The following is a 140,551-nucleotide window of genomic DNA, read 5'->3' on the forward strand; positions in this document are numbered from 1 at the left end:
AACACTGAACGGCAGATGTGTGCTCAACACGTGATGAACAGCAGCATATGCTGCAGTCTCTACTTTCACACAAGAATATACAACACATCACTTGACAGAATAAAACTTAATTTCTAGTGAACATTATACAATACTCTCAACACTCAAGCACCAAAGCAATCCGATCCAGCACATTCACACCAAAGAAACTGAGCAAGTACAATGGATAGAAATACAAGTTGAGTTTATTGAAAATAAGAGCATAACATCACCATGGAATGGAAGAGAAGCGCCTCAAAGAGGCAAAATTAGACGAAGGGGAGCAGATAGGAAACACATATAAAAGGGGTTTCTTTCGTTTCACATTAAGCAGTTTTAAAAAATGATCAGTACACACGAGCCACAATACCAAAAATGCAAACAAGGACATGGAGGCAACGGCAGACATTAGAACACGAAATGGAGTCAATGGGCCAGGGGCTGCTAATCCAGCATACGGAAGAAGGAAAAGTGGCCTGCTAAAGCCTATCCTTCAATATGCTAGTAGGAGGCACGGCTGCAAGGACAGAAATGTATATAAAAAAAAGAGGGGGTGGAGTTTGGCAGAGGGTAGGCAAATGTGGTCCTAGGACTGTGCTTGCACAATACGGCAAAATATAAAGTCTGTATTGTATTTTACACAACATAGACAGATGAGATGACTTTGAAATGGCTAGCTTTCCCAAAAATTAGGGGAGATTTTCAAGTTTGAGATTAGGGAAGACCTTGGTTTAGTCTTGTTGCTAGCTTTACAGTCTCCCTTTAAAAACATTACCTATCCCATTAATCGCTCTATATTTCAAATCCCATCATGCGGGGGACTAGGCCTACCTCATGTCTGTACACGTGCCATCTAAAGAAAAGATGCCCAAGCTCATAGGATGCAGGGTAAGTTTGATGTGAATACAACAGGCAAGACTCCACATTTGCACTACACAGGCTTATATTTGGCTGAGCTGTGGAGCCAGAAAAAAGGCCAGAACACCAAATCTGGCTAGAACAAAGTCATACATAGATTATTAACCTGTGTGCTATCTTGGTGGGAGCAATCTGATGAGATAAAGCTCCTGTGGAATGTCAACACTGGTTCGTTCTTAATTATAAATTCAAACTGTCGGAGTTTCCATTGTACCCCCACCTTTACATAATTTTGGAAGTAATTCTTATACCAAAGCCATACTTTAGGCACAATAAGGAGTCTCCAATTTGGCTGAGACAGAGAGTCCTTTGCTTCTCAGGAAGCCCGCTTCTACTGTGCAAGACTGAACATCAAAGGCTTGACCAGATGTCAATCAAACACATCCTTTAATATGCCCTTCAGTCAGAGAAAGGGAAAGTTCAGTTTATCCAGTCAACATTGTCAGGGCAGCAGGGTTAAATGAAGGGCCCTGCCATCTTTTCTTTCTCTCCCTGCAGCCGTTTCGGAGGGAAAGAGGGAAGGGGTGGAGGGTTAAGGTAGGAGTATTTCACAAGATCACGCTCCCACGAGAAGGTGCAGCTATTGCTACACAGGGCATGCACTGCGCCTATGTCCCAGGGCGCTTGGTAGCATCAGACGCCCACGGCCAGACAAGGGTAGTCGGATCATGCTTGGCAAGAAGGGCGAATGGAGCTAAATCACAGGAGGAGAGTTGGCAACAGGGACGAGGGAGGAAGCAGAGGGCATAGAGCGATGGCAGGTACAGTCCCCATCTTTTGCTCTGCTGCAGCGGAAGCTTCTAGAACTTTACTTCGCAGTCATCATCTGTACAAACTCTGCAAGAGATACAGAAAAATGTTAAAAAGGTCACTGAAAAAACACAGTATTACTACATCTATCACATTGATCTTATTTATTGGTACAAAATGTAAACTGACCCCCAAATTCATAAGGGTGGGGTAGCCGGACATGGGTCAGCCCCTCTTAATAAATCCATGGCTTCAACTAGATTTCATTCCTCAAAATTGAGGTCTGTTGTAAGTGCTCAACATAGAGATCACATTGAAGGGCAAGACGAGCACGTTAGCAAGTCTATAACACATAAATAAGCGAATATGTGCACACTACAGAAAAACAGACCTTAACTTAGACCTTGAATAAAGTGCATATGTACACACGGATATGTAGATAAATAGACCTCAGCTCACACTGGAGAACAGTCAACCAAGGAGAAACCGACTTCATTAGAGGGAAGGAGACACGTCTGGAATACAAACTGACCTACGCTAGGAACTGCAATTAGTCAGTCTTGGATGTAGAGAGGCAAGCCGAGGAAAGAGACTTCAGTGGAGGGAGCATCCATAGCTAACATATTTGAGAGACCAAAAGCTTGTTCTCAATTATTCATTTTCCCTGGGAGAACACATCCTAACACAAGAACAGACTTTTAGACCCCTGAAGGAGACCATATTACATATAGCCATTGTGAGGAAATGGGGTATATTGTATGGTGTGGTTGTGCAACCTCACTGTATAATACACTTACCAACCATTTAGGACCCTTAGGTTTTGTCTGTTACATCCTCAGCCCAACCCTGGGTAGCTGTGGCACTGAGTAGCAAGGCTTACACAGAGGAACAAGTGTAAAGCATTTTAACAGCACCAAAACAACTGAAGAAGAAATGGACAACACTCAAGAAATCCGAGACCAATACACAAAAATAGACTATTTGTACAAATGAATTTAGTCACTAGAACAAAAAACATCCACTGGAAGGTTCTAGAGACAAGTAATTTAGAATCGATAATAATTAAACTCAAGTTCACTAAATCGTGAACAAGCCTTGGCAATGCAACAAATTGGATACTTAGAAACTTTTTCAAGGAAAACCTAGGTAAGTGTCACTGGGGTTGGTTAGAAGTTCTTGGGGCAGCCAAGTCCAGCAGGGAGCTAGTCTGGGGGGACCAGCAAGGTCCACCAGGGCAGTTACCTTTACAGAAGAAGCAGTCCTTCAGCAGTTCCAGGCATATTATCTGTGCTACTTTGCATTCCTTTGGAGTGGTCCTGATGCAAGGGATGAAGGACGCAGAAGTTGCTCTAAGGAGGCTGTGGTCGGCGTGGGTCTTCCAGCAGGGATTACTTGGTCAATGAAGAAGAGGGAGTCCTGTATGCAGGATTGACGGCCCATTAAGTCCTCTCCAGCTGTTTGAAGTAGTCGTCCATTGTCGCTGTCACAGGCCAATCCATCCAGAGTCGATAACTTGCCTTCAGAGGGTCCCATCCACTCTCCAACAGCACTCCTGGGTTGCGAACTTGGGTGCAACTCTGTGCATCACTTCTTGTTTTTGGTGTTGCAAGGCGATGGTGGTGGTGGCAGCTTGAAGATTTTATGTTACCAACTTGCCCTAGCAGGCTTTTTCAGATGTTATGACCCTGTGCTGCGAACAGGAGGCCAGTCAGCTGGTACTTAGTCGTCCTTATCTTGACTGGGCTCTGGAGTCAGCTTCTCCCTGAGCAGGACGTGGCAGGCACAGTCCTTCTCTTTGTAAGCCACCAGATGCAGTCGTCAATGGTATAGCCTCTTGGCTGGTCCCTCGGTGCAGCAGGGTAGTCCTGCTTCTAAGTCGATCAATACCTGTCTTTGGTGCCAGGGGATGCCCCCTTTATGTTAGCAAAGTGCCTGCAGGGCAGATGTGCTTGGTAGCCAATGGGTTACAAGACTCCCTCCCACCTGGTGACCACTTCCTGTGGGGTGTGGCATCTGGCTCTCCCAGGATGTGCCATTCTGCCCACCTCCATGATGGCATGACCCCTCTCTCGGTGGTCAGTCCTCCCTTGCCCACTTCTGGGGTGTGGCTATCTCAGGGCTACACGACCCTGGGGAAACCAGTTTGACAACTGTTTTTCCTCTTTGTGCTTCCTGTGCTAGCCTGTCTACCACAACAATCGTGCAGCCCACCCCCTGGAATTCCACATCTGCCCTTCAAAGGCAGATTCACCTTTGAAGCCTGCCTTTTGGGGCTAACAACTGAATTATTTTGTGCATGAGGGAGGGGACACCTCCATAGCCTCTGCAATTCCTCATTGTTCTCCTTCCTGAGAGACGTTGGCAAGTCTCCCCAGGAGGGAAAAAAGCAGTCTCATGGAACAGGTTCCATATGTGCAAGGGAAGGCACAGGGGCTTTAAAGACAACTAAGTGGCAGCTTTACAAAAGTTCTAAACTGCAACAAGTTACATTAATTTCGACTTGAGATACAACTGGTGCTTAATATAAGGAGTTGTTTGATACCTAGGAGTGCTCACTTTGGTCGCCTCGTTCAGGAGTTAGCACAGCTGAGGGGTCAGCATGTAATCCTGTACTCACCAATTGGGCGACCAAGTCTTTCCATGTAGAACGGTCTTTTTGCGTGTTTTACTGTCAGGACATGTAAAGTACATGCCCTGCCTTTATCATATGCTGCACCCCGACTTTAGGGCTCAGTAGGCCTGCCAGAGAGGTGACTTATACACGTATCCAGGAGAAACGGTGGCTTTGCCATTGCTTTCAATACAAAGTCGGGCTGGCAGTGCATGACTACTCTACCAGTCTACCGTGGCAGACTGAGGGACTCGTTTTACTTTGAGGACCTCCAGAGTGATGCAAGCCCTAGGGTACTCTAACTTACATGTTATGGGTACCATTTACTAAGGACTTAAATGTAGGCTGGCTATTACCATTTGGGTATAGCCAATGACACACACTTTAGGGTGAGAGCACTTGCAAGATCTGGTTAGCTAGCCTCAGTGCACTCAAAGTTGAAAAACGAATAGTTTCTTACCTGTCGGTGTAGTTTTGCAGCTTGAAGATCTTTCTGGATTCACTATGCTGTGCATTATTCCGCGATCTTGTGGTTGGGTCCGGATTCGTAGTCTTTTCTTTTTTTTTTTTTTTTTCGTAGCCCAGGTGGGCGTCGACGTACACCATTTGGTGCACCTCCCGTGACGTCGTCGTGCTTCCTGCGGAAGTCCCACCTTTGGGGCGCCATCTTCGGGTTCTTTTTTCCTTTCCTCTTTTTTTTTTTAACCCTAGGCGATTGATTAATCCTTCTTGTTCCTTTATCTGTATGTTTGTATTTCTTTGATCTTTTCCATTTTACCCCCTCTTCCTCCAGCCTCATCTTCCTGGCGGAGGTGGGTGGGTTCGCTAGTGAATCCAGAAAGATCTTCAAGCTGCAAAACTACACCGACAGGTAAGAAACTATTCGTTTTGCAGCGTGAATCTTTCTGGATTCACTATGCTGTGCATCGATTTTGTAGCGGTTTTCCTAGTTCTGTGGCGGTTGGGTGGTAGATGAGCGTTGGTCGTTGAAAATGTGCTGAAGCACCTTCTGTCCAACCTGTGCTTCCTTGTTCATCTGAATGTCCACGCAGTAGTGTTTCGTGAACGTGTGCACAGATGCCCAAGTTGCCGCGAGGCATATGTCCTGGATGGGCGTGTTCGCCAGGAAGGCCACGGTGGCCCCTTTCTTCCTTGTGGAGTGAGCCTGCGGCCCCTCCGCTAGCTCCTGTCCAGCCTGTTTGTGGCAGAATTGAATAGTGAGGGCAATCCACCTTGCGATGGTGCCCTTAGTCACTGGTCTACCCATGAAGCTAGTAGCAAAGGACACAAACAGCTGTTTCGACTTCCTGAGTTCCTTGGTTCTCTCAATGTAGTGCATCACCGCTCTTCTGGCATCGAGGGTGTGCAGTGCCTTTTCTGCGTTTGTAGTCGGGTTTTGGAAGAAACTTGGTATCTGGATAGCCTGATTTATGTGGAACGCCGACACTACCTTGGGCATGAAGTGTGGGTCCGTTCTCAGGACTATTCTATCTTTGTGAATCTGAATGTAGGGTTCCTGCAGCGTTAGTGCTTGAAGCTCGCTCACCCTGCGTAGTGAGGTTATGGCCACCAGGAAGGCTGTTTTCATAGTCAACATCTGCAGTGTGGCCTTGTGAATGGGTTCAAACGGTGCCCTCATGAGCTCCGTCAGGACCACATTCAGATTCCAAGCCGGCGGCGGCAACCTTTTCGGGGGGGCCATCCTTTTGGCTCCTTCCATGAATCTCCTCACCACCTGCGAGCTGAAGAAACTTCCACCTTTTTCACCTCTGGTGTAGGCCACGATGGCCGCTAGGTGTACCCTTAGTGAGCTCGAGCAGAGGTTACTCTTTAGAAGGTGTGTGAGGTACCTCAGTACTGTTGAGTCTCTTGTCATTCTGTTTTGCAGGCCCTTTTTCCGGCACCACACAGTGAACCTCTTCCATTTTGCGCTGTAGCATTTTCGTGTAGTTGGTTTCCTCGCCTCCCGTAGCACTCGCATCGTGCTCGGCGGCAATCTTAGGTGCGCGAACTCTATGTCTTCAGGAGCCATGCCGCCAGGTTGAGGGTCTCTGGCTCTGGGTGCAGGACCTCTCCGTTTTGCATTGAGAGCAGGTCCTTCCTCCTCTCGAACCTGTATGGTTCGCCTTGTGCCATTTCTTGAATTTGTGAGAACCATGTCTGCCTCGCCCACTGCGGAGCCACCAGGATCAGGGTCATGTTGCTGGTTCTGCACTTGTCTAGCACTCTGTGCAACAGGGGTATCGGTGGAAAGGCGTAGGCAAATGTCCTCGACCAGCTTATCCATAGGGCATTTCCCTTGGATTGCTGATCTGGTTGCCTGGACGCGAAGCTTTGGCATTTTGCATTGTGGCGTGTTGCAAAAAGGTCTATTGTGGGAGTCCCCCATCTCCGGAAGAGTTTCTCCGTTTCCTGGCCATTGAGCTCCCACTCGTGTGATGCTGAGGTCTGCCTGCTTAGCCAGTCTGCCTCCACATTGTCCTTCCCCGGTAGGTGAATTGCCAGTAGATCTATCCTGAGAGGTATGGCCCATCTCCAAATCTCCTGAGCTAGGGATGAGAGCGGGAACGACTGTGTCCCCCCTTGTTTGTTGATGTAGAACATCGCCGTGGTGTTGTCTGTTTGGACCAACACCCTCTTGTTGAACAGGTGCCTCTGGAATGCCTTCAGGGCTAGCAGGATTGTTTTCAACTCGAGGTAGTTGATATGGCGGACCGCATCTGCTGGAGCCCATAGACCCCTCACTCTGAGGTTGTCCATGTGCGCTCCCCATCCCTTCTGCGATGCGTCCGTGGTAATGGTCACTGTTGGGATTGGTGGTGTCAGGCTTCTCCCTGCTGTTATGTTGCCTCTGTTCCACCAAGTTATCTCCTCCTGCACTGCGTGCGTAACAACCACTAGATCCTCCCAGCTTCCGTTTGCTTGTGACCATTGTTGTTGTAGCCATTCCTGGAATGGTCTCATGTGCAGGCGTACATTCGGCACCAGCTGGATACAGGACGCCATCATCCCCATCATCTTGCTCACAGCCCTCACTGTCAGAGCTCGCCCCTTCTGGTAGAGCTTCGCCTCCTTCAGTAGAGCCTCTGTCCTCCTCTCGCTGGGCACTACTGTACTGTTGCGGGAGTTGATCTTTGCCCCCAGGAAAATCTTCACCTGCTCTGGTTCCATCGATGATTTTCCCCAGTGGATCGAGAATCCCAGTTTTGTGAGGGTGTCTGTTACGCGTTTTGCGTGCCTCTCGCACTTTCCGCGTGAGTTTGCCTTGACCAGCCAGTCGTCCAAGTAGGGGTAGACATGTATTCCCTGCCTTCGTAGGTGCGCCGCTACCGCCGACAGGCATTTTGTAAGGACCCTTGGTGCTGATTTTAATCCGAAGGCCAGGGTCGTGAACTGGTAGTGTTCTTGTTCGATGTTGAATCTTAGAAGGCCCTTGTGCCTTCTGTTTATTGGGATGTGAAGATAGGCATCCTTGAGGTCCACGGTGACCATGAAGTCCCCTTCTCTTATCTGTGGCAGAACCTCCTGCAGTGAAGTCATTTTGAACCTTTGCGTTCTGATGAACTTGTTTAGGTAACGGAGGTCTAGTATGGGTCTGAGGTCTCCGTCTACCTTCGGAACCACGAAGTAGTTTGAGTAGACCCCTTTGTTGCGTTCTCTGAACGGCACTGTCTCTATGGCTCCCTTTTGCAGGAGTTTCCGCGTTTCTTCTCTGAGTATTGCCAGTTCTTGGGCCGATCTCAGTCTTCCCCTTGGTGTCCTGTTTGGAGGTCTTTTCTCCAAATCTACGCAGTACCCGTACTGCACAACGTTCCGTATCCACTTGTCTGTGGTTATACGCCGCCACTCCTGAAGGTAGAACCTCAGTCTTCCGCCTACTGGTGTCGTATGCTCGTAGGCTCTTGAATTTTCTCTTCCCCCTGATGACACTTTTTTGCGCCTCACCCTTGGGGTCCTGACGAGGGTAGGCGTCCTCTTGCGTGCTGAGTCACTTTGTCGAGGGCTGTTCGCCCCCTCTCCTCCTTTGGCCACGTCCGTTCCCTCTCCCGCGAAAGGTCTGGCCCCGAGGTTGATATTGCCAGTTTTGCTTCTGTTGACCTTGTCCGTGACCTTCACCCTGCTGACTTTGTTGGAACGCCTGGTGCGACGTCCCCTGCTGGCTTCCTCCCCTACCGTAGGGTCTTCGAGGGATTTCCTCGCCTCATTCCCCTCAGCTGTAGGGCCCCCATGGACCTCGCCGTCTCGTTTTCTTTTTTCAGCTGGGTGAGCTTGTCGTCCACTGTTGCTCCGAACAGTGTCTCTCCATTGAAGGGGGTGCCAAGGATGTTGTTCTGCACTTCCGGTTTGAATCCCGAGATTCTTAGCCATGCATGTCTCCTCTCTGTGACCCCTATGGCCATGAGTCTTGCTGAAGTCTCTGCCCCATCCAACGCCGTCTTTATACAGGAGTTGGCGATGTTTTTGCCTTCATCTATCAGGTGAGAGGCTCTCTGCCGGAATTCTTCGGGGAGGTGCTTTACTAACTCCCCCATCTCATCCCAGTGCTGGTACTGGTGTCTATTGAGGAGTGCATTTGAATTCGCCATGCGCCAGTGCATTGCGGCGTTCCTCTCGACCTTTCTTCCTGTGAGGTCAATCCTCCTGCTCTCCTTATCCGGGGGTGGGCCCGAAGTTGCTGGTACGTTGGCCCTTCTCCTGGCCGTGGAGGCTATGATGGAGTCCGCGGTCACGCTACCCTTGATGTAAGGGGGGTCCAGGGAGGAGTGCTTATATTTCTTCTCTGTCCTGGGCGTGATCGACCGGCAGGTTGCAGGTTCCTTGAAGGCTTCTCTCCCCTGATTCATCACGCTTTGTAGCATGGGGAGGAACTGGCTCCTTGTCTGGATGGGGAGCAGTGTCTCGACGAGAAAAATCTGCTTTCGGTTTCTCCTCGTCGAGTTTGACGCCGAAGGCCATTGCTGCGCTCCTGACCGCCATATTGTAGACCCCGATGTCGTCGGGTGGCGAAGGCCTCGAAGGGTACGTGTCCACGGGCTCCTCCGGGTTTTCGGTGTCGAGATCGTGCCATTCGACGTCGTTGCTGGTAGATGCCGCCGATTCGTAGAACGACCGTTGGTCTTCTTCCTCGGCTTCTCCCTCATAATAGGGCTCTTCTTCCTCTTCGAGTTCCCTTGTCAGCCCTTCGGCGTCGAACTCGTCTTCGACCTCCTCGACGTCCGCTGATGGAACCGTTGGAATCTTGAATTCCTTCATTCTGGCGTTGAACTCCTTCTTTCTTTGAAGGATGTTCTCCATTTCGGCCTCGAGCCGCCTCTTCTTCTTCTCCATCTCGGAGATGCTTTCGGCGTCGACCGCGGGTCTTTTCGATGAACCTTGCGTCGACGTCGAACGTTCTTTCTGCGTCGATCGGCCCGTTTCATGGGATGCTTTCGACGACCCTTGCCTTTCGGCGTCTTTCGGCACCGGGGAGTCCTTATCTAAGGATCCGCTCGGCCTCTTGTCTGTGGTTCCCCCTTTGGACGTCGAAGTTTTCGGCGCCGGGGCTCCCTTCGTGGACTTTGACTCAGATTTTCTCGAGTCACCCTCGTGTTGTCGAGGTACTTTTTGTTTTGCGCTCGACGATTCTCTTACCTCGTCTTCTTTTTTCTTGTCGGTCTCTACGACCGTGAAGTTTTCGGCTGTCTCGGCGACGTTGTCCTCGTCGTCTGAGGAGAGGCCCAGAGCGTAGAGCGTCGGGGGCTTCCCCTTGCCGTCCATGCTGGCGTTGGCCCTTCTCTGCCGCGCTCTCTCACCCTGAGTGTCTTCGGCGCGAAGGCTGAGCAGGCGTTGCAGTCGATACTCTGGTGATCGACCGGTAGGCAGAGGTTGCAGACCGGATGCTGGTCTCTCTGCGCGAACTTGTGGTGGCAGTTTGGGCAGAACTTGAATGGCGTCTTGTCCATTGCGCTCAGGGTCTCTGAGCGTGCATTCTCCAAGGCCGTCTAAGAAAAGGGCGCTGGTCCTCCTTTCTTCGCGCTCCTGATGAAATCTTTTCCTTTCCTGATATCTTCTAGTGTTTCTATCGACGAAACTCGCTTTTCTTCCTTCGAGTGTAATTCTGGAGCTTCCCGATGACGATCCAGACCCAACGGCGGAAAAAAGAATCTGAAGATGGCGCCCCAAAGGTGGGACTTCCGCAGGAAGCACGACGACGTCACGGGAGGTGCACCAAATGGTGTACGTCGACGCCCACCTGGGCTACGAAAAAAAAAAAAAAAAAAACAAAGAAAAGACTACGAATCCGGACCCAACCACAAGATCGCGGAATAATGCACAGCATAGTGAATCCAGAAAGATTCACGCTGCAAAACTAGCAGTATCAGTAAAACATCATGGGGGGGACGAACATTCAAAAAGAGGCATTTTCTTACAGCCATTATAACAGACATTGCAACTTCCTCCAGCCACTGACGTTCAGAGACCAGGTTATAGTAAGGCATTATCAACTATAAACAAAAAGCACTAAAAAGCCCTTCTAATCGTTTTCAAAGCCAGACTGCGGAAGAGATGAGCTATTGACGGGATCCACAACTTCCAGGCAGAGACCATGCTGAAAATACTCAACTATAATTCATCACATGCAACTGAGGGTCACTTCAGAAGGCAGGAAAAGAATAACAATGGGGTCTTTTTGTTGCGATGCTGCACAGGATTCTTCCATGACTGGAGAACACACAACGGAAAAGACTTGAGGGGAGGGTTAGCTAACACATCTTAGTCACACTCCTGACTGGGCTAGGATGAAGGGGGGAGGAGGAGGATCAGTTCCTTAGTAGTATATGGACAGCAACTACTAGTGCATGGCAGCCTCGGACACCTAACATTACAGAGGGTGGTGGCAAGGCTTGGGAGGCTAAAAAAGCAGATAGGCTGGGGAAAGTAGTCTTTGAGGAGGAGACACAATATAGCTGCCAGGCAATTTCAGATACCTGGATTGCCGAGGGGCAGAGAAAAAGTGTTGTATTCATTCTGCAGAATTAGAATAGGTCCAAATGTGGCTTAGGCAACTTGCCTGCTACAAGTACACCACTTCTGAAGTATTTTGCCTGACGGCTGTGTAGAAGGCCCCTAGAACGAGGATACCCATAAAACATGAGAAAACACCAGGAAAATATACACCCAGGCAGCACAGTACACACAAAAGATAAAGGTCAGCTGTCAACCAATAGAGGCACATCACACAAAGCTTGGTGATTCTAAACAATGGTTAAACTGTATAACAACTCTGCTAATGTAAGTGTCCCAGAAACTATCATTACAACCACAGGCAAATACAATTACTTGCCATCAGAGACCAGCTGAGAACAGTGGTCAACCATACAAGTGAATTAGTAAAAGTCAGCTTTAAACAGGGTTTTTACTGTAGTTGGCACACAAGGAAATCTTGGAAGCCTGGGTTATAGTAATGATCAGCAAAGAGACTGTTGAAGAAGAGACCACAGTTTTAGGTTGATTCCTATTGGCCTTCTGTACACTGGAAAGTGAGATGGGCATCCATGTTTAAGGGCATTGAATAACTTCCGGAACAATGTAACATCTTTGAAAGTCAAACCAGAGCTATTAAAAGGCCTGGGTCCTCACAAGCTGCAAGGGCATTTTACTGTCTATACATTATGAGGTAGAAGCAGAAAAAGTGACTTCCCTGTAAATACTGTTCTCCAGCATTGGTATGTCTTGTAGAGTCATTTGCGTCTTAAACATTGCCTGGTGTTCGATTTGAGGGTTGCTTATGACTGAGTATTCCCCTGGAAGAGAACTTGGATTACAGGTGAGTAACATTTCCTTCTCTTCCAGGGTATCCTCATCAATAGTCTCATACGCACTGACTAGAGTAGAAGCACATCCCACAAGAAGCGGACATGAATTAGTAACAGCTCCAACAATCATCCGAAAGGCTTCTTAAAAGAAGCCTTTCGTACTTGAGTATCTGCTTTAGAGTTTGAATCTAAACAACAGTGTCTAATAAGGGTATGTAAAGATCTCCATGGAGCAGCTTTACGCATTTCTGAAATGGGAACATTTCTAACAAGAGTTGTAGTGGCAGCCTTACCCCTTTGCAAAAGTGCTTTAGATCTACCAGGTAGGGGCTTTTTAGCTAGTTGGTGTGAAAGTATAATACAGGAACCGATCAATCTAGAGTTGATTTGTTCGGATGCTGGAAAGCCTGGTATTAATAGGCCATAATTAATAAAGACAATCCAATTTTCCTTATATCTTTGGTTCCGTCTAAATAGAATTTTATAATTCTTGACACCGAGAATGTAAAGACTTTTCAGCTGGAGCCGATGGATTAGGAAAAAAGGAAGGTAATGAGATGGTTTGATTAATATGAAATTCTGAAACCACCTTGGGAAGAAAACTGGGACGAGTTCTCATCCCACCTCTATTACCATGAAACACTGTGTATGGTTCTACAAAACAAAATGCCTGAATTTCTCCCACTCTTGATGCTGATGTAATGACTATTGGGAAAGGCACTTTCCACTTATGTTTTAAAGAAGCTTTATGAATGGGCTCAAATGGGAGTCCATTTATTTGGAGAGAACAATGTTAAGTTTCCAAGGAGGAGAGTGTGTCTTATATGGATGGAATACCTTCTTGTTTTTATGCCCTTCTTAGAAGTCTTTAATTACAGGTATCCCAAAGAAAGACATTTGTGGTGGGGATTTTCTATAGGCTGAGATAGCCACAAATGCACTTTAATAGAAGAAAACTGTAAACCAGACCTTGCAAAATGAAGTTAGAGTATAACCACTGACACAAGGGTGGATTGCACCATAAGCAAAACCTCTTCAACTTAAAGGCATATGGATTTTCTTACGGAAGGTCTTTCAGACTCTTGTAATATGTCCATGCAGTCTTGTGGAAGGCCAAAATGACCATATGGGAGGAGTTCAGGAGACAATCCCTCAAGTTTGGTGATGAGTCTAGGGGGGCATTATCTGTCCCCTGAACTTATACAGGAGATCCTGTCTGCACGTCAATCTCTTGTGTGGTCGTTCTAACAGGTGAAGATCCGTGAACCATTGGAAAGGCCATTCTGGTGCAATCATTATCATTCTGGTTTTGGACTTTTAAAGTTTGAGGAATACTGTTGGTATGAGAGGAATTGGGGGACATGCCTAGAGACATTTGAGGCCAGTTTAACAAAAGGTTCCCTTTCATACCTGGTTGTAAGAATCTGGATGCATAGTAGCAGCAGTTTTCAGAACCCAGTTGTGAATTTCCTGAAATACCAGACAGTGAATCTGCCTGTACATTCTGAACCCCATGAAGATTAATAGCCGTTATGGTTATGTTCCTGGAAACAAACAATTTCCATATGGCTTGAGCTTCGAGAGTAAGGGTCGAGTGCAAGTTCCTCCTTTCTTGTTCAGGTAATGCATTGTTGGTGTATTGTAGGTCTGAACAAGAACAGAACTGCTCGTTAGTGATGGAAGAAATGATTTCAGGGGCAGGTGAAAAACTAAATTCCAGAAGATTGAGAAGTATTTTCTTTGTCCGACCAAATCCCTTGGGTTTGCAAGTGTCCTATTTGAGGTCACCATCCCTGGAGAGAGGCATCCATGATCAATGTTTGAGCTGGCAGATCTTGATGAAATGGTAGTTCTTCGGTTGTTTCCACTATGGAAGAAATTTAATTGCATCCTGCGAGATGGTCAGTTTAATTTCCCAGTGGTCCGAGAGGGGTTTCCACTGATCGTCTAGGCATCGTTGCAAGGGCCTGATGTGAAGTCTTGCATGTGGAACTAGACAGATTCAAGAGGCCAGTAGGGGGTGCAATACGTCTTGCTTGTTGATGACGAGTATGTAAGAGACTGACATTTCAGATTGATTGATAACGACCTCTCCTTCCTAGGATACACTTTTGCAGACTAGGTATCCAGTATTGCATCTTTTGGACTGGGCAGGTTGTAGACTGAGGTTTACTTGCAGACCCAGATTGGTTAGTGTCTTGAGACGAAATTAGTAATGTTTCTTTGTCTCAGTTGGTGATATACCCTTTATCAATCAGTCATTCAGGTTAGAATAGATGAAGATCTTTAGTTTCCTTCGATGGGCTGCTACAATGGCCATATATTTAGCAAATGTTTGTGAAGATGATTTTAGTCTGAAAGGTAAGACCTTGTATTGGTAATGATGAACTCCTACTATGAATTGAAGGAACCTTCAATGTTTTGCTGATATTGAAATGTGTAAGTAGGCATCTTGGAGGTCTATTGAACACATTCAGTCTCCTTGGTGTAGTTAAGAATAGATCAGTTGTAATGCCAACAGTCAATTTTTTTTCTTTAAGTACTTGCTTAGTATTCGAATATCTAGAATGGGACCGTATTCCTCTTTTGGTCCTTTATTTTGCACCAAAAAATATCAAGGGCTGAATTGCCAATCCTGTCTGGTGATGAGGATCCTCCTTCACAGCTTGCTTCTGCAATAGAATGTGGACTTCTTTTTGCTGTAGGTCCTTCTGATAAGCTAATGTTTTAGGAGTTGGAACTGTAGGAGGAGGGGACCTACATTGAAGAGACTAGCCATTCTGAAATATATTTTAGATCCATTTGTCTATAGTTACTAGGTGCCACTCTTCTAGATGTTTGACAATACTTCCCCTCACTGCAGTGAAAACCAGAGACGGGGGAAGTAATGGCTCATTGTTCGGCTGAAGGTTTTCCGGTTGATGCAGACTGCTGCTGGGTTACCCAACCTCAATGGTTTTCAAGGGTGATAGTGTTGTCTTGGTTGCTGCTAGTGTTGGTAAGATCAGCGAAGGTTTTGAACCCTCAGAGAAATATCTTCTATCATAGGGTCTATACTTCTCTGTATTCTTTACGCTTCTCTAGACCAACAACCTTCAAGGTGCACATCTGTTTTCATTCAAACATCTTGTCTACATGAGGCAAAAAAAGGGCGTTTCCTGAAAACTGTAAATTTAAAATTTGGTGTTGTGCCTCTGGTTTGAGTCCAGTCAGTCTGAGCCAAGATGATCAATGTGCACAGATCTCATGAAAATATCCAAGGGCAGCAAGATCCGATGTATAAGCTGCTGCCACTTATTATCTGGTTCGCCACTAGGCCTCCTTCATTTAAGAACTCTTGAAAGTCTTGCCCGTCTTCTTTTGGGAGTTTCTCAGTAAATCTGTTTAACGACTATCACAGAGACACGTCACACCTCCCAACAAAGTGGAATCAGTGGTAACCTTTAATGCCAACGCTGATGTTCCACACATCTTTCCCAAAAGAATCTATAGGTTTGCTTTCTTTGCCTGGTGGCATGGAAGGAGGAGAAACAGTGTGGATGTTTTTGCCACCGCCACAATGGCCGAATCTGGAGGAGGGTCTAGTCTAAGGAACAGTGGATCATGGCCAGGTGGTTTATATTTTTTAAATTGGCGAGATGGGGCAGACTTCGCCGAAGCAAGCGTAAGGAATAATTGCATTGCATGTTCTAATAGGCTATGAACCAAGAGAAGTAATGGTCGTGTTGCTGTTCTCAGATGTTAACATCTCAAAAAGCACAGAAGACGATGTAGTAGTGGTAGGCCCATCAATGTTCAGTTTTGTTGTCCCCATTATTAAAACCTCATTAAGGGTATGAAGATCTATTGGGAACACTCTTACTGGAGGTGTATCTGTTAGGAGTAGGTGAGTAACCTGACTGATGAGCAAGTAGTGGTAGTCCTAGATGGAGGTCCTCAGTTTTTCTGTGTAGATCTAGATGTCACTTTAGATCTGGAGCGGTGACATAATGGCCTCCTAGATCTTCGTGTAGACTTATGTGCCTGGAAACAAATGAGGTGAGGCAGTCTTCCCAGGAGATGGCGTATTTGAAATGTGAATACCCTTATGTTGAGTAAGTACAAGAATACTCAGTTTGAAGTATGTGGCACAGGCCTATATTGCAAACTTTGAAGCAAGCGTGGAGAAATATTTCAAGTCGATTGGGATCTGGTCGTTGATGTACAGCGAGGGCTGGATTCAGTTGTGGGTGGAGAATATGCTGTCAAAGACAGACGTGTGCTTCGACGTCAAATGTTTTACTTTTGACATCTGCTTAGTCGTTGATTTTGACGCCGATACCCGATCCGACCTTGATGGGTGGTGGGCTGTCAACGTCGACTTTGATGCCGTAGTATGCTTCAACGACGAATGCCGAGGATCCTTTGACTTTGAGTGGAGGCTTGGCAGCCATTTCTGTCAACTGCCAAGAAACTTCTTGTGATGAATATGGTGAGGGCCAGAAATGACCTTCCCCGACGACTTCCGATGAACCAGCTTGTGTGACTTGCCTTCTGTGCTGGAAACATTGTAATCTGATCTTTTTTCCACCCTTTTAAGTTTGCTCAGAAAACTTTTGACAGGGACCACAAGTCTCAGGATGATTATTATCCAGAAGGCAAACAATACAGAAAGTGTGATCTGTCTGAGCCTTCTTCTCACATGAAGGACACTTCACAAAAAGTGATGGCATGCTCGACAGGAAAATAGATATTTTTCGGACAGAGAATACTTTATCTGCACACTAGGTGCTGAAAAATTGTTAATTGACCTCCAAAAGAAAGGTTTCGTTAACATTAGTGTTTTTTGAGCCAAAACCGCAGAGCTCTGTGCCCCAGGATTCTGATTCCAGGAGCAGGCAAAAATTAACAAACCTGTCACCCGTAAAGCATGATGGGAGACAGAATGCTGGCAGGTTCTTAAAGGCACAGAGCCTGTTTTTCCTACTAACCTCTTAATGGCAGCCTATTGTCACATATTCCGGGCGTGGCTTTGCCTGGCTGCAATATGGCCGCACAGTAAGTGAGCTCTGCCGGTCGAGTTGTAAAATCTGGCGTAATCCCGCGACCTGTGGGACCTAAACCTGTGCTAACTAAGGAGGAAAGCCCTCCCGTGGAGATGCTGCAGCATAAAACCAAAATTTCGGCCTTTTACTTCCTGATCGGTGCCGCGAGGTGCCTGGCAGCCCAGGAGAAATTGCAGCCTACCACTCAGCCTCCCTGAAATAACCAGCTCTGGAGAGAGGGTGAGCTCGAATTACTGAGTAAGCGTACAGCTGGGTGGATTCCAGAGCTGCCGCGGACATCGAGTGGGCAGATTGCAGCTGCCACCGCACGGCTAGGGCCTCCGGCGAGACGTTGTGCCGCAGAGATATTCATGTGTGTGCCGGGGGGGGGGCTTATGGGGTGCTGGGTGTGGAGGCAGGGGGCCCCTGATGCAACTGGGTTAGGGCCCATGGACAAGCGGTTGTCACAACGCTTGGAGAGCGTAACCCCCCCCCCCGGCAGCCCCAGCCCTACCTGTGCCGGAGACTCCGCTGGATCAGTGGCTTTAACTACCTGCGCAGAACCTATGGTATACCAGTGCAGCTCCACAAAATAGGGCTAGCTGATGACTTGTGCTGCTTACGTTGCGGAGGGCCAGAGGCTACTTTCTTACATTTAGCATGGTCCTGCGCCAGGGTAGTGGTTTGGTGGAGTGTGTGCGATATGACCCGTGCTATCACCGGGTTGACACTCTTACAGGATCCAATCACCTGTTCGCTGGGTTTTGTGGGGGGGGTCCCAGTGGTTTGTAGACCGCTAACGGCTATGTTGCTCCTACTAGCAAAGCACATGGTGGCGATACACTAGGGGAGGCAACCGGCCCAGACGACACAGGCTTGGATAGCAGACGTCTTACTGCCAGGAATTGCTGACAACATACTGGAACATGATGCCCCCAGCTGCAAGGACTAGGGATAGAACTAGACAGGGTGACATGGATACAGCGCACACATGGATAGCTGGCTCCCACCCACAGTTGGAAGCTAGGGAGGCCTGTTGTGATCATGTAGCAGCGGCTAACTTGAAACTACCTGGGCTCCAGCTGCATTCAAAGATTGGGCAGTTGACGGTCAGTATGGATCAACGTCGCTGTTACCTTATTGTATATGGATTGAGCATGTTCTCTGTTACCGCATATTACGAATACAATGATGCAATGTAACTGGGTCATGTATGACTGAGGGGAGGGGGATCTTTGTTATTGTTCAAAATCAATAAAGAAATAATTTTTTAAAAACTCATATTCCCTTTTAATTTTTTTAATTTATAAAATGACATCTATGCAATTGGTTTCTTTTAAAATGAGCATTCAATATAAAATGGCTATTTCTTAGCCAAAGGCTATGTACAAAATGTGTTATATACATATATTCTCGCACATGTAAAGACTATTCAGTGTTTAGGACTATTGATGGGGATCCCCTGGAAGAGACCTTTATTTATAGTTGGGCAACTTAATTTTCTTCAGTGCTGTTATTTTAAAAATTCACATACTGAATAAAGGATAAGAGAATTAAACTGGGTGGCAGGAGAAAAAGGGTTTCTTCATTGACAAACTGCAGGGCTACCGTTTCCTTTGTGTATGAAGAGCTTCAATGTGGCTCCAAATTTCCCCCAACTGAGTAGCTACTGCAGCTTTTCATTTGGCTGAATGGGCTGGTACACTACTGTGCAACAAACTCTTGTCTTGTTTTCCTATAGGATGTATGTAGTCCACCAGCTACTGTTTTACCATTCCAAGCTGTGTCATACACTAAGGAAAACTCAGGCGTAGAAGGATTTCGCACAGGAGCAGGAATATTTAGTCATTATGGACATTAATGAAGAGTGCATGGTAGAGAATGCAAGTTGCCACTGCAGACGTCTTCATGGAGATGATCAGACAATATCTCAAATATGAAGAGCTGGGCTTTGAATGTGTGTAAATCCATGTATGGGTGAATTGAGGCATGCATGTTCATGCTTTCTAGTTCACCACCATGACATCCAGCCTAGCAGAGCGATATCCTAAAAGGTTTGGGTCCTGTGTAATATTACTCTCCCTGTGTTTCCTGCAAGTTGTGGATATCTCGTATGGTGTTAAATTGCAGACCTGGGTCCTTTCTGAATGAATGAAATTACATATATAAAATGAAAGTTCACCAAAGGTGTCTGAGATAGGATCAACAAGGTAACTGAACTCCAGAAGCACATTAGCAAGAGAGATGGGTTGACAAGTTTTCTGCATGATTAATTATGTTCAGTCTCCCAGACATTACTAGGCAAAGAGTTGCACAGCTCAAGGAAAGTAGCGAGAATGAAAGGCATCCAATCCAGGAGGGGACTGCCCGGAATAAAATATGACTTCAGAACGAAGGAGACATGTAAAACAGTAGAGGATGATTGACTTTACCAAAAACGGAAAGTCCCTCAAGCTAGAGACAACTATAGAAGACAGTCTTGCGCTTCATGGTATGGATAGCCTACGTAAATGCCTGCACGCAGCAGACATGGAGGCAAGTATCTGTACAAAGCTTTACTGGGAGGCCCAAGAAGAAGGCATTAATGTATAGTGAAGTCTGGTTGAAATAGAGCCACTTACTAATATATAATATTTAGTTGGCAACAGGAAAAAAATTAAGACTTTCCTGAGGTGATGGAAATGTTAAAGACAAAAAACAGTTACTTTGGACAGTTTAAACAAGAGTATCATCAAATTCGGCACCCACATTATTTACCATTATAACCGGAACATAAGATTGACAAATGTGTCGCAAGAAATATGTGCCCCCCACCTTCCCTCAAACAATAGGGACCCCTATTTTAGAACCATTAAACTGGGGAAAATTACCACTCATTCAATTCCAGATAGGAGCAAGCAGCCCTAAATCGGGAAACAAAAATGCAGGCGTTGCAGTTACCATAAAATTGGATCTGCTTATTGTATGCATAGTAGTAGAATTAGGAACCTGGTGAGTTGACCACTAGTTGTAAAGACAGTGAACGGAGTTGGAGACATCGCTAACCCATATTGAATGCTGCAGACAGGTCCAAAAGGAACAGCACTACAGCCGCCACATAATCCTGGAATCCTAGTGGTTACACAACAAACTCTTTACTCCAGCTAAAACCCAGATCCCTGGCACAATACATGTGAGAAGCTCGGGAAGCATTCTATTCATGAGCAATTAGCCTGAAATTCCCTAGGCCAATTCCACAAGTAGCGCAACGAGATATTTTCAAAATCCACTTATTTGAGGGACTGTGCTGTCCCTACCCTTGGAGTCTTGCTGTTTGTACCTATGGTTGATGAGAAACAGTGAGGGCCTTTGAAAAACTCAAAGGGAAAGGTAAAGTCGCAGTCTAAAAACAGAATAGGAGTAACCATGTTGCTCAGATGTGTTTTAAAAAATTCCTTGAAGGAATCTAGAGGGATTTTGATTAGACTGAAATAATGCTCTAATTGTAAATGTTTTAGATTAATGCTATGACCATAAGGTGGCCCCTACGGGTAAAGAAATAACTGCTGGTATTGGAGAAGTTACTTCTGAAATAAGGTTTGGCAGACTCAGTACTGATAAAGGATAAGCTTAGTAGTGACCAACTTTGCGGTTGTCCTGCTCTTCCTTTTTGAGCTTGTAATGCCGCCACCGTTGGGTGTGGTACCAGTGTCCGTACTCTTCAGAGAACCCCACTCATGGTCTGTTCCTTGGTGTACACTTTGTGTCTGCTGATAGAGCAGTGGACATTTTGGGTTTTGTGAAGCTTGGCTGGTGCCAATCTTGATTTATAGGAGACTGGCTAAACAAACAAAACGATGGATTTAGCCTAATCTACCTTCCTGAGGGTTTGACTTTAGAAGTAAGATTAACCCCACAGCAATCTGGGGCCTATTCAAGCTGGTACCAGGAAGGACCAAGAATCAGTTACCTTCAGACCCTTCGGTGGGGTGAAACAGAAACAAGTCTATACCCCTGTTGAACAAGTTACATACCTTTGGTAGTGCCCTATCTGCTAGGCATGGTCCATGCCGAAGTGACATGCGCGGTGCCTATCTAGGCACCACCCCAGTGCACTGAAAACAGATTCTTTTCCAACTTTTCTACATTCGAAGCACAGAGTCATGAAGAATTCTGACATACTAGTGTGGATTGTCAAGGCCCTGAGAAGGGTGACCCTAATGATTCAGTTTGCAGAGCAGGGAGGATCTGTAAAAAAAATATGCAGTTCGATAAAAGTCTCAACCAGTTAAGGCGTTACCAAGGGTAAGTAACTTGCTCAGCTGATAGACTTCATGATGCAGATTCCTTACCTTGAAATAGATACTCCAACAATATCTCCCTGGAGGTGGGTCTCCGAAACTAATCAAACCAAAAAGTCCTGCAGGACTGAACAGGCAAATTGCTTGTCACGAAGGACCTGACAATCTAGACAGTAATGCACCGTGAGCGTGTGTAACGATGCACACGTTGCTGCCAAACAGATGTTGAGGACAGGTACGTAGAGAGCTAATGCCGTGGTTGTAGCCTTGAGTATAAGTCAATAGGGATACCCAGTATAGTGCAGAACCTGGGGACAATTACAGGAAACGAACAGTGGTTCTGCCACAACACACTTTTCAAAGCTAAATGATTTCTACGTTTATTAGCCCTTTCTACATTAGGCTATCAGTCAATGTTACATATATCTGTCTAAACACATGCTTCAAGTAAATAGCATGAACTAATTATGTTATTCTGTAATTTATTTAAAGCGAAAAGGTTTTTGTATCATCTTACAATAGAAAGTGTATAGTTTTCATTAATTACAAGACAACTTTCCATTGAGTGCATACATAAACGACATTAACAATAAGGCAGAGTAAAAACAGTTATTCTCAAAATGACCTCAAAATATTCCTAATCCATTAAGTGGTCAAAATGGAATGTAGAGCTTCCGATTTTGCGTCGACGTTTCGATCCCTGTGTATCTGTGCTACATTCAAGCATCAAACGCGGGTCATCATCAGGACAAAACAAGATAGACTGTATGTAGTGGGTGGGCACAACGTGCTCTTCAACCATCTCTGGCGTCACGCGCTCAGTGTCATCATTTAATAAAGCAGAGGAAGGGTTGTTCCACTTTCCTCTGTTTTAATGAGTCCATCGCCTTGTATGATAAACTCTGAAGATAAGCGAGTTCTCTGATGGGCTGAGGCAAAGTCTGTGATTAATTAAGAGCTTTTCTGTTCCATATTTAAATTGTATTAGAAACACACACGAGCCCCGGTAATGTTTGCTCCCGTGGGCTCTTCAGTCAGTTTGCAGGCAGCATAACCGTGGGTGCGTCCTCTCCTTGGCTCTGGTAAAGTGAGCATGCAAAACCTCAGGGGGGGTTGCTTTTTGGCCAATGCGTAGATCTTTATGCAGAGCACCACCCCTCGAGAGATGGTCAGTTTCTGCACGTCCTTCCTTTTCCTAGCTCCATAATACCCCACAAACATGGATGTTCACCTGGAACTCTATTGTGCGATCAAGGTAGGACGACAATACTTTTTTGGGGTCTAAACTGCAGATTCTCAACTGTTCTTTAGAAGAGTAAGGCGGAGCAAAAAGGTAGGCAAGGTGATGTTTTGATCAACATGAAAGGGTGTTGCATCCTTCGGGAGGATGACAGCACGGGTCCTCAGAACAAGCTCATCTGGATTTACAGAGAGGGCCTGCAGTTGCAGACCCTTGAGTCAGAGGTTATGGCCACTAGAAAGGCCGTTTTGATAGTCAGCAAGCAAAGTGGGCAGTTGTGTAGAGTTTCAAAGGGTGCACATATTATGGGGGAAGGTAGAACCAAGTGAAGCATCCACTGGGGCATGATGAATCGGCTGGGGAAATGTGTACTAATCATTTCAGGAACCTAGTCCCAACTGGTGATTCAAATAGAGAAGATTGGTCTGGCATGGCAGGCAGATATCCTTCAACTGCCCAAAGCAGACCACTGGATCAGAAGAAAAAAACAAATGAACTTGGTATAAGGGAGGAGAAAGGGGGTCAATGTTTCAGGATGCATACCATGGCACAAATTTGTCCCAACAGCAGGCTTATACCATCTTCGTGGAGAAACACCTTGCTGCCAGACTTGCATCACAAACTTGGGTGCAGACGGGGGATTGGAAGTTGAAAGCTGGTTGCCCTCTCCTGTTGCTGCGACAAAACATCCTCCTGAAAGGGTAGCCTGAACGGAAGACAGATGCTCATAAACTCGGGATACCAACCTCTCCGTGGCCAATCCAGAGCCACAAGAATGACCTTGGCCTGGTTGTTACTGATCTTCTTGAGAATTCTGGGCAGGAGTGGTATTGGCAGACAGGCATACAGGAAGCCAAAGTTCGAGGAGAAAGCATCCCGGAGCGAATGCCGCTTTGGAAACTCCTGCGTGCAAAACTGCTGACATTGCACGTTCTCAGGATGGGGTGAACCGTTCTAACCAAAGCTATGCCCACTCTAGAAAAAGACCATGCACCACCTCCGGGTGGAGACATCATTGGTGATTTGCTAGGCATCAACGGCTAAGTTCATGTGCCCTTTCAGGAAGCCTGCCAGGTGTTGAACCACCATGGAAATGCCCTGACGTTCCAGCTATGTCCAGATGCGCAGGTGTGAGAAAGTGGCTCTGTATATACTGTCCCCAATGTTATCCTATGGGAGGCAGGGGGGCCTTGGTTGGTGGCTGCTGCCTGGCAGGCCACTCGGCTGTGGGAGCTGGGCTCCTGGTCACTTGCTCAGGGCAAATGGGGAAGTAGATGGTGCAAAGGTTACATGGCCAGGGCCACTCGGGCGCAGGGTGCTTTTGAGCCTTCGGGTGCTCAATTGATTTCAATGGGAAAGCTCCGGTTTAGAAAAAAAACTGCAAGCTCGGGACGAAGATTGCTCAGGTGCCACCACCACTTCAAGAGGTAAGATGGGTAGTTGGAGGATAGGTAGATACCCAGGAGTTGGGCAACCCGATTTCCTTAAAAGAAACTTTATTTTTTCAAATGTTGTTTAAGATGATGCAGTGGTCCCATGGACCACTGCCTTCCCTTAAACTTTTTTTTAACATTCACAAATGGAAACAGGCCCCATTTGAGAATTAATTACCACTACACTTCAGAAGGGAAATTATTAATGTTTTGCAACGGGAATTCGGTCGCAAAACATTAATACATAACATTCGGTATTTGGATGGGGCGCCCTTCCCAAATAACGAATCGGTATTTGATCACAAACCAAAATGGAGATTCGGTAATATGCTACCAAACTGCAGTCTGAGACATACCAATAATGGTTTGTTACAGATGCAAACCGGGCAATTCTGTGAATCAGCCGGTTTGCGACTCGAAAAAACACTTGATACATTTGGCCCCTAGTGTAGCGATTGAAAGAAAAATAAAGAGTGGCATCAAAAAAATGACAAATACACTGCACAAAATAGATCAATTTTCACCATACATTCTGCCAAAATCTGTAAATTGGAGGAGCCCGACAGTTGGTGGTGGTTGAGAAGGTGGGGCTTGAACAAAATCTTTCAGCTGCAAAATCCTTGCACAGCATTCTTTTGAAGAATCTTCATATGGTCCTGCAACAAGACGGGGGATGGAGAGTCTGGCAGTTCTTCGAGATCCACCATCTTTCAATGAAACCATAGCTGTATGTTAGTACACTTGAACGGGCAGGCAAGTCTTCCATTCTTGGGACTTCATTTTGTAGACTCAGCCAACCGTACCAGAAGCATTATGTGAGTGCTACCCATCCGTAAGGACCTAGCATGTCCACATCATGTACGGGTTTTGCCTGCAGCCCTCACTGCAACTTCATAGAGCATTTACTTCAACCATTTGCGCGCCAGTCAGTCTATCTGCTACCGTTTTAAGTTTCTTCTTGCATTCCTGCTGCCCAAGTCACTTTGACTTAGTCTACATTCCAGTGTTTCTGCGTGTGGTAGCTTCATGCCATCAGGCCAAGTTTCTATTAACTGCAATGAGTTTGGCACAGTGAGTATTCCCTACTTCAGTGGGAGCCAGATAGGCGTATTGCACTCCTACACTGCCTTCACCTCGTTGTCCTTAATTTCCTGGTTACTCAGACACTTTCTTACACCCCCCCCCCCCCCCCCCCCAAAGGAACAACATTGTTGACTTCCAAAATTACTTAATCTTACACAGGTGTGAGAAAATGGGGTTCTGTTGCACTTTTTGCCTGGCTTTTGCTGCAACTTTGACTGCAGAGTACTGGGTCCCTGCTGTCCAGGTTCCCAGTACCAGTGATCTTTCCCTAGAACTGATCCACAACTGGCCCTTCAGGGCACCTGTAAGTCCCTAGTAAAAGGTACATGGGCACCTAGGGTACTTCGACTGAAGAGGGTCCCCTAGGAATCCCTCACCTAGGACATGCAGACTGCATTGCTGCATGCCTGGTGGCCAGGTGCAGACAAAACAAAGTCAACATGGCACACTGCCTGTGTGCCATGCCAACTAGCACTGCCCAAGATATAGGTAAGTCACCCCTCTAACAGACCTTACCAGCCCCAAGGCAAGGTGAACTATATCAGGTGTGGGCATATCTGCATGAGCAGATAGGCCCCTGCAGTATTAGGATCTATTCCTTCATATTGTAAGTGCCAGGGAAGCCATAGAGAGTATATGGGCTGGGAACTTGACCACTCGAGTTCCCCAGCACCATGATGGCTTCACCGAAACCAGGAGTGTTTGGTACAAAACAACAACGTTTAATAAATCGGATGCCAGTGTGAGATTTATTAAACTATGTACTCAGAGGGCACCTCAGAAGTGCACCCTGAAAAACCTACCAACCCTAGTGTGGGCACTGACTGGCTTTTGGCAGCCTTCACACACAGGCATGTTTCTGGACCCCTGGATGGAGAGCCTGGGACCAGAAAGAACTCACATCCTGGGCGAGGGTGTTACACCTCATCCCCCAGGATGGGCACGATGTTCAAGAGGGATGCTTCAAAGGACTGCAGCCTTTGCAATGTGAACCCTAGCTTCTGCTGCTAGCAGCAGATGGCGGTCCCCGGTTTACACCCCCACTTTGGGTGGGAACACTTAGAAGAACAGGTGGTGTGCCCACCTCTGCCAACTCTACCCGTAGGGCGAAGAGGCGAGGTGAACCACATTTTTCAGGCCCCGCCATCTTGAGGATATGGAGAATCCACCAATCAGGGCTAGGTCTATGCCCCCTTCCACAGGAGGGTGGCATAATAGCGGGTGCAGTCACCCCAGGTAAAGTGCCCATTGGCCCTACCTGCTACTCACCTAAATGTACTATTTAGGGGTCTTCCCCCAGACCTAGAAACTAAGTCTGTAATGACCTAGAAAGAAAGTAGACATCCCTGCAGAGAAGACTGAAGACGATGACTGCCTTGGCCCCAGCCCTACGGGCTTGTCTCCAGCTTTGACGATCCTGCAACCTGTCCTGCAGCCAGCAACCTCTGAAAATCCTGGGAGGACTGCTGCCTTCGAAAAAAAGACTCCAATCTCCTGTGGACAGCAGATCTGTCCATAAGAAATAAGCTGCAAGGACTCTGGATCCAGCTGGAACCGAAACTCCTGCACACTCTGCACTGACGCCATCATCCCGAGTCTGAGTGACTAGCACATCTGATGAGAATGGAGACTATTCCAACCATGCACCGAATCTAACATACATGCAGAAATGTTCTTCAAAGCATCCATGGAAACTGCACTTTATGTTCATTAGTGAAAAGAAATGTGATTAAGTCAGGAAAGGGGTAAGAGTGGGAAGGTTTGTAGGTAGCCAACATGTTGCAAGATGACCAGCAGTGCACCCTTCTATTTGTAAGGCAATTATTTCCGTAACAAAATGTATATCACTCACCTCCCCAGACAGAATGCCACAGACTTGACATTTCTCCCATTCCAACAAACCAAAGTCGATACTCCACTTCCAAAGGAAGAGCAGCAATCTTTACAGTTTACCCGTACACCTCTCTTCCTCCCATACATGCTAGGGAACTTACCTTCATAGTTGACCTGTCCATCTCCATCAATATCAGCTTCTCGTATCATCTCATCCACCTCCTCGTCTGTTAGCTTCTCTCCCAGGTTGGTCATCACGTGGCGGAGTTCAGCAGCGCTGATGTACCCATTGCCATCCTAAGGAAGAACAGACATTTGAGAGTTGATCTAGGCATCCTCTTTCTATATACACAGAAAGAAAGCTTTGCTCTCAGAGAGCCTAAAATCAATCAGGACTATCCGTATATGGTGCAAGAATGTTTATGTATTTCGGTTTTCCAAGTTGGTAAATACAAAGGTTTTGATAGAAGGGCACTATTTACCTTCAAAGAGAAGGGGATCTTTATTCTGTAACTTTAGCTGAGGATTCTTTTTACACTACATCACAGAGGGCAAATCAAAGCTGAAAAGAGGCCTGTATGGCTATTGTTTCCCAACATCAGCCCTTACAATCAAAGTGCATGAAGACCACCACTATAACCGCCACATGCAGCAGAGGCTAAAGACCCACACGTACAGACACTGCCAATCAATCCCACCAATCTTCAAAGAGTTATTACCCAAGACAACTCATGAAGATTTATTTTTCAAGAAAACGCCAGGCGCTGATTTCTATCTGAGCAGTCAAAACTCCATATACCGGTCCATACCTTGTCGAACACTCTAAACGCTTCTCGAATCTCTTCCTCGCTGTCTGTGTCCTTCATTTTCCTTGCCATCATAGTTAAGAACTCTGGGAAGTCAATAGTGCCATTTCCTAGGAAGAAAAGAAGTACACAAAACAGGTCAACAAAAGGGTACAGACAGATATACTAAAAGCAGACCAAATTGCAGGACCCTTAACTGGATCCAGCAGGAGCAGTTGAATCCAAGAATACTTCAGCAACAGCGCACAAGTTCATGGAGTGAACAACTCAAAAGCCTTTGGCAACAACATGCAATCAAGTGCTTGTACTGGTGTAGATTAATGCCAGCATCTACACAATTCTTATAGTTCAGTTAATGCTCAACCTGAGCATGTGAACTGTGGAGTCTAATACCAATATGTAATTTAAGGGTCGCACTAAACTTAGCTGTCACACATTATTGTGGTTAACACTTCACATGATCAAGAGTATTCCTCAAACATCTATGGCATCTGTGATCCCAAATCATTCATCACATCTGTAACATCTATGCTAGGGTATTTCGCAAGAGTTCTCGCTTCTTCAGGTCAACAATTTTTTGGTGATAAACCAAATTCTAGGAATTTAATCGGAAATTGAAAAACGAAATACCAGATCTGAATCTCATAGTTCTAGTTTACAATATTAGTCTAAATCCATGAGATTTACTCCTTTGGTAATGAACATGTTGCCTAACAAAATCTTGGTCTTTAAATTCTCTAGAAATTCCAGAGATAGATTAGACAGACTAGATAGATTAGACAGACTAGAGAGATTAGACAGACAGACTAGAGAGATTAGACAGACAGACTAGATAGATTAGACAGACAGACAAGATAGATTAGACAGACAGACAAGATAGATTAGACAGACAAGATAGATTAGACAGACAGACAAGATAGATTAGACAGACAGATAAGATAGATTAGACAGACAGACAAGATAGATTAGACAGACAGACAAGATATATTAGACAGACAGACCTCCACCTCTATGTGGAGAGGTGTGGCTCACTGGTTAGAGGCGGCAGACCCGTAAGCAGAGAATCGGCCAAGGACCAGGGTTCAATTCCCGACGCGGCAGGGTCGTGGACCAGGGTCAAAACGGACTCGATAATTCTCGCCTCGGTACCTACTCTAACCAGGAACACACTCGGCAACTCTGGGCATTAAGCTTGCCTCATCTCTACAACGGCCCCCCACAGACGCCGGGGATGCCTGGTTTCACCTTGGAGATACCCAGAAAAGGGACCATCTCACAGGGATAGCCAGGACGGGTTCCCCAGCGGTCTACAGCTCCGGGACGCCCCGTTGCTGGGGCAGCTGTGCGCTTTACAAGTCTACAACATAACATAACAAGATAGATTAGACAGACAGACCAGATAGATTAGACAGACCAGATAGATTAGACAGACAGAATGGATTAGACAGACAGACAGACAGAATGGATTAGACAGACAGACTAGATGGATTAGACAGACAGACAGAATGGATTAGACAGACAGAATGGATTAGACAGACTAGATAGACAGACTAGATAGACAGACAGACTAGATAGACAGACAGACTAGATGGATTAGTCTGTCTGTCTAATCCATCTAGTCTGTCTAATCCATCTAGTCTGTCTGTCTAATCCATCTAGTCTGTCTGTCTAATCCATCTAGTCTGTCTAATCCATTCTGTCTGTCTAATCCATCTAGTCTGTCTGTCTAATCCATCTAGTCTGTCTGTCTAATCCATCTAGTCTGTCTGTCTAATCCATCTAGTCTGTCTGTCTAATCCATCTAGTCTGTCTGTCTAATCCATTCTGTCGGTCTGATCCTGTCTGTCTGTCTAATCCATTCAGTCTGTCTGTCTAATCCATCTAGTCTGTCTAATCCATCTAGTCTGTCTAATCCATCTAGTCTGTCTGTCTAATCCATCTAGTCCGTCTGTCTAATCCATCTAGTCTGTCTGTCTGTCTAATCCATCTAGTCTGTCTGTCTAATCCATCTAGTCTGTCTGTCTAATCCATCTAGTCTGTCTGTCTAATCCATCTAGTCTGTCTGTCTAATCCATCTAGTCTGTCTGTCTAATCCATCTAGTCTGTCTGTCTAATCCATCTAGTCTGTCTAATCCATCTAGTCTGTCTAATCCATCTAGTCTGTCTGTCTAATCCATCTAGTCCGTCTGTCTAATCCATCTAGTCTGTCTGTCTAATCCATCTAGTCTGTCTGTCTGATCCATTCTGTCTGTCTAATCCATCTAGTCTGTGTCTAATCCATCTAGTCTGTGTCTAATCCATCTAGTCTCTGTCTAATCCATCTAGTCTCTGTCTAATCCATCTAGTCTGTCTGTCTAATCCATCTAGTCTGTCTGTCTGTCTAATCCATCTAGTCTGTCTGTCTAATCCATCTAGTCCGTCTGTCTAATCCATCTAGTCTGTCTGTCTGTCTAATCCATCTAGTCTGTCTGTCTGTCTAATCCATCTAGTCTGTCTGTCTAATCCATCTAGTCTGTCTGTCTAATCCATCTAGTCTGTCTGTCTAATCCATCTAGTCTGTCTGTCTAATCCATCTAGTCTGTCTGTCTAATCCATCTAGTCTGTCTGTCTGTCTAATCCATCTAGTCTGTCTGTCTAATCCATCTAGTCCGTCTGTCTAATCCATCTAGTCTGTCTGTCTAATCCATCTAGTCTGTCTGTCTGTCTAATCCATCTAGTCTGTCTGTCTAATCCATCTAGTCTGTCTGTCTAATCCATCTAGTCTGTCTGTCTAATCCATCTAGTCTGTCTAATCCATCTAGTCTGTCTAATCCATCTAGTCTGTCTAATCCATCTAGTCTGTCTAATCCATCTAGTCTGTCTGTCTAATCCATCTAGTCCGTCTGTCTAATCCATCTAGTCTGTCTGTCTAATCCATCTAGTCTGTCTGTCTAATCCATCTAGTCTGTCTGTCTGATCCATTCTGTCTGTCTAATCCATCTAGTCTGTGTCTAATCCATCTAGTCTGTGTCTAATCCATCTAGTCTCTGTCTAATCCATCTAGTCTGTCTGTCTAATCCATCTAGTCTGTCTGTCTGTCTAATCCATCTAGTCTGTCTGTCTGTCTAATCCATCTAGTCTGTCTGTCTAATCCATCTAGTCTGTCTGTCTAATCCATCTAGTCTGTCTGTCTAATCCATCTAGTCTGTCTGTCTAATCCATCTAGTCTGTCTGTCTAATCCATCTAGTCTGTCTGTCTGATCCATTCTGTCTGTCTAATCCATCTAGTCTGTGTCTAATCCATCTAGTCTGTGTCTAATCCATCTAGTCTCTGTCTAATCCATCTAGTCTGTCTGTCTAATCCATCTAGTCTGTCTGTCTGTCTAATCCATCTAGTCTGTCTGTCTGTCTAATCCATCTAGTCTGTCTGTCTAATCCATTCTGTCTGTCTAATCCATTCTGTCTGTCTAATCCATTCTGTCTGTCTAATCCATTCTGTCTGTCTAATCCATTCTGTCTGTCTAATCCATTCTGTCTGTCTAATCCATTCTGTCTGTCTAATCCATTCTGTCTGTCTAATCCATCTAGTCTGTCTGTCTAATCCATCTAGTCTGTCTGTCTAATCCATCTAGTCTGTCTGTCTAATCCATCTAGTCTGTCTGTCTGTCTAATCCATCTAGTCTGTCTGTCTGTCTAATCCATCTAGTCTGTCCAGACAGACAGACTAGATAGATTAGACAGACAGACTAGATGGATTAGACAGACAGACTAGATGGATTAGACAGACAGACTAGATGGATTAGACAGACAGACTAGATGGATTAGACAGACTAGATGGATTAGACAGACAGACTAGATGGATTAGACAGACAGACAGACTAGATGGATTAGACAGACAGACAGACTAGATGGATTAGACAGACTAGATGGATTAGACAGACTAGATGGATTAGACAGACTAGATGGATTAGACAGACTAGATGGATTAGACAGACTAGATGGATTAGACAGACTAGATGGATTAGACAGACAGACTAGATGGATTAGACAGACAGACTAGATGGATTAGACAGACAGACAGACTAGATAGATTAGACAGACAGACAGACTAGATAGATTAGACAGACAGACAGACTAGATGGATTAGACAGACAGACAGACAGACTAGATGGATTAGACAGACAGACAGACTAGATGGATTAGACAGACAGACAGACTAGATGGATTAGACAGACAGACAGACTAGATAGATTAGACAGACAGACAGACTAGATGGATTAGACAGACTAGATGGATTAGACAGACTAGATGGATTAGACAGACTAGATGGATTAGACAGACTAGACTGGATTAGACAGACTAGACTGGATTAGACAGACTAGACTGGATTAGACAGACAGACTGGATTAGACAGACAGACTGGATTAGACAGACAGACTGGATTAGACAGACAGACTGGATTAGACAGACAGACTGGATTAGACAGACAGACTGGATTAGACAGACAGACTGGATTAGACAGACAGACTGGATTAGACAGACAGACTGGATTAGACAGACAGACTGGATTAGACAGACAGACTGGATTAGACAGACAGACTGGATTAGACAGACAGACTGGATTAGACAGACAGACTGGATTAGACAGACAGACTGGATTAGACAGACAGACTGGATTAGACAGACAGACTGGATTAGACAGACAGACTGGATTAGACAGACAGACTGGATTAGACAGACAGACTGGATTAGACAGACAGACTGGATTAGATAGACTAGATAGACAGACAGACTAGATGGATTAGTCTGTCTGTCTAATCCATCTAGTCTGTCTAATCCATCTAGTCGGTCTGTGTCTAATCCATCTAGTCTGTCTGTCTAATCCATCTAGTCTGTCTGTCTGTCTGTCTAATCCATCTAGTCTGTCTGTCTGTCTGTCTAATCCATCTAGTCTGTCTGTCTGTCTGTCTAATCCATCTAGTCTGTCTGTCTGTCTAATCCATCTAGTCTGTCTGTCTGTCTAATCCATCTAGTCTGTCTGTCTGTCTAATCCATCTAGTCTGTCTGTCTGTCTAATCCATCTAGTCTGTCTGTCTGTCTGTCTAATCCATCTAGTCTGTCTGTCTGTCTGTCTAATCCATCTAGTCTGTCTGTCTGTCTAATCCATCTAGTCTGTCTGTCTGTCTAATCCATCTAGTCTGTCTGTCTAATCCATCTAGTCTGTCTGTCTAATCCATCTAGTCTGTCTGTCTAATCCATCTAGTCGGTCTGTCTAATCCATCTAGTCTGTCTGTCTAATCCATCTAGTCTGTCTGTCTGTCTAATCCATCTAGTCTGTCTGTCTGTCTAATCCATCTAGTCTGTCTGTCTGTCTAATCCATCTAGTCTGTCTGTCTGTCTAATCCATCTAGTCTGTCTGTCTAATCCATCTAGTCTGTCTGTCTAATCCATCTAGTCTGTCTGTCTAATCCATCTAGTCTGTCTGTCTGTCTAATCCATCTAGTCTGTCTGTCTGTCTAATCCATCTAGTCTGTCTGTCTAATCCATCTAGTCTGTCTGTCTAATCCATTCTGTCTGTCTGTCTAATCCATTCTGTCTGTCTGTCTAATCCATTCTGTCTGTCTGTCTAATCCATTCTGTCTGTCTGTCTAATCCATTCTGTCTGTCTGTCTAATCCATTCTGTCTGTCTGTCTAATCCATTCTGTCTGTCTAATCCATTCTGTCTGTCTGTCTAATCCATTCTGTCTGTCTGTCTAATCCATTCTGTCTGTCTGTCTGTCTAATCCATTCTGTCTGTCTGTCTGTCTAATCCATTCTGTCTGTCTGTCTAATCCATTCTGTCTGTCTGTCTAATCCATTCTGTCTGTCTGTCTGTCTAATCCATTCTGTCTGTCTAGTCTGTCTGTCTATCTAGTCTGTCTGTCTATCTAGTCTGTCTGTCTGTCTGTCTATCTAGTCTGTCTGTCTGTCTGTCTATCTAGTCTGTCTGTCTGTCTATCTAGTCTGTCTGTCTGTCTGTCTATCTAGTCTGTCTGTCTGTCTATCTAGTCTGTCTGTCTGTCTATCTAGTCTGTCTGTCTGTCTGTATCTAGTCTGTCTGTCTGTCTGTCTGTCTATCTAGTCTGTCTGTCTGTCTATCTAGTCTGTCTGTCTGTATCTAGTCTGTCTGTCTGTATCTAGTCTGTCTGTATCTAGTCTGTCTGTATCTAGTCTGTCTGTATCTAGTCAGTCTGTCTGTCTATCTGTCTGTCTGTATCTAGTCAGTCTGTCTGTCTATCTGTCTGTCTGTATCTAGTCAGTCTGTCTGTCTATCTAGTCAGTCTGTCTGTCTGTCTATCTAGTCAGTCTGTCTGTCTATCTAGTCTGTCTGTCTGTCTGTCTATCTAGTCTGTCTGTCTGTCTGTATCTAGTCTGTCTGTCTGTCTGTCTGTCTATCTAGTCTGTCTGTCTGTATCTAGTCTGTCTGTCTGTATCTAGTCTGTCTGTATCTAGTCTGTCTGTATCTAGTCTGTCTGTATCTAGTCAGTCTGTCTGTCTATCTGTCTGTCTGTATCTAGTCAGTCTGTCTGTCTATCTGTCTGTCTGTATCTAGTCAGTCTGTCTGTCTATCTAGTCAGTCTGTCTGTCTGTCTATCTAGTCAGTCTGTCTGTCTATCTAGTCTGTCTGTCTGTCTGTCTATCTAGTCTGTCTGTCTGTCTGTATCTAGTCTGTCTGTCTGTCTGTCTGTCTATCTAGTCTGTCTGTCTGTATCTAGTCTGTCTGTATCTAGTCTGTCTGTATCTAGTCTGTCTGTATCTAGTCAGTCTGTATCTAGTCAGTCTGTATCTAGTCAGTCTGTCTGTCTGTCTGTCTGTATCTAGTCAGTCTGTCTGTCTATCTAGTCAGTCTGTCTGTCTGTCTATCTAGTCAGTCTGTCTGTCTATCTAGTCTGTCTGTCTGTCTGTCTATCTAGTCTGTCTGTCTGTCTGTATCTAGTCTGTCTGTCTGTCTGTCTGTCTATCTAGTCTGTCTGTCTGTATCTAGTCTGTCTGTCTGTATCTAGTCTGTCTGTATCTAGTCTGTCTGTATCTAGTCTGTCTGTATCTAGTCAGTCTGTCTGTCTATCTGTCTGTCTGTATCTAGTCAGTCTGTCTGTCTATCTGTCTGTCTGTATCTAGTCAGTCTGTCTGTCTATCTAGTCAGTCTGTCTGTCTGTCTATCTAGTCAGTCTGTCTGTCTATCTAGTCTGTCTGTCTGTCTGTCTATCTAGTCAGTCTGTCTGTCTATCTAGTCTGTCTGTCTGTCTGTATCTAGTCTGTCTGTCTGTCTGTCTATCTAGTCTGTCTGTCTGTATCTAGTCTGTCTGTCTGTATCTAGTCTGTCTGTATCTAGTCTGTCTGTATCTAGTCTGTCTGTATCTAGTCAGTCTGTCTGTATCTAGTCAGTCTGTCTGTATCTAGTCTGTCTGTCTAATCCATCTAGTCTGTCTGTCTAATCCATCTAGTCTGTCTGTCTAATCCATCTAGTCTGTCTGTCTAATCCATCTAGTCTGTCTGTCTAATCCATCTAGTCTGTCTGTCTAATCCATCTAGTCTGTCTGTCTAATCCATCTAGTCTGTCTAATCCATCTAGTCTGTCTAATCCATCTAGTCTGTCTAATCCATCTAGTCTGTCTAATCCATCTAGTCTGTCTAATCCATCTAGTCTGTCTAATCCATCTAGTCTGTCTAATCCATCTAGTCTGTCTAATCCATCTAGTCTGTCTAATCCATCTAGTCTGTCTAATCCATCTAGTCTGTCTAATCCATCTAGTCTGTCTAATCCATCTAGTCTGTCTAATCCATCTAGTCTGTCTAATCCATCTAGTCTGTCTAATCCATCTAGTCTGTCTGTCTGTCTAATCTATCTAGTCTGCCTGTCTGTCTAATCTATCTAGTCTGCCTGTCTGTCTAATCTATCTAGTCTGCCTGTCTGTCTAATCTATCTAGTCTGCCTGTCTGTCTAATCTATCTAGTCTGCCTGTCTGTCTAATCTATCTAGTCTGCCTGTCTGTCTAATCTATCTAGTCTGCCTGTCTGTCTAATCTATCTAGTCTGCCTGTCTGTCTAATCTATCTAGTCTGCCTGTCTGTCTAATCTATCTAGTCTGCCTGTCTGTCTGTCTGTCTAATCTATCTAGTCTGTCTGTCTAATCTATCTAGTCTGCCTGTCTGTCTAATCTATCTAGTCTGCCTGTCTGTCTAATCTATCTAGTCTGCCTGTCTGTCTAATCTATCTAGTCTGTCTAGACAGACAGACAGACTAGATAGATTAGACAGACAGACTAGATAGATTTGACAGACAGACTAGATAGATGGATTAGACAGACAGACTAGATAGATGGATTAGACAGACAGACTAGATAGATGGATTAGACAGACAGACTAGATAGATGGATTAGACAGACAGACTAGATGGATTAGACAGACAGACTAGATGGATTAGACAGACAGACAGACTAGATGGATTAGACAGACAGACTAGATAGATGGATTAGACAGACAGACTAGATAGATGGATTAGACAGACAGACTAGATAGATGGATTAGACAGACAGACTAGATAGATGGATTAGACAGACAGACAGACTAGATGGATTAGACAGACAGACAGACTAGATGGATTAGACAGACAGACAGACTAGATGGATTAGACAGACAGACAGACTAGATGGATTAGACAGACAGACAGACTAGATGGATTAGACAGACAGACAGACTAGATGGATTAGACAGACAGACAGACTAGATGGATTAGACAGACAGACAGACTAGATGGATTAGACAGACAGACTAGATGGGTTAGACAGACAGACTAGATGGATTAGACAGACAGACTAGATGGATTAGACAGACAGACTAGATGGATTAGACAGACAGACTGGATTAGACAGACAGACTGGATTAGACAGACAGACTGGATTAGACAGACAGACTGGATTAGACAGACAGACTGGATTAGACAGACAGACTGGATTAGACAGACAGACTGGATTAGACAGACAGACTGGATTAGACAGACAGACTGGATTAGATAGACAGACTGGATTAGATAGACAGACAGACTAGATAGACTAGATAGACAGACAGACTAGATGGATTAGTCTGTCTGTCTAATCCATCTAGTCTGTCTGTCTAATCCATCTAGTCTGTCTGTCTAATCCATCTAGTCTGTCTGTCTAATCCATCTAGTCTGTCTGTCTAATCCATCTAGTCTGTCTGTCTAATCCATCTAGTCTGTCTGTCTAACCCATCTAGTCTGTCTGTCTGTCTAACCCATCTAGTCTGTCTGTCTAATCCATTCCGTCTGTCTAATCCATTCCGTCTGTCTAATCCATTCCGTCTGTCTAATCCATTCCGTCTGTCTAATCCATTCCGTCTGTCTAATCCATTCCGTCTGTCTAATCCATTCCGTCTGTCTAATCCATTCCGTCTGTCTAATCCATTCCGTCCGTCTAATCCAGTCCGTCCGTCTAATCCAGTCTGTCCGTCTAATCCAGTCTGTCCGTCTAATCCAGTCTGTCCGTCTAATCCAGTCTGTCCGTCTAATCCAGTCTGTCCGTCTAATCCAGTCTGTCTGTCTAATCCAGTCTGTCTGTCTAATCCAGTCTGTCTGTCTAATCCAGTCTGTCTGTCTAATCCAGTCTGTCTGTCTAATCCAGTCTGTCTGTCTAATCCAGTCTGTCTGTCTGTCTAATCCAGTCTGTCTGTCTGTCTAATCCAGTCTGTCTGTCTAATCCAGTCTGTCTGTCTGTCTAATCCATTCCGTCCGTCTGTCTAATCCATTCATTCCGTCCGTCTGTCTAATCCATTCTGTCGGTCTGTCTAATCCATTCTGTCGGTCTGTCTAATCCATTCTGTCGGTCTGTCTAATCCATTCTGTCGGTCTGTCTAATCCATTCTGTCGGTCTGTCTAATCCATTCTGTCGGTCTGTCTAATCCATTCTGTCGGTCTGTCTAATCCATTCTGTCGGTCTGTCTAATCCATTCTGTCGGTCTGTCTAATCCATTCTGTCGGTCTGTCTAATCCATTCTGTCGGTCTGTCTAATCCATTCTGTCGGTCTGTCTAATCCATTCTGTCTGTCTGTCTAATCCATTCTGTCTGTCTGTCTAACTGTCTAATCCATTCTGTCTGTCTAATCCATTCTGTCTGTCTAATCCATTCTGTCTGTCTAATCCATTCTGTCTGTCTAATCCATTCTGTCTGTCTGTCTAATCCATTCTGTCTGTCTGTCTAATCCATTCTGTCTGTCTGTCTAATCCATTCTGTCTGTCTGTCTAATCCATTCTGTCTGTCTGTCTAATCCATTCTGTCTGTCTGTCTAATCCATTCTGTCTGTCTGTCTAATCCATTCTGTCTGTCTGTCTAATCCATCTAGTCTGTCTGTCTAATCTATCTAGTCTGTCTGTCTAATCTATCTAGTCTGTCTGTCTAATCTATCTAGTCTGTCTGTCTAATCTATCTAGTCTGTCTGTCTAATCTATCTAGTCTGTCTGTCTGTCTAATCTATCTAGTCTGTCTAGACAGATAGACAAATAGACAGACAGACAGACAAGATGGATTAGACAGACAGACTAGATGGATCAGACAGACAGACATGTTTGGGCCTGGAAACAAGACAAAAGAATAAAATAAAGCAGATCACATGATGGTTAAACTTATGTTCAATTCTTCATTTCTAGAATAAATTGTTTTGTCAAATTTCTAACTCTGTAGAGACTCGATAGAGGTAGCAGGTAATCCCTTGAATTTGTCATCAATCTGCCATATATACACATACTCTTCCTCTTAAAATGGCCACCACCTAGTGATAATGGATTTATCGACTGTGAGAGCAATGCTTTAGTAAGAGAGGAAGGAGACGCAGAACCAGACTGTTGCAAGCACCAACGGAAAAGGGGTTAGAGGCCGAAACAGTAGCAAACATTCCCAAAGGTGATCATGAGAGAAGTCCTCTGGGACGTGGCCAGAATACTGAGTCAGACTAAGAAGCTGAAAGCGCTCAGCAGACCAGCAACTAACTGCCAAGAGTCACTCCCAGCATTGCATATAAGCTGCTGTGAAGGTTGTTGAGACTGCATACAGGGGTGGTGGCAATACAACACAGCTGTGGATTTGTAAGAAAGGACAAATGAACACAATTCCCGCTCCACACTTATCACATGCCCAAGGGTGGGGACGCTGTAGGGTCTGTAGCAGGACAGGTAGATACTTGGGTGAATACCACGTTCGCTCGCACGAAAACGGACCACGGAAACAAATTCAGCTATTTCAGTTTAGAACCATTATTCTGCTGCCCTGTGGAGGATGGGTGAGATTATTAGCAGGCAGGACACACTAAGATAGCAAAATGATATACGAGTGGGATCGCAGGTACTGGTTGACATTTGTACAATATTTGATGGGGATAATAATGGGAAATTGGGGGATAGCCATTTTGCCACTACTTCCATTTCTATTATGACATGTACAAATACACCAAAATGGCTTTGAATGTAAGGGAAATGAATAATGTGGCCAAACGCTATAAAATAGACTCCTTTCTGGAACAAAGATGGCACCATGTGGCTGTACTCCAAAACAACTGGACACACGAAGTTCTTACTTATGAGAAGATGGAAGGGTCAAGCTCTACCACATGAAATACTCCATCTATGCAAGGGAGGCAGTAATATGGGAGGGGATCACAGTGCCTTTCACGCCAGACTAGACCAATAGATCGGTAGGCTGATGTTCTTTTGCATGCGGAAGACTAGGTGGTGAGGATCTGCTGGTAAATATTGTATAAGCAGCCAACAAGGACCATACCACATTCCTACAGGACTATTTTACATCACATCCTACCCGCTCCAACATCCTCTACAGTGGCACAAACTACCACAGCGGTCACTGTCTGGATACAGAAAAGGGAGTCACATTGTTCATGGTGGACCTGCAATCCTACTGTGAGGAAATACTCGTTTTTATTCCCACTTATACGACTTGCAAGTCCGAGTCAACCAATTCTATTGCAGTAAAAATAACGAATACCTACACTAAACATTATCTGACAACAACCCCAAGACACTGCAGTTCTAAAGGGCTAGAGATAGGATGATCCTTCTATTCTGGAAAGATCCAGTCAACAGCTCTAGAAAAGGCAGCGTTCGAGGTTTAATTGGTAGTAAGACAAGCACTACTTTAGAGAGAATAAGTTGACAGCCTTGGATGCATTACACAGGTACCTCACAACTTTTTAGATCTTAATATAGGAGGACGGAATGCCCAGAGGGCATTTTCTGGCACACAGAAGGTTAATCAGGACTATAAATTCCATCTAGAGGGATGACACCTTAGCAAAGTCACAGAGCAGCGATATCAGGAGTCTGTTTCTGACTATGAGAAACAGTAAAGGAGAGGCACCCATAGAATTGGAGTCAAGTTACAATTCAGGAGAGGACACTCCAGAGTAAAGGTGATTAAGACTGGAGCCATGTCTGCTGGACCTTATGCCTTGCATGGGAAAAAGAAGCATGTAATTAAGCTTTCTAGACCATGCTTGAAGACTGGCCAAGGTCCCAGTAACTGCCAAATGGCTACGAGTTACATATTGGACAGAATTAGAGGGAACAGTTTTCAGTGTCAAACACAATAGGGATGAAGTGCAGCCAGCACAAGTGTAGCCTGGAAGATATCAAACAATCCTTCACTAACACATCTGGCTACGCAATACAGTACACTGCATGTGTGACAGCTCATCCTACGTTATAAAGAGAACAGAGGGCCATAGGCGATGGGCTGACTGAGGGAATTCTTAGGCTGCAAATGGCCCAGAGATTGGATAATGAAAAAATGCTTGGCATGGCGAGAGCGTGGGAGGCATTAGTTGAGCTCAAGCGCCCGACAGATAACACCGACCCACCCCCTGAGTGAGAGGACCTGTGAGTGAGAGCTGAACCGATACCCTATTGGGTTGTGGCATATGGGAGAATGACAATCTAGAGCCCATAGCGGCTTCCCTGGTCTAGATACCTCCCTAGCGGAATCAGTGTCTGTTGACCTGTATGGATGGGTAGGATTCTCCACAGAACCAATGACGACCAAGCGTCATGCCGGAGGTGGGGGGGGGGTGTTCGGTTATTCTTGTTGTTTGTTGCGACCTCAATAAGCTCGGACTGGGACGAGTTATTGGGATGTCATTCTCTTACCTTGACGGTACAACGCATAACTTCCCTGAGAACTCGAACGCCATACTCTGTTGATAATTCCCCATGGCCCACACATGGGGAACCCTGCACCGGGACACCGGGAACTATGCGCCTAACAGTTTTATTTATTGGCACCTGATCACACGCTGTAAGCCTTAATCCCATTGTCGGATTTGTGTATCTGAAAATTGCTGAATAAAATCTGTTTACAAAAAAAAGAAGGCCACAGGCGTAAAGAGAAGCCGTGCCCTCAAAATCTGCTCCACCATTTCTCACAGACAATATACTGGCTCGGGACTTCCACACTCTGCTGCTTACTTGATGCAGGACATTTACCTAGTTGTTAATTAACAATTCCACGACAGTTTCACTTTATGAACGGCAGAGCACTACAAGGGGGTACCACAAAAAAAGCACTAGCTTTAAATAGACACATTCCATTTGGTGCCATCTGAAAAACAGTAACCGAAAGTCGAATTTTCATCCGATCGACTCACCAGTGTTATAGTTTTACTGAAAACCAACAAAACAGATGTGGGGATTACTTTGTATCGCAAGAAGAATTAACAGAACTGACAACTAACTTGAGAATGACTCAAAATATGTGTTGGAATCAGACGCCACAATTAGCTTGGCAACATTTATTTTCGAAGAACCATTAAGAGAAAAATGGCATAAAACTCCTAGTTGCAGAAACGCAGGAATTGAGACTGGGCAGAGGAGAGTAGGGCAGCAACGGTGTGTGTGTATAGACTTCTGAAGGGCAGCATATCAGACCGAAGGAGCGACAATCGCGGATCTAAATATGTTTCATGAAATTGCAAACAGGCCTGCGGGCAGAACATTATCAGGCTACAGTAGGAGTCTGGTCCTTGGAGAGGGGTAGTTCGCTTAAGCTGCGCCTGGCATGGTCTTGATATAACGAGGTAATAAACCAGGAGCTAACTTCCTTCTATGAATGCTCATAGTTCTTGGACTTGTAGATTTGGCCGCAAATAGGGTATGAAGTGTCTAATAGATCTTTGCTGTGTTAACCAGCCTGCTCACGGTCTGACTAAAGCACCTGGCTGCCAGAAAGGATAGTGTACCAGACTATTTGATTATGCTTTTCCTTTGACTCTACAGTGGCAACTGGTAAAAGGGGAAGAAACCAAACACTCACCATCGGCATCGACCTCATTGATCATGTCTTGCAGCTCTGCCTCAGTGGGATTCTGTCCCAGCGACCTCATCACAGTGCCCAGCTCCTTGGTGGTGATGGTGCCATCGCCATCCTTGTCAAAAAGGCAAAAGGCCTCCTTGAACTCTGGAAACAGAAATCAGACATTTAATGCAAAAATCAGACTATGTAAAAAAAAAGTAGCAGGCCCCACTAGACTGTTACACACAAAAGCTATTCAGCTTCATGTAAAACTATAAATTAGACTACCGACAGGCTTTTCAAAGTCTCAGATTTGGATACAAGGCTTCATAAAACGTACAATTAATCTAAATGTGTGCCTACATGAAAGGGGGTTTCCTAGATCCCCCCCCCCCCCCTCCCATGAAGATAAGTGGGTCTAAGGATGGAGAGAACAGTGTATGTGCAGCCTCCAGTGTCCAGAATGGACTTCAGCAGTCTCATTCAAAGGCAATCAATATCTTGATCAACATATGTGTACTCCACACATCGCCCACACAGGTGATACTGCACACATACTGTCAGAGGCCTTCCACACACGTCCAAGACATGAAGTTTAAGGACCCCATTTAGATGGAACTGCTCAGAGTCCTGTCCCAACTACAGATTATTCTGCTACTAATGCGATTCCTCACGTAGTGTGAGTGGAGAGTCACCAGAAGTATGGCATACCCTCTTGTTCAAAGCCCAGCTCTGCTGTCTCGCCTCCAAAAAATGAGAGTACCTACAATTAACGTGTATGGCTGTGGAGTTCATCGGGAAAACATGCAGTGTTTTGCAAAGCCATGCTGAGGACTTTTGTGCACCTTAATTATTCAGCAAAGCTTTGTTCCCTTGGCCTCAACTTTACACTGTTCTTGGTGTGTCTTGACACTCCATATTCTCAACTCAAGCTCTTGGATTTCCATAATCAGATGCCTTTCTACTGCAGGATATATTAAGAGCTGAAAATATTGCACTACAATATGTTTTCTAAGGCGCAGGCTTTGCTCGCACTGCTAGCCATCATCATATTCGGTTCACCAGATCACAAAGCCACAGGGGCCTAACTACTCTCAAGGAGAGGAAACTGGCGGGCAGGGTAACCAGCACTCAAGAGACCAAGTTGGCAACAGTGTCTGACTTGAGCTTCCCGTCTCTTTAGTAAACATGAGTGAATAGACAAGGCATAAATAGAGGTTAGCATTAGTGAAGGGTCTAGGTACAGTACAACAGTTGTAATAAAATAAGACTTTCATAGGTTGTAATACAACATTTACTGCGTACACGTTAAATATATATTACAGTATAAACCATAAATAAAAAAACGAAAGCACACAAAATAATTCTCAAATCCAGAGCAATAGTACAATGAACATATAATGTCACACCTAGAAAAGTATTCTCAGATTGGAACTAGTAGTCAGATAAACCAAATCTTTACCATACTATAGAAATTAAACAAGGGTTCGGTAAGGTACTACAGACACATGAACACAAACAACTAACATACAAAGCACTTTAAACAGACTTTTGTTAAAGAGGATTATAGTTTTACACCAAACATTTTCACAAAGTTAATGGCATGCAAATAACTAGCACAAAGCTAAGTGAACATAAAGGCAAGTGAAGTTGTTGGTATATGCAAACAGAAAAAATTAAATTTGGGGAGAAGGGTGGGAGGTCATGTTATGGTGGTAGGAGTGAGTGTTTGTGGAGACTTCTACATCAGGGAGGTACGCCAACCTCGAGGATTCAAGATGATAACCAGTCTAACAGCCCTAGAGCATCAATGGGCTTAGAATAAACCACAAGAGGTCTCTTGCTACGTCTAGCAGGCTACCCAACCGGGTGGTGGACCCATCCTTTTAGAAAGGTATAGGAAACAACAATGAAAAATGGGTAAAAATAACATTGGTTTAAGCAGAGCGGCGTCTTCGGCAGGTTGAGTCAAGTCGTTCCAAGTGCATGCGTCAACGGATCTCTAAAGTAACACATTTTCATCCCTGGAGAGAGGTTGGATGTGCTCACTAAGGATACTTAAATAGCAGAATTTGTCTAGCTTAATTCTTCAGCAGCCCTCCCTCGAGTTAGTGGTGAATGACAGTATCACAAGCCTCTTTGGACTGGTTGGGTGCCACCTGACCCTTCAGGCTTCCTCCTGGAAGGAAAAATAGGCACAAACCTCCTCCACCATCAGTATGCACCACAGCAACAGGGACCCTGCAAGTACAGGGAACACCAACTTATATTTCCAAAGCGAGGCATTTTGTTAAATGCAAACTGCCAATCAGTGTCTAGAGTGTCCTTCAAGTTCAAATGGTCAACTAATTACACTCAGTTTTTCCCCCAAAGAGGCATCTGGAAGACCCTCATCTCTGAATGCAATGCAGGGATCCTCGGTCTATTTGAAGAGGCACAATTAAACCTGGGGGGGCTGCTCTGATGGAAAGCTTTGTGGATTCCCCCACCCAAGACTTGCTCCCTAAAGAAATCAAAGTAATCTTTATTTCGGTCATGGACCATAAAAGATGATAGATCATAAAAACATACATCATAAAAAGATAGAAATGAGCAGTTACAATTCATATTAAGTAACATTTCATTGTGAATTACATTGATTACCAAGACAGATCTTTAAAAGAAGTATAAAAGAATAAATTTTTTTAAATGATTTAAAAAAGTACTAGTGGCGAGGGTTAATGGGTATAACTGTTTAAATGGCCCTAGGCATTGGATGAGATAAGGGAGAATCTCCTCCGCCACACAGCATACCAATAACGGGATACCGAAAAAACTATAGATGTTGAGGGGTCAGTCTTCAGAATTCTATAGGCCTCATTACAGTGTGTAGTGCCCAAGTTCCTACAAAGTTGGACAAGCCAACGTTTCCTAATCGACTTGTATGTGGGGCAAAAGAAGAGGACATGTAACTCAGTTTCTTTTGTAGCTCCACAGGTCGGGCAATCAGAAGGATTGTTAGTCGACCAATTTCCCGTAAAGGCTCTCAGGGGAAGTGTGCCGTATCTAAATTGAATATAGAGCTTTCTAGAGGCACACGGCTCAATCTCATCTAGGAAGGGCTCTATTTTGAACTCCTCCTTTATATTAAAAAATTCTTGGGTCAATGGGCCTAGCCTATTATTAGTTAGGAGTTTGCCCTTACTGTTTAACCAAAATATGTTAGCCAGTTCAGCTCTAGAGAGATTTGGAGCAATGGTCTCTAAAGAAATCAGAAAGAAGTGGGGCTTGGGACTGTCCTTATAATAAATATTACACAATGGTATTTTTACATCAAAGTTAATGTATGTGAAGTCATGAGTTACACTTTACAGGTGTACCAATACACCTGCCAAGTCAAGAACTCTAATATGTGATAAAATGTTACATCTGGAATACCTACGCAAGTAACACTTTGCTTTTGTTTATATATAAAGAAACAAAAGCAAAATGTTTCTTATTCTCTACCCATCTATTTGTAGCTTAAAGTGCTGCATACTATGGCATCTAGTGTTGGTTGCAATGGTTTGTAATATGTTTCTTATAACAAATCTTCGGTCTCAAGAGATCATGTCACTCCTCCCTTAACCTACAATGCACCAGGACAAAAACCTCACCTCAGAATGTTTTCCCCCAGTGTATAAATAAGTAGCGTGGCAAGACGGATTGGTGTACTGTGCACTGTGACTATGTAAGATATAAAAGACAGCAGCAGACCATGGTCAAGCACATTAAATTCCACCAGTTTCAAATATTTTACACGAGTGCAACTACTCCCGACATCTGCTACTGGGGGATGTCAAGTAAAGAAAATGTCCACAAAAAAAGGAAGGTGCACTCTAATAGGAGTCAATCGGAAGGCAAATATTTTTTTTCAAAAGTACTCTTTATTAGCGTAGTTTGTTTTTTTTGCACCGTCCTGCCTGGTTTTGTGGACACTGTGACTATGTCATAACCAGCATCTTCGATCATTGCTCTTCCAGGGAGACGTGTGTGCATGTTAATCAATAGCACTAAATGCTACAAATAGATAGTTACAGGATAAGTAAAAAAATTCCATTTATAGAATATGCTGCCATAAATGCACATATCCTGCATACACTAAAGCAGTTCCTCCTGTAAGCAATGGCTAGCAAGTAGATTATGTAAATGTGTGGAACAAAGTTCTTAAAAGGTTTGGCCAACCAAAGCCTCAGGTTGGGCTTGAATATCTACACAGTTGTGTGAACTAAACGTGTGTGGTGTTGGCCATGTAGCAGTTTTGCATATATCAGCAATTGGATTGTTACCTAGAAGGCCATGCATGCTCCTTCATTCTAGTGAAATGTGCTTTGGTAACAGCATGCGTTTTGCTTTACCATACATGTCTGTATGCATTTTACTATCCACCTCGCAATTCCATCTTTCGAAATGGGATTTCCGAAATGAGTCTTCGAAACAAACAGTTGCTTAGTCTGTAGGATGGATTTTGTCCTGTCCGTGTAATCGATCTGTGCCTTTTTGACATCTAATGTGTGCAATGCCCTTTTCGTCAATATTGCTGGACATAGGAAAAAGACAGGCAAATCAATTGCCTGACTGATACACAAAGGGGAAATCATCTTATGTAGACACCTTGGGTTTGGCCGGAGGATGACTCCCTATGTAAACTTATATGCAGATGTTCTCCACTGTTAGTGCTTGTGGCCAACTCTCTTTGGTGAAGTTATTACAAATAGAAAGGCGACTTTGCACAACAGGAATTGCAGGAGTGTAGCAGCTCACATGGAATTCCCTTAAGTTTTGTAAGTACAAAATTAAGGTCCGAAGTATGGGCCATTCGGGTTCTAAGAGGGATATCTTTTTTTAAGCCCCTCCATAAAGGCTTTCACAACAGGTATTTTGAACCGGAAAAGGTGTTCCCTGTTTTGCATGTATGCTGCTACCGAGCGAAATATAATTAACAGAAGTGTCTGCTAGTCAAGCTTCCTGTAGGTGCAGTAGATAAGATGACAAATGATATTCAGCACTGGTGCTTTAAGTGTGTCCTACCTGTGTACGTAAGCATGAATGGACAAACCTTTCCATTTTGCATTTAGCACACTTGTGTGATTGGCTTAAGTGGTTTGTGCAGGATTTGCATACATTCCTGAAGGAGTTGTAAATAACCAGACTCTAGGACGTCAGGTGCCAGGTTGTTAGGTTTATTCCTTGAGGTTTGGATGTCCGAGTTGACCATTATGCTGTGTCAAAAGGGCCGGTCTAGTGGGTAGTTTCTTGTGCGAGTGAAATAACTCATCCAGAAGCATTAAATACAGAGGCGGTCTCACCCACGGCAGCGAGACTAGCATGAGAGTCAGAGGTTTGTCTTACCTTCCTGCCACAGCTGGAATCAGAGCAGTGGAGAAACATAGGCAATGATCCCTCGCCACTTTATCCTTAGTGCATTGTCCATGGACTGTGGATGCGGGTATTTTAAGGTGAAGTTTAGGCGTTTTGCCTTTCTTTTTTTATTTTACGGTGGCGGTCACATCTATTGCAGATGTGCTCTATTTTTAAAAGTGCATTTGTAGTACTTGATTATTCAATTCCCATTCCAGGACTTGTTGAAAAGTCCTGCTTATCAAGTCTGGAAAGTCATTTTTCACCTGTGGTATATGCTCTGCCAGGAGCTGAATTAGCTAGCAAATGTTCCATTGCCAAATTCTTTGGGCTAATGAGGACAGCTGAGTAGAGGGAGCAAACACTCCCACCCCATCTTGTTGTCTGTCTTTACAAGGATTGTCTTGACCAGAGTGTGCGAATTGAATCGCTGTCACCTGGGTAAATAATTATCCAACCCAGGTACCCTGAACAGTCAAATGTTTGAGATGTGATCCTTACCCCATGATGGAGATGTTTGTGGTAATGGTCACCTGCGATTGAGGGCCAACAAATGACCTGCCCTGCAACAAATTCTTGTTTTTCCACCTCCACTATTAAGAATGTGTTGAACTCTGGGACATATCACCACTAGATCTTTCCAAAGACACTCCATTTACGACCAGTGCCTCCAGAATACACTCTTGCAGTGGACTTGTGTACAATCTTGCATATGAAGATGTTTGAAGCCATCATCTCCAGCAATTTCAAAATGGTCCTCACTGAAAGGGGACATGGTATCTGAAAAAGAGGTAACAGCCTTTGGAATGCCACCACCCGTTCTTGGTTTGTATAGGGTTTCCTTCCGATGGCATTTAGCACAGCTCCTAGAAAAGGTTGGATTTGTGGCTCTATATGAGATTTTCTCGCTTTGATTGTCAACCCTAGTCTCTGTAACAGAAACACCGCAACGTGAGGGAGTGCTAGGCCTTGTCCGCTGCGGCTCTTCATCCGTCAATCGACTAGTTATAGGAAGAAGTGTATTGCATTTCTTCACAGATGTGCAGCCACACTGCTAAACATTTGGTGAACACCCTCTGGGCTGTTCAAAACACACACACTTGGTTTAAAATAGTAAAATATTGTGGCGAAAGGTTAACAGGCTTCTTGCTGCACACCAATATAGCCTGAGGAATGTTTAAGAATGGCAAAGAGTGGAAATCTACAGAGAAGATAGAAGGATAATTTTCCTGCTGTTTGCACTTTATTTAGAGGCAAGGCTCCAGAAGTACAAATATGCAGAAAGCCTAAAGGGAGAGAAGCACCATGAAATTATACAAATTATAACAAATACTCCACACTATTGTTGCCTCCCAACTTTGACACCATGACCAAAGGAAGTGACTGAAGTCGGTGACTGACTCATCACCAGCTTGCCTCACCCTGTTCTTGACAAACAGCCCCACCTACAATACACCATACTTCTGGGTTTCAGAGATCATTGTGGGATGGTGCAGCACTGCTGATACTGGATTAGAGCCAGATCACTAGAGAAACTAAGGAAGACACAAAGCAAAGACCGCAAGGCTAGTAGAGAGAAGCTCTGGAAGGCACCAAGCAAAGACGCCATATAAGGTGAGCACCTGGTGTCAGACCTGGATTGGCTCCCTCCTGCCGCAGTAGGGAGGAACCGAAACAAGATACAGCATGTATACAGGATGGACTGAGGCAAATTTGCAATGTGGCACTGGAGTGAAGAGTGATGGGTGAGAGAAAGGTGAACCAAGGTGTGGCTAGGCAGAGTTTGTGGAGAAGTAGTGACAGCAGAGTAAGAATGTGTCTTTGTTAAATGAATGTGGTCAGCTGTACTTGTTGCATGATATAAATAGTGTGTGAAAGTGCCTCTTTTTACATGGTTAGCCCCCCACTTTTTGCCTGGAAAAAGTGGTTTTGATTTAAAATGCAAAGGGTCCCTGCCAACCAGGTCCCCCTTGTCGGAGCTCCTCTAAAACTGTACCACAATTGGCACTTCAGACCCCCCAGTAGATGGTACCCTGGTACCTAGGACATTGGGACAGAAGAGGGTCTCCTAAGGACCCCTCACTAAGGCTATGCAAACTGCCACTGCAGCCTGCATGCATTGGTGCAGAGAAAAACTACAAAGTCGGCATAGCACACTGCCTGTGAACCATGCCAAGCAGCAACGCCTAAGTATAGGCAAGTCACCTCTCTAGCAGGCCTAACAAGCCCTAAGGCAGTGTGCACTACTATCTCAGGTGTTGGTATATCTGCATGAGCAGATATGCCTCTACAATATTTAACTTTACTCTTAATATTGTACGTGCGAATCAAGCTATGGAGAGTACATGGGCTGGAAACTGACAACTCCAGTTCCCCAGCACCATGATGGCTTTGCTGAACCCAGGAGTGCTTGGCACCAAACAACTCCTCTCAATAAACCCACACTGATGCCAGTTTGGGATTTATTGAAACATGTACCAAGAGGGCACCTCAGAGGTGACCCCTGAAAACCTACGAACCCTGGTGTGATCTTGGACTACCTCTACACAGCCTGCCACAACCAGACATGTTTCTGGACCTCTGGGTCGAGACCCCCTGCTCTAGGGGCCAGAAACAAAGCCCATCCTGGGCGGAGGTTTAACACCTCCTCCTCCAGGATGAGCACAGTGCTCAAGAGGGAAGCTTCAAAGGCCTTGCCACCTTTATAATGAGACCCCCAGCCTCTGCTGCTAGCAGCAAATGGCAGCACCCCGGTACAAACCCCCCACTTTTGGCTGGAGAACTGGTGGGATAACTTAGGGAGGAAAGGAGGTGTGCCCCACTTTGCCAACTCCACCCCTCAGGTGCTGGAGGAAAGTGAAGCACATATTTCAGTGCCCACCATCTTGAAGACGGTAGGACTTATCAAATCATGGCTAGGACAATGCCCCCTTTTTTAGAGAACTGTGGCAAAATAGAGGGTGTAGACACCCCAAGTAAGGAACCCAGCGGTCCCTACCAGTCACTCCCCTGTAACACCCCTAAATCTAGTATTTAGGTGGCACCCCTAGACCTTGAAATAAAATTCCTGATGGTCTAAAAATAGCTGGACACTACAGTGTCGCACCAGCAAAGAAGACTGCAGACACCAACTGGCCTGTCTGCAGCCCTTGACGAACCTGCGCCAAAAGATGGATCCACCCTGCAGCCCAGCGACCTTTAGAGCCTTGGAATGACTGCCTGCCTTCGACAAAGATCAAACTCTCCTATGGACACCAGAGCTGTCCAGAAGGAACCAACTTGAAAGAACAAAGACCTCTGCCCGAAGGAACCGCAAAACCACTGCCGGACCCACCTCTGCACCACACACCCACAGCCCGAATCCAAGTGGCTCACCGGTCCTGTGAAGGTTCGACAGCGCTTCTGAGCAAGGGTCCACTGTGGGCTAACCCCTGCTGAACTCTACCTCGACACCTACAGCCTCAACTCGAAGACTCCCCCCTGACCGCGACTTGCCCGGTTAGACGTTGACGCCTAAGGATACCCCTGCATCCAAAGCCCCTGGGCTTTGGGGAGCGTGATCAAAGGTGTACCTACGTCCACTAGAATCTCTACTTACCTGGGCAGATGTGGGTTTTCTTCGTCTGGGCTCCTGGACTGAGCCTGCAGCCTTTCTTCAAAACTGCTCTCCCCCATTGGTTTGCATTGGGTGCCCGACAATGTGCTGGCACTCTACACTCGGCCACCCCTATGCCACTGAGTGTGTAAGTTTGGTGCTGCCCTGTGCTTACCTTAACCCCCAGAAACTGGGTTACCAAACCGTGTTACTCACCTGTTAGCAGCATCTCTTCCATTACCCCCTTTCTCCATTGTATAACATTGGCGCCAGATTTTGAGTTTGAACCTTGCACCCAGCCACCCCTGTGCTGCTGGAGGTGCAGATTTGCTACGTTCCTGAACCTTGCTTGGTGCAGATTCTTTATCCTAAAAACCAAGGCTAAGTTGTATACTTACCGGCAAAACTGCATTCTTGTTTTCCTCCCATTGGTTAACTTTGCTGAACTGAAAATTGCACTAAGTGTCCACTTTTTAAAGTGAAAAGTATTTCTTATGAATAAAGTACTTACCTTTTTACGTATTTCTTAGTCTTAAAATACATTTTGAAAGAAGCTTATTTTTTATTAAATTGGTGTGGATCTCTTTTTTGAGTAGTGTGTCATTTATTAATCACTGTTTGCATAACAAATGTCTTACACTCCTCTGTGTTAGGCCTCAGGCTGCTCGACCACACTACCACAAATAGAACACTTCGGGTATACATTGAGCCCTGTACACCTGTGGGAATCTCTGGACTCTTTGCAAAACATAACAAATTAGTGGTATATCATATAAAGAGCCTGCTTCCTACTCAGTCTTTGTGGAAAAAATAATGATTGTCACAGTAGAGGTAAATTGGAGAAGAGGAAGGAACCAATTGTAACATGGGGTAGAGAAGGAAAGCCTAAAACATAGGTCATGCCATGTGGATTGCAGGGGGCGGGTGGGTTGAATATGTAATGGAAGGGTGTTGGTAGAGTATTTAGATACACAGAGGCCATGTTTAGGCACGGCAAGTAGGCCATAGCTGTCTGCATTGATTGGAGGTTCACCAAATGATGGTCTCTGGGCGGTAGGTGACAGTAAATAAGTAGGTTAGCTTTGTGGAGGCATTTTACATGAATGATCCCCCTGTTCATGCTGTCCATAAATAAAGATAATTCTTTATTTTGAAAGACATTTGAACTTTCAGATAGTAATTGTTAGTTGGCAGGATGGGTAATCTCAATTGATTATGTAGTTGGCTGTGGTAACTGGGTGTGAATACGCCCAATTACATTCTACGTGTGTGGCTTAGGGTGGTTACCTTCTCTATTTGATGATTATATGTTGGCACCATTACAGCTTTCATGTTCAGATGATCAAGTTAATGTGGTGAAGGGACTGCGGTGCAGTTTTTAAGATGTGTCCAAATGATCAAAATAAAGTGGTGAGGGACACAGAGTGATGAATGAGGGAGAGAGTAAGCCGATCCTTAAGGAACACCACATTTAAGAATTTAGGGAGTAGAATGGAACTGCTTAAGGATGATCATTTGTCTTCTCTCAAACATAAATGATTGGAACCAGATGAAGTAAAGGTTCTGTATCCCAATGTAATCCGTTTAAAGATTAGACTGTTGGTTTATTGTGCCAAAGACAGCTGCAATATCTAGTTGGATAAAGAAATCTGCTCCGTATTTGTCAACTTTGACCCAAATCAAAATGACTATGGATTCCGTGCTCTAGTGAGAATAGCTCAACGGTTTTTTTAGTGTTTTTTTTACGACAGCTGGTTTGTCCTCTGGGCTGTGGATTCTTTGCCACTGGTGCTTCAAGGTTCTGTGTTTGGTTAAAATCTCTTTAAACCGTTTTGCTGAATTATTTTCAGTTTTCCTGCAAAAGCTTTTAATGGGTACAGGAGTGTCCACAGTACCTGAAATCCATTCAGATAGCTAGATGGAAAGAAAATTAATGAGCTATCTAATTTTAGAGGTAGGATTTTGTTAGGCGTGAGCTTGAAGACGATATTTCTTTAGGGATCCTGTACACTTAATGGCCGGTTGCTGATTGAAGATAGTCTACCTTTTTGCTTGTGATCATGGTACAAAACTTAGTGATGTGATCACTTCAGATTAAGGGGAATAGGAGACTCTATTTAGGCAGTGCCCTGATAAGTATACGTAGCAGTCTCTGCATTTCAAGCTCATTGTTTTCATGTTTTCTACAAGGGAAATGTGTGGCAAGTTTGTTGGGTTAATCAAACCAGGTATTAAAACAGTCTACAATAATCCAGTTTAATGTTTGCTACACCAATGTTAAAAATCAAATAAAAAATAATAACCAGGAGTTAGAGATCGAGGATTATATTTTAGCACTAAATGTTTCATTCCCCTCACTCCGTTTCAAAGCACTCAATACAGCATCTCTTACGGCTACCTGTTCGAGTTCCGACAGTCTGCATACCAACAGGAAGGTATGGGTAGTTTGCAGTAAAGTTGTTTTGTGTTGTCTTACAGCAAATTTCTATAGTGCTTTCCTGCCTCTTGTCCAGGCCCAAACTGCTTTGCAGACCATGAGTGAGTAGTTCTGATTTCAAAGTACAGGGATGAAGGAAAGTTGTTGATGGTGGCATCAGTTATTAGTATGGAGTACTGGTGTTGTGTAAGATGCCCAGAGAGTTTACTCTAAATCTTGACACATTATCATGTCAATGTGTATATATGCGTGAGGTGGAAGGCAAACAGTTTCAGAACAGGCTCCCAGCATGTACACACCAGTCAGGATTGTTGCCTTAGAGGTGCTAGAGTTATGGTCACGAGAACAGCTAGGACTATATGCCTCTTCTATATTGCAAATGATTGTTGATACTTCTGATATTCTTTGGCAGTTTATTCCATAACTTGTATGTCCGTGCTGAGAAGCAGCTGCCTCCTATGCAGGTTTTACAGTAAGCAGGAATTATCAGTGGGGCCATTCTTGATCTCCGGTTTCTCATCTGGCTGTACAATCTTAATTATGAGATTAAGAAGCTAGGTCGCTGCCCATGGATTGCATAATGAACGATGCAGAGAGCTTTAAAGGATAGTCTTCTGACCACTAGTTACCAGTGTAAATAATGCTTTGATGGCAAGGGGGATATACAGTGTAAACGTAGTTATTCAAAAGGTTGTATTGGACTGGTTTGGGGGAGGGGAGTTTGAGGTCTAAAGGTAGTTTTGTTGCAATCCTTATGGAGGTGGCTATGTCTCTTGCCCATTTATGGTGATGATTTTTCATCTTTATTCTTGTGTACAGTGGACACTGCTTCATGAATTGGGTGTGCAGTCTTTTGTGAACCATATAACCATCAAGATAAAGAAGACCAATTCATATGGGGCTAGGCAATTGTGGATTACAGCACGTTTCAAGGCTGACTGCATCGATAAACATTCACTGAAAATGTAACTGGGTCATTTAGGAAGAAAGGTATCTTCTTTCAATGGACTGGTTTCATGGAGACCCATTTCTTTGGTTGAACTAGAGGGCTATGTTCAGGTATAGAAGGGAGTTAAGGTTGCATTGCAGGTGAAAAATTTGACTAGGCTTGAACAGGGATGGTTTTTCAGTTGTGCACAGGTTTGCCGTGATCTTGGTAGGGTAGAGCATGGCAGGGTGTTTGACTGGAAATTATCTCAAGAGTCATTCGGTGCATGGAAGGAAATGTAGGTGGCTTCGTCTTTCTGCAATAGACTATTTGCCCTAGTGCTTGAGAGAGGCCTTTCTAGAAGTTTAGTAGTATAGAAGACTGAAAGGTGTTACATTTAAAGTGTTATTTACAATCACATTGACATCGGTATCAATTAATGTGATAAAGTGGATTAGTTAGGGTGGTTATGGGACCTTAAGCAAGTAATAATGTCACTATTCTGTACCAGGTCCAACTAGGTTACTTTAATTTAAATCTTAGCTCTGTCCTGGGTAACTGCGGCACAGGGTAGTAAGGCTTAACTCAAAGGAACCAGTGTAAAGGATTTATCAGTATCAAAACAGTTAAGTCGAAAACAACTAAATAAAAATCCCATTCCAGTTTATAAAACAGCATACATTTCAATGAACAAATAGACACCAAAACGTCAAAAAGTAGATCATGGAACAGGAGATATGATTTTTAGGAGATTTCTAAAGCCAAAAAGAGCACAGCGCCAACCCCGGGTAACTGGTCTTCCTAGACTTTGCCAAAGTCAAAAATAAGGCCGACTACAATGGCGCAAGGGTTGGATATAGGGACCAAGTTCATCCTGGTGAAAAGTTTACCTTGGGACTTGGTTGGAAAGGTGCTGCACAATGTTAGTCAATGGCGAAATCCTTAACATTGGGACTGAGAAGCTTTTCTGGAAGTAGAGCTGCTTTCAGCAGTGCAAACCAGTAATTAGAATCCTATCGGCGATGGCAGGGCGGTCTCATTGTAGCCTCTGGTTTTTATTAAGAACAAGTTCAGAAAAAGGTTCCAAGTGCCCACGTTTGCAATCTTGAGGAAGTGGAGTACACTTTAACACCAGCCAAGGGTTCCCCCCCTTAAGATTGTGGGCACCGTAGGTGAATTATGGATCAAGTAGAATCAGCTGGCTGTGGTCTGAGCAGCCAAATTCTGTGAGATGTTCTTTTGATCAGGTCCGGAGTATAACACTGGCATAGAAATTAACTTTCTTTGGTAAGCTACTAGATTTTCAGATTTCGTAAGAATTGACATCGCTAGTGATGATTAACAAGACTATCATTCTAATAAAAAATAGTGGATTTTTGTAAGGTTCATCGTAAAAAAATGTGCCATTCAGGAGGATTATATGGGAATGAGCACTATGCCTACTAAAGGGCAAAAAACAAAAAAAAATGCCCAGCATCTACTTTTTCCTTCACTCCATCTTATGTGTAATTTAAAGAAAATGTATTATAGAAAGCAAAACTGAAAACCGCAAGAACTGTGAAATCAGTGGCACAGCAGGATATGGAAAGAATTCTTACCAGCGATCTGCTCTTCCGAAAGTTGGTCGGCCTGCAAAATGGGAGGAAAAAAAAAAAAAGAGTAAATCACGGCCAATCACTTCAGGAAAACTGACACCTGCAGATATAGGAAGCAAAATCACCTCATCTAATATAGGACTTACTTAAGAGTTTAACATCCTGTCTTACTGCATCTTGACAATCATCACGTTTTGGGGGAGAAGACAGTGGAGATTACCTTTTGAGGAGGATCCACCATGCTAGTGAGGTATTCTTTGGGATAACTATTTTTTGTTGAGGACCTTTAATAACGAGTTCTTTTGTGGGGGTTGGGGAAGCTGGATTAGTTACAGAGGATTACTCAGTACAAAAATATTTTATATGGGTTGTATATTTAGGAAGAGCCCTTTAGTTTAGTAGGCATTATTAGGGGGATAGATTTTAAAAGGCTCATGGATAAGGTACCGTTTTTATGAAGCATTACTCTTTGGGGTTGTATTGTGCATCAGCAGTGGGTTAGTGGATGGGGCTGAATTTACAGGGAACGTCATTAGCATTATGGACGTGCTGCTTTTGTGTGATTGAGGAAGGGCGGGTATTCACCATAACAAAACAATGTGCATTATCAATTTTGGAGGAGTGAGTGTTTATTTGTTAAACCCTGGGATGGTTCTGGTGCTGTAAAGCAGGTATTCTTTAATGAAAGCCCTGTCTGCCTGAAAATTTTTAAGGGATATTTGTGGGCTCGCTGGATGTGGAATAAGCATTTGTTCCATTGATACGCCTCGGAGTGGCGGTGGGTTTGTGGAGTCCGCGGAAGTCTCTAATTGCAATAAAGCTGTCCTTCCTCCTGGTGCCTCCATCTTCTCAGAACATTTATGTACCATTGTCCACCAGTTCCCCCCCTCAGGGCTGTTCTATATCAGTTTTTTTCTCAATGGCTCCCTGAACTGCCACAGGTATGTCATGCATTTTCAAATGCATCTAAAATGGTTATATTTTAAGGGGAATCCTCGGGAGAGGGCAGGTATCTGTATGGTGAGCTTAAGGTAACAGTGTATACGTTAATTTGGCTCTTGAAAGTGGCTTTAGATCATATTTTGGCAAGACCAGGTTTTAGTAAAGCCAGGTATTAGTTCAAAGATTTCTTTCAAGGGCTGGTATTTTGAGAAGCTTTCCTTTCGGAAACTGATTTTTGTAGGGTATTGTTCGGTAAAGTCGGACATATTTGGGCGGAGCCTACTAGAAGGGTAGCTGGTATTCTGGTAGAAAATGTTTTATGCGTAAAACTTTGACTATGAAGTTGGAAACATTAAGAAGATGGACACATGGAGGGATTAGATGAAAAGGGTTTTGGAGGAACACTTCTGTTTGGACAATGATTAGCTACCATTTTCAAGGTTGTTTCAGTGGTCTACCACTTAAAAGGGTATATTTACAAGTGATACTTCTGGATTATTACAAAAGGATAGAAGACGGGATGTTATTGATGTGCGGTAATTTTAAGGTTTTTAGTCGATAAGGACAGGCATTAAAAAACAAATACACAATTTTTAACTGAAATTCACAATTTATGCTTAATTGAAGTAACTATAACTGCACACTCACCCTGCACAGTGATGTCATTAATGAGGTAATTTCAGATGTAACCAGTGATGTAATCAAAATCACAGAACATGTCACGAGTGAGGTTACATGTGAGAGCATCAGCAGTAAATGTAGTGTGCGAGTTATAGTTACTTAAGTTAACTATAACTGGTGAATTTTAGTGTTTTTTTTTTTTAGACTAAAACTGTATTCTTCACTGACATTTTCACCTATGTCACTTTAACGGTGGTGTGTGTGGGGGGGGGGGGGGGGGGTGTTTCTGTGAATTTAAGATTTTTTTTTTTAAATGTTACGTTCTTTCCATGCCCAACCATAACGTCACTAACCTTATGCTTTTTGTCAGTGAATTTCTACAGTTTAACGCGAAGTAAGATTTTATTACCCTGCCAAACTATCAAAACCCTCCACTGCACAGCCTTTTGCCATGCGAGGCATCAACTGAGTGCAAGGCCTATCTGAGCAGGGAGTCTGTTAGTTGCAACCTACTACCTGGTGCTGTTGGTACCGGGATCTCAGAATTGAGCATGCAAGTTTTGCTCTGATCCCGCTTTTGGTGCTTGTAAAATGAAGATCGGGATTTGTGAGACTGCAGGTCCGCCATCGATTTAGCAAGATCAGTGTCCATTTTGATTTTTCCAAATATTTAGTTCTCTTGGGGTAACAAGCCCTTGCTACCCATCAAAAGGGATGTTCAAAAGGTGGTCTTGCACCACCGGCCTAAACACTGACCTCCTAAACCACGAATGCCTGAGGAGGAGAATGCTGGTATTAATACTCCTTGCGACTGTGTCCGACACCTGGAGGGCTCATCTATTGTTTGCACTGCTGATTATTTTCTTCTTAGCAACCTACTCCTGCTCTCATTTATGATGGGCCTCTGCAAAATACTTCACCAGGTCCTCAATCTCCCCCCAGTGGTACCAGTCATACCTGGAGAAGCAGCCTATCTGACTTTGCACTGCACCAATGCATGGCTGTCCGAAGCACTGCACACATTCCAGCAGCACCAATTTGCTTCAACTCTTTCCTAGACAGAGGGTTTGGGTAAAGTTAACAACTGGGGAGTTTGGGGCAATCTTAGCACGAATATATGCCGGGACATCGGAGGCAGGCTTATAATTCTCAACTTCAGGAATGATCACCCTAGCCTTTACCGGCTCCTTAAACTGTCAGTGGCTAACCTTAGCATTCCCTTCAGTATCGGAGGCATAACGCTGCATTCTCAGTCTTGGACAGAGCCTCAACTAGGAAGTAGTCCTCATTCTGCACTGCATATAGCTTAACTTGGTGCGGTGACCACTGTATCAAATGGTATGCAGTAGTATCATTAGGCGAACTGGTTTGGCAGGGTAGGGCTAGAGTTCAGGTCATCTTGGAGGTCCACCAAAAAAGTCCTCCAAGGGATCACTTACCTCCCTGGGCCAGAAGGCCTCGTCATAGAGGTCTTGGGTGTTGTAAAGGCTGCCAGGCTCTGCGTTAGTGTTCTGTAGAAGAGTGTAGAGGCAGAAGAGGAGGATGGCAATGGTGGGAAGAGCATTGGGCTAGTTGCTGAGGCTCTGACCCTTCTGGGGCTTGGTGACCCGGTAGGGTTAAATCCTGGTTCCCCCTTGAAGGCCAGCTGGCATTTCTTTGGAACAGTCTGGAGCCAGAGGCTTGGCTAGAATTCAGGCTGTGTCCTGATGGATTAAAAAAATAGCTTCTGCTTTGCACTGAAGACCTCCGATAGCTTTTTTGAAGGTTGACTCCTTCAGTGCAGACTTCAACGCTGGTTGCAGAGGAGCCCAGAGAATTTTTGGAGCCTGTTGGAGTTACTAGAAAGGGCAGAGCACCATCAAGCGCTTTTTATTAAAATACTGTGAGGGGCTGCAGGGAGTGCAGCAGCCCCTAACCAATATTAACTATAAAAATTTTTTTTTTTTTTTTTTAAAAAGCATCCTAGGTCATTAAATTCATGACTCCCCAACCCCCCTCCACCGAGCTTACGATATTTTTTTAAGCACTTCAAGCTGGAGCTTGTGGTTGCTTTTATGGTTGCATTTTGTGGCCTAAAAAAATGCTAGAGGAAAGACATGTCGATTTTGTTTGACAATTTTTATGACATTTTTATTAAAAATTGAAATGTGTGAATTAAATATACATTTCATTATAATTGGTGATCTTTTTGATAAAATCAATAGGTCTCCTTTATATATTTTGACCCCTTTATAAAGCCAATACACACATTTTATATTTTGGCATTCTAACCTTTTGACAAAGTCAGTAAGTCGATCTTACTTAAAATAACACCCTTTATATTGTAACCTCACAGTCAGCCTATGGCCAACCAGGTCCTGTGCCCAACTGCATGCGACCAAAGGCTGCGGGGTGTAGGGCACATGCAGGGGAACGTTTGCAGGACCTGGTCAAAGGCCAGGCCCCCCGCACAGCGATGGGCATCTTACTTAACATTAAAAACGTAGAAAATCACTGAAAAGAACAAAGAGTAAAGGGGTGTTATAGTTAGGAGAAAACCTCAGTTAAAACTAACAGTTTTAAACAAACAAAATCACTGAAATTCACCAGTTATAGTTCTCACAAGTACATGTTACTCATGCCCCAAAGTAACTATAACCAGGACCAGTAGAATTATGAGATTCTGTGGCGGCTGCTTATTTTTGCATAATTATGGATTTGCTGCATCTGCCACATAATCCACCATCAACTGTCTTATCTGTAGATTGTAACCCTAAAAATGTGTTTCTAGCTCAAATGGGCCAAAAGTTACTAAAAACAAGGCGATTTTTACCCTTGCGGTGTAAGGCCCTTTGCAAAAGTTAACCGGTCATCTTTGAGATGCTTATTTCTGTATTCGATTGTTAAACCGGTACTGATGAGGTGAAATCTTTGCCCAGTAAGTGTTACTTTGTGTAAAAAAATTACCAATTAAATAATGCTATAAAAAAGTAATGCTGCATTTTGATGCATAATTTAGTCATTCCTGCCGCATAATTCCAGTGGCCCGGACTATAACTTGCACCCTCTCCATGCACTGCTAATTACCTCACATATTACATCTCTCATGACATGTTCTATGACATCATTGATAACATCACTGCACCATCTGAAATAACATTCATTGATGACAAACAACCTTGTGCATGGAGGGGGGAGCAATTATAGTTAGTTTAGAGCACGAGTTATAGTTACTTGAGATAATATATACACACACACACACACACGTACGGTGTTAAAATTATTACTTAACTACGATATAAAAGTATCACGATGTAAAATAATGTGTCATAAAATTAATCACACTGTGGTCACTGAACTTATTGTTACTATGTTGTATTGAATGTAGGAAAGTGGGTTTCTGTTGCAGTAACACCCCAACTTTTTGCCAGACTACTCATGCACTTTGACTTGATTTGCCCTGGGTCCATGCCAATCAGGTTCCCAGGGCCGGTGTTCTTTCCCCTAAACTAATCCAATTGGCATCTCTAGCCACAGGTCAGCCCCTGGTAAATGGTACCACAGGTACCCAGGGCACTGTGACCAGGGAAAACCTCTAAGAGGTGCAGCACTCATTGTGCAACCCTTAGAAGCCCTGTACATTTACACACACACTGTTCTGCACCAAAACACGCAGCCTGCAAAGGCAAAGTGAAGAGTCGACATGGCACACATCCCTGTGTGCCATGCCTACAACCCACTGCCCTGGCATAGATCGGTCACCCCTCTAGCTGGGTGCCCTATACCAGTGGTGTGGGTACAGGTGCATGAGCCCTGTACCCCTACAGTGTTTATGTTCATTCTTAGACATTGTAAGTGCAGTGCTGCCATTAAGAGTATATAGTGCTGGGAGCTCGTCATTACGAACTCCTCAGCACCATAATGGCTACACTGAAAATTTAAGTTTGGTATCAAACTTCTCAGCACATTAAACCCACACTGATGCCAGTGTGGGATTTAATGAAAAATGGACAGAGGGCATCTTAGAGATGCCCCCTGAAAACTAACCCACCACTAGAGTCCAGGATGAGTGGCTGCTTTCAGCACCCACCACCAGACATGTTTCTGAACCCCTGGGTCGAGAGCCGGCTGCTCTCTGGGGCCTGATACAATGCACATCCTGGGACGAGGTGTCAAGCCTCCTCCCCCAGGATGAGCAGGGTTCAAGAAAGGGAAGCTTCAATGGCTTGCCGCCTTTGTGAGCTTCCCCAGGTCACTTGCTGCTTTCAGCAACTGGTCCCTACTGGTTCTGACCCCCACGTTGGGCGGGAGAACCGGCGGGAAAAACAAGTGAGGAAGAGAGGTGTGCCTACCTCTGTCAACTCCACCCCTCAGGTGGTGGAAGGCAAGGTGAAGCACAACTCAGTCCACACCATCTTGAAGATGGGGGGCCTCAGCCAACCAGGGATAGGCTCATGCCCCACTCCCACTGGAGTGTGGCATAACAGGTGGTGTACCCACCCCAGGGAAGGGACCCATTGGTCCCTGCCTTTCACCTACCAGTAACATCCCTAAATCTAGTATTTAGGGGCACCCCTGAACCTTGCTTCGGAAGAGCAGGAGGAAGAAAAAGGATGAAAAAGAAGAAGAAAAGGAAAAAGGAAAAAAGAAGAAAAAGGATGAAAAAGAAAAAGGAAGAGAAAGAAAAAGGAAGAGAGAAAAAGAAAAGGAAATTAGAAGAAAAGGAAGGAAGAAAAGGAAGGACTGAACAGCTGTGCAGCAGCTAACAAGAGGAAGCCTCCCACTGACTTGGTCCCAGCTCTACCAGCCTGTTTCCACTTCGAACCTGCACCTGCTCGAGGCTGACCCGAGATCCGCCTCAAGCCTCCAGCCGACACCTGCAGTCTAAATACAGAAGGCCCCCTTATCTGCGACCAGGAGCTGGTAAGAAGATCCGACCTCAAAAAGCACCCCTGCACCAGACGCCACACGGCCTTGTGTGCCCAAACTGATGGTGCCTAACCAACCCCTAACTTCCCAACTTACCTCTCGAAGTGGTGGTCGCACCCAGATGACCTTCTTCCCCAAGCCTGCAGTGTCTTTGCAAACCGGAGTTTCCCCATTGAAAACAACAGGGCGTTTGATGTCGAAACAGCACCCTGCACCCAGCCGCCCGAGAGCCGCTGAGATTGCACCTTTGGTGCTACTTTGTTTCCACATTTGCCCTGAGCTACAGTCCAGGAGATTTGCTGCCACACCCAAGTGGCCTGCTTGCCAGCAGCCACCAAGCGGAGGCCCCCTATCCCCCATTGAAGAGCATTGGGCCTCAGCACTCTGCCGCCCTAGTGCTGCTGAAGGTTTCGCATAAGTATGAATGACCATGGGGGACCCCTGAGTCTACCCCCTGAACCTCAACTCCCAAATACTTACCTTAAAACCGATAACACTAAGTGTGGAGTTTGAAAACTAAAGAAATTCTTTAAAATTGCATAATCTAACAAAAACGATTTTACTTACCTGTTTTCAGGAAATGTCCCAGAGTAGTATCTAGGTATACTACTCTGTGTAAGCCTAGTAATCTCAAAAGTTACTTACCTGCTTTTTTACTAAAAAGCCTATTCAAGTCTATGTACTGCATTTATTAAGTATTGCATTTCTCTGCATCCATACTGTAAATCAAACCAGAGTGCATATACAATTATCATTCAAACTGTATTTCAATTGCATTACTATTGTAAAGTACTTATTGCTTACCTGTGCCAGGCTTGCTTGGTTCTAGAAAATAAAATAACTAAAATAATATTTTTATACAAGAACAATTGGTCTGAGGTTCAGTCTGAGTGTGTGAATTAATTTGCTGACTGAGTGTGTACAACAAATGCTTAACACTGTCCTCTGATACTGCTCGACCACACTACTACATTTAGAGAGTAAGGTTCTATCTAACTTTACCTCTGCCTACCTTTGGGGTTCCACTGGACTCTGCACAGTATAGCTCACTTTGGTATAGTATAGACAGAGCCAGCTTCCTACAATGAAGAAATGTGTATTAACTGACATTCATTGGTGCAATTATTAATTGGAATGGTTTGGAATTTTTGGAGACAGTTAATGTGGAGACTGACTTAGTATGGGTAGCATTCTTAAGTGACGTGTGGGGTTGTACTATTTATTAAGGAGGTGGTCATTTTTCTCATAGGTTTTATTTTATTGTGTTATTCTTTAGGAACAATGTGCAGTATCTAGATGTAAAGTTATTTATGTCATTACAGCGAAATCTGTCTTTAGAAGTAAAGATTCCTTGGTCTTTTTATGAGTTATTTTACTAACAAGGGTATCGTTGTTGTAGACCTCTTCAGCTGGGCATTGGTATTGTGCGAGTAGAAACTGATATTTGCTGTAAAGTCTTTCAGAAGTAACTTATACGCAACATTGGTTCTTCAGTAGGGGGTACTATTTCAATAAGGTTCTCAAGAAATGTTATTATATTAGAGGATTTTATATTACAGAGATGTAATATGAAAGGTGTTATGCTTTAGGCCTACGGTTCTTAAACGATGGACATCTGGGAAACTCCTCTGAATCATTACTGGATCCTGAGACCCCCACTGAAACTTTATTGGAAGATGGGGATCCCTGACAAACACATGCTAAAATATTTTTTTTTTTTTCACAATCAAATACAGAAAAGGTTTTTACATTTTCAATTTTGCATCTTCATTTGTGCATACTTTATTAATTTTAATATATTCATTTTTTATATTATTTAATTTGGTAACAGTCGCTGATCCCCCAGATTAGGCCTTGTGGGCAAGCCCCAGGGGTCCTTGGACCACAGGTTAAGAACCACTGCTTTAGGCTGTGGCTTCTGAAGAGGAGGTGTGGCTGGCTTTTTAGTAAAGTTGTTGGGAAAGAGTTCTTGTTCACAAATTATTTTTCTAACTGCTGTTACCAATAGCAGAGTTACATTTTGCAGGATTATTTGGTTGGAGGGATTTAGTTTAGTGGGCACTGGAAGTTAGTGTTCTGTTCAGCAGGCTGGTGTTCTGGTGTGATACTGGGAAGCTGCACTGGGGTGGGGGGACGCTTTTTTTTTTTGCTGTTTGATCTTCCTAAAGGCATTTTTTTTTAGATTTTTTTTTAACTCTGGTTTTACCCCATGATGCCCCATCCAGATTCTATAATTAGTAGTATTTTGGCAGAGTCTTCAGAGAGCAGTGATTGAAGTGCATAAAAATAAGTATGGCAACAGTGATGCTGTGTGTAAAGGGTGTAGGGTGAGTGTAGGGCGAGTGTAGGGCGGGGTCAAAGGTGTAGCTAAAAGAAATTGTTACTTTTTTTGATTTTTCACCTTCAGGTAACTACATATAAAACAGAGTGCAGCTTAAATGACACATAAACGCAAGATAAGTTAATCAGTTGGAAATGCACTATCATACATTATGAATCCTCTATTAGTTAATGCACTGCAGAGGTCTGTGTCTGTAACCAGAGTGCGGCAGAATTTTATCCAGGCTGGTGCAGTGGAGTAGTGACTTGTGAATGTTTAAGTGCTATGAGGTTCCATATGTGACAAAGCACTGAATATGTACGTCATTATTTTAAACTTGCATTACACAGAGGAAAAGATAGGCTGCTACAAAATACAAACAATTGTTAAAGATAAAAAAGTGATTTCAAAATATATATTTTAGTAATACCCACACTCTACATAGTACAATTTTAGTTATAAGCGTCCTTTAAAATCTGTCATCGGGAAGCTTCAAGTGATTCAATCAATTGAAGCCAATAAAGGCTTCCAGGCACCCTTTACGTTTGCAGATTAACCGGTTTGTGCACATTCACATTTCTTTCAGGCGAGGAGGCACCCTGGCCGTCCTGTGACGGTTATCTTTTCAGAAAAAGTAGGGGGGGGGGCTATTTTTCTAAAAGTAAAAAAGTATGGACACGTCATATCCCTCGGGTCCCGACCACTATCAGAGACGTGCTACACTCTGCAGGTTTCTTCTATTGCAATGCGCTTTCGACGTGTTTCTATTAAAAATGGCTTTGTATTTTAAGGAATAATTTATGAAAGGTTGCCTAATATCTTTGAACGTGTTTTTACACATGCACTTGGTTCTATAGTAGGATATCTTAATAACAATATTTAGAGTGGACCAATGGGTTCACCTTCAAAAGGGGGGCGGGGGAGGGGTCACTCGCTCTAAAAACTTTCACCGCGTCAAAAAAACTTTTTAATAGCCATTGATTTCAATGGGAGCCCCCTCCAAAACCCCTCAATTCCACCCTCTTTGGAGACTGGATACATTGAGGAGTATGGATACCACTGGCGGCGGAATGAGAGGCGGGGGGGGGGGGGGGGGGGGTAATTCTTCAAACAGACTGGAGTTCTGGCGTGGGGGGGGGGGGGGAGAGGTTTCTAACATACGGGAGTTAAAATTCCAATGGTGGGGGCGGTCTGCGCGCTCTTTTGCCATAAGGGCGCCTTATGGCGGGTTTGCATCCGTGTAGGGAGACTTCATGCACATGCTATTTACTCCGGCCCTTCCCAAAACCATCCCATTTCTATGTGAGTGTAATCTCGCTTACCATGATGCTTATCGGTCTCTGTGTCCCTCTGCTACGTTTCACCAGCGACCACTGTCTGCAGTCAGACTACACCTCTCAGCAGCCGCGCGCGCGAGATGGATACTTCCGCCCTCAAGAGGCGCCTACAATGCGGTTGCGCAATGTGCTTGCCCAGCCCTGGAAACTGTGTGCGAGCGGCTATGGACCACACCAGGCAGAGAGCAGTTTCGACAGCGGGAGAGTCCCAGAAAACAAACGGCCATGTTATAGTGTCTTCGAACTCTGTCAGTGCGTCTTTCTCAAGCGCGAAGAAAGCTTATGCATACTTTTTCCTTTTTATGACGTGGCAGGTGTTTCCCGAGTGCTACACACAAAAATAGTATATCAGGAAGTAAATATACTAATTGAATATGCACAGTATTATACGTAAGTTTTAGCTAAATAAAATAAACCGGTCCTTATTTTTAGCATATCAGAGTTATAGCTAACGTAATGTCTATTGAATAGCAACAATCTATATTCCTAGTTGTAAACTACACCCGCTTAGCAAACACCCAAACTTTTAAAGATGAAAGCCTGCTTCGCACTTAGAGGAGGCCGGATTTAACACCAGATCTTAGTCTATCTTTAGTGTTTACTACGGACGCGCCCACGCTATCTCGCTTGGCAACTATTAATCGAGAACTCAGAATCTGGTCCCAGGTCAGGTGACAAACCTCGTGCCAGCGATTGGTCTACTATCACCTGCAATGCGCCGATGACATATAAAATAGGCGTGGTTTCAGTTTTTTTTTTTTTTTTGCTTCTACGCAGGGATAAAAAAAAATCCACAAAAGGTAGAAAACCACCTTAAATACACTCGTTCATCTTAAAATGGCAGGCTCGATAGTTTGACTATTTTCAGTTGGTTCGACCTTTTTCTTTGAAAGTCTTATTCTTGATTGATAAATACTTGCATTTATGCAAAAACCGTATGCATGGAGTATGAAAGATTCTATGCCTAAGGGATTATTTAGCAGACCCAAGCAAGGCTGATCTGTAGTTGGCCATTGTTAAGATATGCAACGGGGGGAGGAGACACTAAAATTCTGGGGGGGGGGGTGGACAGGGACAACCTTGTGGACTTTCCAGTGACCCTATACAAATCACCGCCCGTTAAACAAATACTGAAGTGAAATATTGAGAAAACAGGCATGTAGTCACATTTTGCATGCATGCTTTATTGTTATTTACATTCATATAGTAATGAGACCAAATGTTTTAAAAAAACATGTATATGAATCTTGCATCTTCATGCACTAAGCAATCAAAGACCGAAGACTTAGGGAGGGGGCGTCGTGTTTGCAAGTGCATTATAGTTTTAAAAGTACCTGATCTCCAGCAATTTTCAGGCAACAATAAAAATGTGAAGATAACTTCGGTGATTAATGTTCTTTATTGAGAGAGATCGAAGGTTTGTCTAGTTGAAGTTTTAACTCATGGTAAGCTAGCCACAGTGGGGTAATAATATGCCTGCTGCAAAGAACATGTACCATGCAGATCACAAAATGCATATCATGTAAATAGGTCAGTGAGTTACTGCTTTTGTCTGAGAGATTTTTTTGTGGTATTTGCAGTTTATAAGTTAAAATCCTAACATTGAACAGTGAGCTATTAACCGTCATCAAAGAGCTGCATGAAAACTTCAAGGTGTAGATTAGAACGTTATGATTTTTCCCCAGTCTTTCCCTATCCTAATGTTGGAAAATGGGTTCATTAGGATAGAAACCAATTCTGATTATTAAAGAGAACCCCCCCAACCATGGTGTTATGTTTTAAATTCTGAGTTTGTGTTTCTCTAGTGTTGCAAAGCCACCCTGTGCCCTCCCCAACTTTTTGCTGACTGGTACTGGTGGAACCTGACTGACTGACCCTGGCCTCTGCCTAAACAGCCAGTGCTATTCTGAAAGAGACACTTAAAAATACAGTGAAAACACCTACATACACTAGGGTGCACCACGGGTTAGGGTACTCCTATGATTGGCATGACCTCTCCTATAAGGCCCTAGTACATAATAGGGCAGGGGGATTAGAACTACCTTTAAGTCCCTAGAATATAATAGGGCATGGCAGTTTTTGTGGCCAGCAGCCCTTTCTGCGCTTGCATGTGTGCACTGCTGAAGCCTGAGGTCAGTTTAAAAGTAGCCCTGTGTTGTAGGACTGCTTTTAAAATGCAAATTGTGCCCAAACTCGACTTTTGGGTTTGGGGAACTTACAAACTGATCAACTACAATGTTGGGGCAAGATTAAGTTAAGTGAGAAATGTTTTCCACTTAACTATGGCTGTATCATATTTGCCACATAATACATCATGTGCTGCATAATCTAACGATTTACCCCAAAACAATTTTGCAGCTCAAACGGATCACAAATTACTAAAAGAAATGTGACATGTTGCTGTGAAATGTAGGGCCCTTTGCAAAGGTTAGTAAAGAAAACAATTGGTCCCAGACACTCCTAATTACACTCAAATTAATACCTGTAGGAGAGTGTTGTATGCAATCAATTCATACAACCGAAAATATATAATGTAAAGGCACATTCAACAGGGAAAATCTCATAGATAAGAGGCCAACCAAAGTCAAGGTTGTACCTTCAGAGACACCGACGGATGCGGTACGTCTCCTACTTGTTCTGAATTAAGAATTGAACGTCCAACCGGAACCCATGGCAGCATATGATTAGAAGGTCTCACGCCGCTCCATTTCAGCGGTACCTCGCGGTGATTTCTCCACCACCCTGAAGTCATTTCAGGATATTTTGACACAGTACAGTCTGGAATTTAATTTCATCACACCACAACTGTGTTCGGGTTCCCTTTCCTTTGTCCTGAGGAGGACCTGCAGCAGAGAAGTCTACTTACCCTTTTGCGTCAGGGTCGAAACATCAACTTTTTCCAAGTGAGCCTACACCCAACAGCTACTCCCCTCCTACTCCAACCACAGATGAAGTTTCACTGTGCCTCCAATTGAGAAACATTTACCAAAAATTAATATTGCGATTGAGATTTTGGGTAGGCCCAGTACGGTAGGGGTACCGGCCTTGTCAGGAATTAAAGCCGGATCCCTTCTGCTTTAGTGTTTTGAACTGTTCTTTTTAAATGCCTTTTGATGATCTTCATCTTCTTTCTCTACCCCACACATGAACACCTACTTTCACTTCTTTCTCCTTCCTTGGAAATAACCCCGCTAATATCCCATGCTGCATACTATGCTTTTGTGTATGTTTTTCATTTTATGAATATGACTCAGCTGGAAATAAATTGATCAAGTACAGTTGGTCGCACTCTGCTCGTCACACCAGCAAGTTGCCCCAAGGAACTGTGGTCAATGAAGTGGCGACGGCGAGTACGCCTATGCCACGGTGTGTATAGAAAAGTATGTGTCGCATTAGCCATCCCTGGACACGTGTTTCGAGGTAGTTGCCTCTCGTCAGCAGGGAGCAGGTAAGTGTATAGGGGTGCCGCGTGGACTGCCAAAAAGTAATTAAAACAGGTAGAGTACCTCTCATGGCGCACAGGCTCTCATGCTCCAGCCCGGCATCTCTTGTGGCTAGCAACCTCACCAACCCCGGAGGACCTGGCTACCTTTTGGCTCTAAGCCCCTGGGACTCCCATGAGTAGAGGCTCTACTCGAAACCTATCTCTAACCCCTGGCAGCAGCCTGGAACCGCGAACCCAGCACACTCTGCACTAGCCGAGCCTGGCCAGTGCCGGAGTGAACAAAGACCCTGAGGACGACCCCACGGCGACTGTGACCCCGAGTCCGGCACCCAAGGACCTCCCTCGACACTCCTGAAGAAGCCTGCAGCCTCAGAACCAGGTGCCCCCCCAACCGCGATAAACAGAGGGTAAGATTTCCTGACACCTAAAGGCACCCCTGCACGCGGCGCCCCACGGCCCCCTGTGCCCAATCTCGGGGTACCTACCTATCCTCCAACTACCCAACTTACCTCTCGAAGTGGTGGTGGCACCTGAAGAGTCCTCGTCCCCGAGCTTGCAGTCCTTTTCCTAACCGGAGATTTCCCATTGAAATCCATTGAGCGCCCGAAGGCTCAAAAGCACTCTGCACCCAGCTGCCCGAGTGGCCCTGGCAGTGAAAACTCTACTCCTACCTACTTCCCCACTTGCCCTGAGTAAGTGACCAGGAGCCCAGCTCCCACAGCCGCGTGGCTTGCCAGTCAGCAGCCACCAAACAAGGCCACCCTATCCCTCATAGGATAACATTGGGCCTAACTCTCTCTGCACCCGGCCGCCCTAGAGCCGCTGAGGGTGAACCAACTGTACCTACCTCACCCTGGGAGACCCCTGAGTCTGTGCCCAGAACCTCAACTCTGCCAGTCGAGTACTTACCCTTAAACCGCAAACTCTATTTTCCTCATAGGGTAACATTGACTGGCTTTTTTTCTGAAATTTCTTCTAAGTGTGGACTTTTCAAATCTTCAAATATTCACCAAAAATCAGCCGAGTGACAAAAACTAATTTACTCACCTGCTCTTAGGTGAGCTCCCACTGCTGGATATTGGTGCCCAGCACTGACTCTGAAAAATCTCTACAACTGTATTTACCCTTAACTCAATTTTCTTCCATAGGAAACCATTGACTGTTTTTCTGTGAAATTTCTTCTAAGTGTCGATTTCTGCAATCTTTAAATATTCTTCAAAAATCGTATAATATCTGAAAACGTAATTACTTACCTGTTTTGGATAAAGGCCCCAGTACTGAGTCTAGGCACCCAGTACTGGATTACAAAAGTAACGAGAACATACTGTACCTGTAACCTGCATTTTCTTCCATAGGGAATCATTGACTGTTTTCTCTGAAATATTTTCTAAGTGTCAACTTTTAAAATAGCTAAATATTAGTTAAAAATCATTACAGTACTTAAGTCGACTTTCATCACTTGATTCTGAGAACTGACCCAGGACTGAATCTAGGATCCAGTCCTGGAATTCCATAAGTAATCTAAAAAGTAATCTGTTGCAAATAACTTGAATTTACCATTGAGCTCAATGTATTGTTGTGTTTAAAAATAGAGTTGCCTACTGCAACCACTTGTAACTGTTTACTAAAGTCTATTGCATTTTGAAAAGTATTTATATGAAACATCTACTGTTGAGAAAGTATATTTTAACTCCAAGTGTTGGTTCTAAAATAAAACAAGCATATATTTTTTATATATAAACCATTGGCCTAGAGTTCAGTTATTGAGTGTGTGAAACCATTTGCCGACTGAGTGTGTACAACAAAGGCTTTACACTTTCCTCAGGTACTGCCTTACTGCTCGACCAAGCTACCACTTTAGAGAGTAAGGTTATACCTAACTTTAACCTCTGTCAAACCCTGGGGGACTGTGGACTCTGTACACCCTGTACCTATTAAGGAACAGTATATACAGAGCCACTTTCTCACAGAGGGGAAATACTTTTGTCCCCTCGTCCCCCCCACCCTTGTCCCCCGTGTCCCCCCACTCCAAAATCTGGGGGGCATATATCCCCCGCGTCCCCCACACTTCCTACGCCCATGAAGATATGTACTTTCTTCTGCTATGTGTCTGTTTGCCAGGATACATTAATTGTCATGTTCCGTTTTCAAGTCTCGACAGTGTATGTGCTCCCGCTTGCAAGAGGTTTTGTTTACAATAAAGGATTTGGATTCAACTCTGCTTACCATTCGATGGCTTCATTGTTACTCTTGGTTGGTACCTCCTAATAGGCTAGTGCGTGCCAGGTGTCCTTTTCTTTCTGTGGAGCATGGACCAAGGACAGATTGATTCAACTTAATTAGTGTCCATCTGCAAATTGTGCTGTGATTGAGGTACACGTTTTAAGACCCATCCTCTGTTTACAGTTCTCGTGCTGCTTTTTCAGTTCGTTCTGCTTTCAAACATATTTTTGGACATTGTATATCTCCACCTGCCTCTTTTGGCTTACTTGTATGACTAAAATAGAAGTACATTTTAAGTCAGTTGGATTAAGCCATTTTAGTGTATAAATGCCACCCGAACAGCACATTTACACCATGATTCTTGCCAACGCTTGCCAATTTTCATCACTTCAAATCAACAAAGCAACAAGAAGGAATCCCACCCATATATCATAACATTGATTATTAAACAATTTGATAGATTTAATAGAAAAGTAAATTTAGGGGACAATAAAGTGTTTCCCATTAAGACTGCGTAGAAATTATATATCTTAAAATTGATATTATTTCATATTTCATTTTATATTCCTCATCCTTAATATAAAAACATTTAAAAAGCGTTCAAATATACCTCATGTATATCATGTTTAAAGATTATTCTTATCTCATTTTCAAAGGAATCATATTTCTTCTAGGAATGGATCATGTTGGTTCCAGAAGTACTTCCCAACAACTTAGTCCATCAGTACGGAAACGGGAGTTGTTCACCCATCATTGATATGTAATAAAAACTATTATCATATGTTAGAAATTGTATTTTTGGTAGGCTAGGGCATGTGCCAAAGCCAGGCAGAAACCACCACTCTAGTCAGGATAACGGAGTTACACTCCTAAAATAACCCCTGCTTATCCCCTTGGTACCTTGGCACGAGCAGTCAGGCATATCTTAGAGGCAGTGTGTAAAGCATTTGCACCTAACCAACAGTAATACAGTGTAAGCACTACAAAAGGACACCACACCAGTTTAGAAAAATATCCAATATTTTTATATACTTAAGACAAGACCAAAAACGATAAAAAAATCCATAATACAGTACTTAAAAATCTTCGGTTATCAAAATATGCTTGAAAAACAGTTTCTTGATGTTGATAGCTCTGTCCGGGGCTATCACGGCGTCGTGAGCAAACACATGCAAACAGTTCTGTCTGACGCGGTGTGGCAGGCCAGCTACGGTGTCAGGAAGACCAGTAAACAGTATCTTTTAGAAATGTAGGGCATCTGCGACCTCTCGTTGAGCTTCCGAAAGCACGGCGTCCGCAGGCATCGGTTCCGGAGGTCGGAGTCGTCGGGGCCCTTGAAGTCACACACGTTGCAGATCGATCTCCTCTCTGTTGAAGTCAGGAGCGCTGGCCTCGGCAGGCGTCAGGTGCTGCGATGCGAAGGTGAGCATTGCGGCGTGCGGTGCCCTCAGGTCGCGGTGCGAGCAGCGGCTCAGTGGCAGCATCATATGGTGTCGTGAGACCAGGGTCGCAGTGCGAGGTGAATGCGGTGCTCGTCGCGGTGCTGGCAGGTCGCGGTGCAAGCAGCGTCGTCGTCGTTGCTGAAGCACTGTAGTCGGCTGGCGAACTGCAGTAGATGGCACCGGCATCGGTAGGCCATGGCTGCGGTGCGTTGTGTAACTTTACGAGCGGTGGCGTCGAACCACGGTGCAAGCAGTGGCGTTGATTTCGGCTTGGAGCGGCGTCGTCGGAGATACCAAGTCATCGTCGTGAAGTGAGGCGGTGCGGAGTGCGGTGCCCACCGGTCGCGAGCAGCGGCTCGGTGGCGGCGCCAGCAGGCGTCGGTGAGACCCGGGTCACGGTGCGTTGTTGTGGCGGTGCCCTCTGCGGTGCCTTCAGGACACAGAGTCGGCAGCGGCGTCGTAGATGTCTTCGGGTTGCTTTTCTTCTGTTGCAGCACAAAACACACAGTCCCCAGTGCTGAGGGCAGAAGAGCTTGAAGTCGTTGCTGTTCCTGAGACTTCTTGAACAGAGGGCAAGCTCTACCTCAAGCCCTTGGAGAAACTCACAAATTAGATTGCAGAAAGTTCAGTCCAGTCCTTTCAGTGCCCAAGACAGAAGCAGCCACTGCAGGCCATCACAGCAAAGCACACAGCAAAGTGGTAGTTCCTCCTCACACCTTCTCCGGCTCTTCTTCTTGGCAGCCTTCTTGGTCCAAAAGAGTTCTAAAGTTCAGGGGTCTGGGCCCCAATATTTGTATCCCCAAATTCTTTGATCTCTTAGGTAGAGAGTGTCTGTGCCGAGCCAGAACCAGTTCTGCCGTCTCTGGCAGGAGGTGGAGACAGCATGGTCAGAGGCAGACCAGGCCCTTTGAGGTGAAAGGAAATCTCCTCCCCCTTCCCCAATTGCAGCCCAGGTCTATTCAGCCCTTTCCTGACCAACCTAGACTATCTGGAGCCACTCCAGCTCCCCAGCCTTCTGTCATCCAAAACCCAGACAGGCAATCCACATTCCAGCAGAGGCACATGGGATGACTGAGCAAGAAAATACCTACTTTCTAAAAGTAGTATTTTCAAACACAGAATGTAAAAATCACCTTCACTAAAAGATGCCTCTTTAGATTCTGAGTTCAGGCATACTAAGCTTTATTTTCCTACCTAATTCCAGTTGTTATAAACAAACTCCCCATTCTGTCCTATAGGGAACAGGTATCCTTGCACTAGCAAAAAACGAAATTGGCCGTATTTCGCTATCAGGATGTGGAAATATGGATTTTTCTGGTCAGTTATGTCCCCTATCTTGGACCCCAACGGTTCTATGTGCATGTTACAAGTACATGTATGATCCCTCCAGTTCCAGTTATGAAGACGCAAATACATGTGCGTCCACCGTTAACATGTCCTCTGTTGATCCGCCATGAATGGGCCGGATATTCCATTCCTAAGTACGAAAGGCCACCGCCTTTATATGGTTCACTTATGCCATTTTACAGTCCAGGCAAGTAGGCCCTGATTCTGTCATCAAGCTTTTCTTGCTTTCTGTCTCTGAAGCTCCAGTCCGAGCCTGCATCTGTGACCATGAACTTTGTCTCATTCTCTGCGCGGCTCACGAAGCCTGACATCAGCCTGCTGCCTGCCAAAAACTGTATTTCACCTTCGGAAATTATCTGCTCCGCCCCCTGCCCAACGCATTCCTGTCTAGTAGCTTAAGTAAACATTCTTCCAGCTACCGGGCAAAAGGCCCGGCTTCTCAGTCCTCATGCAAGTAATTCATAGCCCTGTTACCATGGAATATTCCTACCCCCTCGCATCTAGTGTAGACACTTAGACGCTTGTACACGCACTAACAGTCAGTATAGTCAGTATAGAATAAGATTCCACTCGAAGAGACCTCTCTTTTGGATAACATAGTTCTTTAAACATAGGATGTTAGATATGATTTGGGATTAGGTTGACTTGACCCTCCAGACTTCTGTCTCCACATGTAGAGCTAAATGTCAAGTCCCCCTCACCCCCGAGTTACACGTCAATCACACGTCATACTGCTGCGCGCGCATCTATGCCAAGTATAATCTTATAGATCCACCTATATATGACATCATAACCAATTATGTTCCTTTTTACTCCTCATTATACCCATTTTCGGTTACGCATGTGAATCGTCACCTTCCTTATCAATTGTTACGCCTCCCGCATCTATTTCATTGTAATGTATGTTCTATAAAAGTCATTTCTTGTCAATAATGTATGTACTTCACTTCCTGAACCTTCGTGGTGATGGAACCTGGAGCAACCGATTATAATCGACTTCTGGAATAAAGCCCATTCCGAACCTCTAATACCACGGATTCTGCCTCTTATTTACTGAGCTATTTTATTATGTTTCTGTATCAAATTAAGTCCCGGTAATTAAATTATTTACCACATGAATGGCGCCCGAACAGGGACACTTTCTCATCTCACGCGCCGGCGGTGCGTTGCAGGCCCGGTCTCCTGCCACAGCTGGACGGACAACAACGCGTACCAGCAGGATTTCCTGTATCTCCCTCCGGTCAAGCGGGGGCGACTGAGGCTGCGATCAACACCCAGACGAGGCGGTGAGAAGTGCGAAGTATCCCGACCAGAGCCTAGCTGAGAGAGCAAGATCCGAGGTATACAGAGGCCCACCAGTTTCCGAAGTCCCAAGTCGAGTCCAGTGTCCGAAGTGTTCGAGTCGAGTCCAGTCCGGTTCAAGTTCAGTCGAGTTTCTGAGGCCTTCCGTTTCCGAGCTACCCGGTGAGTACCATTACTGGGGAGGCGTTCTGGCGTGCACATAAGTTGTGCCGGTCCAGACGGGTTTGGGTACACAAATCCGGTCTGCACTGTTTCAGCAGTGTATCTGTACTGTTTAGCAGTGTATCTAGTATATCAAGTATAAAAATTCAGAATAATTCAGTTCAAGTCGAGTATCATGTTTAATGATTACGTTTTTTAGATCATCGTCATCATCACTGTTGCTCAGTTAAATGTTAAATGTTAAATGTTATAGTACGTTCTGCATATTGTGGTATGAATGACTGTTCATTATTGTGATTACTGTATTAAGTTTGTTTAAGATCAAGTATCAGATCAGTTCTCAATATGCCGCTCTTTTCGAAACTAAGACAGATCACAACTAGAAAAGGGGTACTCGAAGAAGCTGTTCCCATTCCTCCTAGGGACACTCCAGGGTACTTCATGTATCATAAACATGGCCTAGACGCCATATTATTTCTTGATCTATGGGTAGACTATACTAAGGAATTACCAGAAAGTCAGAGGTGGCCCGCAGCGGGGACCTGGGATGCAGAGTGCATCGTGAAAGTAGAGGAAGAATTATGGAAAAAGAAAGCTAGACAATCGCAGAAAGACGCCATTGAATTATGGCGTAAAGAATCATATAGACGTACAGAAAAAGCACGTAGACAGGAAGAGAAGAGTAAAGAGAATTCCAATGAAGTCCGAGAAAATCTATTAATTAAAGAAGGCGCACGAGTGAAATCAGAACAAGTGGACAGACAGAGAAATGCCCTTATGAATGGTATGTATCCCCTTCTGGCCGAAGGATTACCTAAGGCTACCCCAGGGATACCAAAAGACTTGCCAACCCCATTATTTCCAATAAAGGTACATCCTAAGGGGCATCCTAGAACCGCAGAAGATGTTTTTCTTTCCTCATATTTAGATGACGCAGCTCCCGAGTATGCTAACCCCGCCCCACATAGACCGTTGGCCGGGGAGGTTCAACGCCAAGATCCAGTACCCGTATCGCTACAGCAACAAGTTCTGACACAAGTTCCGGCAAGCACATCTGTTTCTGCATCTGTCCCTACAGCTACTTCTATAGCTGTATCCACGCCTATAGTTGCTGTATCACGTTCAACGAACCCTTTCACACCCGATACCCCAGACGGGGTTACCGGAGGTACTACCAATATCTTTTCTACGCCACCTAGAATAAATAAACTTACTTTTCAAGAATCAGCACATTCACGTACCCCCAAACTCATAAATGCCCGTACGCTTAAGGAACTTCTTATAGATTGTAGATATGACCCAGTGCCCGGAAAAGAGGACGAAATGACCCTAGCATCATTACGTATCAGACGAGCCGCAGTGTATTTAGGGAAATTACCGGGAATGACTGCACATCTAGATAATATATACCATTTTGTCCAAACAGGGCGAGATTCTGAATGTATTAACAGAGCTATGGAATACCAGAAAGTGGAAATACAGGGGGAACTGTTGCGTTTCCTCATAAATTGTGTGATCAGAAATCAAGACCGACCGGGGGTAGACCCGGAAGCAATGCAAACTCTTATCAGATGGAGCCAGAATATATCAGAAGGGAGACATGATAAGCAAAACTGTATAATAGCCATGTGCAGAAAGATCCGTAAAGAAATAGAACGCCTACACGAAGAAAGATTAGCGGTAGACCAGTTCGAACAAAGCGAAGAAGAAGCATCAGGACTGCCCACAGGACAGTCAGAAACCATAGCCTATGTAGGTAGAAGAAAATATTGTAATAGTACTAGATGTCTTACTGATCCGATACGCCCGATGTGTCTAGAAAATAACAGGAAATTTCAAACACCAATAATAAATATAAGGTCTAACGAGCATTCATTCCAAGCAGCAGATAAATTACTCCGAGAACGAAGGGGTTATCATTTTCTCGATTCTATGGATGAACAAGAATTAGCCAGGTCAGCCGTTCATTGGGTTGACAGTCCCGGGAAGTATAGTGATGACACAGTAGCGCACACATTTTTGAATCTCACCCCAGATGAACAGCGTTTAGCTGGGATTTATATGATTCAACAACTTCTTATACTATATAAAAGCCAACATTCAGATCCTGGTCCCTTACCCGATATATTGACCGAATTACTCACGAATAGATGGAAAGGTTCAGGTACTAAGCTAATTAAAGAAATACTAGAATCAAGAAAGCAGTACATTCTTTTTATATGCCCAGAACATGTCTCACTGCCCACTAAGGAAAGAACCACGTATTACATGGACAGACAGAATCCCTTACGAGAAGTGCACCCAATACAGGGCGAGGACAATCAGTTTAAACGTGTATATGTATATACGCCCATATCAAAAATAGAATTGTTAGAAATGAAGAAAGTGGTACCCAGTCATGACAAAGACCCAGCGGGTTTCCACCGAGAAATTAAAGACATGTTACTCATGGGAGAGTATACCTATCCCGACATTATGACAATATTAAAGGTATTAATGCCTGCTGGCATTTATGAAAAACTCAAGGAAAAAGAGTGGGAGGTAGGAGACCAAAAGATAGACTGGACAGCATTAGAAAATGAAGAAAAGGCCCGAGGTCCAGGTTCGGGGCTTGGGGACAAAACTAAAGCACTACCAGGTCTACTAGTACAGGTACTGCCACGTTTATTAACTACGAAAAAGGAAGACTGGGGTGCAATTTCAGCCTGTAAACAAAAGCAAGATGAAGACACTAGTGATTTCTATGCACGATTTGAAAAATGTTTTGGTATAAATAGTGGCATAAAAGCAAGTAGCGAATCATACCCACATCTGTTTGTGACAAAATTAGTTGAAAATTCCTTGCCCCAAGTGAAGAATAGAGTATTAAAATTCGAGAGTACATGGCAAGGTAACACTCCATCACAAATGTTACAAATGTTACAGTATCATCACAATAGAATTAGAGAGGAACAAGATCATGAACAAAGACGCATGAAAGACACGAAAATGAAGATGCTAGTCTCCCAGACAGTTCCAGCTGAAGGACATAAAAAGGGTACGACACAGTCCGGTGATTCAGCAGGACCTGTAAAAGGGACATGCAACTATTGTAAACAACTAGGTCATCATGTACACGATTGCCCAGTCCTGAAGCGTAATATCGCCACGGGTATTACAAAAGAAAGACCACGGCCACTTAGACAGGATCAGAATGAACAAGGAGCACCGCAGCATGCACAGGCCATGCCAGCTCCGCAACAGTCTATACAGTTTGTGCCAGCCGCACCAGCATTGCCAGCTGCTGCCACACAAACCACGACACGACAACTGTACCAGACCGCACAGTATGACTATCCTGATTATCAACGATACGCATGAACCAGCCTAGGGAGGGAAGTTGACTTACCCCTTATCGAGGTCCCTGTAGATCAAGAAGGACCTTATGTACATAGTGAATTATTAGGCGAAGACAGAAAATTTTTACTCGATACAGGGGCAAGTCGAACAACCATAAAACGTAGTGAAGTTCCAGGGGCACCCCTCTCAGGCTCACAGAATATTTCCCTTGGTTTTTCAGGAAAACCTATTGTTAATGAAGTATCACAGCCTCTTCCACTTACGATAGGACCTTTGACCCGAACTACAGATTTATTGCTTACTAAATCATGTCCAGAAAACCTGTTAGGAATAAAAACACTGAAGGCTCTAGGAGCTATAATATGTTGTTCTCCGGAAGGAGTAAGATTGTTTTTACGTGATTTTAAAGGTCATTATGTGTCTAGAGACATGGATCCCCGATTGCAGACTTTACCTACGCATCTATGGGCACAAGGCCCTACTGATGTTGGTTGCATGAATATTACACCATATCGAGTTACACTAAAGGCAGGAGTGGTACTACCACGAATGCGACAATACAAGTTACCACCAGATGCTGTAGTGGCTTTACTACAAATCATTGACGAGCTTATTGCCCAAGGAGTGGTTGTAGAAACAGACTCCAATGTATGTAATTCACCGATAATTCCGATTCTCAAACGAACAGATCCGAAGGCCCCGCCTGTATATCGACTGATTATTGATCTGCGCGAATTAAACAAGTGTATTGTGCCACAATTCCCTGTGGTCCCCGATATCTCATCATTACTGACAGCTATTGATTCCGAAGCAACATTCTTTACTGTAATTGATCTCAAAAATGCTTTTTTCAGCGTCCCAATAGATCCGGAAAGCCAATATTTGTTCGGATTTAGTTTAAATGGACGTAGCTTTAAATTCTCACGCGCACCTCAAGGATTTACAGAAAGCCCCAGCATCTATAGCTAAGCACTGAAACGAGAACTTGACAGTATCCACATGCCAGTTAACACTGCTTTGCTTCAATATGTCGATGATCTGCTGATCACCGCCCGAAGCGAACCTGAATGTGAAAAAGCATCACTGACGGTTTTACAATTTCTAGCCGAAAAGGGGCACAAGGTGTCCCCTTCTAAGCTGCAATTCTGTGTCCAGCGAGTTATTTACCTTGGTCACTCGCTGTCCAAGGAGGGAAGGCAGCTTACACCCGACCGCATTCAGTTAATAGCTAACATGCCAATACCCAAGACGCAAAAGGAGGTGCGGGCTTTCATAGGCCTCACTTCATATTGTAGACAGTGGATCCCTCAGTATGCATTTCTGGCAAAACCACTCATTCAGTTGACAACACAGGAGGCGGCCACATCGACTGTCCTCCCCTGGACTCAGGAACACACACACGCTTTTGAAAGCTTAAAGAAAGCTTTATGTCAAGCACCTGTTTTAGCGACACCATGTTACAGAAAACAGTTTACACTCTTTATTACAGAACGAGAAGGTACTGCCTTGTCAGTACTCACACAGGAACAAGCAGGAGCACACAAACCATGTGCTTATTTTTCTAGTACATTAGATCCCGTAGCTCAGGCTCTGCCTGCGTGCCTAAAATCAGTGGCAGCGACAGCTTTAGCAATCAGACAAAGCGATGCCATAGTGTTAGGACATCCATTGACAGTACAAGTACCACACGCAGTAGAGGTTCTTGTGAACCGAACACAAACACAACACTTGACTATAGCAAGACTTACAGGGTACGAACTAACACTGTTTCAGCCACATATAGAAATCAGACGTTGTAACACATTGAATCCTGCCACACTTTTACCTGTAAATGGAACAGACCCATTAGCCCACGATTGTATTGATGTTATTACAATCACGACGAAACCCAGACAAGACTTGACAGATGTTCCATTGTCAGATCCAGACCTGACGTTGTATGTAGATGGTTCATGTATGAGAACAAGTACAGGAGAGTTAGTGGCCGCTTACGCAGTCACCACAGACACTGAAGTTATTGAAACCAAGTGTATAAACACCTTGTCCGCTCAAGCAGCAGAGCTCGTCGCTCTGACACAAGCCTGTATTCAAGCCACAAATAAAAAAGTCAACATATACACTGATTCACGTTATGCATTCGGAGTTGTACACGACTTCGGCGTGCTGTGGCGAGAGAGAGGTTATTTAACTTCTCACGGTGCCCACATTCAGCACGGACCCCTCATTCATGCCTTATTAGATGCGATACATTTACCCACTGCAATATCGATTATGAAATGCAAAGCACATACGAAAGGTACTGATATCATTTCTCAAGGCAATGATCTAGCTGACAGAACAGCTAAACAGACTGCTCAAACTCAAACATCCGATATGACAAAGACAATAGTCCCGACGCTGACACATTGTATGACGGTTAAAGATCCTACTCTTGACGTAATTGATATACAGACACATGCTACACCAGAAGAAATAAAGAAATGGACGGAATTAGGAGGGATCCAAACGGATCAAGGATGGTTGATGAAGGAAAAGTCTGTGTGGTTCCTTCCTGATTCAATGGTCCAAGTCATTATTAACACTATCCATAGTCCAGCGCATCTAGGAGAGAAAGCAATGCTAGACAGCATTCAACATATTTGGTTCAACAAGCATTTACGAGCAGCAGCGAAACAAAAAGTTCGTACCTGCATGATCTGTTGCCAGTTCAACCCAGGAAAAAGCGTTCCCGTAGAACAGGGTGGATTTCATCCTCCTGATCATCCTTTTGAAGTCCTCCAGATGGATTATATCCAGATGGAACGATGCAGAGGATTCAAATATGTTCTCGTAGTTGTGTGTGCTCTTTCCCGTTGGACGGAGGCATACCCGGTTTCAGATTACACTGCCCCGACTACTGCCAAACAGTTGGTTCGAGAATTCTTCCCACGATACGGTTTACCACGTGTTGTTCACTCAGATAACGGCCAGCCGTTCTCATCCGAATTAATGAAACACGTTTCACTTTTGTTAGGCTATCAGTGGAAATTCCACTGTGTCCGACACCCCGAAGCAGCAGGTCTCGTAGAAAGACATAATCAGACCCTGAAAATAAGATTATCCAAAATATGCAGAGAGAAAGGTGTCGACTGGGTAGTAGCATTACCAGTTGCACTCTTTTACACAAGAATGGTAGCACACTCTCGAACAGGGCTATCCCCGTATGAAGTGATCTTCGGCAGACCACCAAATATGTGGGGGACGCCTATACCACGCAAAATAACTGATATTGACTGTAATATGCTGACAGATTACTTGGCTTCCTTGATGTCTGCACTACAATCTTGTCGTTCACAGGTAGCTGCAGCTTTTCCTGACAACGCTGAGGTGAAACCCCATGACGTGGTTCCGGGGGACCTGGTCCTCGTGAGGAACTTTGACCGAAAAACTCAGCTGGAACCTAGGTGGAGGTCACCTCAGCTGGTGTTGCTCACCACAAGAACAGCCGTGAAGATCGAAGGCAGAAAGGGATGGATTCATTCAAGTCATATCAAGAAATTTCATGGACTAAAATCAGACGTGAATACCTCACCTTGTGTGTCTTCACCCATTGACTCAAAACTTCCTTTTGTGGAAAAAAGTGACTCTGAACACTATAAACTAAAGCTTAGGCCCAATCAGTCGAGCAATTTGATTGTTTAAGTCCTCTCCAAGGTGAAGCGGTTGAATTGTCTCTGACATGTATCCCTTGGACCTGAATAGAGAAAACACCCGGAAAATGTTGAAACGACAGGCGTACTGTAAATCACTGCGTAGTCACTGCATAGTGACATTATTTTTTTTTTTTTAAAAACCTTTATTTGTGCATATGAAAAGGACAAATACGGGCCTACAACCATCAGGCCGGCCACAAAACGGTTAAGCACTGAGACACACATTACAACCCCTGTGCGTCAATGGTCAAGATTAGCAGCGATTCAGGAGTTATACACTGGAGAGATCCTTGACACCAGGGGAAGGAGAAGTAAAGGTTAATTTTAAGGTTTTCAAAATAATTTTATCGAGGAAAAAGTCAGTAGAGGATAGAACCAAGGAGATTCGAGTCCGCAAGATGGCTTCATCACACGGGAGAGCAGCAGCATCATTAAAACGGCCATAGAAAATCTCAGACAGTGAGGCGATGCAGTTATAGAACAGGATAGTCACATGAGTAAATACGCACCCCTCCAAAGCCGCCCTCACTCAATCCACCCCACACCCGGACCCCGAATCGGAAACAAGTATAGCGCAGAGACATAGAAGAAAGAGGCCCATAGAACCAAAAAGAAAAGGTAATTTACCCCCCCACCCTACACCAATGCGGAGGCTACGGCCTGCCCCCCCCCCCCGGCATAGTGCCTGTCGCCCAATGAACCCGAAATATAGACAAGAAAGTAGGAATAGAGTAAAGAAAATAAGAAATCAAGGAAGAAAGCGGGGAGGAGCCCACGTAACCTCGGAGCGCCCGGAACCACCGGCCAACTACGTCTCCACACACTAAGAACCCACTACACCCAAAGGCGGTCGTGTGAAGATAACGTGTGACAACCATATAAATGAAGGCAGACAAATCGCGACGAGTGCGCACAATGTAAGCAGACAGTTCCAGTCCCAATCCAGCCCATCCGTGACACCATGGTGATAGAAATCAATCTAGCCCTGGCCCGATCGCGGGCGTAAGATTAGACTAGCCCCCACATGAAGGCCCCGCAGCCCGTGCAGACAAAGACAATATGGCCGCTTGGGAGAAGATGGAGAAGTAGAGTCACAAAATGGCCACCGATCATCCATTGAGGTCCCCTTGTGCACCATATAAAATCCAGACCTGGCCTGTAAAGTACAGGAGTTCCACATAAAAGAAGCCGTAGGCCACCGTGAACGGTTCCTCGAGGACGTCAGGTGTCGCTCAGCTGGATACTCTTGCGGACGCGGTGAGGCAGGCAACAACAAAGCAGGCAGCAATGAACGGGGAAACAAAGTGTCCACAATTGAGCAGGAGATCGATTGATCCTGGGTGCCGGGAAAGCCAGATGCAGACACCAGTGTAGCACGGTTATACACAGTCGTTGCGTCCCCGCAAGAGGACAGAAGCACTGGCAGACCCACGTCTTGTTGAGAACAAACGGGGCGCTCACGACCCGCAGCCGACAGTATGGAGTCGAACCGCTCACTCAGCGTTTGCAAGCCAACACACAATTGCAGACGAAGGTCCCGCAGGGCAGCCAGAACGGAGCCGCATGTCAGCGGAAGCTGCGCCCCCACATCGGCAGCAATCCGGGACGGCACTGTGGAGCTGGAGTCTGATAGAGGGAGGGCGAAGCGGGCAGCGGGCGAGACCGGAGCATCGCCCCCCAGCAGCGAGCAGGCAATCAACGCCATGTTTTACCGCTGAACGGTACAGTGGCCAGGGGGGGGGGTCGTAACAAGGAGGCAATTCCACGCAGGTCTACGCCGCACCAGGTGAAAGCCAACAGTCGCTTCCCCTCCCTCGGACTCTCTTTGCAGCCGACTAGGCAATAGAAGAAGGGAGTCCGCAGCCTTCCACAGCGCGGGCCACAGAGCGAAGCAGGCGACCCGCCACACCGGGGCTTACCCTATAACTCCAGCCCGTCAGGTGAAAGGTGAAGGAGGTGTCCGGGCGTCTCTCCCCCGGCTCATCTGGAGACAATCCGTGGTATGAGGCGGGATCGGGGCCGCGGGGCTCAGATTTGCGCCGGGGGTCCAGTGACTGCGGAGCTTCCAGGGGGCCGGCCAAGGCCACAATAGAGCAGGGGTCCAGCGCGGAGAACAAAGGCACCAAGAACTCCGGCATCCGGGCGGGCTCAGACTCCGGGAAAGCGGCGGCGCGATCAGCGCGTCGTCGCGCACGTTGCACCTCGAAAATCGGCGAGGATAGGAATCAGGATGATAGTCCGAGGCCGAGGGCCGGCGGAGCCGGGCGCTCAAGCGTCTGCTCCGGTCGCCATCTTGGCTCCTCCCCAAAAACCTATACCCATAGTGACATTATTAATCTTGTTTTTCTTAAGTCTTTTAATAATTACTGCAAGTATATTGTTGCACATATATTATCCTATTTCTAGACATGTTTACAATGTTACTGCTGAACATTCTTTTAGTAAATTACCTCCGCTTGAGTTGTCATACAGATTTGCGCTGCGCAATAACACTTTTATTAATATGTTACATCATTCCCATCAGGTTAGCAATGCTACAAATTGTTGGATATGTGGCCGACTTCCTCCCTATCAGAATTATAAAGGAATTCTACCTCTTTTTCCATACCCGTTCACACACAACGGCTCCTGTGGAGCATGGTTTAGTTTAATTAATTCCCAAGATTCGAACTCTGCAGTTTATCAAGACAATAGGGTATGGGGAAATCTGAACTCAGTTTTACTTAAGGTCTGTCACCCCAACAAGGAGGGACTTCCCAAAGGAACAGGAACTGATCTAGAAAATGAAGTATATGGATTAGGTAACTTTACGCTTAATCTCCTGATCTTGAATGTCGAATCCGAAGCTACTTCAATCTTGCCCGCTATGTCAATACTTCCAGTAAAAGGTGAATTATGTATAAGAAAGAATGGTTCCATACACATGGGCCATAGTAAATGCACCACTGTAGTAGAATTTAGTGATCAAGGCAAGTCTACATTTAGAGCTTCCCGCCATTCCTATTTCATATGTGGTCAGACGGCATATGTACGTTTGCCTCTAGATTGGGATGGTACTTGCTACATTGGATTCCTTTTGCCACCTGTTTTTCTAGCTCCTCCTGATTATCACAGAAATACTCATTTAGTACACAATAGAGAAAGGAGAGATCTCCCAATAGTCGACTACACTGAAACAGCATGGGAAAAATACACAGATTTCAATAAAGGTCTCTTTCCCTATATAGGTACCGTTACTAATAGTAAGCTGATACGTAGATTAACTAGAACCCTTGAAGCAGTAGTGAACGAAACTATTTCCGCCTTAGGCAATTTAACAGAAGAGCAGTCTGCTATGCGGATTGTTGTGCTTCAAAATCGTCTTGTCCTTGACGTCATCCTGGCTGATAGGGGCGGAGCTTGTAAGGTCATCGGATCAAGCTGTTGCATTTTCATACCAGAAAATTCGCCATCTGTATATAAAGCCATAACCCGCCTTCATAAGATTGTAAGCCAGATACACCAGAATCCAGGCACCTGGACTTGGTCCGGTTGGTTTTGGAGCGTGTTATCAGCCTGGGGATGGAGAGTCCTATCCTTCCTAGGTATTGGCCTTCTCATACTATTCAGTTGCTGTCTATGTCTGCAATGTGGACCAGCGATTTGTGGTCTGTGTGCCACATCGTGCATTCCACATCAAGATTTTCATTCAAGATCCCGGAAAAAGAAAGAAGAACAAATGATGCTATATGAACAGATCAATGGATTAATGAAGATTGATATCTCTTGAAGGGCAAGTAGGGGACAAGGAGGGAATGTGGAAATATGGATTTTTCTGGTCAGTTATGTCCCCTATCTTGGACCCCAACGGTTCTATGTGCATGTTACAAGTACATGTATGTTCCCTCCAGTTCCAGTTATGAAGACGCAAATACATGTGCGTCCACCGTTAACATGTCCTCTGTTGATCCGCCATGAATGGGCCGGATATTCCATTCCTAAGTACGAAAGGCCACCGCCTTTATATGGTTCACTTATGCCATTTTACAGTCCAGGCAAGTAGGCCCTGATTCTGTCATCAAGCTTTTCTTGCTTTCTGTCTCTGAAGCTCCAGTCCGAGCCTGCATCTGTGACCATGAACTTTGTCTCATTCTCTGCGCGGCTCACGAAGCCTGACATCAGCCTGCTGCCTGCCAAAAACTGTATTTCACCTTCGGAAATTATCTGCTCCGCCCCCTGCCCAACGCATTCCTGTCTAGTAGCTTAAGTAAACATTCTTCCAGCTACCGGGCAAAAGGCCCGGCTTCTCAGTCCTCATGCAAGTAATTCATAGCCCTGTTACCATGGAATATTCCTACCCCCTCGCATCTAGTGTAGACACTTAGACGCTTGTACACGCACTAACAGTCAGTATAGTCAGTATAGAATAAGATTCCACTCGAAGAGACCTCTCTTTTGGATAACATAGTTCTTTAAACATAGGATGTTAGATATGATTTGGGATTAGGTTGACTTGACCCTCCAGACTTCTGTCTCCACATGTAGAGCTAAATGTCAAGTCCCCCTCACCCCCGAGTTACACGTCAATCACACGTCATACTGCTGCGCGCGCATCTATGCCAAGTATAATCTTATAGATCCACCTATATATGACATCATAACCAATTATGTTCCTTTTTACTCCTCATTATACCCATTTTCGGTTACGCATGTGAATCGTCACCTTCCTTATCAATTGTTACGCCTCCCGCATCTATTTCATTGTAATGTATGTTCTATAAAAGTCATTTCTTGTCAATAATGTATGTACTTCACTTCCTGAACCTTCGTGGTGATGGAACCTGGAGCAACCGATTATAATCGACTTCTGGAATAAAGCCCATTCCGAACCTCTAATACCACGGATTCTGCCTCTTATTTACTGAGCTATTTTATTATGTTTCTGTATCAAATTAAGTCCCGGTAATTAAATTATTTACCACAAGGACATGCCACACACACCAGGGCATGTCCTACCTTTCACATACACTGCACCTGGCCCACAGGGGTACCTTGGGCCTACCTTAGGGGTGGCTGACATGTAAGAAAAGGGAAGGTTAGGAACTGGCAAGTGTGCGCACTGGCCAAGTCAACATGGCAGTTACAAACTGTGCGCAGACGTCGCAATGGCGGGTCTGAGTTACCTTTTCAGGGCTACTCACGTGGGTGGCACAATCAGTGCTGCAGGCCCATTAGTAGCATTTGATTCACAGGCCCTGGCACACTCAGCGCACTTTACTAGTGACTAACAAGTAAATCAAATATCCAATCATGGAAACACCAATCCATAACACAATTTACCACAGGAGCACTTGCACTTTACAGCTGATCAGCAGTGAGAAAAGTGCGCAGAAACACGTCAGCAAAAACAGAGTAAAAATCAGGAGGTCAGAAAGCAAAAACTCAGGGGAAACCCGTCGAACGATGCCAAGTCTAACATCATATGAATACTGCAATGTGTGATACATTCTAAGAAGTAATTTGTCGATTTGCTGTAAATGTTATGCTTTTTGCATGTACAAAGATAAAGGATGTTTATATTTGTCGTGTTTTTTATAAAATGTGAGGTGTCATTTGCTGATTTGGCAGTGCCACTGCTCATACTGTACTGCTGGGTGTTGTCATTTGTTCTTTTTGTCACATATTTGGTAGTATATTGTTGTTCTTTATGCGCCAGTCGTATTTTTGTGCTTGTTCAGATTTGTTGTGTTTGTGTTGTGATTTATATGTTTTTTATTTGTTGTTCACAGCTCTGATGAAGTTCAAAAGAGATGTTTTGAACGAAACGCGTTGGCTGGATGATGTAGGTACATTTACTAATTACTTGTGAAGAAGAGAAAAAAAGAAATAAAAAGGACTTTTTATAAATATTACTTGAAAAATTATTTGGATGAGAACACTTTTCCCAGTGCACCTTGCCATTTGGAGTATTACTATTTTTCTGCTGGACAGTGGTACCAAACAATGGTGAGTTCAGGAATTGCAGTGCACGAGATTTTGATTTGCTGAAACGTGGAGGGAGGTGCAGTACCTATGGTCCGCCGTTGGGATTTTGAATTTAATGATTTTGAGTATTGTTCCTTGTTTAAGTTACTTACACCTAGAACTGTATTGCTCTACGCCACTCTGCCCTGCGCTACTCCACTCTACACCACTCCACTCTATGCCACTTCAGGCCACTATGCGCAACGCTACGCCATGCCACCACACTCTACGCCACTCAACTTCTCTCAATGCCTTTCCACGCCACGCTACACTGCTCTACACCACTCCACTCTACGCCACTCCATGCAGCGTCACTCTTCACCATGTTACTCCATGCCACTCCATGGTACGGCACTCCACTCTACTCTATTCCACTCTCCACTATGCTACTCAACTCTATGCCACTCTACTCTATGCCACACTATTCTACTATATACCACTCTACTCGACACCACTCCACTCGACGCCACTGCACTCTATGCCACTCTATTCTTTGCAACTCTATGCCACTCTACTATACATCACTTCACACCACTACACACAATGTCACTTTAAGGCGCTCTACTCCTCACCACTCTACGCCAATCTACTCCACTCTATGTCACTGTACTCTATGCAACTCCACTATACGCCACTCCACTCCATGACATTCTACACCACTTTACTTCAATCTACACTATTCTAGTATATGCCACTCTAGTCTACAACACTTGTTTCTACGGGACTCCACTCTGCCTGCTCAAACTACACCACTCTACACCACTGTAGTCTACACCACTCCACTCTACACTATCCACTCTGTCACTTCAATCTATGCAATTTCACTCTACCCCACTCTATGCCACTCCCCGCCACTCTTGTCACTCTATGTTTCTCTACTCCACTCTGTTCTACATTACTCAATGTCACTATACTCCACTTATTGGCAGTTCACGCCACTTAGCGCCACTCTGCTATATGTCACTCCAAACCATGCCACCTCTCTCAACTCTGCGCTACTCCGCTCTACTCCTCTTTACTCTACACTACACCACTCTACTCTATGCTCTTCCACTCTATGCCACTCCACTCTACAGCACTTCTCTATACTCTACTCCACTCCTCTCTATGTCACTTCATTCTACCCCACTCTACCCTATGCCACTTTACGCACTCTACTCCATGCCACTCCACACATTATATGCCAGTCCACTTGACTCAACACCACTCTTTGCCGCTCTACTCTATTCTATGCCACTCCACTCTACACCATTCTATTCTACTCTACAACACTTTGTGCATAACTCTACTCCACTCAACTGCATTGTACGCAACTCTGCGCTACTCCACTCTTCTACACAAGTGGATTTTATCCTCTGTGCATTTTCAGTTCTAGAATGCTATGGTTATATATAAGGTCACCACATGACTCCATGTCACCAGGGACACCATGTTCCGGTCCTTGGCTTTCCCATTTCAAATCACTCTTTTTGGATGCGTTAATCGCGTGGTTTAGTAGAAGTTAGAGGGGGGCGAGCCAATAAATTAACAGGGTGAGATGAGCCAAGCCAAGGGTCTGACCTGGCTCTAAGAGCCCATGCGCGAGCCAAACCATGAAAGATTTTGCCATGTAAATCGTACAACAGCCATTATTTAAATCTATGATAAAGGCTGTCTCTTCAAATTTCAAAAAGTGTACTACTTTATCATGCAGGACTGTTTCACCTTAGTACATCAGATTGTCACTGCTTTGTGAGGCGTTCATAGTTTAAAAACGTGAACTCAGATATATTGGTGCCCCGCCCCTGCAGTGAGGACAATGCCATTACTGAAATAAAAGGAAATTATATCATCATGTGTAACCTATATGTGGCGTAGTTTCATTTTATAGATGTAGCCACATTATAGTCAATTAAATTAAACCGAATAAATGTTTTTATACAGCGAATATCCTGAACTCACGTATTTGAAGGTGCTCTCTTAAGTGATAAAAATAGGAGGGTTGGACAAATAAAATAGTCGCCTAGGATGACACAAGCAAGGAAAATGCGACTGTTCCAAGGTTTTCTAGTTTCACATTGTACATTTCTGCCACTAGATAACTATTGTTCCCCTGTTTTATGTCAAAGATTACTGTTTTGCATTTCATTGCTGGCCTTGAGCTTGGTGCTTGGGTGGCAGGAAGCAGCCACGTGAACGCTGGGCTCGTTTTGGGCTCGAGGGTCTAAGGGGACATCGAACTGAGCTAGAGCCAGGCATCTTGCTCGAGATTTCAGTGGCTCACTCATCTCTAGTAGAATTTAACTAAGGAACACAACTCTAGAAAAGCAATACATAGTTCAAGGGAAGTCCAGGGTTCGTAAATGGCGTTTATGAGGACATGGAGCAATCTAGTAACCTTTAAAAAATGATTTGGAAATCACTGAAGAAACCCTAGACCGCAGCATATTATACTACCAAGCAGTAAGCACCTAAACTGACAACCCTTAAACCCAATAGGAAGCACAATGCTTATTTATATTTAACAAACCCTTGAATTGAGAGAAATTTGTATCAACATATTTTTAGTTTATGATGCTTTATTGAAGAACATTGAAGAGAAAATACAGCAAAATATGTAAATAAACTTAACACTGAAACATGTCATAAGGAAAGCATTATTAGATATGGAGGAAAATAGAAGAATTAAAAAATGCATGAAATAGAATTACAGAGACTCTACAAAATAAGACAAATTTCATAATGAAAATCAGAAAACAATTTTGCATCGCTATACAAATGGCATTTGATAAATGTTTCATATTTTTATGAAAGGGATAATAAAGAAAAAACGGAAGAGGAGAAACTAAATAATATATGATCTAATGAAGAAAAAGGAGGATGGCAGGGGGAATGAAGGTAATGTGACAATGAGAAGTATACAGAATGCTATGTAGAGAAATAGGAAATGAACAGAGGGGAGATATGAATAAAAATGACGTCAAGGAGGCTTGGAGCCTTCGACTGCTTGAACGTTAATTGAGAAAGGGAGTGAAAGGTATTACGTCAAAGGGAAGCCACATTAAGGGCCATATGTAGGTAGCTAAATACCGGTCGGTAACGGCCGAAATTCGGTAAATATGCCGTTACCGACCGGTATTTAGTCAAGTGAGATGTAGGAGGCCAAAAACCAGTTTTCGGTAAATATGAAGCGGTAAATACCGATTCATATTTACCGAATACAGATTTACCGAATCGGTAAATATGAAGTGGTAAATATGAAGTGGTAAAACTGAAAAAGACATGTAGGTAAATTCGGTAATTAAGAAATCCATGAAATTCAGTAATTAAGAGTCGGTAATTAACACGGATTGAAAGCAGGTGGTAAGCATCAACAGTGCATATAAGCAATCCCAAAATGCAACAGCGTGGACAACATGGCCGCTCTGTATGTCATTGCAAGGCGCCTACGTCTACAGGCAGCAGGTCTGAGGATTTGGAGACGGGAGGAACGCATCTACAGACAGCGCATCACACTCTTTCAACAGACTGATGCAGAGATACATGAAAGGTACAGGCTACACCCACAAACCATCATGGACCTGATCAGGGACCTGCACCCACTCCTGGACCAGCCAACAAGCAGGGCGCATGCCATTCCACCACATGTGCAGGTGCTCTGCAGCCTACATCTACTCGCATCTGGCAGTTACCAGGGGGTGATAGCTGCGGTGGGCGGTGTATCCCAGAGTTGCCTGTCCCGTTTCTTCAGGAAGTTCCTGGATGCCATGATGCAGAGAATGCACCACTACATCAGCTTCCCAAACACACAGGCTGAACTGCAGAAAACTAAAACTGACTTTTATCACATGGCACAGTTCCCCCATGTCATTGGCTGTATTGATGGCACACACATCCCAATCTGCCCACCAGCTGCCACTGAGCACATCTACAGGAACAGAAAGTCCACCCACTCCATCAATGTGCAGGTAATCTGCGATGCAGGGAACATCATCACTGATATTGTAGCGAAGTTTCCTGGGAGCACCCACCACTCCTACATCTTCCAGAACAGTGGGATCTACACACGACTGCTTGCCGGAGAATTTGGAGACGGATACCTGCTAGGTAAGTAACAGTGACGCCCCATGAAACTTGCAAATCATAGTGTATTGAGACATGTGACTGATGGTTCACTTTCACTCACCTAGGCGACAGTGCATATGCCGTGCGGTCATTCATCCTCACTCCCTACCTACACCCATCAACCCAGAGTGAGAGACGATATAACGTGGCACACAAATCTACACGCAACGTGGTGGAGCGCACGTTTGGTCTATTGAAAAGCAGGTTCCGCTGCCTCCACAAAAGCGGAGGCGCACGCCAGTACACACCCATCATCTGCTGCAAGATCATTGCCACTTGTGCAATGCTACACAACCTTGCCACGAAGAGAGGTACAGAGGTGGAACTAACAGATTTTGAGGACAATGATGATGATTCAGGTCAGCCAGAGGACAACGCTGCTGGAGTGCCAACAGCAACAGATGGGAGAGAGAGACTGGCAGAGATCACATGCAACTATTTCTGAGTAAGTAAGGGGACACAGCCAATTGTTGTATGTCATGACGTAGTTTTAATGCGGCACTACGCCACAACACCAAAAATATGCCATTCTGGCAACATTGCGTATGTACAAGGAGTAAGTCCAGGGTTACGTCACCCAATAGTATTTGGCTATGCGGTGCAGCATTAATGCTTGCGTCCACGCGCTACAGTGCCGGATGGCACGGATTGAGCCTCCTCACTACTGCCAACCCCAAGCCGCCTGCTGCTCCTGCGGGTATCTGGGACCGGGGGTGTTATGCTGCTCCTGCTGCTGGTCTCGATGCTTTCTGCAGCATCCCCTGCACCACTTGTGGCCGCCTGACTGGTCAATAGCACCTCCAGGGCACTGGTGACCTGCACCATCCCCCTAGTAACGTCGCTGCTGCAGTGTGTCAGGCCCTCCTGCATGTTGACTGAGCGCCGGCAGAGTAGTGAAGTTGCTGTTGCCAGGCGGTTGAGTGCACTGGTGTGCCTGTCTCCCCTCTGGCGTTCCCGGCGCCTTGCAGCTCTATCTGCGTCTAACTTGCTGCACAACAGCTGCATGGACTGTGACACGTCCCGCAGGCCCGCTGCCATGTCAGTAATCCCCGCCGCCATTGCGCTGATGTTCCTGCCCATGTTTTTGAATGTGGTTCTCAGTCCCCGCACATGCCGCTGGACTGACATGACTGCCTTTGTTTGTAGGCGCTGCTGCTTGAGCATGTTGCCCTCGAGTCCCGCAAAGACCCCATGGCTGTCACCGTCTGCTGGTGGACTCTGAACCCGCGACCTGCGGCGCCGTCTTGCACCCGTGGGTGCTCCCTGTGAGGTGGAGGGCACAGTGGCAGAGCTCCCATCCTGGGGCATTGTGTTTGGCTCCGGGCCCATGCTGTCGTCCGATGAGGTTTCTAACGCTGCCAACCTGCCAGCAGCACGCCTCCTCGGCATCACAATTGCAAGTGGTGATGTGGGCGGTGACTCATGCATGAGTGGTGATGCGGCCTGTGGTGGTGGTGATGCAGGCTGTGGTGGTGGTGATGCAGGCTGTGGTGGTGGTGATGCTGGCTGTGCAGTACTCGTGCTGGCCAGAGCAGACCTGTCTTGCCGGTGTGCCCTCTCTCCTGTACCATGTGCAGTCCTGCGCGATGTTACATCTGTGGACAGAAATGCAACATCAGCTCAGTGTACCTGAAGGGCTGCATTGCAAGCATCACAATAAATTCATGTAACACTCTCACATTGTCCTCTGCCTGCTTTTGGCTAATGTGTGTACCATGCATTGTTGTCCTGTGCTAATCACTTCATGGTTGGGGGTTCCCTGACTACATCTCCCATAATGCATTGCCTGTCTGCACTAACACATGGACTGGAGTGGGATACTCATTTCACAATGGGGGATGTGGGAGAGGGGTAGGAGGGGCTACATTGCTGTGCATTCGTCTTACCTTGTTGGGTGGCGGCTCTGGCAGAGCTGTCGGCATCCCCAAGGCCCACGACGCTCTCGTGCTCTATTGTGGCCTCCACCAGCTCCTCCAGTTCGGTGAGGGCAGGTGCCCTGTTGATTCCACCTCCAGTCTGGCTGGCCTCCTTCTGGATTTCCCCCATCTTCCTCTTTGTCACAATCCTCAGGTCGTACCAGCGCTTTTTGAGTACCTCGATGTCCCTGTGGGTCACTCCCACAGCATTGACCTGCGCCTGGATACCCAGCCATATAGTGCGCTTCTCAGACTCCGGCACTTGCAGGGACTGCCTCCCAAACAGCTTCTGGTGCTGCTTCACCACCTCCTCCACTAGCACCTGGAGTTCCTTGGGGCTGAATTTCATCTTCCTCCTCCTTTCCCCTCCATCTCTCTGTGTCCTCTGGCTGGACATGTTGATTTAGAGCTGCACAAACAGGCACTGGCTCCCTGCCTCTCCTCTGCACTCCAAGCCTCTCCATAGTCTGTTAATTGTGTGCACATGCCTGGGTGTGGCCACTTCCTGGTTGGGTGGGGTGTGGTTGCACAGGATTGGCTGTTTCATCCAGTCATGTGATTTTCTGTTCCCGATTCGGTAAATACCGATTCGGTATTTACCGATTTGGTAAATACCGATTCGGTATTTTCCGAATCGGTAAATACCACCTCGGAATTTACCGAATCGGTAAATAACACCGCGGTATTTACCGATTCGGTAAATTCCGATTCTTGAATACCGAATGTTACCGATTCGGTAAATATTACCGAATTATTACCTACATATAACTTACCGATTCTTAAATACCGAATCGGTACGGTTCGGTATTTAAGAATCGGTAAATTTTATTTACCTACATGAGGCCCTAAATCTCTTTTTTTTTATAAACTTTTATTAGTACATAAAGTCTGTAACATACATAACAATTATCATTGCTGCATTATTTGTACATTTACATCATACAACCAGTATGCTTTACTCAGACAGTTAGTTACATAGATCCTTTAATTAAAGAGCATTGACTTATTCTTGTAGCATTTGTCAAATGTTATTTTGAGCATTTGTGTCAAGTGCCTTACACAATTCCGTACTTTCTTTATGTTTGGCGTGCAGTCACGTTGTACGTTACATGAAACACAGTTATAACCAAACATTGGTCCATTCCAAATACACTCTCGTTCCCATCTTCCTCAACAAAACTCTCTCTTTTTTTTGTGTCCTCATACTACAAAACATGCTCTTAATTCGGGAAGATTGAGCTTCTTAGACCATATTATAGCCCGAAGAGAAGGAACATCTACCCCCGGTCTCTTCTCGTTGAAGGATGGGTGAATTTGACCCCCGGGGGAGGTGTCTTCAGTAAGGGCTTATCCAACATGACCAAAACTCCTCCTCATTCAAAGGGCATTTACTCCTAGCTATAGCTAGCTTCCCATCATCTCAGCCCTGAGAGCAGGTTCATAATCATTTGACTAAAAAGTGTATAAATCGTATTTCTTTACCTAAATAAATCCAATAATAAATGATAAACAGCCAAATCTGTACAGATCAGAAAATAGTGGAGAAAAAACGATACACATTAGATTAAAAACTATGGGTTGTAAATAAAAGTTGTAAACCAGTTATCCCATAAATCCCAGAATTTGGTCTTTTTAGCCCTTTTATTGGCTCGGTCTAGAGTTGAAATACGCTGGACTGAGCTTATCCATTCAGATTTAGTTGGTGGAATAGGTAAGATCCACTTTATACAAATTTCCCTACGTGCCAGAGGGATCAAAACAAACAGAAGTGCCTTCTGATTTCTTGATAGAACCAAATTGTCTATCCCCCCTGGAATTACCCCAAAAATGACAATAGGCACTGTTAATCTGACCTCTTTTCCCATAATTTCAAAAATGGTCTTACTCACGTAATCCCAGAAGAGCTCCAACGAAGGACACTGCCAGAACATATGTACCTCGTTTACGTTGATTTCGTCACACTTCGGTCACTTCTTTGTCACTCTATTCCCCAATTTAGATAGTTTTAGTGGTGTCCAGTAGGCCTTGTGGACAGTAAAGAGATGATTTCTTTTTAGGGGGGAAGCTTTCACGTATGACCAAAGAGAAGACATAGATACTTGCCCGAGAGTTTCGAGGTCCTCGCCCGGCATGTCCTTCTTCCAGCTCTCTGTAAAATGATTGGTTTTTTACTCTCCAGTCTCAATCATTAGCCAGTACCATGCTGCTACCTCCTTTCGTGTTGATCTTGCGCTGATTCCTTTGACCAGATCTCCATTCCCAGCCTTTTCTTTGCTAATTGATTTGGTCCAACTTAGAATTTGCAGATACTTAAATCGGGAAACCGAGTTGTTAGTTAAAATATAAAAGCATTGCCAAGGGATTAGCTCATTGTCCACTATTAGCTCTCCCCATCTTAGTATCCCGGTTCTACGTAGGGAAAGTGTGAGGGCATCTTGTAAGCATGGCGGAGTACCCGGGCTATCCCATATCGGTGTTTCTTCATTATAGTAGGGAATATCTAATTCTGCTCTCACTTGAACCCATACTCTAATAGCTGCTTTGAGGATCTTCAGTCTAACCTTTTTGAAAAATTTCGGATGTCCAAATTTTAAAAGAAAGGAGTCAGCTTGTGTTTTATAAGCAAGTGTTAAGGCGGTAAAAAGGGGTGAGTAGGTCTGACTATCGTTTAGAATTTGTCGTGAATTCTTAAGATGAAAAGCGCAATAGTAAAGGTATAGATCAGGAGTGGCTATTCCACCCTTAGATTTTTTCCTCCTGAGTTTCTTTTGGGAAATTCTAGGATTTTTCCTACCCCATATGATGAAGGAGGAGAATAAGCCTTGTACCTTTTTAAACCAACTTTTAGAGAATTCTAAGGGGATAGTATCAAATAAGAAAGTGAATCTAGGTAGAATTGACATTTTCAGCAGATTAGATCTGCCTACGATAGAAAGAGAGAGAAGGTCCCTTATCTGTAACTGCTGTCTTACACTTGCGACCGTTTTATCAAAGTTTAACTGAGCTATCTTATCTATGTTCTTAATAATTTGAAGCCCAAGATATCTTATTTGATGTTTTTCCAGATTGCTTTTATAAGAGGAATTCCATATCATAAGCTCAGTTTTCTGCTGATTTACAGAATATCCCGAAACTTTCCCAAAACTCTCCAACTGATCCCAGATCTCAGGAAGTGCTTGTTTTAGATCTCCTGTTAGGACCATAAGATCGTCCGCATATAGACCTATTTTCCTTTCCCAACCCATACAACCAAAGGGGGAAATATTATGACAAGATCTTAATTTGCATGCCAGTGGTTCGATGTACATATTGAAAAGAAGGGGAGAGAGGGGCCAACCCTGTCTAGTCCCACGGGAGATTTTAAATTGTTTAGTTAAAGTCCCGTTGACCAGAATCCTGGCAGAAGGATTATTGTAAAGAGCCTTTATTGCTGCTACAAAGATTTTACCTAGATTGCAGCGTTGGATTGCTTCTATTAGAAAGGGCCAACTGACCCTATCAAAAGCTTTAGCAGCGTCAAATGTTAGAACTGCCAGTGGGATCTCATATAAATTTGCTAGATCTATTGCTCCGATAAGATCGTGGGTTAATTCATGCAATTGTCTCCCCTTCATAAAACCCCTTTGGTCGGGGTGTATTATGGAACCAGCAACCTTATCTAGCCTCTTAGTGAGAAGGTGGGTATAAAGTTTATGGTCGCTATTTAAAAGGGAAATAGGTCTGTATGATTCACAAAGTTGTGGATTCTTATTAGGTTTTAAGATAATTGTAATTGTGGCCTCATTCCAGGATGCCGGCAACTCCTGAGCCAGGGAAAACACAGAATTAAAAAGTTGGAGTAGAAAGGGTGTTAGCTCTTCTTTCAAAATGATATAAACTTCATTCGGGATGGCATCTGGGCCAGCTGCTTTCCCTTTTTTTAGATTTTTGATAACCTGCGATACTTCTTCTAACCCAATTTGATTATTTAAACTGTTACTATCAGCAGTCGAAAGAATAGGGAGTTGAAGATCTTGGAAGAAGGCTTCCAGGCTTTTCTTACTCGGGATTGAGTCTTCAGAATATAGATCTAAGAAGAAGCAGATGAAGGCCTCCTCAATATTGGAATCCTCTTCAGTAATTGTCCCAGTACTTGAGCATTTGAGGCTCTTCACCATGTTTCGGGCGTGGTCTGATTTAGTTTTCCATGCTAGGAATCTACCACAACCCTCTCCGTACTCATGGTGGGCAAGTTAACTTGCCTCCCATTTTTTTTATTTATTGCCTCTAGATGGTCTATTAGCTCATTCTTGGCTAGAGATAATTGTTGTCTTCTATTTGGGTCATTTGGCGCTCATTGTAATGCTATTGTTTATTGAGTAATTTTAGCTTCCATTACCTCAATATCCTCCCTTGCTTTCTTACTGTGTGTTATAGAGAGAGTGGTCAATAAACCTCTTAAAAAGGCTTTATATGAATCCCAGACGATATGATGGGCAGCTGAGTTTACATTGAATATGAGAAATTCCTTTGTGGCTATTTTCAGCCTATCAATAATAAAGGGATCAAGGAGTATTGCACGATTCAGAGTCCACCTTCTTGGTAGAGAGCGCTTTGGTAGGGCAACTTCTAGGAGTACCGCTGAGTGGTCGGTCAGATGTTCTGGCAGATGTGTGACTTTGAATGTATCTTTACTGGTGGTATGATCCACCAGGAAGAAGTCGATCCTTGAAGAGTGGCCACATTTCTTATTAGGAAAGGTGAATTTTCCCCCTGCAGTCATTGATGTAAATCTCCTTTCGCCCCATATATCCGAAAGTCCTCCCTCAGTCATTAATTGTTGTAGGGCTTTACGGGTTTTTGATGTGGCCCCTGTGGCTCTTTTAGACGTAGAATCATAATTGGGATTTAAAACTACTTTAAAGTCTCCTCCCATAATGATTCGATCATTTACATCTCCCAGGTGGAGGAACAGAGATTGAAGATGAGTTGGATCATCAGTATTGGGGCCATAGTAACTGGCAAACGTAAACCAAGTTGCATTAATTTTTGCCCTAACGGTTACCCACCTACCATGAGTGTCTGCTGTTACATTCCCGATAGCTACTCGAATATTTTTCTTAAAGATGATAGCTACACCTTTTGTCGGCGTTTTTCGTGTTGAATAGAAACAGTGTTCTATCCATTTATGGTCTTTAATTATTCCCGCCCACTCTTCCTTGATAAGATGGGATTCCTGAATGAATATAATGTCTTGATTAGTAATACGCAAATATTCCAAAACTTTCTTCCTTCTAGCGAAAAACCTAAGCCCATTCAGATTCCAAGATAGAATTTTCAGGTTTTGTACTCTATCCATGCTTATCCATACTTTATCATGAGATCCATTAAGAGTATCTTCTTACTTACGATATTGTGGCTTCTAGGGCAGTATTTTGTACATGAGGACGTTTTTTTTAATTTTTCTCCCATATGCTCCCCCACCCTGTGATAAAAAGGAAAAAAAAAATCAGAATTTTGTGATTTGTGTCCTTTCTCTTAAACCCCCCCCACCCCTTCCCTCCCTGGGGAACCCTCCCTCAGCTCTAGAGACATATCGAGTCTCTTTCCAATGGGCTCACACCCTCCCCTGACGGATAGGATAACATTTGTGAGTTAATCATTAATTAAATGGACGGGCCTTTAATCTGATTGATCCAAGTACTGACTTCCTCAGGGTCTCTAAAATTAAACATTTTGTTATCCCACATCACTTTCAGAGAGGCAGGGAATTGGAGCTTTGCAGTGGCTCCCAAGGCCTTCAATTCCTCTATATGTTTTCCCAGTTCCCATTGCCTCTCCTGTGTGGTGTGTGAGATATCCGATCTAATGCGGAAAGACCAATCCCCCTTATTGTAGACCCCCCTTTTTAGCCCTTCTGAGAGAACCTTTCCTTTTATAGCATATGTTTCAAAATTTACTAGTATCTTCCTGGGGTTTTTCCTTCCGGGCTTTTTAGTAAAGGGGTCTCGGTGAATTCTTTGGATATCGTTTTCTAAAGTCGACCTCCCAATTTCAGGGTGGAAGTCATTTAGGAGATTGATTACAAACGTTTTTATGTCTCTTCCCTCAAGATCTTCTGGAATGTTCAGAATCCGAAGGTTATTCCTTTTAGCGTTGTTCTCCAAACTCTCCAGTTTGTCCGCGAATGTTCTTTCTTTTATTTGTAATCTCTTAATCTCTACTATGTTCTCCTTAGACTGCCTTGAGAGGTCTTCAACTGTAGCTTCTACTGCTGCCACTCTGCCCATTACTTCATTGATTCTCAATTCAAGCGCCTCACAGGCCCCCTGGATCTTTTGCTGTTTTTTTTCAGATGTCGTGAAACTTTCTCTCATCTCAGAGATCAGTTTTAAGAGTAGATTGTCTGTGGTGGAGCTAGGCCCTATTGCCTGTCCTCCTACTCCTCCTCCCTGCTCGGCTGATTGACATGGCAGATTATGTGGGGAGATACTTCTAGCAGGGGTCAGGATTAAACTGGAAGCAGAAATGGGATTGGAGCTAGCGCTAATGGTTTCTGAGTTTTTCTGCGTTGAATCTTGCTCTACGATACTGATTTGTGGTTCTACTAATGCGTCCTCCATATCTATTAAGCTGGAGAACCTATTCTCCAGCTGAATCGTATTGTTTCCCTGCTCCATGGCTCCCAAACCACCGTTTATTCTCTCACAATCGCGGTTGTGGGGGGCCTGGGCAGCTTGGATGCAGGTCTGGGCTTGGACTTTAAAGTAAGTGCGGAGAGATGGCATAACCCGAGTACTCACTTGATTAATTAACTTGGGTTGATTATGTTTCGTTTGTAAAGATTTTACGGATTTTGTGTTTTTTTTCTCTAATACTTGAGGTCGGATAGTTGTTTTCTCCACTTGTGATATACTAGGTGGCACTTTAGTGCAAGACAAGTCCTGCTCCCACAGACCTCTCCGGCGCAGAGTGTATCTATTGAGTGCACTACTACTCCCCTCTGTACCTACAGCCGCAGAGCTCGCTGCACTCCCTAAAGACTGTTGAGCACTATCGCTACCGGCTTCATTTCCTTCATTCCCTACAATCCCACCCTCTAGGTGCAGCCCCCATGCCCCCTTATTCTTTTTTCTTACCGGGGTCATCTGCGAGGGGCGCTGCTTCTTTTCGGCGCCTTCCCTACCGTTTTCCGGGGAGTTTAATTTTCCGCCAGCCGCCACCGCAACTAGGGCCGTACAAGGGCTTCCGCATCCGGGGAAGCCAATCCTAGCTGCCGCGCGATGACGCCTGGCAATGCGTAGCGCCGCCTCCGCCCAGATTCCATCTCTCGGTGGCGGGTCGGCGCCTCCAACCACCGCGGCCACAGCGAAAATTGTCCCAGCGGCAGCCGACCTCAAATCGCGAGCCAAAGACCACCGAAAAGGAAGCCAACGCACACCAGGTAATCAGTCCATAGCTCTCAAGACTGACGTTCAAAGGCTTACGTCCATTATGGTGTAAATTTCCCTTTCGTCAGGAGAGGGGAGAGCGCGACCACCCGGCACTAACTAGCGGCCGCCATGTTCCCCCCCCAACAAAACTCTCTCTTATATCTATTGTGCAAACCTATGTGTCCTGCATCCCTCTTATTCTTGGTGCCTGTTTATGGAGACGTGCGCGGTGGAGGGGTCGGTGTTTCTCTGCTTTCCACCCAGACAAGCCGTGGCGTCCATATATCTAAGGGTCTTGAGGGGCATTAATTCCCAATACACTGTAAATTGCTTTTGGCAGTATACGACGGCCTTAATCCAGGAGTCTGTATTCGGCTCCTGTGTCCTCCCCCATTTTAATGCCAATTCCCGCTTGGCCATTAAGAGCAGTGTGGCAACTAGCCTCCTGCTTGCGAGGGGGAGCTCTGTGATTTAACCCAGTAATCCCACCTGTGGCGTGCAAGCTATGTCTTACCCCGTGATTTCCTTAACTATGTTTATCACGTCAGTCCAGTACTTTGCCACCTGTGGACAGCCCCAAGCCAGATGGAGAAAAGTGTCATCTAGTGTATTACATTTCCTGCAATTGCTGGTGGCTCTTAGTCCCACCTTCATTAGCTGTGTAGGGGTTCTATATAATCTATGCAGGAATTTGAAGTGGATTAGCCGTAATCTGTAGTTAGGAGGTAAACGTTCCAACTGGCTACAGCAGTATAACCACTTCTCCATCGTAAGTGGGTTGTCTATCTCTTCATTCCAATGTTCCAGTCCCCGGGGCATACTATGAGGTGTTTTTGCTGTGTAGTGTTGTATAGTCGAGTAACAAGTTTCTTGGGTGATGGTTCAGTCAATAGTGTTCCAAGGGAGCCAGTGTGGGAGGTGGGGCTGGGAATGTATCATGCAGTTTCTTGCAAGTGTTTTGTAGTTGGTAGCATAGCAAAGTGTCCACTAGTTTCGGAGGGGTTTCCCCAGTCAGTTGCGTGAGAGTGATAAATGCCTCATCTTTATTAAGATCTTTGAATTTGGTGATAAGTAGCTTGTTTGCACTTCATTGAGTGTGTCTGCCCGCCAACATGGGGAAGTGTGGGGGCAGTAGCAGTGAAATAGAAGGTGCGTTCAGGACTGTTGTGCCTGCTCGTCGTCTTAGGGTGTCCCATGCCCATCTCATAGCTTCTATTGTGTCAATAACCCCCACAGGGCATTTGCCTTTTTGATACAGGGCTGTGACTAGTGGTAAAGTGGATCTATTATCCTGTTCTAAAGCCACATGCGGCTGATAGGGGGTGGGGTATAGTCAGTAGTGTAGAAACTGTGCTTGCGCACAGTAAGCATATAGTTGTAAGTCTGGTGCTCCTAGCCCGCCCTGCCGGAGCGGCAGTGTCATGACCTCCCATATGATTCTAGGCTGCTTGTCTGCCCAAATCAAAGCTATTATGTTAGAGCGCAGTCTAGTGAAGAATGCTGATGTAAGTAGTAGGGGTATGTTGATGAACAGGTACAGCAACCTGGGGAGCACCACCATTTTTGCAATCACCAGTCTACCAGCCAGGGAAATGGGCAGTTTAGTCCAAATTGTTATTTTCTCTGCCAACCATGTCATAGTTTTGCCATAGTTTGTTTCCCATATTTCTTTTACATCTCTGCTTATCCATATTACCAGATTCTTCTCCGGCCAGTCTGCCCACCTTAAATGGAAGTCTAATGGAAATGGTACTGTATATTCCGTAAGCAGTAGCAATATGGATTTGGACCAGTTGTTGTGTATCCCAGATAGATGTGCAAATTTTAACAGCTCTCTGATCATGGGATTGAGGTTCTAATGTATAATGTAATATCATTTGCATAGAGGAACACCACTAGGCCCTTGGTCGTAAATCCCAGCCCCCGCTTGCGTGATGTTGCCGCAGTCTTGCTGCAAGCGGTTCCCTAGCTATAGCGAAAAGCATGGGGGGATAATGGGCATCTCTGCCTCGTGGCGCGTGTAATTTCGAAGGCCTCAGTCACAACATGATTTAATCTGATCGTAGCTGTAGGTTTAGTGTACAGTAATTTTAATTGTTGTATGAATTTTGTACTCAGTCCAATTCGAGCCATCAGCGCAAAGATATATGGCCATTCCAGGGTGTCAGACGTCAAGTGGCGTCTAGTAGCTCGGCTATTGCTGATTCCAGTGGGAGTAAGTAATGTAGTGTCGGGAAGAATGCTTGCAGGTTATGCGAGGTCGATCTGCCCGGTATAAAAGCAGGCTGGTCTAGGCGGACCACCATCGGTAGTAATGGTTGAAGTCGAGTGGCCAGCAGTTTGGTGTAAATTTTGTTGTCAATATTTATCAGAGATAGGGGACGATAGGAATCACAGTTGTTGGCCGGTTTATCTGGTTTTAGTATTATAGTAATCAATGCCTCCTCCTGCATTGACGGTGGCAGCCTGCTTGTGTCATAAGTCTCTTGATATACTTTGAGCAGATAGGGTGGTGAGATTTGGGCATACATTTTATATAAGGAGGCTGTTAAACCATCTGCCCCAGGTGCTTTGTCACCCCGAAGGCTATTTATGGCTTGTCGATATCCTCTTCCGTGAATGGGACCTCCGAATATTCCCTATGCGCCCGGTCAAGCCAAATTAGTTCTATTGTGTCCCAGTAGTTTGTTAATTCCTCTAGGGCAGATGTGTTCTGAGCCGTGTATAGTTTCTTGAAAAATTGTGTCAGCACTGTTTGCAGTTCTTCCAGGTCCCTTACCAAAGCTGAGTTCTCATTGTGTAATTCAGTTATGTAATTGCGGGGTTGTTGATTTTTTAAAATCTGAGCTAGAGTTTTCCCCGGTCTAACTCCCTCACCATACCTACGAGCTTGCATATTTTCCCCCAGAAATTTGAGTTCCCAGTTTGCCTCTTCCTTGTAGGTTGTGATTAGTTGTCTAATTGTGGCAAGTATTTTAACATCCAGGGTCCTGTAATATTCAGTTTCCTTGTTACAAATTTCTTTCTCAATATCCCTCAACCAACGTGCGTCTGATATCTTTGAGGATGCCTCCCTGCTTGACCATGCAGGCCCCTCTTATTACCATTTTGAAGGCTTCCCATAATGTGGCCCTCGAGTCGACAGATTTCTTGTTTATCGCAAAGTATTCAACCATTTTTTTCCTAATCTCTTCTCTGAAGACCTGATCTGTTAGCGATCCTTGTGGGAGTCGCCATGTAAAGGCTTTAGGGTGCATGGTTGGAAGGGATAACTGTAACATTACCGGAGCGTGATCTGATGATGTGTGTGGCATGTGTCTTAAGACCTTTACCCATGTAGTCACCTCACTCGACATCAGCCAGTAGTCTATTCTGGACCATGCTCTATGGTGTGCAGAGATACATGTACCCTCCAGAGGTTCCGGTTGTATGTGCCGCCAGATATCTATAAGGTTGCTTTCCTCCATAATGGACTGTATTTGTGTTGTGGATTTTGGGTGGAGAGTCCGCGCAGTGCCAACTCTATCTATTTTGCCGTCTAGGTTTGCATTAAAGTCTCCCCCCTGATCAATATTCCTGTGTTTAGCTTTACTGCCTCCATCCATACCTTGCTATGAAATTCAGGCTTGTCGGTGTTCAGGCCGTAGATTGCTACTAGTGTGATGTGGCTTCCCCCTATGTGTCCTTGCACAATAATATATCTACCATCTGGGTCTAGTGAGTTGTGCAGCGTGGTCCAGCCCAGGTCTCTGCGTATTAATATGGACACCCCTCAAGAGTAGTTCGAGTATGTCTCCGAGTATGTGTCCCCCCATCTCCCCTCGACTTTAACTTGTTTATCGTGTCCGTAGTTAGTTGAGTTTCTTGCAAGAAACAGATGTCAATATTGTGTTGGAGCAGATAAGTTTGCACTAATCTAGCCTTCCTGTGATCATTCAGACCACAAATGTTCCATGTGAGTAGTTGACAGGGCGCATCGTGATAGGCTGCACTGACAGCTGGTACGGAGCTACAGTGAGAAATCAGTTTCCTTACGTTCTGACGATGCATGGAGGGTTGAGCGCGCCTTCAGCGAGACCAGGATATGACTAGAAGGAGCTTTCACGAAGATGACGATTATTCTGTTGATTCTGGCATTCCCGGTTGGTGAAGCGGTCCGGTAAGGGTGCGCCTCGCACCAACCTTGTGTTCTTGGGTGCTCTGTGCTTTGAAGGCTTCCGAATCACGTTCATCAGATTTCTCTCCTCTGGTACACTTTAACTCTGATGCTAAGATTTATATTGTGTGTCCTAACCTCCTCCGTTGGCGAGTCTACTTTAGATTCGGTCAGGCTCATGCGAGAGGAGGTTGTTGAGCTGTTTTGCATCACTGTGGGTGTAATTATTTATCATGTGCCTAACTAACACTGTTCTGAGATGGAGCACGCCCACTTAGAAGGAAGAGTGGGAACTTTTGTTTTGCTATCGCTAAGCTGAACTTTTCATATTTTTCCCGGTGATACATCATTTGAAGTACTTTATCTTTCCTCCGCCATTATATGATTTTCTGCAGGAAAAGAGAGGTTCTCTTTCTATTGACCATTATAAGTGTTCTCACTCTGCATCAAGCTATTTATTGGTGACTCAAAAATAGTGGAGCCTTTGTTCATTCTTCCAAGTTTGGGGAACGGTTTTCTCTCTGAACCTTTGGTGTATGAGTTTATGAAGAGAGACAGATCACACGCATGGTTCCATACCATTAATTGTGGCCTATCTATTGTCATTCATTTCTTACAGGGGAGGTCAGTAGGGGATGTCCAGGAAAGAACAGTTGAATACTGTTGAGGAGTATCCTCTCATTTCTAGGGTAGGTGGTCTAGCTTAGAGATACCTCACGCTTCTGCTGTTCTTGTTTATTGATGCTAGACGCTATATGTTTTCCAACGGTACCCTGTTCTTTCTCTAGGACAGTAACGTGCTGGTTCCCTGACTTAATAAAAGGGATCTTGTCATGCGCAAACATAGCCCAATGGGCGTCAAGGCGCCTAATTCCAAATCCAGCTCATAACAAAGCTCCTGCAGCTCAACCTGTGTAAGCTCTGGAAAAGCACCAAGTTTTTAGGGCCTTTTTAAACAGCGCTAAAGAAGGCAAGGTCTTCAACTCTATCGGCAAGTTGTTCCAAAGTTGTGGAGCAACGACTGAAAAAGCCCTGGCTCCCCATCTGGCGAGCTTAAAGCGAGGGACAACAAGTTGAAATAGTCCCGAAGAGCGCAAACGCCTTGTAGGGTGGTAACGAGTAAGCAGAGAGCTGATAGCGCCTTTAGATTCATCCTCAAGTGCTCTATATGTCAGACACAGAATTTTAAAATAAATTCTGTGCTGAATAGGCAGCCAATGAAGGTCTCTCCTTGCAGCAGTAGCAGAAGAAGCCCTGGAGAGATCCAGGACAAAACGTGCAGCAGCGTTCTGCACGATTTGCAGTCGGTGTATAAGGCCCTTGTTGGATTCCATGTAAAGAGAGTTGCAATAGTCCAACCTGGAACCAACAAGGGCGACTGCAATCTGCTTGCGAGCTTGAAGTGACAGATAGCTGCGAATTCTATTGAGCGTCCTGATCACGCCCCAGCAGGTCGAAACAGTCCGATTCACCTGTAAGGACATCGAGAGTGAAGTATCGAACATTACACCCAGATTTCTGGCAGATTGAGATGGAATCGGGCAGATACCAAGAGAGGAGGGCCACCACTCACTCGACCAGATCTCTTGGTCCTTCCCAAAGATCAAAACCTCAGTCTTGTCGCCATTTAGCTTCAGGGAGTTGGTAACCATCCAGTCTGCAACAAGTTGCATGCAGGACCTGAAGCTAAAGGCAGATGTTATGACAGAGGATTGAGTTAGTGAGACCATGATCTGGGTGTCATCGGCGTATGATACCACCTCCATCCCCTGCGATCTTACTAGCCTAGCAAGGGGGGCCACGTAGATGTTGAACAGGGTCGGACTTAGTGCCGACCCCTGTGGCACCCCACATTGCAAAGACTTTGCAGGGGAGAGGTGGTTGCCGAGCATCACTCTCTGTTCCCTATCAAGGAGAAAGGAATTAAGGAGACTCAGAGCCGAGCCAGTGACACCTGCCTCCCTAAGCCGAGATGTTAAAATGGCAGGAGACAGAGTGTCAAATGCGGCTGTGAGGTCCAATAGCACAAGAACAGTAGTTTGTCCAACATCAACCTTGCGTCGGATGTTATCGACTACAGAGGTGAGGGCAGATTCTGTGCTGTGGTGTTTTCGAAATCCATGCTGGGTAATGTCAAGATACTCCGAGGCTTCAAGAAAAGAGGATAAATGGCGATTCAGGTGAGCTTCTAAAATTTTAGCGGGTGCAGGGAGCAAAGAAATAGGTCTAAAATTTTTCAAGCGGCCGGGATCAAGTGAAGGCTTCTTAAGGAGCGGCTTCACAATGGCCTTCTTCCATATTAATGGAAAAGTACCTTGAGCAATTGCCTTATTCATCACCTCAAGTAGGGGAGGAAGAAGACTATTCCTACACTCTTTTAGCTTTTTGAGAGGCAATGGATCTAGAGGAGAGGAAGATTTAATCTTATCCAAAAGAACATTCAGACCCTCCAGAGACTTCACCCTCTTCTCTCTCCTGGTGTAGGGCCACCTCTTTTTTCTTTACAGGTATCTCATGAATAGCTTTTCTGAAACAGTATACATGATAGTGTCAGATGTATAAAGGGATGAAATATTAAGATAGTTTCCTTGTCATTCACAGGTCTCCTTCCCTGTAGTTCCTACCCTTTCCTTCCCCCGCTTGACCATCCCAATAGTCCGAGTTGGTCTATTCTATCCAGACTTGGGGATGTCAAGAGGTGGACCCCTTTGAGCATCGGCCCGACCCTGAGGATATCACAGTGACCGTGGCAGAATAATCGGCTCATTCATTAATTGTTACCCACCCAGTCGGGTTGAATTCGAAATGGCCACCTTAGACAACGTACTAGCAGCCCTTGCCTTGGTACAAACGGAGCTGACAGCTTCACGTAATGAGATCGCAGCACTACAGGCACGCGTAGAGAGGATGCAGAGAAATCCATTTCATGTGGGTGGGCCTTCTCTCCCCTCGACTAGTGCAGTTGCAGTGAAAGTACCCTCACAAATCCCGTTGGCCTCTCCTGAAAGATTTTATGGGGATATTCACAAAGTGCAGGTGTTTCTAACACAGGTAATGCTCCATTTTAATTGTAAACCGAAGATGTTTTTGACTAATCAAGCCAGAGTATCCTTCCTAATTTCATACCTGGCAGGGGAAGGGCACAATGGGCAGTCTCCATAGTTAGAAGAGATGACCCCCTACTCTATGATTGGGATGCCTTCAGAGAGGATTTCAAAAAGACATTTGATCGCAGTGCCAAAACTTTTTCTGCAGATAGGGAATTGCTCGAACTGAAGCAAGGCAATAAAGATCTGCTGGTCTACTTGAACTCATTCAGACGGCTAGTGGCTGAAACAGATTGTCCAGAAGCAAAACAAGCTGCTCTGTTTTACCAGGGGCTCCAGAATGAGCTCAAGGGTGTCATAGCTCAAGTGGACCCATAATCTAGGACCTGTCATGCACTCATAGAGCAAACCATGCGATTGGATCATCGCTTAAAAAAACCAAAAGGGGATCAAGAGACGAAGGGATAGGATACCTCAGCGTTTTGAACATCCTAAGACACCTGAACACGGAACAACCCCTTCGAAGCCAATGGAGACCAGGACCGTGCGAGCTTCTCTCACTTCCAATGAAAGAGAATACAGACGGAAACAAGTATTGTGTTTATATTGTGTGAAGAAAGGGCATTACCTTCGAGAATACCCTGTTAAACTCAGAACCAGTCGTCCCAAGTATAGCCAAGTGGCCACTGTCACAGCTGACAAGATGTCGGAAAACTAAATCACTTGAGGAGTAAAGAAGGGGAATCCTTGAGCGTTAGTGGAATTGCTTCAGTGAAAAGCGATTACGACGTTGGACCAGAACACTTTTTTATTACCATCGATATCCTAGTATACCACGACTAGAAACACATCAAAGTACCGATTGATTCTGGTGCCACCGGCTGCTTTATGGATGAGAAGGAAGCCCTAAGACTGGGAGTGGATTTGGTACTTAAAACCACACCTGAAAGTGTTTTTTGCGGTAGATGGCAAACTTCTGGAATCAGGACCCATTCTTTATAATACGAAGGATTATGAGATATGGTACAAAGAAGACCATTGTGAACAACTCTTGTTTAATATTATTCAAGCTCCCAAATATGTGGTGATCTTAGGCTTACCGTGGCTCCAGAAACATGATAGTACCATTGCTTGGTCAAAGATGACATTGAGGGTGAATTCTGCATATTGCATTACACACTGTAAACATCCACCTAAAGTTCCTTCAAAGGCTTTGGCTCTACGACACCAAATTGCTACTGCAGTGGAAAAATAAGTGGAACTACCTGTATGTTACCAGAAGTACCCTAACGTGTTTTGCGACAGCATGTCAAAAGTATAACCTCCACACAGGATATACGATTGGCAGATTGTTCTTATCCCGGGGGGGTGGTACCTTGTAACAGGATCTATGCTTTAACAGAACCGGAAAACCAACATCAGCGTCAATACATTGACAAATATCTCTCTTTGGGATTTATTCGTCATTCCAAGTCACCTGCTGCGTCTCCACTATTTTTCATACCCAAAGCGAATGGCAAACTCAGAACGTGTATTGACTTTAGAGCATTAAATGCTATTACCATCAAGAACCAATACCCGCTCCCTCTCACACCTGTGTTATTGGTACAAGTGAATGGAGCTGTAATTTACACCAAACTCGATCTTAGAGGAGCTTACCATCTGGTGCGTATGCAAGAGGGGGATGATAGGAAGACTGCCTTCAAAACCCGGTACGGACTGTATGAATATATGATTATGCCTTTCGACCTGTGTAATGTCCTCGCTGCCTTCCAGTTTTTTCTGAATGACATCCTCCAACACGACCTGGATCGATTTGTGGTTGTCTACATTGACAACATTCTTGTTTTTTCTGCCACTACAGAAGAACATAAGGAACATTTGAGTTTCGTTTTGCATATTCTACAAATTAACTACCACTTTTGTGAGTTTCACGTTACCACAGTGGAATTCTTAGGAGTCATGCTCACACCTGCAGGCCAAGTCATGGCTGAAAGAAAAGTGACAGCGGTCACTGAGTGGCCCCGTCCTCAAAACATTCGAGACATACAATGTTATTTAGGCTTTGCCAATTTTTATAGGCGATTCATCCACAATTTGTCTACCACCGTGGCCCTTATTACCAGATTGCTGCGGAAACAAATTACATTCTGGTGGACCAATGAGGCTCTATCCGCCTTTGAATCACTCAAGGCGGCTTTTTCTTTCGCCCCAATACTGGCTCATGCTAATCCCGAAGTACCTTTTGTGTTGGAAGCAGACGCCTCCGATGTGGCAGTAGGAGCTGTCTTGTCCCAAAGACATCCCTCAACAGGTCAATTGCACCCAGTCGCATTTATGTCTTGTAAATTGAACAGCGTGGAACAACACTGTACCATAGCTGAAAAAGAGTTGTTGGCCATCAAAGAGGCCTTTCTGGAATGGCGACATTGGATAAAAGGAGCCAAAAACAGAGTGACAGTATACACTGACCACCGCAATCTTCAATTCATGAAGCAAACCAGATAGTTAACACCACATCAACTACGGTGGATGCTGTTCTTTGCCGAATACCATTTCATCATTACTTTTAGACCTGGCAGAGAAATCAAGAAGGCCAATGCTCTAACTAGAGAGGTAACTCAAACTGAATCAAAGGCAATTCAAAAAGAACAATCATTGAACACTGTAAGGTTCTATGTGTAACGCAAACCAATGATTTCCTACTAAAGGTGAGAAAGGGAACGCATACATTCACCTGGAGAGAGTGGCTTGGGCATCATCCTGAGTGGCGGATACAAGGCATTCCATTAACAGGAAAACAAGTCTTACTACCTACAAAGTAATTAAGACAGCAAGTTTTTCATTGGTGTCATATCCTCCCGTGTGCAGGACATTGTGGCATTTCAAAGACTATCAATCAGGTGTTTGTTAAGCGCGACTACTCACCGGTGAGGGTCTCAAGGTGCTGGGGGAGAGGGGGTTTCGCAGGTTCCAGTCCATCAAGGAGGGGGTCTGTCGAAGAGCCAGGTTTTGAGGTTTCTTGTGAAGATGGGGAGAGATGTTGTCTGTCTGAGGTGGAGAGGGAGGGTGTTCCAGGCTCTGGCCGCAAGGAAGGAGAAGTAGTGGCCACCTGATCTGTTCTTTCTGGTGCGGTGGACCACAGCGTAGGAGAGCTGGGCTGATCGTAGGGTCCTTTGGGATGCGTGGAATTTGAGTCAGCCGTTCAGATATGCTGGTCCAGTGTCGTTGAGGGCCTGGTGAGCATGGGTGAGCATGTTGAAGGTGACTCTAGCTTCGATGGGGAGCCAGTGGAGTGTGCACAGGTGCTGGGAGATGTGGCAGTGTCTTGGCAGGTCGAGGACCAGTCTTGCGGCTGCGTTTTGGATGTTCTGTAGCTTGCGGTGAGGTTTTTGTTTATTCCGGCATTGAGTGCGTTGCCATAGTCGAGCCTGCTGGTGACCAGGGCATGATTGATGGTCTTTCTGTGTTCGAGGGGGATCCATTTGAAGGTCTTACATAGGAGGCGGAGGGTGTGGAAGCAGGAGGACGAGACGGAGTTGATGTGGCAGTCCATTTTGAGTTCTGAGTCCAAGATGATTCCCAGGTTGCATGCGTGGTCTGTGAGGGTGGGCGGGCTTCCGAGGGCAGAGGGCCACCAGGTGTCGTTCCAGGCATTGGGGTTTGGGCCCATGATGAGTACTTGTTGTGTCTGGCGGTGTTGGGTTTGTTGGATTGGGAGAGGATGAGTTGGGTGTCGTCTGTGTATGACACAATGTTGAGTCCATAGGTTCTGACGATGGGGGCGAGCGGAGCCATGTAGACGTTGAAGAGCGTACGGCTGAGGGAGGACCCCTGGGGGACTCCGCAAGTAGTAAGTGTAGGGTCCGAGAGGAAAGGAGGGAGTCTGCCCTGCCGAGTTCTGCCGGAGAGGAAGGAGCGGATCCAGTCGAGGGCCTTGTCTTGGATCCCTGCGTCGTGGAGTCTGCGCATTAGGGTGTGGTGAAAGACTGTGTCGAATGCCGCTGAGAGGTCGAGGAGGATGAGGCTGCTGTTTCTCCTTTGTCCAGTAAGGTGCGGATGTCGTCTGTTGCGGCGAGGAGGGCGGTTTCCGTACTGTGTTTTTTTCTGAAGCCGGATTGAGAGGAGTCGAGGATATTGAGCTCTTCGATGAATGTGGTGAGTTGGCTGTTGATGACTTTCTTGATGACTTTAGCTGGGAATGGGAGCAGGGAGATGGGTCTGTAGTTTTTGAGGTCGGTGGGGTCTGCTGAGGGTTTCTTCAGGAGGGGGTTGATCTCAGCATGTTTCAAGTCGTCAGGGAACGAGGCGGTTGCCAGGGAGCGGTTGATGGTTTGGCAGAGCATGGGTGCGGTGGTGTCGGCGGCTCTGTTGAAAATGTAGTGGGGGCAGGGGTCCGTGGGGGCCCCGAAGTGGATTGACTTCATCGTCTTCAGTGTGTCTTCGGTGGTGAGGGCTGTCCAGTTGTCGATCGCTGGCTTCAGGGTGTCGGGGGTAGTTGGTGAGGGTTCAGTGTGTTGGTTGTCTTCGTTGAAGTTGTTGTAGATGCTCTTGATTTTGTGATGGAAAAAGGTGCTGAGTTTGTCGCAGAGGTCTTGTGAGGGAGGGATGTCGGTGGACTCGCTGGTGGGTTGGGCGAACTCCTTGATGATGCTGAAGAGTTCTTTGCTGTTGTGTGCATGAGTGGAGAGTCTTGCTTCAATCGCTTATTTCCTCGATTTTCTGATGAGTTGGTAGTGGGTGTTGGAGGCAGCTCCGAAGTTGTTGTGGGCTTCTGTGGATTTGGTGTTCCTCCAGGCCTTTACGAGGCGGCGGCAAGTGCGTCTGGACTCTCGAAGTTCGGTGGTGAACCATCTAGCTTTCTTGGCGTGGGTGTTGTTGTTTTTCTTGAGTGGGGCTATGGTGTTGGCGCTGTCGGAGATCCATCTGTGCAGGGTTGAGGCTGCGGTGTTGGGGTCGTTGTTTTCCACGAAGGTTGGGGTGGAGTTACTAAGTCATGAGGTTAGCTGGTCGTCGGTGATTCTGGTCCAGTTTCTTCGTGGGAGCAGGCGCTGGTGTCTGTGGATGGTGGGTGTTCTGAAGGTGAAGTGGACGCATCGATGGTCAGTCCATGGGAGTTCGGTGGTGTGGCTGAAGGTGATGGAGTTTCCTGTTGTGAAGAGGGGGTCAAAGGTGTGTCCTGCTGAGTGCGTGGGTTCGGTCATGATCTGGCGGAGTCCAATGTTGTGGAGGTTGTCCAGGAGGGATGTGGTGCTGGGGTGCAGTTGGTAGTCGAGGTGGAAGTTGAGGTCTCCCAGTATGGTGTAGTTGGTGGACGCGATGGCATGCGGGGCGATGATGTCCGTGATGGAGTTAGCGAAAAGTCCGCGGGGTCCAGGGGGTCGGTAGAGGAGGGTGGAGGTAGGGCTGACCAGTATCTTGAAGTGAAGGTGTTCCATCAGGTCTGTGGGCTTGTCGGGGAGTGTGCTCAAGCGGAGGGTGGACTTGTGGACGATGGCGATTCCTCCTCCCGGGCGGGTGGGGCGGTCCTTCCTGGAGATCTTCTATCCTTGGGGAATGGCGATGGCGATGTCCAGTCCCGAGGTGGTGATGGTTCAGGTTTCGGTAAAGAATGCTACGTCCAGGGTGGTGCTGTGGAGGAGGTCCCAGATTTTGGTTGCGTGTTTGTGGAGGGATCGGACGTTGAGGAGGATGCATTGCAGGGTCTTCGGTTCAGTTGTGTTCTTGCAGGCGGGTTGCGCTGGGTCCGTGGTCTTGGTGGTGCTGCAGGTGTACCGGCAGCGGTGACAGCTGAAGGGTCCGCGGGTGTCGGCTGGCGATGCTAGCTTGCAGTTGTTACGACCTGGGTTGAGAGTGTGGAATGCCGCTGGGTTGTAGCGCTGGAGGTGCAGAGATCCAGGGTTCCTGGCTCTGGTCGCAGTCGGGTCGTGGACAGGCGCAGACAGGCTTGCCATTGACGCGCCGGCGGTGTGGCTGCTGTGCGGCTGCCATTAATTAGGGGTTGGGGAGGGCTGGACAGCTGGGAGGCGGGAGTGGGGAGGGGAGCTGGATTGGGCCGGTCGCACTGGTCGTGCTGGGGAGGAGGGGCCGCGGGGGCAGCAGCGGCAGGGAAAAACGGGCTGAAAAAGGCAAAAAGAGAGAGAAAAGTGCAATTAAGGCAGCAAAAGTGCAAGAAAGAGTGGAGGAAAGACACAGAGGACACAGAAGGAGAGTGAAAGGGGAAGATTGAGATAAGGGTAAAAAACGATTGAAAAGGTCTTACGGCAATTCTGGTAGCCAGCTCTATGCCACGACCTCATCACATGGCTAAAAGGTTGTTCCATCTGTGCTCAAATGAAAGCGTATAAAAATAAATCTCAAACTCTTTTACAGCCATTGCAAACTCCAGAAAACCCATGGGAACAATTCTCAGTGGATTTTATAGTTGCGTTACCTAAGGATCAAAGATATACAGTCATTTAGGTGGTCGTAGACTATTTAACAAAAATGGGACATTTCATTGCTTGCAAACAACTTCCTTCCGCAGGCCAGTTAGCTAAACTCCTCCGAGTCAATGTGGTTCGGTTGCATGGTCTTCCACATGCAATAGTGTCAGATAGGAAAACACAATTCATAGCACAATTTTGGAAGGTTTGGTGTTCTGGGTTACAAATATCCTCAGCGTAGTCCACCAGTTTCTATCTGCAAACTGATGGCCAGACGGAACGGTTGAACCAGATGCTCAAGCAGTTCCTTAGATGTTATGTTGACACTAACACCAAAGCATGGGTGGGTTGGTTATGGTTAGCAGAAATTTCATACAATAGCGTCACTCACAGTTCCACGCACCACCCTCCTTTCTATAGCTCTTATGCTTTTCATGTCTCCTAGTCACAAAAAAATTTCTAAGGCCACACCCACTGTCGACTGGCTCCACCCACTCCCTCCACTGGATCCACCCACTCTCTATTGGCTCCACCCACTTCCTCCACCGGCTCCACCCACTCTCTATTGGCTCCACCCACATCCTCAACTGGCACTGATGAAAGGCAGATGTAATACCCGATCTGAATTTCAGCAAGGGAGCCCTGCTCCAAGTAAGGTTTTGATAGGAGGTTCACCTGCCCTGTGAACATTTTGAAAAAGATTACATTAAAAGTGCATTTAAAGCACAATTTTGGAATAAATTAGCTAAAATGACAAGTGCATTGAAAAGGGACAGGTGAAACATTCCAGTGCTCTTTGTGCCGATTTAGGGAAAGGACAATACTTACATGCATTATAATGCCTAGCCCTGGCATAATGGTGGCATGACATAGTGGAGGACAGTGTTCGGATATTAGCATCAATGTCAAATTGAGGTAGCTACATGTTGTATAATGGTGGCCACCATTGACAAACTGAGTGCATCCTTGAACTTATGGTGCCACCCTGATTACCGTTTTTAATATATTTTGGGCACCCATACTATTAATGGTGTCTAGACCTGACACAAAGGTGGCATTCACGCAATGGTTCCCATTATTGGCCTATTGTGTTGTCCTTGGCATTATGGTGGCTATCTCTGGCATAGCACTTTACATGCAGCAGAAGTCTTTGATAGTTTTAAGGTTACTGTAGATTAGGATAGAAATGTATGAATTGCAAGAATCTATGTGACAAAAGCAGTAACCCCCTGAGCTACCCACATAAAAATACTTTTCTGTGATATGCAGAATAGACGTTCTTTGCAGCAGGCATGTTAACTCGCTCTTTGTGCTACTGCAGAGTCAAAAGTTGCACCAGACAACTCTGATCTCTCTTAAGCAGGAACATGATAAATCATCACTTTATCTTTCACTTACCTATAGAGTCACTGGGTGTTGGGTAAATAATTCCTGCTGCTCAGCCTGGTCGCTGTAGCTGGAGTCTGTGGGGTCACTCACTACAAACCGGTGATCTGACTGATAGTGTTCTGATGTGCTGGAGACAAGAGAAGCCTGGCCCATCTGCAGCTTGTAGTGAGGGTGAGAGATCATGGTGTGGCACGCTTTCAGAGCTGTGCCCTGCGTTTAGGAAACATGGCGCCCACTCTCAGTCTCACCATGACTGGCATAGCCACCCAAGAATCCCCACGACCAGGCGAGAGGAGCACTGTTCAGGAAGTCATGGAGGTCTTTGAATTATGAATTCGGTCGGCGGCAGAAGCAATTCTTGGTGGTGGCAGGATCTTGAAATTGAAACATCGTGCTGCTGCTCTTGCACGGACCAGAAGCCTTTCAGTGGTAGTGCCTACACCAGACATGAAGCAGCTGCCGAAATTCCAGTAGGGCTGCAGGCCATGAGTGTCCCTCCTGTGAGTGCAGCTCTATCTCACCTGAGATGACAGAAACGCACATGCATCAGCTCGCGCCAGCCACAACAAAGAGCTGTAGGGGTGGTGAAACCATGATGTCCGGGGGCTGGTGCTACGATTACCGTTACAGAGATAAAATCTGCTCAGCATGCATTGGACCCAGGCTGCACTCTGCAAACTTGAAGCGCTTGAAAACGTGTGCACACGCACCAGCGCAACGAGGTCTGAGGCCTTAACAAACTGAAAGCGCGCTGCAAGTGAAGCATGTTTGCAGTGCACATGTTACATGCTACACACCATGAGCCTGATCTTAAGGGCAGTGGGGTGCTCAGTGTGTGGCACAAAAAAAGAGGGAGCAATCAGACAAGGCCTAGTAATCCGACCATATGGCACCATGAGCAAAGCAGAGATGGCGTGAATATGCAAATTACTTTTCATACCGCCACTTTAACTCAAGTGGCATTTCTTGCTCTAACCCAGTTTGTTGTAATGCGAAAGTACGATTATTCTGGCATCGGTCATCTGCATGCTGCTAGTAGGAGACTATTACAAACAATCTTACCCTTAGTGTGACAAATCAGCCTGACACATGCCCTTTGTAGAAAATGATGTCACCATTTTCTTATGTTTTGGCATGAAGGTCAATTTGCATCAGTAAGGCTAAATATTTTGTAAATAACAGGCACCAAGTCGGTTCTGGGTATAGGAGGCATTACATTTAGCATAAGGGTGCAAATCAGGTGCATAGATGCCCCTGTACCAGATTACTGTTGCTTTCATATGATTGGCTGTTTACTACAGTCAATAAAACAGACAGTTTGAAAAAGTATCTTTTCTATAAACAATGCATTAGCAACCAGTTGCTTACAAGGTACCTGGTACTCTTTTAAGAGCAATGTGTCAAACAATGTAGATTTTTGCTATTTGTTTTGAAAAGCAGAAAATTACACACTAACACGTATGAATTGTTTCACATGCACATTCATTCAATTAGCATTCTGTTACAGAATTATATTTTTCTTAAACCGCATACAACAGCTGAAAGATGTTGAGTCACGTATTAGGATTAAAAACAAATCTCCTTTCTGAAGTCTGTTCCATCACTGGAGCTGGGTTCTACTTTATGATGTTATTCCCCATTCGTAGTGGCACCAGGCCGACAGGAGAAACCACTACGATGTAGCTCAGAGCTATCCCCAATTGCACCAGTTTTAATTCATGTCATTCATAAAACATGTGGACTGCTTGCATTTTTGAAAGAGGTAAACAGCGATTAGCATTTGTTTTGTCAGCCACAAATTAGTGGGTGGGGGGGTCTGGGCGAGATGTTAACACAGGCTTGTTTTAACTCCTTGAGAACGGTGGCAGCAAACACAGGGCTGCAGAGTCATCTACCTTCTCAAAACTCTTACGGCTTTCCAGAGGACGCGCGTGAGGGTGTCTCACTAGTAATATACACCGTTCTTTAAATATTCTTCATTTCCCTCCCTCCTTTCCTCGCTCACCAGGGCATGACAGGCACCCCTTTTAGGTGGAAACTGCACGCTGCCTTCGCAGCCTCCGTTGCCATCCTTAATGCAAACTTCACTATAAATTTGCAGGGAGGCCAGGAGCATTGTTAGACCATCTTCGGATGGCATCTTCATACCGAACTTTAAAATGGCAACACGCTGTTTACACTTTACAGCATTAACCCCTTGCATGCGCATGACGGAACCACGCCGTCATGAGCCACGGGCGGAGTGTGCTCATGACGGCGTGGTTCCGTCATGCTGCGGCAGCTCCGCCCACGCGTCGCTGATTCCCCGCCTGTGCGGGCGAATTAACGAGTGGGCGGAGTCGTGACGGAACCACGCCGTCATGAGCACAGCTCGCCCGTGACTCATGACGGCGTGGTTCCGTCACGAGCATGGCGGCGCCGCGCTCACCCCGCACCCCCCCGGCGCCGCGGCAGAATTCGCGCAGCTGCCAAGGAGTTAATGAAGTGTTAGCTGCTATTTTCACATAGCTAATGCAGATGTCCCGCTCTCCCATGAGACAGTCAATCCGGTCAATGGCGACGTGCGGGCTGGGGCTGCAGTCTGGCTCGAGTTGCAAACAAAATGATCTGGCCGGCTGCACCCGTTACTTCTCTCACGTGCAAGGCGCCAACTGTCAAATACACTGTGGGCCCTCCTCCAGCCCCTGCTCTTTGAAGCAAAAGCATTCCAGGCCAGCATGGGGTCGGGAAGGGATTCATGCGTTTACTCAAAATCAACCCTGCCTCTTGTCTCTGGTGCTGTGTGCACCCCACCCCGCCCCAGGCGAGAGGACTTAACAGACTGTCACATTATGAAGCAAATATAATTGGCATTGTAAAACACTGCCTTATACCTCCGGGCAGAGTAAATCTCGCCGGGTTCACACATAGGGAGCCCATTGTGCATTCACTTTAACATAGTGCTTAAAAACACGAGTTTCAGGTTACGTACAGCCTATAACAGCTCGTGGGTTTTTTCTTTTGTTAAGCCAGTCTCTTAACAGCAGTCGCACCTTGTAGACCCATCCCTGAGAAATAAGTGCCGGTGCTTAGCACCGGAAAGCACCGGCACAAATTAAGCCCTGGTTGGTTCACATTTGAAAGACATTAATTGACACCAAGAAGCATCTCCAGCAGGAAAAGGAGTTGTATAAAAAGCAGGCCGATAGACATCGTAGGCCCAATCCTGTATATAACAAGCATTGGCATAGCCAATAGGTCTCGCCTTTGGGACCTTATAAGTGTTTAGCCAGTTTAGTTTCAACTAGAATTTAATTTTGCATTTTTCATGTAGTGCAAACTCAACCCGAAGGTATTGTAGCGCTTTACATGAGCACCAGTTACATTACACATAGTCACATATATACAGGAATGGGGCAAGTAAGTGATTTCCCCAGGATCAAAGGATGTTGAGCTGACGCCGAGACTGGAACCTCGTTCCCTAGGTCCAAAATACCAGCTCTGACCGTTATGCCACATCCTCTCATTTCCAACAGCAAAGAGTGCCTGAGATGTGCCTTTTTCATAACCCAAGACTGCCCCCTCGTCTGCCGAAAGCGCCTTGAGTCGGCCAGCACGCTAGCGGTTTATGAATCAATTAATTCCATGGCCATATGGGTTAATGTGGCAGCACATTAACCCACTGAGTTATCGCTCTCTTTTAGCTGGTCGGGGGCAAGTTGGTCTCGAAATGAGTTTTTTCCACACACACATATACACATGGGGAAACCTGATCACGTGATTACAAGGAGTGCCAGGACAGACAGACCTATAACCACAAAGCACACCAGACCTATGAGCGGGTCAGCACAAAGCCTCTAAGCGCTAGACGAATTCAGCTCTGCTTTATACAGAGGGTTGTGCTGGCGAGATCTAGTCAAAATGCTAAACACGCACAAGGCACCCCCACCTCTTATCTTTCCATTATGTAGGAATCATGAGTGAATGAAGACAATGCAGGGAACAGATACCTTCGGGTCGAGTTCGCGCTATATAAGTGTGCAAAAAAACAAGGCAAACCTTGAATTACACGTACTATTTGCAGCCAAAGCAGACTTCCAGCGCCTTGTTAATTAATGTTCATGTTAGCAAGTGTTGTAGAGCTCTTAATTGCCATTTGAGGCTTCTTGGCGCTACTAGAGAACAACTTGTATAGTGCAAAAGCAGATAGACGGATCATCCGAACAGGAAAGTTGTAAATCTTTTATCAAAGTCAGTTACCTTCTGCTTCTATAGTGCCACCCCTAATGTATTTTCGTCAACAGCAAAGAGCGCACAATTATTAGAACGAAAAAAACATATGTTTTGTGAATTCCGCTAAAAGTGAAAGGCAGAGGAGAGGTCACACAACAGAAAGAGTACAGTGAGCACATATTTTCCCTTGCTGCAGAAATCCCCGGGCCGCGTGTTTACAGAAGCATGCTGCAGAGTGTGAGAAACTTGCGCGCCTCGGCCCTGGGACGGCAGCTCTTAGCCCGGGACTGTGCGTGAGCCGCGGGGGCCACCAGTGTCACTCGGCGTGATCTTTGCATGAACCCGAGACGAGCAGTTTGTTGTAGCTGCCTTTTCAACAGCCCTTTCAGACTGTGTAAATATTGATCGCTTTCATTCTGATTGTCCCCGAGGAGAACAGCCGAACACCTCAATGGGCCGAAAGAGTGAAGTTTGAAGTTGAGCAGACACAGTAAGCACTCAGGGAGCACAGGAGACGAAAGTGTAGCAAAAAGTTGGAGCCTGTCTATGAAAGCTCAACTTTTTAAAGGAGGCAGGCAACCGGTGAAAAGCATAACTACTCAATATCTAAGTGGCCAGTCCTGCATTGTCACTAAAATAAAATTCCAGAATTAAACAAGCACTGAAACACAAACGCCGCGGCCGCGAAAGAACATATGGCCCCTGCGCGCCTGCGCCTGTGATGCTCGGTAAACAAGTGGGAGGGGTGGGGGGAGTGCGGCCAAGAGCACACACAGCGTTTCCCTTATGGGAGCGAGCAGGGGCACCATCTGTTTGAAAGTTAATAACAAACAGATGTCGCCAAAGCTCGCTCCCACAAGAGAATCGCCAAATGTGCACGCTTTGTGATTGAAAGCAATGCAAAGCGTGCACGTTTTTGGGTAAAAAGCGAATCGATTTCAAGAGGTCTCCTCCTAATCAGTGCTTGCGCGCTGCGTAGGCGAGACCTAAAAAGGTTGATTTGGTATGGCTATCGACAAGAAACATAAGATTCAAGAGACACAGTATTTTGAATCCCAGCTACGTAGGCCCCTACAAGGTTCTTAAACATATGGGCCCAGCGGCGGTGAAATTGCCTTTTCCAACCCATTTTCGCATTCATCCTGTGTGTCATGTCTCCTTGTTGAAACCTTCTTTTTGTCCGATTAAGAAACGGCCTGTTCCCTTGTTGGTGAGTCATGATAGGGAGTACGAAGTGAAGGGTATTGTTGACTCAAAAATCAGACAAAGAAGGTTATGTTATCTGGTATTGTGGAAAGGGTATGGTCCACTGCTGTGCATGCCCATGACTGGTGGCAGCTTTCTATGGGAGATACCCGGATAAACCTTGCTCCTGTCAGTGTTTTCCAAGGGCAGTGTCGTGTCTTGGAGGCTCCCAATAACGACAGACACCGTGGTCGGTAACTACGGAGCTTTATTATCCCTAACCTCTTACATGGCCGTCCCTATTCTAACTGCCCGCTTCTCCCGTCGCTCCTCCTCTTCCCTTCACCCCAAGGCTCCGCCCCACCAACCACTAGACTGCTCACAATATTACATCTCCCCCTTTGTTAATAAAGCTTGTGACCAGTGCTCACATCTCTTCGATCAACCGTCTAGGTTTTTGAATGTCTCTTCTTGTCCGGAGGGACATGCCTTCAGACACAGTTTCATTGCTGCCCTCAGCGTCCCGTTCCTGACCTATAGGTATCTGATCATGTCCTTCACCGTGTTCAGTCACAGACGTTGTAGGCCCCGGCGTGAGTGTCTCTTTCATGGTGGAACTGCATCTTTGAAAGTGGGGGATATTGCAAGTGGTGCGCCTGTTCTCCGACTCAGCCGTCAGCGCGGTGTCCTTTTGTCTGGTGACCGTGGGGGGCTTTGCCCGGAACCAACAGTCCGTTTCCTTACTTGGTTCTTGTTTGACCACGACGCAGTCCCCTTCATGAGGCGAGAAAGATCTAGCTCGTCTCCTGTGGTCCGCATAAGCTTTCATGCTCTCCTTGCCAGCGCGATCAGCATCAGTTACTACTTCTTGGTGAAGACGACCTGGTGACACCGGTCTTAATGCATCCTCCCAGGTGGGTATCCTCGTCCAGATGGGGCGCCCTAGCATGAGTGTCGCTGGACATTTGCCTGTAGTGGCATGGGGTATTGTTCGATATGCTCGAAGCACTTCATTGAGAGCCGTTTGTGGATCTCGTCTATCACGGGTAGCTTGTTGGAAAGTCTCTTTGAGTATGTCCATAAACCTTTCACTAGTGCCATTGGCTTGTGGCCACACATGTGTTATCCGCCGATGCTGAACACCCAATGATTTCGCAAAGTCGCTGAATTTCCGTCCAGTGAACGGTGGACCATTGTCTGTTCTCAGTTCCTTGGGCACACCCCAGGCTGCAAAGACTTCATCTAGAACTGCAATGGTGGCGGCAGCACTGGTGGACGGCACCAACTGGGCAATGGGAAACCGTGAGTATTCGTCCATTATTACGAGAACATAGTTGCCTGATTGCATCGGGCCATAAAAGTCTAGGGCTAGTTCGTGCCACACTCCAGGCGGCGGCGGTGTCATCTGACTTGGGGCTGGAGGGTCACCGTGCCCTACTACTGGACACTGCGGACACTCCTTTGGGGTGACATGTTGAATGATCTCCCGGGAAGCTGCAGGCGGTCGCGCTTGATCCTCCACGAGATGGACATCTTCCTCTACAACAGACAGTCCAGGTGTGTGTGATGCCCTGGGGTGTCGCGACATGTAACCGGCCAGGTTGACTGAATTGCCTGGCTTGTGCACGATGTCAATGTCATTGCTGACGCGATAGAGGACTTCCACCAGACGCAGCCGCTCGGCCGTCGGCAGACTAAGAAGACAGTCAGCCTCCGGCCCTTCTATGACGTGGATCACAGCGGGAACTGACATTGTGTTGTGTCTCAGCGTAGTTGAAAACTTCCCGAGGCAGGGAAGTGGCTTCCTGGACATCCAGGTGTAGACCCGAACAAATGCAGGACTTAGGCGTGGGGGAGGGTTCATTTTTTTGTACTCCGTCACCGGAATGTAATTTAGTGACGCTCCACTGTCCATCACGAATTTGGTGGCATGTCCACCGACGCTGATGTCGAGTCGGGAATATTTCTTAAGTTCGTTTGGGTCAGCAACCATATTCGCATATTCAACTGAATATTCTTGTTCATCCGATGTTGACCTGGAGTCTTTGGATGGTGATCTCCTCGACCATCGGGATGTCTGCGACTCCCGGCTGGAGTGAGAGGATCTGGACGACGACTTTGGGCGGTTGTGCACCGCTCGCGCGTGGTGTTGGCGGGTGTCGCCGCGCGACGTCCTGTGCGCGTTATTGTCTTTCTCCCGACGATACTCGCTGCACATGGCTTCAAAGTGGTTGCTCCGCCCACACTTGCGGCACTGCTGACCCATGGCTGGGCAGGCTCCGGTGTGCGGGAAATCATACCCGCATCTGTAGCATTTCCGTGCTGGCGTTTTTCTTACATGATCTTGACGCTTGCTTCTCCGCCTTGCTTCCAGTTGGCGATGTCCAGAATAACGGCGGCGCGACGACAGCCGGGAGTGCCGCCCTCGTTCCCTGGACCCTCGGCGTGAGCGACTGGTCCGCACATGGCATACTTGTTCCCTGCGTTCCGTACGTCCTGCTTCTATGGTCCTGGCGTGCTCCTCGGCCTGATCGTGCACCCTCGTCATTTCTTCTATTTCGTCGAGGGTGTGACTTTTCTTCAATAGTTTTCTCCTGAGCGTCTCGGACTGGCACCCATCGATAACGCGCAGCCGGATGGCGTCGTCCGTCGAGAACGCGTCAAAGTTGCAGTGGCGTGCCAGCCGGCGTAGTCGAGTTATGTATGTATCCATCATCTCATCTTTTCCCTGATGCGCCCGCTGGAACACATGCCTCTCGTAGTCCACATTCTTCTTGTGTAGAAATTTCCTATCCAACGCCTCACGTACTTTGGCGTACGTCCCTGCATCCGCGGCTGGAATTTCCTTAATCATTTTGCTAATGTCTTTTCCCACAAGGTTGCGGAGCGCTATGAGTTGGTCTTCATCACCAAGCACCTTGGAGCCTTTGATGTAGTCTTCGAAGTCCTCAATCCACTCCTCCCATCGAGGCCCCATGCTACTCCCGACCACGAGCGACAGAGGTTCTGGAGGGCGCAAGTGCGACAGCCCCATCACAACGGGTTTCACTTCTTGACGTGCGGGCGAGCCATGGCGTGACATCTCACTCCTCTTGCGATCGTTTAACTCACACTTATTTGCTCCCCGGTCTTTGCTCGGGCTTGATCGCCTTTTTTTTTTTTTTTTTTTTTTTTATTTGTCTTTGCTTGTGCTTGTTTAATTCTGCTCTTGCCTTTGCTTGTGCTTATTTAATCTTCTCTTGCCTTTGCTCGTGCTTGGTTGGGTTTTTTTTTCTTGCCTTTGCTTGGGTTTGTTTACGTCTTCTCTTGCCTTTGCTTGTGCTTATTTAATTTTCCTCTTGCCTTTGCTTGTTTTGCTTGGGTTTGTTTAGGCCTTCTCTTGCCTTTGCTTGTGCTTATTTAATTTTCCTCTTGCCTTTGCTTGTGCTTATTTAGTCTTCTCTTGCCTTTGCTCGTGCTTGTTTGAGTTTTTTTTCTCTTGCCTTTGCTTGGGTTTGTTTACTCCTCTTGCCTTTGCTTGTGCTTATTTAATTTTCCTCTTGACTTTGCTTGTGCTTGTTTGCTTTCTTCTTGCTTTTGCTCGGTTTGTTTCTTGCCTTCGCCAGTGCTTGTTTGGTGCCTGACTTCAAAATGGCCGCTTGCTTATTTCACAAAGGGTCTGTCCTGAAGCAGCCGCCTGGTTTAAAGATGGCCGCCGGACCGGCACCACACACGGGGCTTGACACGAGGCTCAGCACTCCCTCAGGTTCTTCCCCACATGGATCACGCTACATCGGCGTCTCACTCACCGGCTTGGCTCCTGGGAACTTCTTTCACTACAGGGTAAGCGCGCGCTGTCACTGCCACATCTTTTGGCATGCACGTGACATTGGCTTCACGCTGGGCTTGACCTCCACTCGGCGAGTTGCTCTTCGCCTGGGATCGACGCTGCACCCTAGTCCCCACAGCAGAGGTCAGGGCAGGTGCCAGGGTATCGCTTTTCACCCTGCACTCCTGGGGCATTTGATCCGGTACAGGCTCCGGTGTCAGCGCGGGCGGCGCTAATTCCAAACTTCCTTTTTTTTTTCTTCTTTCGCGCCTCGCCCAGGAGACAGACCACGGTTCCTTTCAGGGTTCAGGGGAGCATGCTGCTCATCCCACCCTCGTCGCCAGCTGTCGTGTCTTGGAGGCTCCCAATAACGACAGACACCGTGGTCGGTAACTACGGAGCTTTATTATCCCTAACCTCTTACATGGCCGTCCCTATTCTAACTGCCCGCTTCTCCCGTCGCTCCTCCTCTTCCCTTCACCCCAAGGCTCCGCCCCACCAACCACTAGACTGCTCACAATATTACAGGCAGGATATACTGTCAGGGTGCATCGTGATAGACTGCACTGACAGCTGGTACGGAGCTGTAGTGAGACGAGGAACTCAGTTTCCTGTCGATCCTTACATTCTGACGACGCACGCAGGGTTGAGCGTGCCGTCAGCGAGACCAGGATATGACCGGAAGGCGCATTCACGAAGATGCCGATTATTCTGTGGATTCTGGCTTTCCCGGTTTGTGAAGCGGTCTGGTAAAGGTGCATCTGGCACCAGTCTTGTGTTCTTGGGTGCTGTGTGCTTTGGAGGCTTCCGAAGGATGTTCGTCGGATTTCTCCCGTTGGCGAGACGCGTTAAGTCTTACGGTCTCATGCGGGAGAAATCACTTCTCCTGGACACTTTAACTCTGACGCTAAGAGTTATATTGTGTGTCCTAACCTCCTCCGTTCGCGAGTCTACTTTAGATTCGGTCAGGCTCATGCGAGAGGAGGTAGTTGAGCTGTTTTGCATCACTGTGGGCGTAATTATTTATCCTGCGCCAAACTAACACTGTTCTGAGATGGTGCACGCCCACTTTGAAGGAAGAGTGGGAACTTTTGTTTTGCTATTGCTGGGCTGGACTGTTCGTATTTTTCCCGGTGATACATCATTTGAAGTACTTTATCTTTCCTCCGCCATTATATGATTTTCTGAAGGGAAGAGAGGTTCTCTTTCTATTGACTATTATAAGTGCTCTCGCTCTGCATCAAGCTATTAATTGGTGACTCAAAAAACGTGGAGCCTTTGTTAATTCCTCCAAGTTTAGGGAAGGGTTTTCTCTCTTTTGGTGTACACGTTTATAAAGTGGAACAGATCACACATATGATTCCATACCATTAACTGTGGCCTATCTGTTGTTATTCATTTCTTACAGGGGAGGTCAGTGGGGTGTCCAGCAAAGAACAGTCGAATACTGTTGAGGAGTATTCTCTCGTGTCTAGGGTAGGTGGTCTAGCTCAGAGATATCTCACGCTTCTGCTGTTCTTGTTTATTGATGATAGACATTATATGTTTTCTAATGGTACCCTGTTCTTTCTGTAGGACAGTAACATGCTGGTACCCTGAATTCACCCTCTCCTCTCTCCTGGTGTAGGACCACTTCTTTTTTCTTTACAGGTATCTCATGAACAACTTTTCTAAAACAGTATACATGATAGTGTCAGATGTATATAGGGATGAAATATTACGTTCTTTTCCTTGTCATTCACAGGTCTCCTTCCCTGCAGTTCCTACCCTTTCCTTCCCCTGCTTTACCATCCCAATAGTCCGAGTTGATTTATTCCATCCGTACTTTAAAAAAATATATATATTTATTTTTATTTTACCCATTTTCAATAATACAATACCAACAAAATCATAATACGAAAACCGATCATAATACATAAAATAGCAACATATACGAGAAAAATATAATCAACTTAAGTAACTCTTCTGACAATTATAAAAAAACAATCAAAATTATAAGTGACAGTAATCAAACAAATAATACACAACCTAACATCACGATCAATCCTCTGTCTAGTTTCATCACTGCCTTAACGGATGCGACGTTCTCCAGTTTGTGTAGTCATGCACCAAGGAAACCAGTTATGTCTGCTGTGTCGGTGGGGTATGCTCAGCGGGAGGGGGTATGACTGGTGGAGCCTGAGTCCGAGACTCGACGTAAGTGGCATATAGGCTCCAAAAGTTCTTCGGGCGATTCTTAGGAGGGAGGAGCTCACTGTATGTTTCTGTTTGTGTATTGCAGTACAGCATGTCCCTATACCATTGTTTCAGTGTGGGAGGAGGCCCCCGAGACCAGTGTATTGCCATCACCTATTTGGCGACCAAGAGCACCATGCCTACCAATCGTCTGATAGGCTTTTGTATTTTTTTGAGTAACCTAGAAGAGCTAGTAGCTGGTCAGGGCTGAGGTCAGTCTGCGTAATGTTTGTAGTTCTGCGAATAACTGTATCCAGTAGTTCGCTATCAGAGGGCAGAGCCACGCAAGATGCAGAAAGTCAGCCTCGGGGGCTCCGCAACGGTCGCAGTTAGTCGTATTGCAGAGTCGAAGTTTGTGAAGACTCACAGGTGTATGGTAGATACGATTCAAGATTTTGAACTAAATAAGTCGATGTTGACCATTAAGCGATATACACTTAGTTGCCTCACAACAGTATTTCCACATACCGTCATCAATGATGAGTTCCAAATCGGTCTGCCATGCTAACCGGGCCTTAATGTAGTGGTCCCTGCATAGCTCCTGCATTTGAGAGTATATTCATGCGACCAGGCGCTTAGGGGTTGGAGCACGAATCAGAGTGGAGAAGGAATGTTCCTCTGGAGGCTCTAGCAGTTCGTCCCTCAGCAGCTTCCGCAGTGTAGTCCTGGCTCTAAAGCAGTGAAAATTAGCTAGTGGTGAGGGTTGCGGGTCAGTCTCCAGCAGGTCTGTCCAGTCCCTTCCCTTCCCTTCGTCAAAGAAGTCCCCTTTCTTGTCAAGTCCTAAGGAGTGTAGTGCCGCTAGCATTTCTGGGGAAGTCAGCGTGGGCAGCAATTCGCACCAGGCTATAGGGGGGATAGGTGAGTATAAGATGTGTACCGCTTGTCTGTTAAGGAGGTTATGCCAGGCATGAGTTGTAGCGTTAATCAAGTCAAGAATGGTGGTAGTTCTACTTGGCGGGTGGAACAGAGCTGTCACCAAATGGGCTGGATCTTTCGTGATGCGCTCTATACACAGATGCGGTAGGGGCGTTTGTTGATGTAACCAGAAGTATGCATGGGACACTTGGGCGGCCCGGTAGTAGAGGTCAAGGTCTGTCGCACCCAGCCCTCCCATAGAATAGGGCAGAACCAGTAGATTCCAGCTCGCTCAGGGCTGCTTGTTGCCCCAGGCTAATTTAATTTGCACCGATAGAAGGTGTTTAAAAAATTGTGCCGGCAAGACCATGGGGATGTTAAGAAAAAGGAAAAGAAATCGGGGAAGCACTACCATTTTCATTAATGATATCCTACCCAGTAGGGAGAGGGGAAGGCGAATCCAGCGCGCAATATCATCTTCCAATTTAGAGACAGCGTGCCCATAATTTTCTGGGAGGACTAGCTCTGGGTCTGTGTGTATGTGAATCCCCAGATAACGCACCGGGTCTGTAGACCACTGTAATGGAAAGCCTAGTTCCTCGGGGGTAGTCACCGGGGTAAGAGGGAAAATCACTGATTTCGATCAGTTTATCTTAAGACCAGAGAGCTCACCAAATCGCACTATTTCACGCAGGACAGGAGATACATTAGTGGCCAGGTTTCTGACATATAGAAGAGTATCATCTGCATAAGAGGAGACGATCAGGTTGTATCCAGGGAAACGTATCCCTTTATTGCCATGGTATTCCCGAAGTGCACAGGCCAGTGCTTCAGCCACCAGGGCATACAGAAGTGGAGATAGGGGGCAACCCTATCTGGTGCCTCTGGTTATCTCCAGGGGCGTAGTTACCACGTCACCTACCTGTACCCTAGCAGTGGTATTCCTATACAGTGTGCTAATTAGACTCAGGAAGACATTCCCCATTCCCATGCGCTCCAGGGTCAGCATCATGAATTTCCATTCCACTGAGTCAAATGCTTTTTCAGCATCTAAAAATATTACAGCGGCCTTGGTGTGAGGAGCGGTATGCTGTATAGCACCAAATACTGTGCGTAAATTGTATGTGAGAGTGCGCTCAGGTATAAAGTCTGCCTGTTCTACGCCCACCGGGGTCGTCATTAAGGGGTGAAGTCTATTTGCTAATGCTTTAGCGAATAACTTAGTATCCACATTCAATAAAGAAAGTGGGCGGTAGGAGGAGCAACTATGTGCAGGTTTACCGGGTTTCAGAATAACTACCAGAAGCGCCTCTCTCATTGTGGGCGGTATAGTGCCTTCCTCTGCCATTTCTCCAAAGATTGTTAACAAGTGAGGTACAAGCAGGTCTTGGAACTCCTTGTAGAATACCACAGTAAGCCTGTCCGGTCCCAGCGCACTGCTAGAACGCATCGTGGAGAGTGCCGTCCGTATCTCCCACGCCTCAAGCAGGCGCATCAAGTACTCCCTATGATTGTCCAATAACCAGGGCAATTGAATATACTCCAGGTATTACAAAATATCCGCTTGTGGAGTTTGGGACCTAGACTGATATAAATCCGCATAGTACGATCGAAAGCATTCCACCACTTCTCCCGCGTCCGTGAGTATTTCGCCTTCGTCAGTCCAGGGGCGTAACACAGGCCCCCGCAGCCCCCGCGGTGCGGGGGGGGGGCCCAAGCTCCAGGGGGCCTCCTCAGCATGGCACTCTGGCTGGAGAGCTTCTGTTTGAACCCAGAGGGGGCCCCTCCGTGTACCTTGCAGGGAGGCCCCCTCAATTTTCATTACGCTAGTGCGTCAGTCGTCAATTCTATGGGATGTGACGGCTCCCTACGTCCCTTCATCAGATTGGCTAGAACGGTGCCCGGGTGTTCTCCATCTCCATATATCCTTGCCACTGCATATTTGCCGAGGAGCTTAACCTCCCTATCGGCCTCAGAGTGGTACTCTTCTAGTGTGGCCTTTAGCGTGGCTTGTAGTGTAGTGTCATTCTCGGCCAGAGCCGCCCGTTCCAGTCCAGCTATTGTTTGTTCTAATTGCGTTAACCGTCCCCTAATCGATTTCAGCACACCAGAGTGCTTGGATATAGTGATGCCCCGTACGTAGACCTTGAAGGTCTCCTAGATTGTAGTGAAGTGCAGAATAGCCTAAATTTGTCTCAAAGAAAGTTTCCATTGCTTCCAGCATCTCCGCTCTAAACACCTCGTCAAGCAATGCATAGGGAGGAAAACGCCATGTAAATGGAGGGGGCCGCTTGGCCAGAGTGGCCAAGGTAAGAACCACTGGTGAATGATCAGAATAAGTATGGGGAAATATCTCACAATCCCTCACAGTGCACCTAAGAGTACTCGTCAGGAACCAATAATCGATTCTGGTGTGGAGATTATGGGGGGCTGAGTTGTGTGTGAATCCCCCTGCTAGAGGGAAGTGGAAGCGCCAGACATCAAACATGTTGAGTTATGTGAGAATATCTAAAATTGTCTCCGCTGCCTGCATGCGGCGTCGTGGTGGACCGCCAGAACGATCAAGGTCCAGGTGCAAAATGCAGTTAAAATCACCCCCCCAAATCTGTGGTACATCAGGCATCTGTCTAGCTACCCTGCGTATATCCGAATAGAATTGCGGACAGTCATAATTAGGACCATACACATTTATTAATACATAGTCCGCGCCCAGTCCCCTGCACCTGGAACTCACAAATCTGCCGTTGGTGTCTGTGTGCAATTCTTCAAGTGTAAGTCGGGATTTGGGGTTGATCCAAGTTAGCACTCCTCGAGCATGAGTGGTGAAACCCGCCGTATGAAATGTACCTCTAATCTTGCCCCGAAGCTGCGGGAGATGTAATGTAGAGAGCTGTGTCTCTTGGAGCATAGCTACATCAATGTTGTGCCTAGTGAGATAGGACATAACCTTCCTGGTCTTGCGTTGGTCATTGAGGCCTCTAATGTTCCACGTCAGGATCCTCAGTCTAATCTCCATAGCCTATAGTGGTGTGAGCAGCATGATGTGATTATCGAATCCCTGGTAAGCATGCATGACCATGTTCTCTATATGCCGATGTCTTGGTGCAACCTCTGTAGTGTGTGGTACGTATCGTTATGAAGAAAAAAAAAATCAAGATAAACATTTTAGGGAGTAAAAAGACATTTACACATTCCCAACCCTACCGCCCACCACCCACACCATGCCATCCCCAACCGAGCATAGTTAAGAGCCCCCTCCCTCGCCCTGAACTTGAGTCTAAGACCTCTAATAACCATGCGGTGTGTAACACGCATGGGCGGATGTCATCTAAGCACCGTGATGAGCCATCAGCAGTAAACCACATAAGAAACAAAAATATAATGTCAACCAACCCATTAGGAACAGTAAACTATGGTAACATAGTAAAGTGGAGCACCCCCTTAACATAAAACAGGACAGTTGTCATGGGGCTGTCACCAGACCCTTACAGTGATTATAACAACAAGTAGGGAGTTTAGACTGTCGCACCCCAGGAGTATTCGGGGCGATTGTACTTGCGTGTAGCCTTGGCAGTTCCAGCCAGTCATACTCCTTCCGTCTGCTTGTGGATGTACCTAGGCGAAACAGCGCGGCATCACTCAACATGCTGGGCTCACATCACGACCCGAGAGCTGCCAATCAGAGAGAGCACAAGTGTAGCGTGGGCAGAACACTGAACTAGAGTTCTAGTCATTGTCTTCAAGGGAGCTTTCGCAGGCATCAGCTTCCACTGCCGTTGCACCCTCCAGTCTCGACTCCTGTTTCGCCTTTTTGAGCATGTCCTTCAGCGCTTTTTGTAGTGTCTTCGGGTCTGTGATCCATTCAGATTTACACTCAATTTGGCCGGGTACAGCATGGCATACGTGATGTTGTGGTACCGGAGCTGTCGCTTGAGTGGGTTACATTGGCAACGCACCTCCTGTACACGAGCTGTGAAGTCTGGGTAGAGCGATATAGCGAAGCCCTCATAGCGGAGTTCACCCAGTTCTCTAGCGCACCTCAGGGATGAGTCCCGGTCCCAGTAGTTTAACAGTTTGGCGATCACGGGCGTGGCAGGGCGCCTGTGGGAGGCCTCCGCCCCAGTGATCGGTGGGCCCTTTTAACTACAAAAATGTCTGAAAAGGTCTCGCAGCCCAGCAGAGCGATTAGTAGATTTTCAATGAATTGTTCCACTTTGCCCATTAGGGTCGTCTCCAGAAGAACCGTTATGCACAGGTTACTACGCCGTGAGCGGGCTTCTAAGTCCTCTGCCTTATCCTGGAGCTCCGAGATGGTTTGACCCCCTTGCCTCTGTACTTGGTTCGTTTCAGTTTGGGCCTCCTCAATCTCCGTGATCCTTCTCTCCGCCATGTCCATTCGTTCCGCTTGTTTATCGAGTCTCTCCGACATTCTGTCCATGCGATACACCAGGGAGTCAATCTTCCCATCCATCGTCATCAGGCTTTTTTGTATAGTGGCAAACATTCGTTTCATGTCGCTGGTTTCCTCTGCTAATGTGTCTGCCCTGGTGTCAGCGGAACGCGCCCGATCTGTGTCTTTCTGTCTGCTGGTTTTGGCATCAAACGGCAGTTTGGTTTGTGTTTTGTCCACCCTGTCCATGGCGTCGCAGTCCGTGTATGCAGTTGCACAGGTAGTGGTTCAAGGCGTGAGGGACGATTCTCATGCTCAGATAAGATCCCAGCAATGTGCTACCACTGTGTGAGCTGGGCGGCAGCAAATTATGCCCCCAACACGTTAAGGAGATGGGATATCCTAGTTTGCCTCCGCTAGGTAGGCCCTGGTCGACTGGTACTGCAAAGGGCCAGGAATCAAGACACCGCTCGCTACCTTTCCCTCCAGTGCCTCCACGTGCCTGTGGGCAGCGTTCCAACAAGAACTGGGACCGTGCTGGGCAATCGATGGTGTGTGGTGTGCAGGAGGCCCTCTGAATGTCTGTGTCTAAGGACTAGGCAAGCAGGCTGTATATTTCAGCAGACGCTGTGTAGGAGGCAACGAGCGCAGTAACGGCACCGCGAGCGTCTCCAGGCGCTACGGCGTGAATCCACACAAGGGGGCTCAGCCAGAAGAGTCAGCTCACCATGTGTCGCAGGGTTGCACCACTATTCTGCCAGCCCGCATCTGCAAGGGGCACCCCAGGGCACTCTCAGTACACACAGTCACCCGTAGAAGCCAAGCAGCGTCCCCGTTGGCCGTGGGTGGGAGGCCGCAATAGGCTCCCAAGGGAGGGGCAGAGTTTGAAGCTGTGCGTAGTCGTCCTCAGCGCTGCCACTGCAATGCGAAGAGACGCGGCCCAGTCAGCAGTCCAGTCGTCATAGTGTCCGGGCGCGCGGGGGCTATCCCACAACAGCAGCCAGCAACGCCCAGGTCCCGCAGTCACACTCTGGGACAGGCAGAGGCGCGGTACCTCTTAGCCGCAGATGTGCAGGCTCCGATCTCCAGGGTGCAGTCGAATCACCAGCCAAGGACAGCCGAGCGCTCGACCGCCCCCACCGTCTACTCCACAGCGTCTACTCCAAGGCACCGCCGCCGCGGTTGTTCTTTTCTTTTTGGGCCCAAAAGTCACCGATCGGCAGCACAGCCTCCGGATGTCAGTACCTGGTCGTTTTCGCCGTGGTGTATGAGTCGGTCTTCCACTGCATCCTCCAGACAATGCTGGCGTCCAGCATTGGGTAAAAATGGATGTATGACGTATTCACGCATGCTTTTACAATGCATGCCTTTACAACGCAGGCAATACAACGAAAGCATTGGACGCTGCTACACAAACGGAGACCCTGCTACACAAACTAAGGAGACGCTGCTACACAAACTAAGCGGAGATGCTGCTACACAAACAAAGCTTTATCAGATGACTGAGGTCAGGAGGACCGGAGCAATGCTTCCCGCAACCGCCGCTTGAGGAACCCTCGGAGACCGGACCGGAGCCTACACCTCTCCTGGGCAATGATCGGAAGATCGCAACAGCAGAGGTCGGGGGAGAGCAAGAGACATTTGCCGGTGGGTTTGTCGGCCCCCCTCTTTTGTTTTCGGATTTACTCGTGGGGAGTCTGCAGATTAACCTGGCCGGTATCGCGGACCAGGCGAAAGGAAACAACCGCGGCGCAGGCAAGCAACGAGCCCTTGGCGGTTTCGCGCCCTTTCCGCGCTGAAAGCCAGCACGGAACCCAGAAGCCCGAATATCAGCAACGGATGTGTGGGCAAGCAATGGATTCTTCCTGGTTTCGCGCCATTTCCCTTTGTTCGGAAGGGAGCAGGCTCGCCGCAGGAACCCGGTGGCTGCAGGCGCAGGGCAACGGAGGACGTCCCCTTTAAAGGCACACAGCAAAATTTAAAGCGTGGGGCCCGGGAAAAAGTGAAATCCGGACCATTTGAGGCGCTCTGGGGGTCTGACGGGGCGCGAGGACGTGCAACGCTGTACAGTTAGTCTCCCCTGCCGCCTGATCCAATCTTGTGCGCGGCCGCTGAGCGGAGAGACTACATCTCCCAGGGCCCCTTGCGGCTGGACGCCGCTTCCACGTTAAATCCGCGCCAGGTGGCGCACTAAAGGACGTCGAAATCCCCCCGTCCGGGGACGGAAGAGGCCGGACAGGGATCCACTATTGACCCTTTTATTTTTATATAAGGACAGTAAGCGTTAAATTAATATCGGACTGCAGCGCTGGCTGCTGGGGGCTAATACATTAATTAATTGTTTGCAATGAGTAAAAGGAATGTGGGGGATAGGGTGGTGGGGACCCTTGATGCTTTTTTAATAAGAGCCGAATCGGTTTTAATTCATGAAATTGAGGCAGCCGAGCGTAGACTTTCACTTGAACTGATTCCTCTAAGGGGGGGGGGGGTCCTTACCTAATGCCCAGTTGCCAAATATTCAGTCCAATTCTGACATTGCTCCTACAAATGAGCGGTCCCCATTGAGGCCACTAAGTTTGTCGCCTAATAGTCCTAACCTGATCTCTCCACAGTCTCAGAGTAGTGTTGGGAGCCCAGCTATGGTAAAAAGAGTCGGTGAACAGGATAGACATGATGTGGCACCGATGGGTCGTGGAGCTCTTTTTCTATGTGGCCATCTTGCTTCCCGGCAAGCTCCACCCCCATTCCATCCTTACTTGGGGCTGTCGAGAGGTGGACCCCTTTGAGCATCGGCCCGACCCTAAGGATATTACGGTGACCGTGACAGTAGTGTAATGGATGTTATCCGTTCACTGGTATGGTAGGAAGTTGTGTATCCTGGCCGTGTATCCCACCCGTGTAGATGCTAACCGTTTCTATTTCCCATATTTTTATTCTATCTTTGCCCTGTTCAGCTTTCTCTTTTGATGGTCTCCTTTGCTTTTTTAATTCACTTCTGCGTGTCAACTGTATCTTCACATATAGTTGTGAGGTGGCCAAATATATTTTTACCTGTAGCCTCTTCATGCTGAATATTAACATTTGTTATTTGGATGTGGCAAGGTCGATATATACCTGTCCAGGAGTTTGGATCACTATTCAGCCCCACATCCATATCGCTCTCTCACACTCTTACTGACTTTTTCATGTCAATATTAGTGGAACAAAAACCAGGGTCATCATCCTGACGAGGTTGTGTTCATCTGGTGTCCCACATATTTTGCGTACTTCAATGCTGATTTGGCATCCGTGAAGTATTGTGACTTCCCATCCTGTGTGACACGTAATTTTGCAGGGTATAAAAGTGCGTACTACACCAAAGGTTTGCATCGCTTCTTCGGCAATCCTGCTTTCATCCGGTGTCACTTTCGTGTGGGATTTAAATTGTCACAGGCATATTATTGAAAGATTTTCGTGTTTGGCCGGTGGCGCCCTCTCAATGGGCGGCCACCTCGCTGCTCCGCTTAGCCACGCCCCCACATTAAATCTCTCTTGATGGCTGTGTGCAACAAGGAAGAGTGAGAAGTATCCAATCTATGATTATGACACACCAAGTTCCACCATGTCAAATAAGAAACCCTGTCAAAGGTTTCCCAATTAGAAGTAATAACCTGAAAAGCAACTGCCAGTAGAAGATCCACTAACCTGGCTTTGGTTTTGTGATTTGGCCATTTATCTGAACAGCTGCAGATAATAAAAAAATATGTGGAAGAAGATAACATAGAATAACTGATAGATGTTATGCCATACTTGCTGCCAAAAAGTAGAGAGTTTGGGGCAAAGGAAAAACATGTGAAGAGAGTCACCGTTAGGAGAGCCACAAGAACAACAATTATTATTAGGTAAAAGTTTCATTTTTAATAGAGAAGAAGGAGTTAAAAACAACCTATTATAGAAAAAAAGACATAGTCTGAGTGGTATTTTCCAAACGAGAAGTATAATGGATCTTCTGCAATAGTTTGTTCCATAGAGAGATTGAAAAAGTAGATTGAAGGTCCGGTTCCCGAACAATCTCAGTTTTGATTTTGGCCCTAGCTGGTACTTGAAAAGAAAGCTGCTTGTATATAAAAGCGGCATTAGCTTCTGTAGAGAATTCCTGGGACTGGGTAAGTTCATCAAGGGTTTTATCTGAGGTGGGAAAAGGATTAGTAATGTTTTAACAAAGAGTGTGTATGAGGAAAGAATATTTGTGTGTATGAGAAAGATGAATATGAAAACGTCTACGTAAATCCTCAAAAGAGATAAACTCATTGTTAGAAGTGTTTTGAGAAATGGAAGTTATACCAGAAGCGAGCTAGCAGAGCCAATTAAGAACTTTATTAGCTAGGGGGATAGCAGGATTGCACCAAATGGGGGATAAAAACAAGAGTTGAGAGGGAGAATATTTCTGGGAATGTCTTTTTGGCAATGTTACTGGAGTGGTTCAATAAAGGGGAAGACATATGCCTAGGTTTTTGAGGAATTAGAACAAATTGAAGAAAATTAAATGAAGATATGAGAGAGAGTTCAAGAGATTGCTAAAGGGTAGAAGAAGAAGGATTAGAAATACGTAAAGAGGACCAGATCCGTTTAAGGAGAAAAGCCGAATGTTATTGTGAGAAGTTGGGAAAGTTAACACCGCTATACATTTTCAACTTCTTAAGTTTGAATAAAGAAATGTGGGCTTGACGTTTGTTCCGTAAGACCTGGGATAGTAGACTATCTAAAGAATGGAAAAAGATTTGAGGGAGCATTTGTAAGTAAAAAATTAATAATGGGCAAGAACATATTTTTAATAGTAGCTAGTCTGCCCCACCAAGAAAGACAAAGAGGGAACCATTTGGCAGTGAGGGAGGTAATTTTCTAATTTAGAGCTTCTATAATTACCTTGAGTGTTTCTTTACAGGATGTAGAGTAAAGAATCTCTAGGCATTTAATCCTGGAGGAACCGGTGTCTTTAAAGATACCTTTAAGACAACATTTATTAAGAGGCATTACTTCAGACTTGTCAATATTGAGTCGATACCCGGATGCCAAGGAATAGTGGGACAAAAGGTGGTATAACTCAGGGAAAGAGGTTAGAGGGTTAGAAACATAGAGTAAAATATTATCCGCATACTCCGTAAATTTGATATGCAGATGCTTATGGGTATAACCATTGAGGGTTTGAGAAAGATGAAGGGATTCTAAAAAGGGTTCCAAAGCAAGGATGAACAATAGAGGAGAAAGGGGCAGCCTTGTCTGGTGCCTCTAGTGAGGGGAAAATATGAAGACTGAAGGACGTTAAGAAAGACAGAAGTAGATGGATAAGAATATAGAGTTTTAATATAAAAATGTAGGACCAAAGCAGTGCCATTTGAGAGCTCTAAAAAGAAAATCCGAATTAACTTGGTTGAAAGCTTTTTCCACATCCAAGGTAGCTGCAGCCAAGAGAATCTTAGTTTTGCTCGCTCCATGAATAATATTTAGGAAAGTGCAAGAATTATCAGAGATATTATGGCTCTTAACGAAACTGGACTGTTCAATACCGGATAAAGAAGGGATCAAATCGTTAGCCTGCATATCGAGAATTTTGGAGAAGCTTTTGCAGTCTGTATTTATAATGGAAATTGGTCTGTAGTTCTTACATTCCGCCAAATCTTTATCTTTCTTGGGGATCAAACAAATCTTGGCTTCAGTAAAATAATCAGCCTTGGTATCAATACATAAAATATGTTGAAAAATGGAGAACATGTGAGGAGCCAGAAGAAAAGAACATTTAGAATAAAATTCAACAGTAAAGCCACCCGGGGCCGGAGCTTTATCTTTTGGGAGTTAGAAATGGCTGCACGGATCTCCACAAGATAAATATCAGCTTCCAGTAGAGAGAAGTCAAAATGTGAGGTTTGTGGTTTTGGAATCAAGTCTAAAAAAGAATCCATAGAACCTTCAGATGGTAAAGTGTCCTCAGTGTAGAGTTGGGTATAATATTCTGCAAAACGAACCAAAATTTCCTGGTCTTTAAATAATGTATTACTGGAGGCATCTTGTATTGCCTCTATTCTAGATTTCAGTTTTTTTATTTTTAGGTAATTGGCCAGCATCTTATCTGCTTTGTTAGAGGCACTATAATATTTTACATTTATCATAAGTGAAGTATTGTTAATATTATTGATGGAAGCTCCATTGAAATCGAGTTTGGCTTGAATGAGCTGATCAAATACATTCTTGTGAGAAGAAAAGTGACAAGCATGTTCTAATTTCTTTATATGTTGTAGAAGAGT

At 45.5% G+C, this 140,551-nt stretch overlaps 1 protein-coding gene across 2 annotated transcripts; it reads right to left on the bottom strand.

Annotated features, from left to right (window-relative positions):
- Positions 1 to 206: 206 nt before the first annotated feature.
- Positions 207 to 66,796, bottom strand: LOC146798637 (calmodulin-1-like). 2 transcript variants are annotated; one of them, XM_085625955.1, is made up of 7 exons: positions 66,167 to 66,437; positions 63,329 to 63,349; positions 56,057 to 56,087; positions 42,141 to 42,284; positions 27,796 to 27,902; positions 27,148 to 27,283; positions 207 to 1,773 (listed from the first exon to the last, which is right to left on the bottom strand). In XM_085625955.1, exons 1-7 carry the CDS (start codon positions 66,167 to 66,169, stop codon positions 1,745 to 1,747), a joined length of 471 nt encoding a protein of 156 aa, XP_085482081.1. In that variant the 5' UTR covers positions 66,170 to 66,437; the 3' UTR covers positions 207 to 1,744. The 2 variants fall into 2 exon arrangements, with proteins under 2 accessions (XP_085482081.1, XP_085482082.1); XM_085625956.1 differs by lacking the exon at positions 63,329 to 63,349 and having other exon boundaries at positions 66,167 to 66,796.
- Positions 66,797 to 140,551: the final 73,755 nt, after the last annotated feature.

This window comes from Triturus cristatus, chromosome 9 (assembly GCF_964204655.1).
Source record: "Triturus cristatus chromosome 9, aTriCri1.1, whole genome shotgun sequence".
Taxonomy (NCBI): Eukaryota; Metazoa; Chordata; class Amphibia; order Caudata; family Salamandridae; genus Triturus; species Triturus cristatus.

Bases quoted from the DNA above. Each gene is read 5' to 3' on its own strand.
- LOC146798637 (XM_085625955.1), bottom strand. The intron at 42,285-56,056 runs GTAAGAATTCTT...TTCTGTTTCCAG, and splicing joins TTCGGAAGAGCAGATCGCTG to AGTTCAAGGAGGCCTTTTGC. The intron at 27,284-27,795 runs GTATGGACCGGT...GTTCTTCCTTAG, and splicing joins CGTTTAGAGTGTTCGACAAG to GATGGCAATGGGTACATCAG.